The sequence below is a fragment of the Neopsephotus bourkii genome, unplaced genomic scaffold (genome assembly GCF_033783945.1).
Source record: "Neopsephotus bourkii isolate Nb327-2 ecotype Australia unplaced genomic scaffold, CSIRO-AGI_Nbou_v1 NB_1358, whole genome shotgun sequence".
In the NCBI taxonomy this organism is placed as follows: Eukaryota; Metazoa; Chordata; class Aves; order Psittaciformes; family Psittacidae; genus Neopsephotus; species Neopsephotus bourkii.
Window position 1 is genome coordinate 2255104 of NW_026901837.1, and position 138754 is coordinate 2393857.

A 138754-nucleotide genomic window follows, 5' to 3' on the forward strand; every position below is an offset into this window, starting at 1 on the left:
TGGCAACAGTCTACTTCAAATGGGAGAATTGACTAGGTGACTTTCAGCAGTCCCTTCCAGCCAACATTTCTATTCTTGCAAGTACCTCATTTCCCAAACAACCTTCTTATATAGTATTATCACAATTGCAGAACTGGAAACACTCAGCTGGCAGTTGAATGACTTTCCATCACAGAACTATGAAACAGCCATTCCAGCCACTGCAGACGTGCTCTTTGTAGGAGATGAATTCAGCAGTTGGGACCTTGTCCTGTATTTTGTGCACCTGCAGAATGGTCCAGGAACACAGTACTTGGGTTGAGTTCGGAGGAGCAGTTAGAACGTATGTCTGGTTGAGGAGGTGGATAACTGAAGTAAATGGTGCCAATACCTTCATCAGCCATCCCTCAGACCACATCTCTTTCCCCAGTCTCCTTGTGGAGACAGGTGGGGATAGGGAATCAAAGAGGTAAAGCCAGAGCAGCCTTAGGGTTCCACCATTGCTCAGAAATCGTGTAAAGCGTGGGGAGTATATTAACACACAGCAATGACCCAGTTTGACAGAGGGGTATAATAATTTGCTTGTAGTTTACCAGGAGAAACCAAGACAACAAAAATTTCTCAACAGTTACAGGCAAATATTAAATACAAGATTACCTGATAATATTGACAAGGGGCAATTCAGGTGGATTTTTTTAAATTAAGGTTGAAGAATAGTTTAAGAGCAATTGGAACATTCTGGTGCTAAAGATACAAAATAAAAGCCATTCTGTTTTGCTGATTTCCCTTTATTAATACAAAGTACAAATAAAAAAATGTACTTTCATGAAAAAATAAACCAGGTGTACACCGTTTTGCAGCATGTTTGATATTTATTTCACACAAATGAGGTGAGATGGCTCAGAATATCTCCAGCAGACCCAAGCTTCTTGCAGGCCTAAATCATTAGGAACCGATTATAGAGGTAAGACAAAGAGATGATGTATGGCTCCTACTATATGTAAAAAGCAGAGCCAAAAAAAGCTGAAATAGGACCCCGGCTGAATTTGGGTATTTCTTTCAAGCACATGTTTTACGTTAGCAGAACTTCTGGGAATATCACAGGTGAAAATGAACAGTGGTTAGCTAAGGCTGGTGGTGACTGCTGCTGCCTTGGCTAATCCACACTGCTCGTGCTCACCTTCTGCCTCCAGCCATCCTGCTGCAGCAACAGAAGCATCAGAGTCTCGGGAAATGCCAGGGCAGGCATGAGAAAGAAAGTGCAAGCAAGAAGGGGCCTGGTGTCAAAGCCATTCTCCAGAACAAAGTGAGACCTGAGTTCTGGCTGCTGCTCCTAACCACAGATTGTGCCTCACAGTTGCTTATGATAAATATAATTGTTATGGTTTAATATAGGCTTATATTACAGAGAATATTATGTACATTATATGCAGGGTGTATTTTCAGTGTATTTTTAGAGGACAGAGTTTTTATTTATATTTTGCATTGGGTGGAATGCAACACGCTGGTCTATGACAAACAAGCTGTGTGACAGGGGAAGGAGTGCAGGGGGAGAAGGAGGGAGGGGAGAACTTAACAGAAATAACTCCACTTAGTGTTTGAGTGAGGGATGTAATGAAATCTGTTTGCTGTGCTAGCTGTCTCCAGATTGGGCTGTAATTACACCACAGAAGGAAGAAAGGTAGCTGAGTCTCAAATCTAGATCATTTATGTAAACTCAGCCTTCTTGTCAACGGCGCTCTCAGATTGCATGCATGCAAACCACAAAAATCATTTCCTATGAACAAAACAGAGACGGTCTCAAATTGCAGGCTTCTGATACACCTTATACGCTGCCTGTAATTGGACTTCAACATTCAACACGCTGAGGTTCAAAACTTCTCCAGTATTTTCTGCTTTACATTCTGTGTGGTGAAAGACTGTGCGCACACAAGAACATTCCTTCTTCCTTTCTGCCAAAGGCCGATGTCTAGCCTTACAAATTAACTTTTATTTGGCTTAAACACAAGTGTCACAAACCTAGGAAATTCTTTTGTGCAAGACTGTGTTGAAACATGCTGCTGGATCTGAGGGAGGGGTATTCCCTCCCCCAGAAGAGTTGGAAAACCCCCTTTGACCCAGAGCAACATATCATATGCGCACAGTATAAAACCCAGGCAATCAGTTCCCTTAACAGAGCCAAATTAATATTTGATTAAATATTTTAAAGCTCCTACTTACCATGCGTGACACATTTTCTCAGCAAGTTTCTCAAATACAGAAAGCATTAAGCACAGGGTGATTTTACATGTGAATACATAAAAACAGTGTGAGGCGACAGGGCTGCGCGCAGGCAGACAGAGGATTTTCCCCCGTTAACCCCCGAACTGCCCTTCCCAGGGCACTTGGTGAGCGGCTGTGTTAATTCCCGGCTTCGGCAGCTCGCTCTCCCTGGGCAGGTTCGAGCAGGTTTCCTGTGACACCTGGATCTTCACATCCCTCCCTCTGGCAGGAAAACCACCGGCCTCCGCCCTGGCGCCGTCCCCGCCGGTGCCCAATCAATACCGACTTATTTCCTGTCCATTTGCTGAGGTCACGCAACGGGACTCATTAATTATTTCTGCCGGTGCAGCCTCAAGTGTGCTTCTGGCACGGCAAGCGAGAGCCGGCTCTGACCTTCTTGTAACTCCCCCCTTCCAAATTGTGCTGGTGGTGGCGGCGGCAGCCAGCGCACCCCTCCGTTGGGATGATGGGGTGACCGGCGGTGCGGGGTGCCGTAGAGGTCCCTGTTGTGGTGCTCCTGCCGGCGGAGGGAGAGCAGCTCCTCCTGGGGCGGTGGGTCAGGGAAAGCGGGTCACGGCGTAGACGATGTTGGCCAAGGCGGCCCTGGCCTCGGAGGGAGGGAAGCGCTCCAGGGCCGCCAGCGCCCGGTTTCCGTGGAAGCGGCAGAGGTCGATGGCAGATGTCACACCTTTGCCGGCCTTGATCGCTCCCTGCAGCTGTCAGGAAACACAGGCACAACAGGGTGGGTTTCGGCAGGGCTGGCGTGAACAATTACCTGTGAGAGCATGTGCCTTCCACTGCCCCTTCCCGAGGTAAAGGTGAGAACCAAAGCCAGCAAAGCTCTGAAACACTGCCGGCTGCTCTGCTCTGGCTCCCCGCTACACCACAGCCATGGGTAATTTAAACTACAACACCCATTACTTCACCACCAGAAAGATGCTGGGTCTCCAAAAGGCACACCGTTAATAAAAAAGAAACACATTTTTAAATATCTGGGCATCTCACACCCCAGCCACTGCCCCAGAGCTTTGTGCAGAACTGGCAGCCGAGCCGCTTGCTTGCACTCTTTGTTTTCTGCAGTCAAAAGCTGCATGTTATGAACAGCCAGTCCACCCCCTGGTTTGGAAACAGGCACAGATGACACACGTTGAACTCTTGTCTTTTGTAGTACAGGTTTCTATTTATATACCATATGATTACATTTGGTACAGTGGACAAAAGCAAATTTTGTCAGTAAACTGGGATGCGTTAAATGATCATACTGTGCTATATCCATGCAAACTCAGTCTTCTCAGAACGGATAGGGAATCTGACAATGGTTTGGTGATACACCATATGAGAAAGGAAATATTTTCATGGAATAAAAGACATTTCCTGGCAAGCTGCTGGAAAGATCAGGCACCTAAAACACCTGAGTAAAGGACAGGTTAAATTTCCTATGAAATAACAAACAAAAATGACAAACAGAATATGTTGCTTTTTTCCCAGTATCTCAGCTTAGCTGAAGCTGAAATAATAATCACACTTATTAATTAAGGGGGTTTTATTCTTGATTATTATTTTTTTCCTGAACAGCACCAGGAGACTGTCATGAAACCCTGTTGCATTTTCTGCTCTAAAATACAGGTGTCCCAGAGCAGCTCCAGCCTGATACCTCGTACCAGGGCCTGGGAATCAAGGCCAGGTGCATCTTTGGGATTTAATTATCCCAAAAGCATGACAGCATTTCATGATCTTTAATGTGCCCCACCTGGCTTTCATAGCTGCCTTTGCATCCCCACCCTATCTGCTTTTAAAATAAGGGGTTTTCTTGAACACAGGTATCTACAGTAATAATTATGCAGTTTTATAAATTATGTTTTCCTCCAATACACAGCCCAATGCCCTGATTAATTTACATCAGTATAACCTTATCAATCTAGTTTAAATCATGCAAAAAGAAATATCTAAGCTATGACCGATTTGTAAAAGTCATCCATTTTTTATAGATACTTGCATTCATACAGAATGACGTTTCTTAGCTGAGTACAAACTGAAGTGGATTCATTATCTGTATTTAAAGATGAAATTAGCTGAAAGCATATTACAGCACTTGAGTGTTCAAGTCCCAGTTCATAAAAATTTTACTCTCCACTTCAGTGGAGAATCTTCCTGCACTGTGCTCTGGAAAGGAACTTGCCCTAGGGCATAAATGCACTGCATAGCTAACTCAACACGTCTTCTAACGAATGGGAATCAGCCATTCACCACAGCTCCACAGCCAAGGTGGGGATAGGTGAGATGAGGTACACTAGCAGTGTAAAAAGGCATTTCTTTCCCCTTTCTTGAGGCACAAGTTTGTGAAATGATAGAACCCACACACCTTCAAGCACCCTCTGCTGATTTGCTAAAGCTCATTAAAAAGGTTTAGTATACCTTGTAATACTCATGTAAGTATACACTGAGACATAAACAAGAAAGAAAATAGCCCCTAAAATGTCTTCAAACTGTTCTAAGGTCAGAGGAGCTTAGTTTAAGCGTGTGTGTTTGCATATATGTACTTAAGACTTACTCATAACACCAGATCTGGAAGGGGAAGAGTTCTAATGCAAGGACACAATCCATTTACACGCTTGTCTTGTGTAGCCCTTGGACACACACAGTGCCTTGAAGCCAAAACAATCACAAAGCTCGTGTCAAACTATATGCAGAAGAATCACTCTACAAAAGAAGTCAGGCTAATCCGCTACTGAATGTTTCAAAGCAAAGTTTAAGGAACCTCAAAATGAAGAATACCTGCTCATGTGGCAAGCTCCTTCCCCAGCTTCTCAGTTAGAAAAATTAGCAATTATAGTCCATTAACAATTCATTCATTAATTAATAGTCCACAAAAACTTCCCTGTTTTCTCTTCCATTTGCAGAAGCAGCTGGTCAACTTAAATAAGCATACACAGAGGCAAAACAGCCTGGATTACCCAGACTGCACGCTTACTTCTATCTCAGCTGGGGTTGCAAAAGGAAAGGCAGGGGGAAGACTACAAATTGGGCTTCTTGGAGTGGAATAATTATTGAAGAAACACAGGGTATAATTCCGTAGGAAACCAGGCTTCAGTAGCACTGCTACATGCAAAAACCCCCCTAATTTAAGCTGTAAGATGTACTGTTAGTTGTATTACATTGACATTTTCCACACTCTCCTAATTTTTGAGCTTCAATGATTTTATGTAATGAACTTGACAAACTAAGTAGGCAGAAAAAAAAAAAGGCAATGTATCCAGTTTGGACGTATTATTTTGTAATTTCTTCTGGAGAGGAGCAGCTAATTTTTGAGGCAAATATACAGAAAAGCAAAATGAGCTGCTTTTATTTATTACTTTATAAACATTAATTAAGCTCCCTCATTAATTTCTTCTAAATAAAGGAATCTGCTCTTTTAGTCTCTACTTATACGGCATCATTTTGTGCTTCAAATATATTTCTACTTGTAAGAACAGTTTCATCCATCATTAAAACACAACCTTCTTCAGATTTCATTCAGTCATTACAACTGAACACAAGTCAAAACACAGATTGCTTCAACACACGTTTCTCCAGTTGCACTCCTAGCTATGTTGGAATACTGCATTTTAACTTTTAAGCTTTTGTTCAGACTCTTGGCACTAAAGCCTTACTTCATTCTACAGGTGCCAAGAGCGTGAAAAAAAATCACCCATGGGTTTTGGTTATTTAAACTCAGCTTAAAGAATAGTCTTGCAGCAGTACAGTGAGGTTAAGGCTCGGGTGAGAAGTGCCACCCCCAACATAACGGCACTGTTCTCCTTTGGCACCTTCTGCTTTCCTCAATATATTCAGATATTGACCAGACTTGACAGGTTTACCTTGTACACATCAAGCTCAGAGCCCCAAATTTTTTATCTCTGATGGCAGTTCTAGAAATTTAAGAAAAATCAACAGCAATATCATTACCTTCCTAGTCTGTGAAAAGAGATGCCTGGTCTGACTGCTGGGTCTTGCTCTGCCCGGCCTGTTCTATCTGCCCAAGCTCAGCCTCATCCACTTGTCCTGCAGTGAAATGATTTTCATTTTTTCCTCCTTTGCTAGTCTTTGGCTGGAAAAAGGAATAGCTCTGATGAAGAGTTACAGAATGAGCAAAAGACAATAGATATGGAAAGGAGGGAAGTGCTGAGGTTTCTCATTCTGAATGCTCTGTATATACACAGGAGGACAAACTGCTGAGTGAGAGACTGGGCTCTCGTTCTTCAGCCTCCTCCTTTCTTTCTCATCATTTCCTTCTTTTCAGTCACTTTATATTGGCAAACAAAGAGGAGAAAGGGACACTTTCTAAGCAATTCCACTTTTAAGGCTGCTTTCCACTATCTCCCTCTCCACCCACATGCTCTAGGCATATCCTGCAAATCCATGGTAACAAGTCATTGATTGCTGCTTGAAGATCGCCCTCTGGAAATGAGACTGCTGACTGGAAAGGAGTTTCAAGCTACCACTTCCTGTCCTTCAGGAGACAACCATAAGCACCAAATAGTTGGAGTTGGGGCATCTTCCACTCAACGGTAACATTTGCTGGGCCAAGAACAGAACCAAAACCTGGACAGCAGCTACTTCCTATGTAAAGGGGGATCAGGGTTCAAGACCTTCGTCTCATGGCTGGTTCCATCTCTCAAGTTAAACACTACTGTATGGAATAAAAGCAGTTTTCAAGCAATGGCCATATAACTATATATAGTCCATTTGTGGTTCTGGCCGTACATGTGGGATCAGAGGGATGCTCATGCATGAGAACTTCACATCCCTGTTCACAGACTTTACCTTCTAAGTCCACCATAAAAGCAATGAGTGTGCTTGTGTGCCACATCTCTCTGTTTATGAGCTAGGAAGATGTTGAAACTGAGAAATTATGTCCTGCAGTGGAGTATTAAGTGAATAACAAAAAGAAAGCCTGTGCTGTCTATGTCATACCATATAGCTCATACCATATATACAATTGTAGTGAACTTGCGTTCCTGCACCTACTTTGTGGCACTAATGTTTGGGGTTTTTTAATTAAGTATATATGGCAGATTCATATGAGATTCTACATTTGGATTAACTACCTTGGCAGGATCTACATAGCTTTTAAATTGTACTGATTTGTTACAAATACACAAACAGTAATAAAATGGTGATGGTGAATCTCAAAACCAACTGCTGCTTTCACATAGGGTACTACATGGTCATCCAACAGCAGTTACTTCTAAGCGGATTTGACATTTAAGTAGGTCTTAATCAATGACCAACAGACCAAGAGGTCCACATCCTGTTCTTCTGATGGTTCAATTACACTCTTTTTCCTTCACAGTTAGTTATCTACACATGCTTTTTTTCTCTTGAAGCAGCATGTCCTCGCAGCAAAGATCATCAGCCCTTCTTGGGCTGATTAACAAGTGCATTCAGCAAGCAATTACTGCTTGTGGGACTGTGTCTGGAGTTCTGTGCCCGATTTTGGGCAGTGAAAGTAAAAGTGAAAGCGAATGACACTGCCATACTGCAGGAAGCACAGACCCAAACACAGTATTTAAATTGACCTGTGACCGAGTGAGTGAATAATGCTCAGTTTGCAGTGTTCTGCACTGGCTTTTCTAAATTTGTTTTCTGTTTTATGGGAACATTATGCCCAATATGTACTAATGTTTTAGGCTGCTGAAATGTTACCTTGAGTACCAACGTTTCACAGCTAGTAGGTCAATTTTGTCAATTTTTTCCTTTGTTTTGTAAGTACCTTCGAATGTCTCAGCATCCACTCTTACGGTTTTTGTAGCTGGACAGAGGGTTATGCTCTTCCTTCTCAAAACGTGCTGGACAATCATTTAATTACATTACTTCATAATGTCAAATGATGATTACTTTTTCCTAAGTCTTTGTTGGCTATATGCACCATGATACACACTATTTATCCAATGCTTTCTTACAATCTGTTTCTATACAAAAGGAAAAGAAATTAATCTTTAAAGGGCAAAAACACCCTGCAGAAACTTCCATTAGCAGAGTAGGATTTGTATTTTTTTTACTCATCTGACAAACAGAAAAACTCCCTTTTATTTCAAACTCAAAAACACCTTACCCAGAAAAAGATCAAGTCTGGAGAGTCACCCCAACAGCTGAGGAAAGATGGGCTGCTTACAGGGCTGCTACTCCAGCTGTTATGCAGTTCTTGGGATACATGTGGCCAAAAAATTACAAGTCATCCCAAGACAATGAGGGATTGTACAGACCCTTTAATATCTTAGAAGAGACACTAACAGCTCCTCCTTATGCATTTCCATGTCTTACACCGTGAACTTAACAAGGCCCACTGGGGCCCACTAGCTTTTAAATCTAAACTGGTAGGGAAGTGATGATTTTTTACCCCAAAATCATGAACTTCTTTAATCAGATTAAGGCAAAGATTGTTAATCGTCATCTTAGTATACACAAACAATTCACTTGGTACTTATATTAAAAGATGTGATTTGCTCTAATGAAACAAAAGCTGTGCTGGATTCTCACCCCAAAAAAGCTATGGAAAATACTCATTAAAAACAAAGATGCAGCTGATTTTTGGTACTGGATGTCCACCTTGATAATGTAGATGTGGTTAATTCCAACAAAGGAGAAAATTGCTGCTTCTGAATGGTTTTGGCTGCTTTGGTAATAACATATCAAATCCCCTATATTCAGTAAATCTCAATTTTCTTTGTTTGCTTGTTTTTAATATATGTAAAAAAAGGGACTCGTGGCAGTGGTTGCTCCAAAACAAACGAGATAAATTTTCACGGAAAACCACCACAGGTCATAAGCACCCGCAAAAACCAATCCTTTGGTTTTAACTCTTGTTGCATTTCAGCAGCAAAAGTGTCTTTGGCCTACAGTCCCATGACACATCTCATGATGATTCTCTGGAATTTAAACAAACACGGCTACTGCCATTTCCACCTGTAACTGTAAACCTGTTTTGCTGGTAGCACTGGAGGAGGATGAATGCACTGTGGTGGTCAATGCTGAGCTGGGAAAGGGGAGCCATGCGACTCTTGCTAACACAACTGGATGGCACTGTGTCACTGCTGAATTGCATGGCAGTAGGGTGTCACTGAGAAACTTCCTTGTTTCCAAATGTGACCCTCTTTTTCTCTTGCCTACCAAATGGGAACTGAAGCCATTAATGCCATGCAGTGTATGAACAGCTGGATCTACAGCTTCTTGACTCATGCTACTTCCAGTACAAAATGTACAAAAGCTGCTGTCATGCACAGTGTTTCATTATACAAAGCAAAGTATGTAACAGCATACTATGCTGATGCACCATATTTCCCATGCCAGTTCGGGTGAAAGGCCTCTATAAGAGCCAGCAGAACAAGTGGACAGAGCTACAATAAAAATAAAGTTTTGCTGTCCTCTTTCACTTGACTCAATGCATCCTTTCTGAATATTCATTTAGAAAACCAACAAATCCTTGCAGTAGCATATTCACTGGCTGCAAAACACAGGATTTATTTCTTTATTTAGCCTTTTAATTATTCTAGAGCTTTGGCCAGAAAATAAGCATTATTCCCAGCTTACTCGTTTCTGGTGCTAGTTGTGCCTTTGTTACACTCATTTAACAAGTCTGTATAATGCCAACCACCATTAAGACCTTGACTTCAGTGAAGAGTTTTTAATCAATATTATAAAATAGTAACAATTAAATTGAGAATCTCAATTTATTGTTTTATAATTACACAGCTTATCTTGCATGCAAAGTAGATGTAAAATGGATAAACGCTTTTTGATTTTAAAAGTCTGAGATTTTTGCCAAAATAAGACTTACAAATGAGGGTGACAGGAAAGTTACTGTCTCTTTCAATGACATACACGAATTCTGTCCCTGCCATATACTGGTACTTTCTCTTTTGTTATTTGAGAAATGCCACTAAAACGGAGCTGAAACTACTTTTTAATCTCTGGTAAAGGCTTTCAAACACCACAATGATGGATCAATGTGGATGTGGTGTAATGGGGGGGATAGAGGGGAGAGGGCGGAGGAGGACAGGGAAGGAAGAGTGAAACATTCAGATATGAATGTGAGAAAAAAATATTAAGAATCACAGACCTTAAAATAAGGCTTTTCTGATACCAAAGTCCTTCTGATAAAAGGATTTGAGAAAAGCTGGGAGAAAAAAAAAGTACTAAAAGATTTTTGCAGAATGTGGTGACCTTATTGACATGACAGTTTCAGACCTTAAATTAATAGAAAGCATTTCACATCTGTATTTGTGTCAGAGCCCTCATTTAATTTACTACTACCATCTAGGTATCTTTTTGTCTGTGAAAAAACAGGGATACCATTTTAATATAATGTACATCAAAAGAACAATTCAAAATCCTGGAGCAGAACTGAACTGAACTAAAACAAGACCTTTGCCTTTTAAGGAGGCAAGTTAAACGGGTGGATCTCAATTTCTCAAATTTACCTTCATTCATTACTGTAATTGAAAACCATAGCAAGTACATATCCTTAAGCAGGCTAAACAGCTAATGATGTCTGTATACGTGTATTTATGAATTCAACTAAAGGAATAACACTCTTATCTCAACTAAGTGGTACACTGAAGCTCATAACAAAAATTAAAAGAAAAAAAATAATACAAATTACAAAATTATAAATTACAAAAGTACACCCTCCCCCCCTCCAAATAATACAAACTTTCAGAATTTCTACAGTGAGATTTGGTGACCTTTGCTTTTACAAAATGAAAGAGGAGATATCTTGCAGACTCAATGAGAAACAAGCCCCCAGATTTGATTAGGAACATCAAAGTAATTCTAGCAACTGAACAGAAAGATGAGAGGGGCCCTTGATACTGAGAAGAAAAGACTAAGCAATGTGTGAAACACTGATTCTAGTGATGCAGAAATAAAGACATTATAGCAAAGGGCAAAAAAGAAATACTAGTTTGTACAGCACAACATGGCTTCTAATTGGCTGTGTGCATGTACTGGTCAAGCTACTATGCCAGGGTGAGCTACAGGTTACTGGGTTCATTTAGCATGGATATAACTAATGATCACTTCTTTTAAACAAAGAAAGACAGAAAAGAGGGACTTAACATCAGATTTTTGAAAGTGATTTCTGTGACAACAAAAGTTGATTTTTTTTTTATTTTTTTTATTTATTTTGAGCTCACAAAAACCATGGAGAATTTTTCACCATCATTACTAAATTTGTATCATCTGTGCTCGTGTAAGAGATAATTAGCCAGAGCCAGTAAATCACATGCTTTATGGCTGAAGTCAGTTGCTCAAAATACAAAACTTCAAGGGCTTTCCCCCCTTCCTTTCCTTTTATTCAGGTGTCCAAGTTGCCCAAGCACACCATATTTTTTAAAATTTCATGGATGGATCCAAAATATGAAATAATTTCAGTCAAAATACAGAATATGCTAACAAATATTTAACCCAGTGAAGCAAATGTAGGTGCTTCCTTTGCCCCCCCTTTTTCTTTTTTTAATTATGGAAATGACACTGGTTGGATCACAATTGTAGCAATTTAAAGGAGAAAACCCATTCTGGACATAAGAAAGCAAGTAGCTCATTTTAAACCTCACAGAAGTGTCTCAGACATATTTGAAGAAGAAATTTAGTGCTTTCAGTGGTGATTTACAGAATCACAGTTCTATCAGTTTTCTTCTATTGCAGGAAAAAAATAAAGGCATAATGATTTTAAATAGCAAGCTATTTAGGCTGAGATCCTTTCTATGTTCTAAGAGAAAGGAAGGACAGAGATTTTTTTTAATAATCCAAATTACATATTTTCTTAATACAGTAATTACAGGCACAGTCTGACCTGTACCTGTGTGCTAGCCTTCCATGCTAGCCGTGATAGCTGTAACACTTCAGGTCCCGGTTCAAGAAGCAATTAGCAATCATGCATGAGGCTTAATAATTAATATATTATTTTCCACAATGATGCTGGAGATAACTGACTGGACCCTCATAATCTGCTTAAGACTGCAAACAAGTCATGTTTGTACTCTGGGAGCTAGCTGGGGACACAATGTCACCTGTCTCCACCACAAGCAAGCTGTGTTCCAGTATTTAACCAGGAATCTTCTGAGCCATCTACTGCAGCTCTCAAGAGCTTTACAGCTCTTTTTTCCAGCTGCTTTCAAGTTAATTAGTTCAGGTCTGCCTTTACTATAGAGCAGTCCCAGTAGCAAATACAGTGGTGACCTAACTCAAAGTTATAATGGGAACTGGAAGAAACATGTGATTATAAAACATGTATGTATATTTTTTAATAGGTGGCATGGCATTAAGGTGAGATTAAGTAACTGCACACTCTATCAATACATAGAGCATATTGATGGGAGCTAACCCACAAATAACTGCAGAAAAAGAAGACGGCAAAAGCCATCAGAAGCCTGGTTTCAAAACCAAGTTTAGGGAAGTAAATGGGATAAACAATGGCAAACATCATTATTACATAGCTACATTTGATAGTTATAGTACAGCCCACTACTACTGGTTTTTTAAAATCAAGAAATTGCACAAGCCATTTTCTCTGCCTCTGTATACACTCGCACAAATTATAAACTGACTTTAGAAAGTTGCTCTCAACTGTCAAGAATATCTTTGAAATACTACATAAAAGCTTTACAAATAATGAGATTTAAATGCAATTTACCAACCTTCTTGTAGTCCATTATATTTCCTTTTCCTTGTGCCTTGAAGAGAAAAAGAGAGATTTTATGTTAAGACATTATATACTACTGACTAAAGCTGCAGGAATAAAGAATGCAATTAAAAGAGCTGCTACTTTAAACCGACTTTCTTTAGGAATCTGCTACGGAAAAAACCCCCACAAAACACAACCAAATGTGTTACCAGCTTATACAACATGGTTCTGTTTCAGACGAGAGCTACACATACCCAATGCAATTTTTAGGTTTTTTATCATGACTTGTGGTTAAACATTTGTTGAATTCAAAATGTTTTGGTCTTAAGAAATCTTGCTGTTTGCATTAATTAATCTCTCCCATGAGAGTCCAAAATAAACTATCTTTCTTACCAGCAATAACAGGACTTATTATCTTAAGAGAGTACTCTTCATATATCCAGTGATTTGCACACAGGTAATAACCCAGAGCTGTCCAAAGGGGATATCAGGACCATGTCAGTGCTATTAGACCTAGGTTAGAAGCAGTTTTGGTTTAGAATTGTATTTAAGTATTAGCGTTACTCTTTACGTAGGTAGCAGATACACACAACCTGTAACTTCTAATACATTCAGAAAGAAGTATGAACAAATGTTAAGTTTCTTCTTGCCCAGATGCAGAAAAGTATGTGGTCCAGCTTCCTCAATTTTGTCACAAGATGACGTAGAAGAGAAGATGTCTGTCTTTCTTACCCAGTGGCGGTGGTCTGCTAGATGCAGAGCATTCCTTCTCAACCAGCCCGAAGCCCTTCCCTTAGGTTATATCTTCCTTTATCATTATCACCTCCATCAAGTCCAGCTCTTCTCTTTTAAGGCACATTGAGAAAAAAAAAAAGATCACCCATTTCCTTTCCTCTAGCCTCCACAAGGGAAGACCACAAACCTCAGTTCTTCCGGAACACGTCTCCTGAAAAGATGTAGATTAGGACCACTACGCTTCTCCATGTCCTCTGTAGGGACTTCAGAGAGCAGCCAAGGGCAGCAGCTGAGCTGGCATAAGGAGAAAAGCTGAGGCCTGCACTGAAGAGGAACACTGTGTGGCAAGCACAGCACTGAAGAGATGTTACTGAGATGGCACAGATTTAGAAAATAAATTAATTTTTTTGTAAGGGAGGAAGCACAGAGAAAAGAACAGATGAGAGACTGAGCAAGTGGAAAGGAAAGGAAAACAGTAAACATCAAAACTGATTTCTCTGAAGGAGAAAGGGGACTGATCCACAAAACCTCTTTAGTACTCTCTCTAAGCTTCTTAAGAGTCAGCTTTTCTGAAATGCATATTAAGAAAAAGCCTGATAGCATTTGGGAGTAGTAAAACCACTGCCAGTAACTGCTTCCTTATTTGTGTATTCTCATCGCCTCAATTTGCCAACTTTTATTCATACTGGTTGGATCTTACACCTTCAAAATCTATCTAGCAAGTTATATTGTATATCAGAAAACACGACAGGTATGTTCTTTAACAAATGACTGCCTATATGCAGATTCACACTGCACTGGAGAATATGCCAACCTGTTAGAGGAACGTGCTTTTTAGTCTTGGCAATACCAGGAAAGGTGTGCTCAGTGTGACATCTCCTCCATTTAACAGACATTACAAGCAGCAAGAAGTTCCTTACTGTGAGGGTGGTGAGGCACTGGAGCAGGGTGCCCAAAGGAGTGATAAATGCTCTGTCTCTGGCAGTGTTCAAGGCCAGGTCGGACAGAGTCTTGGGCAACATGGTCTAGTGTGAGGCGTCCCTGCCCACGGCACTGGGGCTGGAACTGGATGATCTTAAGGTCCTTTCCAACCCAAACCATTCTATGATTCTCTCAAGAATTTAAGTCAATGGCAGTTGTGCTTCTCCAAGCAGCAGCCTTATCTGATCTGTTTCCTAAGCCTTCTTTACTACAACTGCACCTTTGCTTTCTTTCTTTTTATCCTCTCAATTATTTGGCTTTTTTGACTGACCCCAATCTCAGACACACAGGTTTTTTTTTTCCCTTTTACATCAGACTTCTGCATCTGGTTTAGCTTCCTCAAAGGTATTAAGCCTGTCTTGCAAAAGCTGTGCACTCTTACCAAACCTAGATAACTTTCTAGGCTTCACTGTTTGGTTTGGGAGCTCAGACTCTGAAGGTCAGGACTTGGGGCACTCAAAGATTCTACTTACCAATCATATTAGACACATGAACAGCCAACTCAATTCAGCCTTCCTGCTGAACACCAAAGATCACCATGTGCCCGTAGTGAGGGACAGTAATACCATTACATTCATTATTAGTAAATAAGGTGGTGTGAAATCAACTCACCTTGCCAGGATCCAAAAAGGATCCCTGAATCCCCCATTAAATTACTCAGAACGCATCAGATAAGCAGACCACAAGGTTTAACAATGCTTTTGGAGCAGGTTTTCAGGACATTTTCCAAGATCGACTTTTCTTTCTCAGATGCGATGGTCCCTTTCACATGTCTTAAATCCTATACTTGAGAAATGCTGGACAAAACATTTGATAAATGCCTTTCTTCCAGTTCATTGGGCTTTTTAGTTTTAAATTCACAAAGGTGGGGAGTGTTGGTGGTGAGACCAGTGAGAACAAGAGAAACTTGGGTCTTAATGGATCATCCATTCCTGTGTACATATATATATATATATATGGGAGTGTGTGTGTATATATATGTATATATCCACGTATGCACACACATATACCTAGACATTATTTTTCCTCCTATGACAAGGCTTCTCTCTATACATATCCCAAGTCCCTTTTAAGGGAGTCTATAAATTTCATCCAAATCAGAATCTGACCTTCTCAAAGCACATATATCTAATGTTTATGCAACTTCCCACACCTGGATATCTGATGTGTTTTGCTCTTTCCAAATGAACAGACAAGAGAGGTTGAAGACAAGGTCTTCAGCTCAGCAGCAGAAAGGTCCAAAGACTACCCTGGGAATAACCACTGTGTCCAGACCTCTGACATGGGAGCTGTGGTGAGACAATCACAAAAATTCTGGGCCCTCCACAGAAGTTCAGACATCCCTCATGAGCTCTCTGTAAACTGCTTTCATCTAAGATATGCATGACAGGCACTGAGTTCCAGCCACATGCTCTCAGAGCCGTGTACCCCTGTGGAGGCTACTAGGTGCAATGGGGCTCTCTTGAACTTCAAAAACTTCCTGTAGGAGAAGGAAGCTGCTAAGATGAGGTGATGCCTTTAATCCATTGTATGAATGCTTAGATGGGAAAACAATTAAAGGAGAAAGCCAGATTACTTAGCAGTAATTAAAGGTCTATAATGTGATTTCCATATGCCCGAGCTACTAAGAACAATTCTACCTGCCAGAGACTGAGTCCATTGTGCATGCTTTGCTTATTTAAACTGTATAAATGACATTGCACAAGAGGGTGACTTATGAGCATACCTTTATGAATACTGCCAACACGAGAAAGTCTCTGGTTTGAGTGCTTGGCCTACACTGAATGACACATAGTGAATGTGACTTCAGTTAATGGAAGCTAATTTTCCTTTCTAAATCAACAAAAGCCAAGAAAGGCTCCTGGATAAGGTGTACCAAATGTACTAAGCTAAAGTAGCAGTCAATAAATGCTTTTGCATAGTTCATGTCAGTTCCCCACCCCCTTCAGAAAGAACTGCTTTACTGTTTCTATAATGCACATTTTTGGTACAAGAATTAACAAGCAGACAGACGGCACTCCTGGAGTCCTACAACCTCCTCTAGATTCTGCAGATGGGAAATTGTTTCAAAGCTTTTATACACTGTGTTGTGGTAATACCATTACTCTCCAACTGCAATCATCCAAATTCATTTACATTCCACCCACATAGGAGCCTTGTGTTGAGATTGTAGAATTCCAAAATTCCTCATCACACATTACAAACTACCAGCCCTTAATTTCAAAATGACAAATGGTTTGCTTCACTTCAAGATCTCACAAATGTTTTGTAGTGGTCAGTAACCCAAGTTCCCCAGATGCCCTCCTCCTTCCCCAGTCCCAAATACTGCTCCTAGGGCCAAGTTGGCAGAAGGAAATACGTGCCTTTCAACCAACTGTAATGCAAACTTCTCTGCTTTAAGCTGTCAGTGAAAGTAGCTTTAAGCTAAGACGTGGGCTTGCACAAGTAGTGCAGAGAATAGACATATATGCTCCATGCAAATGAATTCACTTGTTACACTGACATATAGAAGTTTGACGAAGCTTGACTTTCACGTCCCTAGATTTCCCCCTCTTAAAAGCATGAAAGAGAGATGTGTTAAGTATTGGAAAGCAGAGGTAACCTCTACGTTGTCTTGTTTGATGTTAATTTCTAAGTTTCTTTGCAGATTGAAAGTATAGACAGGAAGAGAGATCCAAACTCCAAAACCAGGAAATTCTACAGAATGCTTTAATTTACCTCTCTGATCTGTTTAATCCATGCCTCCCTCCCAAGGAATTCTTGATGGAGGACTGCAGGAGCAGAATTCAAACTGAAGGCCACGGTGTCAGTAGAACTTTCTTTAACAAATGGCTGGAGGTCTGAATGTAGCTGAAAGAGAAGAACATCTTCCTTCAATTCCCAGCAAGTCTATTACATATCCACCCACTCACCAAATGAAGGTCCATATCCTGATTCTATACTACTCGCCACTTTCTGCTTTGACACTTGTACTTTGGTTGCATTTTTTCAAGTTTAGGGGAAGGATAAGAAGATGTTGCAAGCACTGCAGTAGCGGGAAGTTGTAACGAGAAGCATGTAAGAGAATCTGCAAAGAAACTTGTAAAGGACAGCTTGCAGAACTGGGCAAGTGACGGGACACAGCCCAGGAGTGGCAGGAAGCAGGGAAACTACAAAGAAGAGAATGATACAGTCTTTGGTGGAAAGAATATCAGGGTTTAATCTGTGAAGGGTTATACATTCTACTTTTCAGTAACTGAGGAAGCTGATGAAATGTGACCCTCCTTCTGACAAAGGAAAAGTTACACAGCTAGGAGTTTTCTCTGGAAACTATAAAATCCTTCATACAAAACTATATGCCAATAGTGAATGTATTAATATTAAAGCTTATACAAAATATTAAGATTACAGTCTGCACAAGAAACAATTTACTGGTAGAGTTGTATATAGTAATACCACATAGTGGCATTTCTGTGCCAATAAAGCTGTGCTTTATAAAACCACTTCCTTCTCCTGGAGGAACTAGAAACTGTCTGAACTCAGCTGAATCTGTCTGCCTGTCTCAAGCTACATCTATATTTGCAAGTAGTGCAATACAGTAGGAACAGATGTTTAGGGCAAAATAAAGAGTGTCAAGGATCCAAACTCCACACTGTGTGTGTTTTCCTTTGGATTAACTGTAGCTGTGGACAGAAAGACTTGTAATGGAGGTCAGAGGCCTCCTCTGGGAAATCGTACTGTTGCTGAGGTGTAGGCTGCTCCTGTCCGTATCTGGTGACCTCCCTGTTCATCCTCCAGCTACCCCCTCTGGAAGTTACTTCCACAGAAGATTATTCATCAGGGAACGTATGCAAGCCCTTCGGCCACTGCAACACAAGCCTCAGCTCGTGTGCTGCTGCAGGCAGTTGAACCTCTTAGTATGAATCTCTGCATGGCGGCAGCTGAGAACAAACACATGCTTCCTCCTGCAACTCCTGCTACTGAAACAGTGGCTTTAGGAAGAATGTAGGAACTGAGAAGGTAAAGTTGTAAGTGGCTACGGAAAGATGCAGTGAGGGATGTTAACAGAGCTTAAATGAAATAAACTACATTGCCAGGAGTGTGATTTTGCCAGTTCATAAGCACTGTTCATACCAGCAACTTCTGCAAACATCTTCGGCTGTCAGCAGTCTAATCTCTCAATGTCACTGACCTGCTGCCAGAAGTCTACAGCATAGCGGCAGTATAAAACAGAGCTCAAGATTAACACATCTTAGAAGCCTTTCTATATTTAAGATCCCAGAACAAAAGGAAAAGGAGTACCTTATGACTCATAGACATGTGTTTTCCATACTGAAATGCCGTGTCCTGAATCTCAGCGCTGTGCTTTGCTAGCTCCATTGCAGCCTGGCAGCTCTTTGCCAGCAAGGCACTATGTGACAGGAAAGCCTGCTCCTTCCACGTGGATATGCAGATATCATCTGTAAGACAGTTCTCCTGAAAATGAAACAAAGGCTAACATGAAAACACCAGAAATGCAGCTGTGTCAGCTCGCACAAGTTAACAGTGTGGCACAGGATAGCCTGACTTGCAGTGAGTAACAAAACTCAGGGTGCCATGGTGCCAAAGAAAGAAGGGTATCTTTTGGGTATGAGTAGAGAAAAGTATCAGATAAACATATTGGCAGCTTCAACAAACAACATTCCCATTTTCTGCTCAAAAAGAACAATGCAAAATACATGGAGCTGTCAACAGATCCAACACAGATCTTTTTCTTAATGACTATGATTACACTGAACATTATCAATGACTATATTCCTCATGAGGGACTGGGAAGAAAAACATAAAAAAGGAAAAAAAGACAACTCCTCTCCCCCAAACCCAGCCCCAACCCAGAGTACATCTGGGCTTCAGCTCCTTGCCAGTTACCAAGAGCCAACAAACCCTAATAAAATTTAGAAGTCCCTACAATATCACCTTTTTAGTCAATTAAAGAAAAAAAAAAAGATAATTCCAAAAGGTATTAAAATCCTTGTAGAACTGCATTGGAAAAACCGAAGGGCTGTGATGAAGACGTGTACCATTTCTATTGTTGTATTAAGGATGAGGAATGACTGAAAGCATTTAAAAAAGAAAAGAAAAACCTCAAGCAGCTGTAATTTAGAAATGTCAGGTATTAACTTCCCCAGGGGACTGACAGAGATCTCGGTGATGCCTCTAGTGAACTTCACCACCTTGACCGTAAGGTCAGAGATGCTCAACACTTCTCAAAATCCTTTGTATCCAAAATACTGATTTGGATTACATTCCAAAAAGTGTTTTAGTAAACACAAACCCAGTCCCTTCCCCCCAAACCCAAATTCAACTGCAGTTCCTTTGGCTCACATGGTGTTAATAATGGCACTACTCTGTGAACGGATCTTCAAAGCGAGACATGACTTGTAATCGTTCTCACATATGCATGTTATTGTCACACCTTTAGGTACTCTCTAAGGAGGGAAAAAAACCAAAACCAGAAAAGACACAGTTGTTTTGCTTCGAAAAAACTAAAATCAGTAATGAAAAGCTAAAGAAAAAAAATCTCAAGCATATAAACATTAAATGTTTGCAGTTTCTCAGTTCAGCCAAATCCATAGCATACACTAAGCCAAAAGGTATTCTTTAAAGGAGTAATATAAAAAAAGACTCTTATATAACAAGCCCTTTCCCTCAAAGTGACGTCAATTAAATTACTCAGAAACGAGCAAGAAGTTAATTCTGTGACCCTATAGTTTTCTAGCAAGGTATTATCTGTCATGAAATCGGTAACAAATGAAATAGAATCCATCCGTTCAGGTCTAATTTTCCTCCCTTATGGATATCACCCAGAAGTGCTGTGTTACAAGGGAGAGGATAATTTGAGACTAATGGAAAAAGTAGGAGAATTCTCCGATGCCAAGTAACACAGGGCTGTATCAAAATGCCTTTGCTTTCAGACATCCTATTAACTTATACAAGGAAAGCGAGGCACAGAGAAACCACATGTTTGCTATTATGCATAAGATAACTTACAAAGTCAAGCCTAAACTTTCCTCATGTTCCATCTTACTGTAGTATATTTGTTTTAATATCTTAACTCAGCCCAGAGCATGTGCAAATTCCCAGGACTGGCAAAATGTCAAAATGAGCATTTAGTTCAAGTAGTTTCCCATATATCAAGTCTTCCCGCCCTGATATAGATCAATTTATTTTAAATTTAAAATCAGGAGCTCTTGGAAGACGCAACACAATCTTTCACTTAACAACCAATCTGCTCAGTGAAAGAACAGTATTTACTCAAATTTGCTGGATGATACTGAAAATTGGCAGTGAGTTTTATAATTATTCGTTTTAAATCCAACCAAGACAAAAATATTCTAGAATGGTATCCTGAAACGATTTATGGAGTTAAATAAATCTTTCAGAAGACCTGTAAGTCGAAAACGCTTGCTTGCTAGAGCCTCTGAGTAGCAACAGAAACGTGGACATCAACAAATGCCCACTGCAGGAAACAAAGAGGTTTAAACAGTCATTGCAACTTGATATCTACATGGAAATTAATTCTATGATTTGTTACAAAAACATATTCTTCTTAAACAAGTTTGAATTTCATCACAGGACTGAAAATTATAGTACAAGAAGTTACTGTCCACTACATGAACATTATGTAGGAGCTTCAAGCATATAAAATGGGTATCTAACAAAAAAAAAAAAGACAAAAATCTGAGGCATAGTTAAGGATATGTTATTGAAATCTTAAAAACATAGCTATCATGCATCTCTTGGTTACAGAACAAAGCCAGTTGTAAAAAGGTATTCTGCCCATATGGCTGTGCTTTAGCATAAAAGCTTGCATGCCAAAATATAGTTGATTTTAATCACAGAATGCCTTATGATCACATACCCCTAAAGCTTTTGCTGCTTAAGAAGGCAGAGGCAGACACAACCTTGCTTTAGCAAAGTTTTCCAACAATCCAAATGCCTTTTTTTTTTGCCCAGGCTTAAGTCTCATGTCATATATAATGTCCACCAACCACACTGCATTCTTAAAAGGGTATGTATGACAGGAGCCAAACACTATCTTAAAACATGAAGGGAAAAATGAAACTAGTTCTGGATTGCAAAGTCTGCAAAATCTGACATCATGACAACACTTTCTAGTTTTAGAGAAATTTTCCCATTTTGGTAAACTTTCTTTTGTCAGCAGTGGATGACTCAAAGAATGAAATATAAAAGTGGACATTAGCTGGCCCAGAAGACTCCTACCAGCCTTTCATACAAAGCCTGTTTAAACACGAATTAATTCTAGCTGTAACTGTCAGTGCTCAGACCGCATTAACAAGTTCTGTCACTAAGAAATGGGTCCAGATGATAATCAACCCTGATGTCACATGGGTAGCAGAAACTGAATTAAGAATGCTGAACCCCTCACCATCCCTGGAAGAAAGCAGCCAACTCCAGATACAGTTTGGATAATGTTGGCACAGGAGTACTGACAAAATACGCAAATCCAGCTCTGCTGATCATCATTTCCTATAGGAAATTAACAACAGCTGAGGGTGCTCCCATTTTACTAATGGCAAGGTCAGTTACCATTTTGTTAGAAAGAAATTGGCTAGCTGAGATTTTTATGTTAAGCTACTTCGATAATTCAGATTGGGTTTGAAACAATCATCTCAGGCAAGGGGAAACAAAAAAACTTTTAGAAAATGAAATTTGCAGGACCAAATATGCAACCATAACCATCAGGAAGGGCAGCTCTTAGTGGTGGTAACAAGGATCCCCAGTACAAAAGTGGCAGTTACAATAAATCAGTTTGATTCGTCACACCACAGAAGACGCTTATACACAGTTCAAGATGAAAACATATTCAGGAAAATACAAACAAAACCCATGTCTTAAAAGTGCACAGAACCATTTACAAAACCAGGATGGAGTCAGAGCCATTTCATTGTAAAACTTCAGCTATATAGTTTGTGAGAGAGCCTTTATTTCGGGGTTTGTTTTTTTTTCCATACCATGGCAGCTCTTAGTCATCTGCTGTTGTACAGAATGATCAAAATGTCTCAACCACTTACACCAAACTTTAGTTCAGTTCTCAATGGGCAAATAATCCATAGAAAAAGACTAATATTTTTTAATACCATTTTAAAGTTTCAAATTAGGTAGTTCAAGAACTGCTATTTTACATACATAAAATCCATTGCAACTATGAATCTCTACCAGCAGCGAGGCCCTGCAAAGTGCCTTGTACATGATTGACATAAGCTTTTAACAGATGTACTCCTGCTTGCTGAGTATGACAGGCCATGTTTTATTGGTCTCTTAATAGATGTCTTCACTGCTTTTGGAGGAACAAGGGTGTTTGCAAATGGGTCAATAAAGCATGCCACTGAGTGCCTAATACTTTTATCATGACAATGCACAAAAAGCAACACACAATTTTAAAAAAGTCTGTACCCTTCTAATAAATGGAAATATCTCTCCACATCTGTTACTTTAAAATCTCCCTGGAAAAGCTTAGTATTTAAAAGAACAAAAGCAATAAACAAACAGCATTGGCCTTCTTTCTAGCTATGGTGGTTTTTTTCCCCTCTGACACATTTACCCATTCTTTTCACAGATGCTCTTTACTCAGATTCCATATTTTATCCTTCCCTTTTGTCCTGCAACAGAAACATTTGTCAAAAGAAAAAAAGTGAAGGCTCTGACTGTGCTGCACTGCTAAAAGGTGGTTTACGTGACTCAAAATACATCTGATTTACCTCCTATAGTAAAATTTATAAGCAAATCCTTTAATTGTAACACAGACTCAGAGCAGTCCAGCTGATGGACATGTGCAGTATCCCAAAACATTACACCTCAAAGCAGAGCTGATGACCAAACATCAAAGAAGGTTTGATACAATTCACTGCATGTAGTCAGTGCTTTGCCAGAAATAAAACTTATTTTCATGAAGAAAACCTAACTGGTCTAAACCAAAGACCTGTATTAGGTACGAGTACTTGCCACTAATGTATTTATTTTTTAAACTTGCTTTACATGTTAGTTATGCACAATTTTCACATGATTGCATCAAAAATGCATGACAGCTCGTCTAGCCATCAGTGGAACGTGTTGAAAATTGTTTTGTCTTACATAACAGTCACATTCTGACACTGAGTTTTGGTAATGTAAATTTAGCATCAGCTAGATACGCTGGAGGCGAGGAAAAAAACCCAAACAACAAAGCAGTTTCCCATGAAAGTCCCTAAGGCTTTAAGATGCAAGACTGGTCTTTCAGGTAAAGCGCAAGAGACAATACTCAAGTCCTGCTCTTGATTCTGCTGTTTGACCTTGGGCTTTCCTCTTGCTCAGTGAACTGACAGGGATACTAAAGCATTCTTCATTAATATTCATTAAATGATCTGGGATATTAAGACAGAAGGTTTCTAAAAGCGTGACAGTGTTCTGTGAGCTAACAAACATTTTGGAAGCCTTCAGTCTCCTAAAAGTGGGGAACAGAGACTCAGTACAATGTTTTTTCCGCTAAAAATAGATAAAGGCCAGATTAAAAAACTTTCATCTTTGCACTCACTAAAGCACAAATTTTTAATCCCAAATTAGACCTAGATTTAGGAAAGAACGATGAGAACTGGGAAGAGTGCCTCTGACTCACAGAATTTGGGGTTGAGAAGGGATTTAGCACAAAAAGCTGCAAAGGTTTATCACATCACCCCTTTCTGCTCCAGCTTACAGTCCAAAATATTAGCTTAATATCGCTAATGCAATGTCTTAAACCACAGCAGCTATTTGATACTTTGAAAGTGAGTGGCAGCCCTAACCTTCAGGCTGTCTTTGCAACTGAAGCCTACACTTTGTACTTGGGATTGTCACTTCAAATAAAGATGAGAAGTTAAATAGTATCTTTATTTTCCCCATTTCACACAGATCTAATGACTCACTATGCAGACAAGATGAAGAATGACCAAACAGCACATACTAAAATGGGATGGCTGTAGGACTGCATGTGGTTTTACAGAAGGGAAAAAGTGCTAATGAGAGCTGTCAAATAATTATATCCATTATATGTCTTCAGGAGTAAGTAAGGTCAGTATTGTTAGGTCAAATGATTTTTTCCATTTTCCTACTGGGTCACCCAAATGAAGCAAACTGAAAGGTTTTTCTGAGGTAAACATGAACTCAGAGAAAAAAGGTTACCTTTGCAGTCGTTTTTGTATTTTTGTCTACCATCTAGGTACATCTAGCAAAGCTCAAAACAACTTGGTGCTAAATGAGTCTATTTTATGGTCCTAAGGAGCTTTCTAACAATTGCATTAAAGTCATTTAACACATGAGGTACAGTTTTACTGCCTCAAAAAGGGAAAAGAAAAAACCAAAGCAAATGAGAAGGTATCCTTCTGTTTTTCCAAATTTAAGACATTCCCAGCAGTGAAAATGCCATTTCATCACTATGCCCTACTCTTCAAAAGAAATGTTTGACATTTGAGATTTAGTTGTGGAGTAGATAGCATTTGTCTACCTCTAGGAAATGTAGTTCACATTTTTGCTTCAGTCAAATTACAATTAAGGATAGAGATAAGATGAACAAAGGAAACAAATAGACAGACCAACAAATGACTTAGTCCATTTGTCTATCTTTGCTGAAGAGATGTTCAGGACGCGAACAGGACACTGCCTCAACAGAATAGCATGAGGAGAGCAGCAGGGATGTGTCTCATATACAACATGAAACCAAATTTCCCAGAGGACAAGATAAAAAAAAAACCAAATTCAAGTGGATTTCAAGTAGATGCCATACTTGCTTGTTCTCGGTCTCATCAGAAGCCAGGCACTATTGATTAAAAAGATTAAACTCCAAACACTGTAATGTAAATTTCAGTATCTATTATGACACCATACTAATTGTGTCTTGAGGTAACTGGATGCCCCTTAGAAAGGGTATGCTGTACTTTCAATTCGCCTTAGACAGACAAAGTCACTGAAGCATAGTGAGAATCCACATTTTTCATTTAAACAGCAACCAAGGTTAAGATAAAATGCAGTTTCACTGTGGAGATGAACTTGCAGAGCTTTACTTCTACACACAGAAGAGTAGTTGTTTTTTAAAAGACGATACATCTGGGATCTACTTGTATTTAAACATGCCTGAATATGGAAAACAAACCTTAAAATATTCTTTGTAAACACCTCCAAGAAGTAATCTATTTTAACATACAACCCTGAGCAAAAGCACTTGGAAGCAGCCCTGAAGGCTGAGGTCTGTTTACCCATGGGTTAAACACAGCAGGTGCAGAAGGACCAACAAGTTCCCAACATCACACTGCTGCCATGCTTTCACCCAGGTTCCCTCCTGAGAGGTGCCAGAGAATGCTCTGTGTGCAACCCAAGCATCTCCTGAGAAAGCCATTAGTGCTTCCCTGCTAGAGGTTCTCTCCTCCTCCAAGGGAAGAGCTCAGCTCATTAACATGATCATTTCCTACCTACCTGATTTCAACCAAAATGAGAGCAATAAGCTTAGAGGAGGTTAGTTTTAATAGCATGTCTTTGCTGCTGCAAAGCAGGAGAGAGAGATACTGACCATTGGAGTAGCTGGGTGCACCCTCCAAGGCCCAGCCCGTTAGCTGACAGCCACTGTGGTTTGGCTGGTGTAGAGGCATCAGTGCAGGTATCTACTGTAGTGGTAACCCATGTGATCAGGGCTTCCACTATGATATTAATCTTGCTACATACTACAATGTGGCAATAGTAAACTAGAGCTGCAATTTAATCACACAACGAATATAAACGAATTCATATTTCTGCAACCTTCAAGCCATTTCACCTACTGAATGTGAAGATTCAGGTCTCCAAGGCAAACTAGGCATGTGAGACAATGTCACTGTGAGTGTACCTATCTACCTATAAGTATTCACCTACACATACTGCTCATCAGTGAGCAAAAACTTGCTATTATAAAACCTGAAAGGTGATGGCAACTTCAGATTATAGATTTTTTGCACGTGTTAAGATACAGACATAGCAAATGAAAGAAAGCCTTTTTACTCCAACGCCCTGCCCAAACAAGCCTACTTCAAGAAGTGTCTCTGCAAATTTCCTTAAATATTCCAGTGAAGACAAAAATGCCTAAGTTTAGTTTGACCAATTTTCATTGCCAAATAGTAACAGTAATAGTAAATAGTAATAGTATATCCATAATTGTCCTTGAGGAAATACAAGATTATTTGGTGTGAAACTCTGGCAGCTGCTGTTTTTGCCCGTGCCAACTCCTGCAATCCATGCATGTGATTCTGGTGGAAGAGAGTACAGGGCTACAAGCCTCATTCACTCTTGATTCTAGTGACTTCTGGTGGAAGAGGGTACAGTGCTACACTCTTACCATTCCAGGACAAAATTCATGCTTCTACTATCAAAATGTGACTGCTCAGGAGAAGAAAGGACATGATACAAATTTGGGATGAAGCATTTTGTAAGCATCTTTGGGCTTGAAAATGATAAATTTAACATGAAAATATCGGTGATATTTTCACTGCATTAAATACAGTGTATTTTCACACTGTAATAAGTGCCTCTAACAGAATCCTAACTAGAAACCTCTGGAATTGTTTGTAAAGCTAGAGCTTCTGGTAATGACACATGAAATCCTTTTATTAAGCACTCACAGGAATAAAACAGTCCTTCGTTGAGCATTTCTAGAAAGGTTCACCAGAGTTCACAGATACCATAAGAATGTTACCACTGAAACTCACTAGGACTCTCTTCCTCCTTCTCCCTCCTTAAACAGATGAGAGAGTCATCATATTCATTGTAGTCACACATGAATATCACCAAACTTCTTAGGTATGTAAAACTACTGAAATTCTTACCTCAGATGACTTTGAGTTTTCATAATATATACCTTGAACTAAGTCACCAATAGCACTTGAAATGAGCTCCACAACCTGTAAAAGAAAAGGAGAAAAAGCCTTACATCTTTAATTATAACCAATTTCCCTAACAAAGCTACTGCCAAATTTCCAGAGAGAAACGGTAGTAACTTTCCTTGCAGAAAGCCAGTTGTGAAAGGCTGCAGGATTTACTGGATATATTCTGCACAAGCATGATTCTCTCTTTGCTTAAACCTCTACTACAATAACACTTCTATCAAAGTTTTCAGTTAATATAAATGAAAACCAAGACTTTTTTTCCTGAAGTGTGAACTATGGAGCATATTCTCACAAGGACGTTCACAGAACTAATAAATCCCAGTTCATGAATATGAGACGGTATCTCATCTGGGCTTTGTTTTGTTTTGGTTTTTTCCTGCCAAGTAAATATTTCACAATACCTCTCATTGGGAGCTGTTAAAATTCTAATCTTTGCGGCTAATACAGAAAAGTCAGAATCCATAGAAAGGTAACCTTTCAAATGTGATCATTTGGTATTCGGGTGCCCTGGGAATGCACTGTGGATGTATTTAGTGCATGGCCTGAGGCTCAGCTGTACCACATACACTGAAAGTCTGCAACACGGGAATGTTTAAATCAGATTTATCAATCTGTATTATCTTTAGGGTTCAGACTTTTTATTTTATTCAAGCGAAGCCTAAAAATCTGAACTTGATCCAGAATGTAAAACAAGCAGTCCACAGTCTCCCTGGAACTACTGTACAATTTCAAGTCATACACATGAACTGTCTTAATTGGAACAAAATACTCAGATTTATTGTAAAATTAAATGCAGGCATTTCAAATAAGCACACCTTAAGGCTAGCCTTTTAGTTGCTCTCAAAGTTTTAATTTCTTGAATGCTTAATTTCCTACGCTATGAGTCTATATCTGATTCCTCTTTTTGCTTCCTAAAATTCAGCATAGTTCTCATTGAATTAAAAGGTTTAGTTTGATTATCATTCCTGTAACTGAAGACAAGAAGTCAAATGATAAAACCCCTAATGGAAAGGTACCTTAACATTTAGGCATACTTTCTTTGATAATAAAAACACATTTGTATGCTAGCTTTGAGTACCAGCAGAAAGGTTGTGTGTTTTCTTTTTTTTAAGCACTGGTTCATATACATATTCATATACACAGAGCAAGTGCTAACTTTAGAAATGGTGCTGATTAAAAGTCATGTTTTTTCTTGCAATGCATATGGGTTAATTTGCAAGACCTACAAAAACAGCCTTAAAAAATAAAATTAAAAAAAAAAAAAGTCAAATCACATTGCCCTTTTGGAAACTAGATACCAAAGAAATACTGTAGCAGTATGAGCTGCAGAGGAACTGAAAGGACAATGATCCTACAGTGTTACCAGATGTGTTGAGTTATTTAAGTGGGGAACAGGGAAAATGAGGGGCTTATTTTTTTCCTTCTCCCCTCCCCCCCCTTTTTTTAAAAACATCTCCCCCCTCCCCACTTTTTTTTAAGGTATCAGATAAGCTTTATTCCCAAATCCAGGAGGACTGAGTATCGCCAATAGGTCTATGAAAGTCTGTAACTAAATGCCCAAGATCAGATTGTATTACAGTTTATACAAGCAACATCCCAAGATTCTTCTGATGGCTAGGACACATAATACAGATCAATCACTCACTAAAAAATGTTATGGTTTGTGAAATGGTCTGAGCTCAGAGACCTACACTGGTAATACGAAGAGGAATTTACAAAGACACCGAGTCCTACTCTAAATGTCAAAGTGATAGTATGAACTTTTAACAATGCAGCTGGCTCTGGATAACTAGACCTTTTCCTCTCTCGCCTGAAACCCTAGACCAAGCAGGACCCTGTTTTGGGGTTTCTTTTTTCCATCTCTCCTCCCTCTTTTTAGTGCAACTCTGCTCTCAAAGGCAATTTTAACTGACTTAAAACAATCTCAGTGAAACATTTGTGAACAATTGTACCTCTTCCTCTTATAGTTTATAAAACATCTTAGGAGAATTACACATCTGCTATTTAGCAGAATCCATATATTAAATAACAATTAGGGCTTTAATGACATATTGAACACTCTATGTTAGCAAGAATTTAAAATTACCTCCCTTCTTTCCAAATCTCTCTCTTTTTTTTTTTCCTTTTTTTTTTTTTTTTTTAGCAATATTTTTCTAAAAGTAAATGCAAGGCCATGAAGATAGGTACCAGGAATGTAATTCCAGTTTCAAGAGCACAGTGGGATTCTTCCATGAGGCTCTGGTAATTCATCAACCCTTAATCCGATCTATGAAAAGCATCTGCTGCTTAACATCAGTGGCCTGGGGTCCTGAGCGCTGGGAAAAGCAATGAGAAATGAGGAAAACAGGTAATTTTCCTCTGCATCCCAAACTGACATAGGGGAAGACAAATTATTACAGATTCAGTAGTGTTCATGCAGTCAATGATACACTGAGTAGTTCTTAAGCAGCACTTTTCATCAGAAAATTTGAAAGCAATCAACAAACACTGTAAAATTTATATCCTCCTGTTTTATATAAGGGAAAAAAGTGTCAGGGAACTGATTTTTCCCAAAATCAAGCATCATGCCAGTGGAAGAGCAGAAAACAGTACCCCAGTTGTCTCCATTCTCATTGGTGCCTTTCTGCTTGACCAGTGCTCTCTTCCACTTGCTGATATTTCTGAGAAGAAAGTTTGAAGAGCAGGAAAGGTAGATAAAAATCAAGTGCTTCCAACCTCTTTTCTTTTTTCCTCATTTGAAGGTTGAGCTCTATTTTAAACAAGTTCAACGATTGGAAAAGGAAAAAAAGGATTGCCAGAATTAGTGCTTAAAAAGAGGAGCATCTGAAAAGAAACCATAGGCAGTTTATGAATAATCTCTCTTCCTGCTATTTTTCCACTCTCTACACATTTTTGAGAAGTCTGGTCTCTCTTGGGTGCTTGGGATGAGCAGGAGTAACATCATATTGAGAAAAAACAAACTTCCACTCTATTTTTCATTTTCCACTCTGCATCAGCATCTTCTAAAGCTTATTTTCTGCTCCCCCGGAGCATCCGCAGGGCTAGAAGCAGCCCAGGGGATGACCCATTACTTGCAGGTGACAAGTGCTCATGCAAATAATTTCACGCCCTTTAAACACATGTTCTGCAACAGTTCTGCCAGCGTTTGGTTTTTAATTTATTTCTTTTTTTTTCTTTTTCCTAAGGAGGTGTTACTTCAACACCTTTTGTAGAGATGTGATCTCTTCTGCTTTTAAAAGGTCAACACCAAGGCCTTCAATTTAGGATGAACATGGGGAAAAAAAAGACGGATTGTTAAAGCAAAAATCTCTCCTACTATCCAGGCAAACTAAGCGCGTAACATGATGTGAATTCTTCATACAAGCACACGATTGCTGATTCCATATCAAGATAGAACCCATGCTCTGACCTCTCCAATTAAGGCAAATATGAAACAGTCCAGAAGATTGTGCTATGCTTCAATGCCAGAAGAGCTCTGTAGGTTTGAAGATGGAAGTTTCATGAAACTTAGTTTGCCCATTTCTGGATATATGGACAGCTTTAAATTTGAGTCTAGTTTCTCAAGCTCAGATTTTTCTAATTCTTGACTGAAGAAGTAAAACAAAAAAGTTGTTCATTTTCTTGGCAGTTCAGAAAATTACTCATGATGTTCAACCAAACACACACTGAATTTCCTCACTCCTTTTCCTGAAATCAGACCAAATCTTCCATGTATCTACTAAGGATTGACCCATCTACAGGGCAATTCAGAATTCTCAAAGCATTGTGTATACCTGTCAATACAGAATAGGGCCATGTGTTCATTGTCACAGGTACAGCAGCAGATTTCTTGGCTGTAGTTGACAGCCCTGGGAAAACCAGCTCTGTCTATGAAAAAGAGAGGTGTATTTTAATTAAAAATGAACTTTTAAATCTAGAACGACTGCAGGAAAATCACAGATAAGACATTTTGGTAGAACACTTTCTTCAGAGTTAGAAAATAAGATTCAGACTTCTTCAAGCACAGTGAAAAGGATGGATTCTGGGCCCCACTTATCCCTCACGAGATTTCTAAACACCCTGGATGAAAAGAAGACATTGCTGCCATCAGTTTAGCAACTCAAGCACTTTGTTCCCTTTACTTGTCTCTGAAATATTTTGTTTAAAGTTCACTGCAACATAAAACTGCATATGGATTTTTTCCTGTTTCTCATTCTAGTTTAAAAAAAGGAATGAATTTGAGCTCCATTCAATGTGTGGTGGTTTTATTTTATTTTAAATTCAGCAGCTGAAATGGAATTGATTACACAGACCACTATTTCAGAGTAGCAATACAGTGTCTCTTCAGTCTCTACTGGATATTTTCAAGGGGAACATCAGGGAAAGGATGAAGCTCTTGTGTGAAGACAGGAAACAGCACTAGGAAGAACACAGCAAGGGATGTATCTTTGTTCCTCATCCTGCCCAATTTCCATCTGACAAGCTTCCTTAGCTTTGCCAAATTCCTTTCAAGGACCACAAGTAATTCTTTCCTTTCTTACTGTTGAAACAATATCCTTTCCTCACACATCTGCTATGACAGACCCTACTTGCCCTTGAAGCATAGACTTGAAAACGTAGCAAGACTTCTCCATACAAAAAAAGAAGAAAATTAGACAGCCAGGAAACATTACGCATACAGATAAAAGCTTCTTCCAGTTGCATTTGACTTCCCTCCCCAAACAGGTGTTAATTTTTGGAAATATTTCTACTTTTAAAAATTTAATGAAAAGTTCTTAAAATTAAAAATTCTCCTGCATTTGATGCTGAAACATTGTGACACTAGGAAGCTAAAGATGAAATTCAGTAAACAGCTGAAACTGGATTTTGACTGTTCAATAATACCTAAATAAAGGGAGCAAAGACTCTAAGGAGTTCCAAGAGCACTGTAATTCAATTTTTTTTTCCTGGTAATCTCCTCAAACGTCATCAGTCATACAGGTAACTAAGTGTGCCAGCCTACAGAGTTTTTGAAATGTAATGTTTATTGAATACTACTGGATTTGCTATTTGAAATCATCTTGAGCTTTATCATCTTCTGAAGCCATCCCTCTCTTAGCTGTAACATACAGAAGGGACTTCTCACAGCAAATTGCTTTCTAGCAAGATTTAAACGCCATTGGAAAACATATTCATGTTTTTTTTCACTCTGTCAATGATAAATTACTAGCAAAATACAATGTGCAATGTAAACACATCACCAGACCCACTACTTGGTTAAAAGGTAATTCCTAGAAATAAAAAAAGAAAACTAACCTTCAAAAGAATCGGCAGCAGTCAATTTGAATATTGTTCAGTATTGTCAAATATCTACCTTAAGGTGAGTCTACCCTAAGGGTTTTCAATAGTGTTAAGTTACCTTTTAATGCCGACGCAATACTATCCACAAAAGTGGTTTTAATTAGTATAAAGACTTTTAGTGCATAATTCAGTCATTTTCCTATCAATAACATAACCAACAGAAGAAATATAATTTTCTCTTCTCTTATATCCACATGTACCTCACACAGTGTATTAATAACTTTGCAGATCCAATGTAGCAAATCCTTTCATTGACGTACTCAGCCAACTGTTGATGACTGATGTAGGTTAGGGAAATATCTAACATCTTCAGCTTGACCCTTCTGGATAGGGTAATTTCATTACATATCTTTCTTCTGTATAGAACAGTGAACAAAGCAGGTATAGTGACTACAGGGTTCTGTAACTATAAAACCTTCCTCCATCAATAAATGATGCAGAAAAGCATGGCTGTCAGGAATGACATCCAGTCATACTGGTGCAGACAACCATTAAGCTGGGTATATGTTCACAAATGAATTGTGGATTAAACTGAATTAAAAAAAATAAAAGATCTGATCAGCTCCAAGTTGACGAAAATTATACTTGCAATTGCTATTAACCATTTTGCATAGACTGTATCTGAATAAACATTAATCAGAAGTAATACCATTTATCACTTGACACAGAGAATCAACAAAACAAACCTGCAGATGTTTGTTAAACTAGCAAATCGACAACCCACTCTACCAGGAGTAGCAGCAATCAGACTCTAGACTCCAAGAGAAATGCTGCTGAATTTTAAACCACTAATATTAACAACCAGTTCCAGTTCATACAAAGATTCAGTCATCCTGATGGCCAGCAAGATGTCTAATATTTCAGCATTTTGTTTAAAAATACTATTAACTAGTCTACATTACTGCCATTATTTTATTCAGTCTGTATAACTGCACTGAAGCCACTCCAGATGTAAAGGCATTTTTACTAAAAACTTGACACTGGAAAGGTTCCTTGTAAAGAAAAGCTTCACAGCAGTGTAAAAAGAGGAAAAGATATGTAATCTATTATCCTATTTACAAGACATGTATTTTAACCTCTCCTACTTAGTACAATGTGCATAAACACCTGCTGGGTAGGAATGAAGGGGAGGAAGCCAAAGTATTCTCCGTGTTGCTCACTGAGAGGATGAGGCAATGGGCTCGAATTAAAACATGAAATTCCATCTGGACACTTGAAAACACTTTACTGTAAGGATATCAAACAATGGAACAGGTTGTCCAAAGGAGCTGTGAAGTCTCCATCTGTGGACATATTTAAAAGCCATCTGGACATGGTCCTGGACAGCCTGCACTAGCTTACCCTGCTTGAGCAGGAGGTTTGGACTGGATGACTTCAGTAAGTCCCTTCTAACCTCAGATGTGGTAGAAGAGGACCACAGCTGATCTTGCCTACTCACATCTGTAGCAGCAGCAACAATTTTTCTTGTCTTTGAAATAATAAGGCTACAAAGCTGGTGCCAAATACTCTCTTAGGGAAGGGTTACGTTTACTAATTGTACTGGGAATAGATTGTCCTTTTACAAACAGTTATGTTCTTGGGAGTACTAACAAAGACCATCCAGAAAAATCTTAAGATTCTTATCACTATTGCTAATAGCTTTGAATTGCAACTGAATCATTACGAAAACATATTTTCACTTTTGGAAAGTGTATTCTCAGTTAAAGTCGTACTCCAAGTGGACGGCTGACTGCATACTAACCCCAGTGACCTCCAGTCCTTCTGCAAAACTGTGCATTAACTGCCTTGTCATGAAAAGTCCACCTCTAGAACCAAATTTGCTGTTAATTTGCACTAAGTCCTCATTCAAAAAAAAATTTGAAATACTATTGTTAAGACAGTGTTTAATCAGAACAGATTTGATTATTTTTTTAATCCTACTATGCACTCTCAAAATCTTACTATGTTTAAGAAACAGACTTTAAATAAAGCCAAGAAAACAGAACTTGCGATCTTCCACTGCTTCAAATATAAAAAGAATGAAGTTAGCATGGTAAATATTGCTCATGGAGGACATCACCTTCCTCAACTTTGTGAAAATTCATTTTCATTTTATAATTTGTATATGAACTAAAGCTTTTTAGCAATGAATTCTCATGTGATGGTTATTCACTGCTGTGAAAAAAAAGAGCTGTAATGAACACCTCTGCTTTAAGAAACCCAGACAGTGCCAATACCTATTCTAAGTGGTGAATGAAGCAGCAGAACTGCTGGCTCTTGAGAGTCCTTTCTCACACTGTGTATTCTCATGCAGAATAAAATATCACATGCCCACAAGTTGTCATTACTTCAATTTCTTAGAATAAATGTTACTTTCTTTTGAATATCCATTTCCTACATATTCTGGCAGTGATCAGCATCTTGGATGCAGTTTCTTGTTAACAGTTAAGGAAATATCAAATATAGTCACTTTTTAATGTTTGCCTCAAATCTTTGAAAGGCAATTTCTTCTTTGTAAAGTGAGGTGGTTTGCCTTTAAAAAGAATATAGTAAGAAACTTCCTTCCGTAATTTGGCCTTAACATTTAATAAAATTGATTTATACACACACACATACACACACATGATAGGCATATATTTATCTCAAAGCTTGCAAGCACTTTCAACTCCTAAGTCATTTGTCTTCATCACTATACAATTGTCAGGTCAGTGTCATACATTAAGGGAGGAAAACAGATGGACAGGCACTTCTACCCCAACTACCCAGAACACATTTGCCAGGTATAATGATTATCTTGATATCCTGAATAACCTCTGGCTTGCCTCTCAAGAAAAATAAGCTTTTCCTTCAGTTTCTTCAAATTAGTTTTTACTTTCTTCTTCACTGATGCTTGTCATCTCTGAAAAGCCCTCTTGCTTTTATGTATATATAACATAAGTATTTTGCAGACCATTCTGTTAATTAGAATGAGACAAACAGTAGTTCTGTCAGAAAAAGAACTATTTAACCAACTGTTCGAAGCAGCTGTGTGGTTTACCTCTGAGGAGGTCAGTATTTACCTGGAATAATAACAGGTATTCGGTTTGCGAAATCAAGCAGTGAACACTGACTTCGGTCTGCTGGGCAGACCAGAAAAGCAGAAAGATATGTCCAATTGCTACTATAAGGAAGGCAAAATCAAATGCAAGTTGATGAAATAGTGGGGTAATTCAGAGGTAAGAAATTGTAGACTGATGCTAGTGAATCTCCTGATTGCTGCACTGTGCTCTTCTCGTTGCCCCGCCTTTTTTTTGGACTTTGTGCAAACCAGTATGAATATCTTTAGTAGTCTATTGAAAATTCATCACAACTGAGTGGATAACTTCCTCCTGAGACTGTTTACTTGCTCAGTCCATGTAGCATTAAGACAGAATCTCAAACACTCACAATTCTGTTCTTGATAGCTCCATGCCTTGATGCTTTTAAAGTACTTTTGAAGCATATTTTTGTGAAAGAGCTTCAATGGTAGATTTGATAATTCCATGCTACCTATGATTATATATTTTGGTATCAGTCTCAGTCGCAGCCCTTCTGTGTTCTGCAGCAATCATTCTGCTACAAGGCACTGGTTGTAAGTCATATGCGGCCTTAAGGGAAGTTGCAGAAATCACTCTTTTTGAGATCGCTCCCCCCCCAACTATTTTTTCATGCAGAAGTGGGAGGACAGAAAACAGACTGAAATCTAAACATAAATTTTTCCAGCAGTACCCTGGGCAAGAACCACAGAAAAACAAACTCTTTCAATACAGACCTATTGTTGTGGTTTAAGCTCAGTCGTAAATCAGCCACACAGTCCTTGCTCACTCCCTCCACTTTCCTCCCCCTGCTCCCGGAGGGCTGGGGAGGAGAATCGAAAGAATGTTAATTCCTATAGGTTGAGATAAGAGCAGTCCAGTAACTAAGGTATAACACAAACCAGTGCTGCTACCACCAGTAATAGTAACGATGGGGGAAATAACAAGGGAAGAGGATACAATACCACCTGCCGACCAATAGCTGGCCCGACCAAGCAGTAAGCCAGCCCTTCCGGGTAACTCTCAGTTTACATCCTGGGCATGATGTGCTGTGGTATGGAATACTGCTTTGGCTAGTTTGGGTCAGGTGTCCTGTCTCTGCTTCCTCCCGGCTTCCCCTCCTCCCTGGCAGAGCATGAGACTCACAAAGTCCTTGGTCAGACTAAACATTACTGAGCAGTAATTAAAAACATCAGTGTTATCAGCACTGTTCCCAGGCCGAAAGTAAAAAACACAGCAATGCACCAGCTACTAAGAAGGAAAAAAAATGACTGCTACTGCTGAACCCAGGACACCTATACTAACCCCAGAGGAGTCTAGCTTTGGGGAAGTTTAACATAAGCATTAGCTTCAAAAAATGGTACAGGTGCAAAAGTCCATTAAGGTAAAAAGAACTATTTAAGGAATGCAATGAACAGGAACCAAAACAACGTTAAGTGGTTGTAATCTCAAAACCAACATTCACTGGAGTGCAACAGAACGCTTACAGATCAAACAGAAGACTGTTGCTAACCTACCACAATTGCAGATTAAGGCTAATTTTTAGAATTTCACTTAAATTAATAAATTAATAAACTGTGTCACTTAATCCTCTAATTTAAATTCTTAAAAAGATTACTTTTCAAACATATAACAACAGCCATTAGGATAATGAAATCTTTACAAGTATTTAATTATATTATCAGTTAGAGACAGCAAAAGTATAATACACAAAAATGTGTGAAAGATGCAGAAAACCAAATGCTTCATATGCTCAGGTGCTGTTGTTTTAGGAACTATAACTTAACTTTAAAAAAAAAAAAGGTGGGGCAATGTGAAGAGGACAGCGCAGTAATCAGGAGATTGACTAGCATCATTCTACAGTTTTATCATCACCATCACAAGAACCATTACCTCTAAAGACAACAGAAATGGTAGACAAGAGTTTTAAGGTCAGGTGGGAAAATTTGACTATTAGGTATTGATTCCAATAGATTTTCACTTTTATCTCTAACATACAGGATTCCCCCCAGTGCGTATATACCTCTGTCGACTATTATAAAGAGTGCCTTTTTACTACCAAATGAACTTCACATGACTGTCAACAAAACTTCAGTACAGAAATCTTATTAAAAAATCCAGTGTTTGAGAACATGGGGCAGAAAAAACAATACATCCATTAAAAGGACACAAGGTTTCTTTGAATTACGATCTCCTTTTACGCTTTAAGATAAAATGAAACCAAATTTATCTCTCAGAAAGAGGTACAAATTTGTAAATTTTGTTGCACCCTAAAAATAATTATTAAAACAAGTAACAGTTTAAAGAATGGATTCATAATTATGTATGAATCACAAATCATTTCTCAGAACTGTTCTTGCATTCCCCAATAAAATACATGCTAAGTTTTATGCAAACGTTGAGATTGTACCTCAATATTTTATGACACAGAACTGTTTATTTAGGATTGCCAAGAAAGAGCTTTATTTTGTAATAATGCCATCATGATGGCTACATTGCCTTACGACATTGCTGTTGTTGCCCCATTCCTGGCAGTGTTCAAGGCCAGGCTGGATGGGGTCTTCAGCAACCTGCTCTAGTGGAAGGTGTCCCTGCCTGTGGCAGAGGGCTGGAACTAGATGATCTTCAAGGTCCCTTCCAACCCAAACCATGCCATAATTCTATGTTACATTAAAAGTTCAAAAACATTACATTCTTCCTCAGTTTTCTTCTCCCCCCTTTACCCAGACAAGAGTGCTCCTTATATGTACTTTTCCATAAATAAATTCTGAGCTCTTTAAACTTACCTACATTTTTCAGCAGCGTCTGGTTTTGAGGCACATCCATGCAGTACTCAAAAATACTAAATCAGAATAAAAATACTCAGCAATATAGATACTTTTGCACTCCCTATCTCATCCAGTAAATCACCATCAAACAGTGACTCGGGACAGTACAGCAAGACAGACATGGTAATGTACTTCAGAAAGCTCTTTATCTGCTTTCTAGGAAAAATTGTGGAGGTTGTTTTTCCCTTCCCCTCCCTCCTCCCAAGAGAAATGAACTTCACTATCCAACTTTATAACGTGGGTCTCAATCTAATCTGATCTCTACTTCTTATCAAATTCATGCCTCAGTGTCACCTAGCTGCGCTGTGAACTGATCATTTTAAAGGTACTTATCTCTAACAGCAGCTTGTATCAGGTAAGAAAAAGAATACATGAGCAGAGGTGAAAAGTTCAAATAATTTTAAAAAAATATGCACACTTTGATTTAAAATGCTTTTATCAGCAGCTTCTGTTTTTCTCTATTAACAGTGCAACTGGGAGCAAACACATTACTCCTGATTCTCACCTTTTCTCCATTCATGCCTTCTCTCTCATCAATCTCAGAATGAAAATTCAGATTAAGGGTCTTTGTTTATTTTATGTAAAATGTAACATAAATATGCTTAGTAGGATTTATAGTTAGAATTTTCCACCAGAGAAAACAACGAAGAATACCTCTTTCAAAATAACTTTCATTGCTCTCAAAATAACTTATCTCACACTTACCACCAAGCAGCACTTTCTACTCACCTCAAACAAAATGTGAAGCACTGTTCTAGGGGACAGTAATTTGGACCTATTACAAGTCAATGGCTGCCTTTACACTGGCAAGGAGGCATTTCTTTTAAAAAGGGTATTTCTTACAGGATTCTTGATAGGATGCACTCTTCATGTCCTTTACAGTAAGTTTTCAGTTTTGAAGAAAGGACCACAAAACTGCCATTGATCCTGGGAATAACTTCTTTAGCCAACCCATAATTTCGCACTTTTTTAATACTGAAAAGATATCTTTTAAGAGATTATGTTCTTCTCTTAGCATCACCCAAGGCAAGAGAAAGCCTGATACAAGTACTACCCTTTTTAAATTACATTTAAAAATTAAAATTGTAGATTCTAACTTTGTCAATTCTCAAAAATGTCAATTTACATCAAAAAAAGCAATTGGCATAATTCCAGAAAGGGGATGCTCTCCATATTCTTCACTGGTCAGCAAGGAGCCAAGTCACTCAAGTTCAAAACAACTTTTCCAATAGGACTAAGATCAACCAGAAGGAGAAACCATAGTTGAAGATCAAGCAATTCTTTTATGAAGCATAAGGTACATTCAGATTGTTGCAAAAGGAAGACATAGGAAGATTTATATGACTAACTTGTTTACCAAATAGGCCTTGTGTTCACATACACATAAACACATTTATGCCTTTAAGAACACATAAACTTAACATAAGGAATTGAATCCACTATATAAGTACTACATCTGTGGTACGGTTTATTTATAAACAAATAATGCTTAATAAAACAATGCTCTATAATACAGACTTCTGGCAAAGCTCTGCATTGATAGACAAGATTCTTAAATTCAATTCCAAGCTTTCAGGCTGTAGATTTTGAAGCACTTCTGTGAATAGTTTCATCATTCCCACAATAGCTCAATGAATTATAGTGGGAAAACAGTCACGCTTAAGATTTCAGTAAGAAGTATGGAGAACACTACCACTGCCTGTATTTCAGGGGTAGGCTTGCTTTTTTTTTTCTTTTATCTTTTGTTTTGCAGGTGGGTTGGGGTTATTTTTTTGTTTGGCTGTGTTGTTTTCTGATGATGAGGTTTTGGTTGGTTTGTGGGCTATTTACTTTATTTATTTATTAATACAAAAGGATGCCTTCCTACCAGTTTATGGAGTTGCAAGCAATACATTTACATACTATTTTATCGTTTTCTTTAGTCATCAGCACATTACAGTAGGCATTGCACTAAAATGCATAATTTCATCTTTCTGAAGTTTTATGTATCACTGTCTTCCAAGTACAGGAGGATCGAAACTGGTCATAATTATATCTTTATGCACCCTCTCCATAGTTGCATAAGACAACTGATGATTCTAATACTCTAGGAAGCAGAAGGCTTCTTCCAACTTATCTGTGATATACCCTGAAAAAGCACATTACTTGATAATATCAGTCAATATTCACACATCACTTGTGTTATAATGTCCATATCACTTATCTATCTGACAGATGACAGAATTAATGCTTATTATATTTGCTGTGTTTGCATCTGAATGCCACCAGGCCATAATCAAAGGACTTTCAAACAACAACAGCTGCTGTTAGCAGTTTCATACCAATAGCCTTGGCTAGGCAAAGCGAGATAACAAATGTTAAAGACATAGTACCTTCTGATGGCAACAAAGAACCAACAGTTAAACATATCATCTTACACTTTTTAATGATTTATTCACATATTTACTTAAAACTGCATATAGCCACAAGATAGTTGGGAGGTACCCTATTTTATTAGGCAAATATGCGTTTCCATCTCTCCCACATTTACATGTTTGTGATGACTATTACAAATACCTCATTACAATCCTAGTATCAAAACACTGCACCCTCAAAATGAGAAAACCTTTCAAAATAATACCATCATCCCACATAAACACACCCCAATCCAATAAACCAGCACATTACCAGGCATTACTACTATTTAAGTAGCAAAAACCAAATATGCCTTTCCTTGTCAAAGGCCCACTGTTCCTAAAGCCACTGCTGATACACCATCTACTAGAAGATCCCAACCAATTCATCTTGGGATTCAATTCTGTTTTAAAATCCATGGATTAGCAATGTACAATCTACTACAGGACACAGCTCTGAAATAAGATTTTTACCCATATTATCTTCAAACATAATTTATCACCACAATCAGCAGGCCAAGAAAAGCCACCATCCAAAATACAAAGTAGACCGAGGATAGTTTCAATAAGGTGATCAAAATCTTAACATGAATGTATAAAAGGACTGTAAGTACATGTGATCTGATCAATCTAATGCTTTGTAGCTGTAAAAGGCTTCTGAAGAAATTACTGTTCATTTTAAAGTTTTTACCTGAATAAATGTAGAACTCTGCCACAATTACAGAATTGCAGCATGCACACACATCTGCCCTTCAGTTCTTTATTTTAAAACACAGTCAATACCAACTTCGTAATCACAATTAATGCCTCATAATTTCATAAAGTAGAAAATGAGAATTTCTTCTGAATTCTTTCTGAATTATTTTGCATGTTCAGAAAACAAAATTTTAGATTACTTTATAATAGTACAACAGCAGAATTTAGCTTACAGGAGGCTTCCTGACAATTCAAAAAATCTAGAGTTCTCGAGGCTCAGATAGTAAAATAAAATAACTATTAAAATAAAACCACAAACCAAAACAAAAAACCACCCGAACCCTTCTTTTGCATAACTTCAGTAACGTACAAGAAGTAGGAGCAAAAGTTTAAAAGAAACCCCCAAAAACACAAGCCCTGAGCCTCAAATCTTGTTAACATCATTACAGATAGATTCTACAACAGTAGCAAGTGGAAAATTACTATGAATTAACAACAACAACTCCTATATTTAATGTTATTTAAAAATCAAAGTGTTACCTAAGGCAATTACCTTGCAGCCTTTTAATATCTACAGGGAAAAGCCTAAGGGAAAATAATTGACTTTGCTAATTTTACCCTTGGCAATTATAAAATAGCTCTGCATTTCATTACGACTACAGAATTTCACATCTAATTGTCAACCCCGAGAGAAGCAGATAAATGCATCATACACAAGCTCAGACTAGAGTTTAACAACACAATAAAATTATCTCAGTTCAGTTAATGTTAAATCTCCATTTATTTTAAATTCTAGTTTATACAACAGCTATGCATGCTTATAGAGGTTACAGCCTACCATGGTCAGTACCATGCATGTAACGATATAATGTTGCTCATTTCATTAGGCAATTTGCTGAGCTACCAAGTAAACGCCAGCAAAGAAGCAGTACTGTGATTTTTACTTTTTGCATCAAAGAAAACAAAACATTATGAAGGAAAAAAGTCACAGTTATTTCACACTGCTGAAAAACAGATGCCAGATTTGAAAATTCATCATTTACAAAAGAATAAATACAGTATGTTTAAATCATTGCACCTGTCAAGAGATTTGTATAGCTTGTACTTCAATTTTTTCTAACTTTGCTAGTAGGGTTAGATGCATGAAAAAGAATAATTTACTAAGTCAATCAGTTTCCATAATGGCATCCCACTTATCGTATGTAGAAGCTATGAAAGTATTTAGATGTCAGAAAAATGAAAAAAAGTGCTAAAATGTTTTGGCAGAATTTCCCAACATGCGGTATAATGATTGCTTTTTAAAAAAAAGAAGAAAAAAAAAAAGTGTATCTTTGCACTTGTGCTTCATTTCACTGTAGGCTTGTTTCCTGGCAAGTCTTCAGGGATTATAGTCCTGCTGCAATACTTAATGCAAAGTAATAGGTGTGACATTTTATAAGTTTCCTCTTATATTGAAATAAAAAATTGATGTAGGGTTAAATCCTTTGCCCCATCTTAAGAATCTTATTAAGTATTAAACAAAATATAAATGAACAGGTACAAATCAGCAATAATTAGTAAAACCAATTGCACCCCATATTGGTTATGATATGGCTAAATTTTTGCACTATTTAAAACTTTCCTTAATACTTACTACCAGTTATCACCGTAAAGGCTTAACTCACTATTCCAGCAGACTGACATCTAATTTTCTGTCTCTTCTCTGGAATCTCAGCTCTATGTTACAAAATGACACTACTTTTGAAAGAAACTGTCACACTCATGATCAAAGCAGTGCAGAAATACTCAACCACCATCACGAGGAGCTTTAGCATGAGAATCTAAAAACATAGACTCCTTAAGCTCATGATTAAAATTATGTTGACTATTGACAATTGCATGCATGGCAAACATTTATTTACATTAGGATGTACAGCAATCTTCAGACGTATGAAGAGCACCCCTGCAAAAATGAACTGTTTGCTGTTTCCACTGAATGGCACAGTAAGTTCTTCAGCCATACACGTAATTAGGTGTTACTCTAGACTGGCACACAGATGCCCAGGAATCTATCTTCACCATAGGAATTTTAAAGATCAAGCTAGACAAACATGTAAATAATAATTTGTTGTAGCTGATCCTATCTGGGGAAAAGAAGAACCCGGTAGAAAATGATCTCTTAAGGTCTCCATCAGGCTCATTTTCTAAGACCATACATATATATAATTTGTTTGTCATGAAAAACTTGTAACGTTTCAAAGAGCTTGGCTGAGCAGCTGGATTGCAGCTGCCCTTTAGAAGGCAGCACATCCACATTAATAGGGCAATCCAATACGCAGGGGCATCCAAATGCCTAACAACATAATTTCATTAAGAGTGACCTGAGTGTTGTGTAGACAAACCAGTGAAGCCTTTTCCCCTAAGAATTCCCAAAGACTGACAAACCATCCACAAAGCATAAGGTAAAACAACAAAAAAAAATCCAAACACGTCTTCAGCTAGCAGTCTGCCAGAGGTGGTATAGTCATAAGCATGCCACCACATACACGTTAAATTCACCAAACAAACCATTCATCCATTACCACAGTGCTTCAGAATGTATACTGAGGACATCACCACAGTAATCCTATAGGGCAGTGGTAAATACGTTCACAGCAACAGCAACCTGTCAACCCACCTAGAGCTATAACATAAGTATGCTCATCTTTAAAGGATGTTCCATAGATGCAGACGTATGCAAACTGCTGATTTTTTAAAGGGTCTCTTTCAGAAGAGTCACTAATTGTTACTTGCTCTGGCAGTAGATTTTTTTTCTTTTTACCTTGGTATTCTTCAGCTGTGCAAGGCTTGTGCAAGCATTTGCTAGAAGAAAATCTCCACTCAAAACAGCCATTTTATTTCCAAACTGCATATCTTTCAGCGGGCCATCGCAGGACTTCAGCTCACCAATATTCACTATGCCACGATGCACCAGAAAGGCAGTGTGGATCAGTTCTGTGATCTCAGCCAGACTTCTTTGACTGAAAGCAAAGAAAAAGTATACTTATTTTTGATGCTATCAATAAAATATATATTCTTAGGGGAAACCAAAAACCCACAAAAAAAAAACCAAACAAAAACCAACCACATGTGCTAAACAGATGTTTTATGAATTGTCATGTAGTTCTTTTATGCACTTCCAGAAGCCACAACCAGAAGGTGTTAAGCACAGAGAACTACCACTGTGTATTTCCAGGTAAGCTGCAGGTACCACAGGTTCCATTTGGAGCTCTCATTTGTTTGAATTCTTTTGCAAAACAAAGCTAAGTAATCAATAGTCTTCATGGTGCTTTCTTTGTTTTTTTGTTTTGTCTTCTAGAAGCTTGAGGGACACTGACATGAAGAAATTACCAAGCAGAAAGAACTGATGGGAAGGAACAAAGAACATATCAACAAAGGAGTCACCAGCAGGCTGATCCGAACACCGTAAGAATGCTGCAATCAATGACTGCTCAAATTAGAGTTAAATTAATAACAGGATACCCTGCAGTTCACTAATACCAAGGGGGGGTGGGGGGGAAGGGAAGGGGAAGAGGAGGCGCAGGGGGGAGAGGGGAAACAGCTGACATTTTAAAACCATACTAATGATATTTCACTGGCTGTTTTAGTCAGAAGAGGCAGAGAAGCAGAGGTGATTGTCCAGCAAAGGGCACAGAACAAATTTTATTTGTATAGGTTTACAAATCACCTCTTGTTCCAACACACACTGTGCCACATCATGAATTTAAGGGTTCAAATCCCTGTGAGAGGCTGGCCACAAAGGTTATCTCACAGGGGCTTGCCTTCTGTTTTTTTTTCATTTTTGGAAAAGGCATGACAAGAGTCATTAGCAAAACCCTCTCCTCCCCTCTTTGCACAATTCAACCTTGTAGACCCTGATAGTTAGTGACTGCCACTCCAAGGAGCCCAGAGATGTCACCTTAGCTCAGAACTACAACAGGGCAATGAACAGACATAGTAACTGAGCAGGGACAAGTGGAGGGGGGAACTGAGCAACTGGAGCATTCTCTTAATGCTGCAAACCTAGACACACACAGACTTTCCCCCTAGGAAATCTTCAGCACATTCACATGTTTTCTGACTCGAGCAGTTCCCTTTATGTCATGGAGACTTCACATATGAGCAGATCAGAAATTCAATGCACGCTCTCAACTAGACAGATGATTAAAAGGCCCTAAAGTTCAAATCAAATTGCACCGTAGTACAAAGGTGTATTATGCTCCTGTGCTTATTCAAGAAGCAACCAGGAGCTAAGTAACCAAACTGCTCCATACCTTCACATACACATACACCTGCTCACACACACTCAGCTTAGATTCTGCCTCAGTACCAGGGTAGTACTGAATAAATTAATACTGTTTCCTCAGGACAGTGCAGATGTGTTGCAACCACATTGAATGATATTAATTTAAAGTAACCTTCTGCCCCAAATATTTCTGACCTGCGAAGAACCCCAGCAGCAACTGTTTCAGGCCAGTGATCTGTGCCAGTTAGCAGGAGAGAAGAGCTAGCAGAGCCTGGGCAGGCATGCAAAAGGTAGATGAGCTGGGACATGAGGTTAAACAAAGGTTCCCAACATATTTTATCACACACACATACAAAAACTTATGCTGTTTCTAAAACTGCCTTTATAATTCACAATTTTTGCTCCATGTAGAGAAAACCAACCTGAAACCGAAACAGCCAGCCATTCTCCATGTAGACAATAGAACTGAAGGTTGACACTGTTAAAGAGGCTAGGAAGAAACTCCCACAACCTACAGCCACAGTATTGTAATCACATTTGGCTCAGCTCTAACAAAGGGTTAATAAAATTTCAAGCTCGGAGAAAAAGACTAACAAGACATCCCGATGCTCCTGCTGTCATTGCCAGGGCAGCCCTTGGAGGAAATGTCCATATCAATTCAGGTTATCAGATGGACAGCTGATCAACATTAAACAGACTTCGCTCTGGGCAGACTGAGCCGAGCTACCTGTTATGAATAGAAATGAGAGCCCTCTGCTCTCTGCTGCCGAGCTCTGCCATTTCTGACTGCCGCAGATCCCAGGACATATGGGGATCCCTAGTGACGAGCACATAAAGCTGCAGCTAACTCAAGCGAAGGCTCATTTCTCCCAGCTGAAAGCACGCATTAATATCCTGAGGAGATCAGGCCCGCCTCCACGACCCCCAACTACTGAAGCAAAACAATGGCTGTCCTATTTCTTCATTTAATAGGCTTTTAATGAAGGAAATCAAAATCCCCTCTTTGACTTCAGCATCACTCTTCATGAAAAGGTTACACAAATACATCAGTGTCATGCTTTCCAAATGTTCAGAATCTGGATGGTTTAATTTCTTTTTCCACAATCCATTTGTTCTCCAAACGGTATTCATATTATCTGTGCTAACAAGAACCATATTAGGGAGATAATCTGCCTCTAATTCTGATCTTATACACTGCTGCTCCACCCTCTCTCTTCAGCAAACTAAAAATATAAGAACCAAAGCTACTGCAGAAATCCTAGGCAAGAGATTTTTTAATATTTCTTTTTGTGAGAACCTCCATAATACCCAGGCATGATAAGAAGTCCACAGCACTGCTACAGATACAGGAGGGTTCTTGACATGACTTTGTTAAGGCCCGCATCCCACAAAAAACCCTGCTGTTATCAAGTTGCTATTGAATGGTTAAAGCAATACTGTATACAGCTTTCTTAACCTGAAGTACGAGTCAGTGATTAAATAATTCCGTATTTGAAAGCAGCTAATTTCAAAATAAAAAAAAATTTAAAAAATAAAAGTTTATGCAGTGCTGAACTTAGAACAACAAGATATGACAGCGTACAAAAGCAGAAACAACAGGGCAATGGGATTATGGACTCCTACTGATTCCATCCTGTTCCTGCTCCACAGCCCGTGTTCAGACAACAAAGAAGTGGTTACCACAAGAATTATCTACATAGCAAGGCAGTACTGAGAAAACAGTCAGTATCTTTAAAACACCTGAAGTTCCAGAACGGAAGCAGGCTAAGAACTGGGAAGGCTTTTTCACCAAATGCTAATATATTTCCACAGCCTTTGCTTCTAAAGTAAGCTCTCCCTGCAAGCCATCACCAAATACCCCGGAGACTCTATTTACAGACAACATGTTTCAAGAGATACCATTTTGTGCTCCACATGTGCCCTAATGTCCTCTTCTTTCTCCCCTTCCAAAAATCAACCCGTGTGCAGGAATGGTTATTCCAAAAAGGGTGGTACAGAGACTCAGGCAGTACCTGGGGGACCTTACTAAGAAGTTCTGATGGATCATAAACAGGTACAATTTCTGCTGTTAGGTGCGTTACTTAACCAGAGTTAACTGTGAAACGCAGCCCACCCTTCCCTCCTCAACTAGGATACCAGAAAGACTGAGGTTGGAAGGGACCACTGGGGGCAATCTAGTCCAACCCTGCCACTCAAGCAGGGCCAACCAAGACATGGTGACCCAGGCAGCTTTTCAGTATCTCCAAGGATGGAGACTCCACAACCTGTTTCTGTAAGCAGGACATACTGGCTCATCACTCTTTCAAGTCAATTACTATCTACCAATACTTTTCCCCCCACCTCTCCCAGTTTTTTTGTAAGATCCTCAGACTTCTTGGCTCCCTTTATCTTTTTTCACCCTACTCTGTTGTGGTTTAAGCCCAGTTGGTAACTGAGAACCACCCAGCCACTCACTCACTCTCTCCCTTCTTCCCTTTCCCTGCTCCTGGAGGGATGGGGAGAAGAACTGAAAGAATGTAACTCCCACGGGTTGAGATAAGAACAGTCCAGTAACTAAGGTATAACACAAATCACTGCTGCTACCACCAATAATAGTAATGATAAAGGAAATAGCAAGGGGAGAGAATACAGAACTAAAAGGGGAAAAGGAAAAGAAAACAATAAACACAAGCGGTGCTTGATATAACTGCTCATCACCCAATGACCGATACCCAGACTAACCCAAGCAGCGATCTCCTTCTGGGTGACTCCCCGCAGTTTATAGACTGGGCATGACGTGCTGTGGTATGGAATACCCCTTTGGCTAGTCTGGGTCAGGTGTCCTGTCTCTGCTTCCTCCCAGTTTCTTATTACCCTCCTTACTGACAGAGCATGAGACTGAAAAGTCCTTTATCAGAGTGAGCTCTATTTAGCAACAACTAAAAGCATCAGTGTTATCAGTACTGCTCCCAGACTGAAGCTGAAAATGCAGCACTGCACCAGCTACTAAGGAGAAAAATAACAGTTACAGCTGAACCCAGGACATCTCTTTAATGAAAATCTTAATTCACAGACCCTTCCTGCTTGTAGTGTGCAAAAGAGAACAGTATCTAAGTGGCCTCTTCTGGTCTTGACTCTGTGTTCCCCCACTTCTAGTACCAGGATACCTAACCTAGAGCTCTGTAAAATGCTTGACACAAAGTATCTCTTAGACTCTAAGCTCCTCAAGCTGTAATTGTCATTCTAGAAAGTACAAAGGACCCACTAACTTTACTAGTAATCACAAAACTACTCAGCGAGGTTCACTGGAGCTATATTGACTCTCTGACTGTGAAACACCAGCTTGCAGGATACTAGAAAAATGCAAAATTAGGTTATATAGACAATTAGATTCTAAACCAAGTGCAATTTTTTTCTTCCCCTTGCCCCTCTCCCCCAGTGAAGGCACACAGACCGCTGAGATTTAAGTATGTTTTGATGAACTTTGCTGAGCAGACTTCAAAAAATCTTTTATATCTGTCCTTATTAACTACCACAGTAGCTGCAACATCCTGCTGCTGCAAGGCCAAAGTAAGGAATACAACTTCTGTAGAAACCCTACACTCACACAGGCACTACATCTATAGAGAAAAATAAAGAACTAATGAAGAAATGCTGTAAGTATGCTTCTACGTTAAAAAAAAGAATAAAATTAAAAAAATCATTTTTTCATTTCACAATTTTATTTTGGATTAAAATTTCCTATTTATATGCCTTGGAGTCTGCCTCACCACACAGTATCACTAATGGTCTTATTATGGAGATGAGCATCTCATGCAGAATCCAACACAAATTTTAAAGCCTACACAAAACTGTATGGCAAAATACTGACGAAATTCTAAGAAAACAAAATAGGTTTTGATGGTAAATTTCCTATGCAACTTCTAAAAATTAATTTTGCAGACTTCCTTCCTGGCATCCTGCATACTCTTTATTGTTTGTGCTACCTTTAAAGATTTGGAGCTATGAAACATTAGCCAGTGTGATCTCCTTAAGAGCTCTTATACATGACTACAGTCCCCAATTTCAAGTCCTACTCTAAAAAGAAATAATAGCATTTTGCAAAACATATGATAAAACAGAAACATTACACAGCAAAATTGTATTGCTGTGAACAAAAGACTATAGCTTAAATACTCCTCTGCAGTACTTGCAATGGAAACTCAAGCTCTAGGTTAACGGCAAGAAAACTTGCGTCAGTTTAACTTTCATCATCAACTAACAGTGAGAACTACACTGGCCCTCTCAAAAGATGACAGGTTAAGCAAAGAATCATTAAATAATTTAAAATGTTAATAGTACACGTTATTTCACAGAAATGGATCAAATACTTAAATTATCCACTAAAATCCATATTCTAAAATTCTCAGCAATGGAAGCAACTGCAGCATACAAAGACAATGGAACTGATAAACCAAAAATTTTTTAAGAACTCTCATCACTGAACTTTTGAATTAAAGCGACTAACAGTATACACCCAACATCTGATTGTTTTGTCTGTGACTGTCAATATACAAAAGATAAATTTGGATGAAAACCCTCATAATTGGGATTAAAAATAAAAATGCATACCAACATCCATTCTGTTTCAGAGACAACTATAATAACACATATATCTGCAAACCTGAGAAATAAAATAGCTCTTGAGGAAAATTACATATGAAAAGGCACTGACTAAAGAATTAAAGTAATAATCTTTAGCACTGACAATGTATTTGGGCAGGTAAGTGATTTTACTTTTTTTTTTGTGTGACCAATGAACAGAAAGAAAAGCAGGGTGGGGAGGGAATGTGTTTAAACCAGTGAACATGTATGGCTGGTGCTGTGTTTTCACAAACAGGAAAAAATGTTCAGGATAAAGCAGCAGACTTAAGCACAATACCAAATATTCATTGCATGACTTGTATCCAACAGAAAATATCTACCACTGTTATACTTTAACAAGGTCAGAGACTAAGACGCCTGTGATTCCTCCTGTCTTGGTCACTAAGCTACCATAGGGTCATCTTCCACTTGAGGGATAAAGGAAGTTGAAAGACAACAGTTCTATGAACTTTACTGAGTATGCTGTTTAATTGCATTTCTGTCAGTCAGTTTATTTTTAAATCAGCTTCATATCTTACCTCTTTCAACTTCTTCCCCCTTCCTAGCATCACAGCTTTTGAAGTTAACCTTCTACCTATACTCCTTCATGTATATTTCCTTCTTTAGTCTTGAAAAGATATATTTTTGTTTGTATCACCCACTGAATATTGCTTACTTTCTTTTCCCCCTAATGTGCCTTAATAAGCTTCCCTCAGCCCATTATAGGACTTGAAAATGTTCTGATTTTTAGTGGGCAGATGTTCACTTGAATTCAGCAAACCAGTTTCCCTAAGTACTGCGGGTAGTTGGCAGGAGAGCGAAAGCGGCACTTGAAGTCCAGCTCCTCTCCCTTTTCTTAACGCAGTAATTATGAAGAAGGGTTTTGATAGTCTTGACTTGAATCATAATTAATTTAGGTCTACCACAGAACAACCAATTTTCCCTTTGTTCTCCAGACAGCAATTGAAAGTTCACCTATTTGCATCAGTTTCCAACTAGTGCCACTGATGTGCAAACAGCCACCACTGTGTCCCTACAGCATGGCTAGGAGCCCTCAAAACCTTGGAGCCAGTTGCTTGCAGTGAACTGCAAGTGATTCATATCTGCACTGTGATCTACCAGCAAAATGAAGCCCTAACTGGCGAACTTGAGTCTGAAGACTATCTGACTTACTCCTGTATTTGGCATTAGTAGCCAGCAAAGTAATAATGATCACAGCCTACAGCACAGCACATTTTTCTTTTTTTCTGGATGGCACCATCACAGTCATTACTCTTTCAAATCGAACAGGCTAAAAGGAAATTTCTAGTCTGGAAGTGTTAATCAGAAAAGCCAGCAGAAAAATACCGCCAAAATCAGTAAGTCAGACTCATGTCTTCCAGGACTTGGAGGCAGACATGGAGCATGGGACCAATAAAGAAGAGAACATCAAGAGGAAGCCTGCACAGTAAGAAGTATCTAACAACTGTAAGATCCAGACAAGCAGTGACAATCCAGATGTGTGAACAGATGAGGAGCAGGAGAGCTGGGCTGATGAGGTAAGAATCCAAATACACTTGCTATAGAGGCAAATTCTGTTGTGTTACAAGTTCAGTAGTGAGAAGAACGCAAAGGACATTCTACAGGGGACAGGTATTAAAAGAATGTTTTTCATTGCTCAAATGTGAGACATGGATAGAAGCCTAGGTATGCTTTTTTAAAAAAAGACCCATAGGCAAGGTTATGAGAAACATAAATAGCTCTGCATTTTATTTCAGTCATCTCAGATTTCATGAGCACCAGAAAGGGCTAAAAACGGAGACATCAATTACTCTTCCTTTTCTTAGAGACCCTTTCTACATAGCGAGAGAAGAAAAGTAGACTCTAGACATGTGCCAGTACTTACGTATTATTAACAAAAAGTAGCTTTACAGTTTAGGTTTTATAGATTATTTTTTTTCTCTCTCTTTTTTAAAGGAGGGCTGTCTAGCTTAATCTAACTTATCAAGCCAAAGGAAATAAACAAGACTATACATCTGAAGATGTAAAGAAAGAAATAATAAGATATCTAGAAAAAAAATCTTGGATTCGTTGAATACTGATGGTAAAAAGAAAACAAACAACAACAACCAAACAAAAACCCTCTAATAAAACCTATTATTAAAAATTATTTATAGGCATATTGTAAAATTTATTAAAATCTGACATTATTAAAATCACATACTGTAATCCCTATTTTAAAATCACTGGTTATCCCTATGGGAAGATTCACATTTCCAAAATGAAGTAAAACTGTCAAATGCAATATTGTCTTTTTATAAAGCAATTACCAAGACTTAAATTTCTAATAAATAAAAGTTGAAATTCGAGTTGTTGTCTGCTATAGATTAACGATTATCTAAACCATATCCAGTACTACATCAAGTCATAGCAAGAGCTAAGATGTTTAGTTCTTTAAAAACCTGCTTCTCTCATTTTGCAAATGATGATGCAGATAGTACATGAGAACACTGAATATTCTGAATAATGTATTTTGGCAATCTGATGTACTGTCACCGGCTTGAATTTCTAAACGGAAATTTCCTAGCTGAAGAAATGTTGCATTCAACTTGAAATCTCTATTAAAAATTTAATTTGCTACAAAGAGTTCATAACAAAACTAAAAATTTACGTATAAAGGAATGTGATCTCAATACATTTGTTGTATAAAAACAGTTTCATCAAAACCAGTAGACATTCTTTATAAATACGACATAATATTCAGAAGCATATAGTATTATACATAAGCAATATTTCCAATGATAAAACAAGCTGAATGGATTAGATAAATTAAATAGAAGAATATGAATACTTTTTTGAAACTATTTGAGAATATTTTTATATATGACCAAAACACCACAATTCCCCAGTTAAAAAGACTAAGCTGATTAAAACCAAAACAAAGATAAAAAAAAATGTGGCTCAGACCAAGCCAAACCAGCTATAATTCCTTCCCTCTCTAGCTCAAACAAACTGAAAAACTGATAGCAACAAATGCAAATCAGAGAAACAAGGCAAGGAAGAAAACTGATGAAGGAATGAATGAGAAAAACACAGAGACTGACAGGGAGCTGTGCAAAAACAATTATAAAGAGGATATACTAAAAAACCCTCGATGCCATGAAGAATTTTAAGAACTGCATGGGTCCATTAAGTAAGATTGGGCAGAAACATAACAACATAAAGGCAAGGGATATCAGAAAGCCTGTTATATTTTTAATCAATATATTTATACAACAGATATAAATATCTTTGAGCCCAGTAGTGAATAACATTTATAACAGCAGCAGTAGTTAAAATATTTTGGTTAGTAGGCCCAAAAAACTCGCACTCAGGAACTTGCACAAAAGGACTGACATAGATGGTAAACACCAGAGAGAATGAACCATCCTCAACACAGAGTCAACTGAGCTGGTTCAATATGCTTTGCCCAAATGAAAATATGAATTGCACAAAAAGTATCAGTCAAAAGATCAGAGCTAGACCTACAGAAAACAGATCATATACACATACAGGACTAGGGACTCTCAGGAAAAACACTCAAGGTTTGGAAAAATGTGAAAGGATGGTGAAGGAACAGATCATCCCAGATAATCAGCAAAGCTACAGGTTACCACTGTGGTCAATAAAGCTAGGATCCATTGATCATTTAAGGAAAGAATACTAGCAAAAGTAGTTGTTTCCGTCAACCCCAGCTTTCTGATGCCAGTAAAAATCATTACTAGGAAACTTCATTCCAAAAGAATTTGGGAAAGCAGGCAAAAGTTGAGAAGAGTCATACTAATAGAGTAAAGAAAACAGACAGAGAAACTACTATTTAATAAGTAGAAGGCTGACACCAAATCTGTAAGATTGACTTGTATCTGCACTACAGACAACAAATGCAAGAGAAGAAAACACTCAGATAATCAAGCCAAGGTAAAATAAAATCCAGCAGCTTGAATGTAAGCAAATCTAGAGAAGGATAAAGTGAAGGCACTTTCCAAAATCTATTATTAAGGGCAACAATGGACTTCGACAAAGGCACAATTGAAGGTAATACCTGAGGAAATCCCATTTAAGCAGAAGTATTAAAGCTGATTAAAGTTGGGGAAATCCTATTGCCTGTTTTGTATTGCAAGCCCATGTGACTATCAAAATGATGTCTCTTAGTTATTCATGTATTCATAAGCTATAAAGCCAAGGGAGGGAAACTTTTCAGAAAATAAACAAAAGACAACTTAGATTTGGCAGCAGATAATGTTAGTCCCGGTATCTGAAAACTTACTACTGGCCAGAAGCCCGTTTTCCTTTAAGGGTATCTAGATGCTTTCAAGCACTGGGATTTCCAAATGCATTTATTTCAGTCCCCTTATTCAGGAGAAATATTAAAATCAGCACCACTTTGCCCATTACACTTATTTCCCTGTGAAGGAGCATCCAAATCCAGGCTGAGAATCTGTTCTATTACTACAGATATATTAATTCTATCTTACGGCACAGAGAATAAACATTTCAAAATTCATTTTAAGCAAGTTCTGCAAGAGGAAACAACCTACATTCAGGATTCATATCTGTCTTCACACATTTAGGTATTCACATTGGTAATGCAATGCATTTGGCGCTGTACTAACCTGGGAATACATACAAGTGTTCCCAGAAAGAGCAGGAGATAAATTCAAACAGAGACGATCTACGAAATTATTTTATGTATATAAGGGTGTGTATTTTACCTAAGCGTGCATATTTTCTTTAATTACAGTTTTCTACATAACCATTAGGGGGTTCTAGCCATGCAAGTCACATTTATTAAAGGCAGCATGTCAAATAAGAGTTGACAATTACAGGCTATATCATACACATTATGCCAGATGGTAATGAGCCATACACAAAGGGCCAACCATCCAAAATAATCACACCATTTTCCACAGAAATGTTGAAGAGGTTATGGTTTATTACACAGTGCTCATTAGATATACAGTGGCAGCATTAGCAATTTTTCCTTCATTTGTGTCTCATTTAAGACTCTGCCCCCACAAGCCCATTCGAATTAGTACACAAGGTTAAAATCATTATGGTCAGAGGGAAAAAAAAAATTAAGTTGTATTTTTAGTTTACAATAATGGTGGATCAAAGGTCCCTGGAATCTATTATTCTCTCAACTATTATCTAACACAGGATATGAAAAAGAATGAAACTCATTGTCATTGCCATGAAGAAAGATAGCCTATTTTTAATAAGCAAACTCTGTGTTACTTACTTAATAACACTAAGTGAAAACGACGTTTAGGCTGTGACACAAAATGACAAAAGCCATAAAATTAAAAGCCGAAACTGAACTTTCAACCTTGGCTTTGAACTTTCTCACCTGCATTTCAACTTGCTACTTTAACAGCATGGAAATATTTAACTGTTCAAAAGGCAACTCATCCTTTGGAGCAGGTTGATAAGACAGTTGTCTCACAACTAGAGTGCCATCTCTAAGGAAGGACACATAAGACGATTTAAAGCACCTTTCTACCCAGCTGCATGCGCTGACTTCTAGCTAGAAAATGACTGTTGGAGACATTTATTTTCATGCCTTTTTGTGTTTAGAGAATGTACGTGGGTGAAAAGATGTAAAGAGGCAAACGTGAAAATTTGCCAGAACAAGCAAGGATATGTTTATTGCTTAAAAACATGTCCCCCAGACTCCAAGTGACAACCGGCATTTGGAAGTCAAAAAACTGCGTAAGAGAGGGAGGGCACTGGACATGCCACCTGACAACATGACTGCAGAGAACTGGCTTTTCAGTCTAAGCTCCTCTTGAGGCATGAAGAAAATCGCTCAGAAATCTGGGTCTCACAGCAAGCAGCCACCCAGCTCACAAGGCCAGGGTATCCTTACACCTCCCTGCTGGCCACTCCTGCTGAGATATTCTGCTGTTACACAAAATGCTGAATTATTCATTCAGACAGATGGCAAACAGTGAAAAAAGTCAGTCAGTCTGCAAGAGGTTACAGGGGAGAAAGGTGGGACACCTGGACCTGTTCCACAAAGTTACTGGAAGGGAAACATTACCTGACCTGGTGTCCTGGGTGAAGAGGATTTTTCTGAAGATTCAGTCCTAGGGATTTGCATCCTTTCAAATACTTGAGGGAGCCAACCCTGGACTTCCTGAATCATTAGTGAATACTTAGTGGCTAAAGAACACAGAGAAATGTTAGCAGCACATCTCCAGTTTGGGAATCCCCCTAGATAATTTCCTAGTTAAACTAGCCAACAAATCCTACCCGCGATTTTGCAATTTTTTGAAAGATAATAAAGCATGTTTTATTTAATAGGATCTTAAAAAATAGTAATAAAAAGAATCTTACAAAACTAAAAAGAATTCCATTAATTCCAGGCAATGCAAGTCTATGATAACTGAACAGGCACTCTGATAACTAAATACAGTAAACAGTTTTCTATCAACGACAACAATTTGCATCAAATTCATTATACCTACCAGTTGTACAGTTCATTTTATTATTGACAAAACTACCTTCCCCAACAAGGTGGCATCTTCACCAGCAGACACCAGCAAATGTGAAACAAGTATGAAACTTGTGCAATGTGAAAGGAACACAAGCCCCTGATTAATTATAAAATCCAAAGGGCATCAGGCTAATTTAAAGGTCTAAGCAGAACATAGCAAACATTATGTAGCAGTCTTACAGTTACTTTCACACTAAGTTTCCAGACAATCCAGAGTAAGTTTGAATTCCGTAATGTTAATTCAAAAATGGAAAACGAGTGGCCAATTCCAAGAAAGACAAACAAGCAAGCCCACCTCTGCACAACTTCCAGTGGTCTAGAAACAACAGAATCATCACTGATTCCTTAAACTGCAGTACCATGTTTTTTACAGCTGAAGGTAAAAATAAGACATTTGAACCCAATGGGATGGCAGAAAGCAAGACAAAAGAAGAGTTTAAAATGAAGCTAGCTTTACATTCCTTTTTTTGTTTACTGAAGTGAGCAAGTTGCAGGTATTTTAATAGGAGACTAAAAAAGGCAGGATAAAAGGTGAACAAAAGCTTTGGCAACAGCTGCTGTAGCCTAAATCAGAAGATGAGGTATGTACTAATGAATTAATTTGTGGATTGGATGACAGTGCTGTCACCAAAGCATGATGATGGAGAAAATCACTTATTTTGTTATGGAATGACCAAGATTCCTTCCCTTATGACAGCAGCATGTGTCAGCCAGAGTGCTTATGGAAAGATTCTAGACACAACCCATGACACCCATCCATCCAGGGTTACCCAGATTTGTTCCACAGGCCCTTAAAACTAAGTATCCTCCAATTACATCTCATAAATCTACTCCGTAACAAATCTGACATCATGGTTTAAAAATAATTTTGGCTATTCTGTGTTTTATTTAACCAAAATATTTAAATACTTGCACTAAAACCAACTGTGAAGGGAAATAAAAAGTCTCACATACAGGTAAGTGGAAGAAACAGGCTGCGAACAATTTTATGACAATTCTTTCTCTTATACTAGTTGTTCTTCAGCCCTCCAAGACTTTGAAGCATGGCTGTCGTATTATCTGCAATGACTATGGGAGGTGGTTTGTACCAACATAACAGAAATTCCCATCCCTGTGTAGTGCAACTATGCACAGATCGCCAGCATGAATTATCACTCCCAGTGTTTTTCTGAAATCTCTCTGAAGAGTTTGTCTGTAATTGTATTCAATGTAGCTGAAAGTTAAGGTGCAGTAACCATGACATTAAAGCTCTGCTACTAATGACACCTGAAATACACAGAACCTCTTTATGTGAGAGAAAAGAAGGTAACCTTTTTTATGCAGTGAAGAATGAACACCTGATAAATAAGCAGTCCTGTTAAGAGACTAGATTGTTCATATGTCTAACTGCACAAGAAAAGGCATGAAAAAATACAGTGTGAATCACCAGAACACAGTGTACCAGATAGGGTTGGGGTTTATTTTATATATATAAATATGTATCTATTTTATCATGCTTATATAAATCATGCTATATATTCTGAAATACCAATAAATATCGAACTCACTGAGGGGAAAAAAATAAAAATCAAACCATACACTGCTTGCAGAACTACAGGTACTTCATAGTGTCAAGGAAACCTGTCCTTCTGAACAGCGATAACAGCATTTATGTTAGCGATTAAAAGTATGGTTATCACACCTGCTCTCTTCTTCCCTTCTGAACTTTCAATGTTCAGAACTGGATAGGGACATCAATACCATTAATTAAAATGTTTTATTATAGGAATGTTTTTGCTTTTCACAAAGCAGAAGTATGCAGCAGATGGGTAAGGCCTGCTATGTACAAGGAAGGAGACTAATAGCTGAAGGGAGACAGCAGACTTCTTGGAGACCTTGCCCCTTATACCAGGTGTGTTGACAGAACTGCCAGCAGGGAAAGGATAATAAACCTTTTGGAGCAAGGCAATGACTGCTGCTTCTGGGACCATATCAGCATAGTAACAAGCATTTGGTGCTGTTGATGCCTGCAAAGTTTTATCATTATTCTTAGTATATATCCTATGAAAATGGAGTATTGTGGAATATTGAGAAAATGTCTTTTGATGAAAAAAAAAACCTGCTACTGTACCATTGATGTAATTTCCATCTATTTTTACCTTATTTACAGCAGTTCTATATGGTATCTGCAAATCTCATGCTTTCATTTTTTTGTCCTTTCATCCCAGAATGATTCAATCTACACACTTCAATACGGTATAAAACACCATCAACCAATTCAAGCAACATTAACCTCTAGTGAGTGATGGTGGAAAGACAGCTATATGCTAATAAGCCATCTTCAAGAACAAGCTTAATTTCTGCAGAATTCTTACCTGAGTCCATAAAGTAGGATCCTTTATTGATTGCAGTCACTACTGTAGCTTTGCTAAAATTCAATTTGCTGACTGGAACAGCACATGAATCTAGCTGAACTTTTTGTACTGGTTTTATTATGTGAGTATCAGAAGCCAGAATGAAATTTCAGCTCTAAGAGACTGATGTAAGCTTTCCACAAAACACTGTTTGGTGAAACATAACAATTATGCAAAAGAAAGCGGAAATACTGCACAGTACGTGAAAAGTTTCATCCCTTTCTGGAAATATTAGACACAAAATTTACTTGGCTGCATCTTCTCTTTCCACAAAAAAGTATACACAAATTTGGCCAAGTCCTTGGAAAAATTAAAAACTGCAACTGCAAATGCTTTAACGGACTTCAAGAGCTGGGCAATCAAGCTCCTAAAATCTCACATGCACTGAACGTGCTTCATAATCATGCTGTCGGTGCTGATCGGAAGTTTTCAATTGCTGCAAACCCTAGAAAAACACATCACTTTTCTGATTTCTTTTGATGGCCCAAGCACCTTCTCAAATACAGCATGTTAGAATACCATGTCGTATTCATATTCTTGAAATCTTTATCCTTCATTCTCCAACTCCTTATTCCCCTTCTCAAATCACCACTTTCATCATACATGTTTCTAGTAACTTAAATTCAGAATGCAACCGTTATCTCCAAATCTGGACTTGCTAGTCTTGCAATCTGTCTATACCTAAAATCTCTTATTAAGTAACAATTTAACTTTCGTCTTGAGCCAAGGTGTAACAAACAAGGACTAACATTCTCCATTCCAATTTACTGAAATACCATCTCACGCCTATTGAAAATGTTTCTGTGAAGATGATTAATTTATATGAGTCATTTTCATTAGGTTAATTCTTGCTACTGTTCCTTCCACTGCTGCATCAAAAAAACCCAAACCACTTTCCTTGTGAAGATGAAGATCTACCATACGAAGACATCAGCATGCACTCTTATTTCACAGTCAATGCCTACTTCAAAAGGAGTCGGCCCCAAAATTTGTTTCTCTCAGTTCAGCTGTCACCCTCTGATGAAAATTCAGTTTCTGAAATAAGGAATTTTTGATTTTACATTCTTCTCCAGAGTTCAACTTAGAATCCTTCCCCCCCCTCCAAAAAGAAAACAAACCAACACAACAACCACCATGTCACGTGGAAGTTTTAGGCAATCTTCTCTTGCCTTTTCATGTTTTTCATGCCAAAGAAAAATTATCACCACCTTTAACAATCCTGGCTATAGCACTACAGTAAGTGGTAGATTCTCTCTCTTTCCTTTTATTTTCTCTACCTACCAACCTGTACGCACCCACAGGCCCACTTTTATATTGGAATATATTACAAATATTGAGGATTCTTTGTCCAGCAACACAGTGTCCTGTCTACACCACCCACAATAACAGGCTGGTGGGAGGGGGGTGGTTAGTTATGCCTTACAAGCATCTCAGAGCTGACAAATTCCACAGGATAATTTACTGAAAATTAAAAGCCAGATACCAGTGAAACAACTGAATTAATTAATTTACGTAATATATAGTGTGATCAGGGTCCAGAACATGCTGTTATTTCAAGTGGAAGAGAATGGATGTTGCATGGCCCTTACGCAGTCTCCTGAACTCTAAACAAAAAATGATACCTTCTGAGCTAGGAGGGCAATGCTCATTAGCAGTCAGGCCCACTGTTATTTATACTCAATCCCAAAACAATCTGTCACCACCACAGAAACAACATGTTCCCCATATATATTCAGATGCGCCACAGATACTGACATAATTCTATATACATATACTTGTGGAGTATAATGAAGACCACCTCAACTCCACTCCAGCAGATGAAAAATTTTGTAGTATCTTCAGTTACGTTACATCAAAGTACTGACTGAATCATATTAATAAAACTAATATATACAGTAAGCCTTGTCGTGCTTCATATTGCTACAATTTTTTGAGTATATTAGAAATTTGTATTGAAACTGAATAACTGTATAGCAAAATCTGTCAAGGAAGAAGTTACTAGGTTGTGCTTGGGAACAGGAGAGCTGGCACTTCAGCAGATGGGAAAGCATGGGAGATATTTTGGGATATGTAAGACAAATAAATTATACAGATACATGTACTTAAGAACTTTCTGTGAAGCTATTGGTCATACTGACATCATGATTCTGATGAATAAGCAGTCCCCAGAGCTGTTCTGTGTTTTCATCACAGCACTGGTTTGTGCTTAGGTGATGGCTGGAAATTTCTCTTCACAAATAATATTTTATTTTTTGCAAAGAAAACATAAAAGTTCTTAAGCAGAAGTTTATTACAAGGGAAAGATTTTACAGCAAACCACCAAAGAACAGCTCTGGCGAAGTGCTCTGATGCGTGGAGATGCCAGGGAGACTGTGCTAGGTCTTGTTACCTACAGGTCATCAGGCCTTTCTTTGAAAAGCTCCCACTGGGGTGAAGATAGGACTTTGTTGCTCCCACAGCTGCTCCTGACATAGCATGCTATGCTGCACATTGTGGTAATCCAGTAGTCACTTCACAAACAGTGAGAGGAGGAAGCTCCAGGAGACAGCAGGCAGTGTTACGATTTCTCCAAGGTAAGCTATCCCTACCATGCTTTCTGTGATACTGAACATTACTTCCTTTTTTTGAAAAACAAAACAAAACCCCTTTGTAATATACATACTGAGTTTACCTTGCTCAGCTACCTAGTGCTAAGCAGACATTCTGAATCAGATTTGAGTCCAGATCTCTGCAGCCTTTCATTAGCTTTAATGCACTGCGTTTTGATTTATTCCACAGCAAGAGGACCTTTTCCTATTCAACACATAATTGCTGTATTTGCACACACTACGCATGCTGAAAACAATAAAAGTTAATGAAGAAAAGTACTGGTTGTAATGAATTAGTAATATTGTTAGATTTATGTTTGGAGTTTATTGTTGTAGGTGGAAGATGATCAATACGAATACATAATCAAGTTGTATGTGTTTTTCATCTCCTGAGACTTGTCTTGTAAATGAGATGAAGAATCTCATGGGACTTATACTAGAGAGCAAAAACTAAACAAAATAATTCAGAATAAGAGCTTAGATTTCCTCCCAATGAAACTAAGGTAAAACTACCAAGGATTGGGAAGCAAAATTATACATGCTTTAAAGATTATAAAAGACACCACTGCTCATATTTTGACATATTTTTTCCATTATCTTTCAAACAAATAATTTTGTCAAGAGTACTGTACTTATTAATGTACTTTGATACTGAATATTTTAGGACCATGCATTTTTCTCTGCCAGTTAATTAGCTAAGCTTCAAAAGTACATGCTAGTTGGGATACTGCACCTTCACTGAAAGCCGGCCTTCCAGAAGATAGGAATAAGAATAGTAAGTCCCAGAGGAAATTATTTTTATGATATAGACTCCTAATGTGCCCCAGTAAAGGTGAGAACCGATTGTTATGGCCTATTGTTACTATAATTAGAAGTCAAACACCAATTAGCAGTTCCATTAATAAGATTAATCTCTGCAATATCTGCAGCTGAGACCCAGGGCTTTGTGTGCAATAAGCCAATGTGAATTTAAAGTGCAACAGCTATTCTGCACTAAAACTTACAGTTTGAATACTTACACCAGACAAAAAAGAAAAATGCTCTGCCTTCTTTGAGTTTAAAGATATTCTATCACGACTTACTTACATGACTGATGGGAAGAGATACAACGCAGCATGAAGTCTCCCAGACTCTGTGACAGCCACTCCCTTTGCAATGCACTAATTCACTTTTCCATTACTGACAAACTCAGACAAATAGTAATGGAAAAACAAACAAAACAAACAGAAAAGAACCCCACTAAACTCTACCTTTTTACAAATATGGAAGCACCCTTCACATAACAGGAGTTCATGACAGAGTTAGGCATAATTTATTTATTTCAAAATACAAAGGTAAGAAACAGTCAAATACAGTTTCCCAAGTTACTACACTGTACAGTTCAGAATATGGAAACAAAAAGAAGGTCAAGGTCTGAAGATGAGGTGAAAAGTCACATACTCATGCTCTTTATGTAGGAACCAGAATAATAATTTCCATGGTCATTCTTTGATTTTATTTCATCTGAGTTTATTTCATCTTTTACAATAGCTTTCCAATAGATAAACCTACATCATGAAAGCCAGAAAGAAGGCTTTTATAACTTTTAGTAGCAAAGAGGTCAAGGCAACCTCTAAGTGCTGCTTACACTGTTACAAGACAATTAATCTCACCTTCACCAAAATCTACGCATGTTTGCCATGGCTTATTAGCCAAGAGGCTTTGTAACAGATTTGCATTTTCCTTTCTTCCTTTTAAAGGGAGGCTATCTGATTCTTTGTGTGGAACTATTAATTAATCAAATAGAGATTTTGGAGACACATTTCAGTTGGAAAGCATTTAAACGATTACTAAAAATTACAAACACCTTTAAGCTAGTCTACAGTAGAAAGAACTGGCTGGCAAAATTTTACTGGCGAGGTGAGCAAGTAAAGGTACAGCCTGCACAGTAAAAGACCTCCTTTGCAGGGTAACATTTACCTGCTCCTAAATGAGAAGGTAGCCCTTCGTTATTGTAGTGACCTGCTCCAACTGGAGATTTGACAGTCTGCTGATTCAAGACCAGCATTACCATCTCTCAGCTGTTAGGCTGTATTCACAAGGACAGGACAGAGGCTACTTGCCAATAACTGGAGCTCTCAGCGACTGCAGAGCCCAAAGTACACATCCTCATGGAGTATTCTGTTTATCACTCAAAGTGCAACACCTTTAACATTTTTTTTTCCAGGTGTATTCACACCTCATACACGGTTACAGGCACAGAGTATTGCCATTTCAGATTCCTCTCAACCATAAAACCCCTGTTCAGCCACAGTCCAGGACACATGCAGAAGTAAAATCAACAAACCAATGTTCATTTGCGTGCGTCTGTGCAGACCGCAGGTCTCAAAACATACCATAACCACTATATAACCTCTGCACTTTTGACTATGCTAGTCCATATTTATCTTTACAAACTGAAGTTCTCCAAGGATCATCAGTCACACAGCTTCAATTCCCTCGAGGCAGCCTGATTGTTTTTCATGCATACAGCAATTAAAGACTGCTCTAACAAGCACAGCATCACCTCTGCTACACCTGCCATGGCATGGGTTTTGGAGAAAGAACAGATAGAGCTGCAGATGGCAAACTGTCACCTATGAGAAATGGAAGAGATTCCTAGTGTCCCTGCTAATATACAGCAACTTTTGGTGGCATATCCCTAAAACAGACAAGACCTCTAAGCTTGTGTTCTCACAGTAAGTGTTGACACAGCCCACATTACTAATTCTGAAAATCTGGAATGGAAAGCTCTTTGGATATTTCATCTCTCAGAAGACCTTATGGACACCTAACAGGCTAGATTATGCCAGCATCAGTGTGGCCTCTCGTGAGCTACATATTCATGAGTGCACAGCAACTACAGCATTAAAGAAAAAGAGCGTGAGGCCACAGACAGGGCGTAGAAAGTTCATTCATCTGTTTAAAACACGTTTTGATTATCACCATATGCACACTATGGTCTTGAAAGACTTGACTTTCATGAAGAAAGCTAGATGAGTCTGACCTCATTGCTGGAGATTGGTTTACAGACCTGAGATCCCTTCCAACTTGATTTATCCTAATAACCTAGATGTACTATCATCAGCATCTGGTTTACCCTGAAAAGAGTGTAACAAAAGGTTGTACTTTCTCTGAAAACAGTGGAAAGCTCTTTGGAAGCCAGGGGAAGGAAATTAAGGTAAAGCTTTGGTTTAATATCTAGAAAAGCTGCGAATAAGCTAGATGGAGCTGCAAAGGGACAGAGCAATATGCCCTCTGTGCTTAGAATGACACCTACCTGCCTGCCTGCTTTGCAACTAAAAAAACTTCCAGCGGAAATGAAACTAATAGATGAATAAACCCTCTGGTTAAGATGGGGGTTACCTTTAAGGTGCAGACCAGTGTTCCTTTAGAGAAGGTGAGAACAAGATGACTTTGGCATAGCCACAATAACAGACCATGTGAAATCCAACTGTGTGTTCAATGTGTGTCTGTCTGCAAAAAAGGGTAACCAGGGCTCTTAATAATTACTACTGGAATCCAATCAGCAAAAGACCCATCACCATAACAAGGAATTGGCATCTGCTGCTATCTTCCACTTAAATTGGGCTGTTGTTGCAAGCAACATCAATGCTGGTTCCAAAATCATTTCTAAAACATCAAGTAAAAGGAATATATGTTCATAATCACTGTCACTACAGTATTACTACCACTCTTTCAAGTGGCAGGAAGAATAGAAATTCAGACAAGTTTACCGAGTGAGTATCATTGTCTTGTAGAAAAGCATGTTCATCTTGCAAGAGAATAACTCCTGGAGCTTCAAAGGCCAGCTGCACCATTCTGTGAGTGAACAGGCAGGGACAGAGGCCAGTATTGATAATATCAACCCAGAAATCTGTTTGCTGGATTTACCAGGTTTTAGTACAGATCTCAAATAGTACTTTTCATATTCTATTCCACACATAGGCACACACTTGCTGAGTTTGGTGGAATAGAAAGGTCTTTGCCTGTCAACAACCATAGGATCCACCAGTATGAATACCCAGGCAGATTTGACTGGAAAAAATATAGATTTTTAAGCCTCTGACAAGCATCCAAGGAAATCTGCAGAGCTGACTCAATGGATGTCAGCACCAGAGGGTATTTTTGACATTGGCACTAATGGCAAAAACAAGAAGAAAGAAAAAAAAGAAAAAAGAAAAAAAACAACAAACCATGAGAGAGAAGAAAATAACTTGCTGTATTAGAGCCAAAGGTACTGAGGCCTGAAGAGATGGTGTAATTTTGTTCTTTGATGTTACTTACATTTTAAGCTGCAACATAGGCTATGTCAGGAATTCATTACTTAACATAAAGCCAAGGAGATTCCTCAGTCCCCAGCCAGTTGTATCTGGCAGTGCCAGACATGAACAGAAAAAGATGCCCCTGCTGGGTATTCAGTGAAAGGACCCAAGCCAGTCTTGGGATTTTCAACTATAAGAAACTAGCTCCAATTATGAAGCATAAAGCTATAAGTGTTCAGAAGCAGTATGATCCTGGAGCTTTAATTAAAAACCTCCCTTCCAGCAGCAAAGGAGAAAACCAGTAAGCTGCGTACTTGACTATCCGAGTGATTTTTGTTCTGAAAGAAGGCAAGAGAGTGTTGACTAGTATAACCACTGGTTAGGAAATGGTCTTATGAAAAAAAAACACCTCTTATAAAACTCTAGGCTCTTGTGTCACATCTAAGATGTTCCCTAATACTATTAGCATGATAAATGATCATTACTTAGATTCCACCTAAACCCAAAAGTGAGTTCTGCTTTCTCTTTGGCACAGGAGTAGGAAGGAGTTTCAAGGGAATACAGGATGTATGCTTTGCTTGAGTATAGGCAAGGACATCAATCCTTACACGATACTACTTGCATATGCTGTAGGGAGCGCTGCACTTCATCATTACATTTGCAATGCTTCCATAGCCAAGGAAATGCTTTCCTAAAGGTTAAGAGAACAGCAGAAAGTTTCAACATTAGGAGGTCTGTCCAGCAGCCGAAATAGAGCTGTATATCATACTGCTACTTCTCTTCATCCTCTTTTGGGATCACTGGTGCTGAGCTGGAAGTAAAGCCAGGTTCTTTTTCCCACCAACAGGAATACAACCAGGCTGCTGGCAACCTTATAGTGAGGTGGCTGAACAGAGTAAAGCATGCCAAGCAGGCTTTTACCACACTTCCCCCCTTATCTGCAGCATGGCTCATAAGGCAACCAGCAGTTACTATGATATTCTTGCACACAATGACCCCCACACCCCCAGCTTAATGTGGGCAGGTCACGTCTCCTGCAAATTATTAAGTGCTAAAGCTGGAGGCAATGCTGGCCAGAGGCAGCACCATATAACTATATTAGCCCTATTCCTGTAACTACCTAAATTGTAATCCTCATTATTCTGGAAAAGATTGCGCTCTGGTAGCAGGCATCATTTTTGTTCCATTGTGTACCAGTAAAACACAGATGCCAGCTAAGCAACTACTTAATCTATTTTTATACATATAGGTCAATTGTCCCATGAACTGACATATATAGAGAACAGGAGAATAGGATTAAAACCCATTTTTGTGCTATTCCAAATCCAGCTCTCGGTGTCTTTCTGTTTTAATTGTGGTTATTGTATTGCTTGCTTATATTGTGATTTAGGAACATAAAACAAGGAGAAGAGGTTATGCAGAACACGCCAGATTCCAGGATGAAAAAGTCCACCATGTTTCTTTGTGCTTTTTTAAGTTAAATGATTATCATACTGTTACATATTCCTGGTCACAGATTGCACATTTAGTGCAGTACCAGATATAGTGAACTGATGTAACCTGGCTATTCACTGTGGACCGAATATTTAAAGAGAGCACAAGAGCTGGTTCCAACACAAACAGTGGGAAAAGAAAGACTGGGCTGGTGCAATTGCTGACAACTACTGGAACAAATTAGCTCATGCTCAGATTTCAGGAATACAATTAATTAATCACTACTAAGTACCCTAAAATCAAGTGAGCCATATCCCAGCTAACAGTCCACAACATAACGTTCACAGCACGTATCAGGCAATGAAGATGCTCATTACAGTGCCAGAACTAGTGTTTCTAGAAAAATATTATATATAAAGATGAAGTAATTATATGGCACGGCAATAAAAAGAGCTGTAGAGTTTACAGCTGAGCTGAAAATCTGTAAGAATCTGTTTCCAAGAAATACTTTTCAAAGCTGCAGACATATGAACAATGAAGTATTAGGCATATTTCTTCAGATCACTGAGGGATATACTTTGCTTTTGTTATATACATCTAATATACACACCGTAACCAAGAGAGCAAGCAAAAATGTACTAATGGAAAACAATGTCATTTGCTCTTATTCAGGAGAAAGCAGTTTGTAGAACACTATTTGTAATACATAAAACAATCACAAAAACCCTTTAAGATCATAATTTTACAAGCTACCTGTTCTCTTAGATTTATACAGTGGAGAAATCAAAATCAGAAAATAGACCTACGTTTAACAGCATATTTGGAAGAGTACCTTAGATAAAGACAGTAGTCCAAAGTCAAAGACAAAGCCCATCATTACCTTAGCAGAGGGCAAGAAACGCCCACTATGGCACAAAACGAATCAACACACTGGCATTCTCCTAGTGTGCAGCAGTTTGCCTGTATTTACACAATGCTACAGACTTCAAGTGTCATTGAAAATCTATTTAAATTAATAACTCCATGGTTATCACTTTTGCAGACAGTAATGAACCTTAAGTGAACCTGTGTGTGTATATTCAGAAGTGCTTCATTTTTGGAGTACCTTTGTAACTCTGAACTAGGTATTATAATGGTTGTTGACTTGCTCAAACTTAGATTATTAGGCTAGATTTTCAGCTGGTTGAACTGGCATAGTGCCAATGATGTCCATTTACATCAAATGGGTCATTATTAATTCAAGGTCTTATTTGCTCCTTAATGAATATTTTCACTAGTCACCTTCCCAACGGCAGCTTTAAATGCTCAAACATTACCTCCACGGTCAGAATTATCATACTCAAGAACTTAGTTATCGAAAAATAATGCTTTTTCTCTCCTTCTATGAGACATACCTAAGGTAAGCTTTTTTAATCGTTTATGAAACAAACTAAAATACCTCCTGTGCCATAACTGACTAGAATTATGCTTACATACAGCATCATTTGCATATAAATATAAAAATTTTACAACCCTAAGGGGACATTAAGGATGAAACAAAACAAGAATGGAATTAAACAGCTAAATGGACAACAGAGCCCTCCATAACAAGCCTCTTTTACAGCCTCATCTTTTTCCTTATTTATTGTTATTTCTGTCTGTACCCATTCACACATTCTTCATCTCTGTTATTTTAAGATACTACATACATTTTAACATCTTTGTTTGGTCTTTCAATTTTACAATGCTATCTCTGCACTTCTAAAACAAATGAGGATACAGACACTTCACTAATTTTGTGCATCTTCATTTAATACATCACAGTGGTCAGAAACACAATTGACTGACATACGACTGACTTTCTCCCACCCAACCGACACTCGATATTTTTCACAACGATATCAAAAAGTCAGGTTTTACAATTTTTCAACCAAATCTCACTCATTACCTCAGTAGAACAGTTAGCTGCCAAACACACAAAGGAGAGCAGCCACTCTTTTTGAGTTCTGTCGTTACTAGCATTAAGGAGTTTAGTTTAAATGCCTAAAAAAAATATTCAGGAAGTTGAGAACCTGAGAAACCTCAATGGTAAACTCAGTAATTCTGCTGCAAATTGTGGGAGGTAAAAACTTTAATTAAGCTGCTTTTTCTGTGAGAAAATATCCTTCTAAAGTTCTACAGCAACGTCTACATGCTCAGTGAAACCTACTGGTATTCCACAAGACCTGGCAATCTGACTGAAATTTCTAGTGAGTAGGTGTACTTGAATAACACTGGAGTAAGTCAAACTGAAAATATTCTATCATCTTTACTTTTTTGATTGTGAGTACCACTTACCAAACTTTCAAATAACTATCTTGACCCAAATATATTTAATCTGGTTGTGCCCAAAAGCCACAATTAAGATATAAGCATGCATACTATAACAGCTATACAAAAATTAGGAAATCGTTTTCACCATGGAAAGCATGAGGAACAAAGTTTCACGATTAGGTAAATACTTTTTTCCTTAATGGCTAAGCAGGCCACTTAAGATGCCTTGATAGCACCATGAAGTTGCCCATCAAATGTACTTTGGTGTATCTTGCTAAAAAATGTTACTACATACCTGGAATAAATTCCACTGACCATGTTGTGCTGGAAAGAGATGTCTGCTGTGCTGGGTCCAGCAGCTTTGGAAATAAGCAATACGACCAAGCCCCGCATCTGTAAGTTATGTCGGCTATCATACACAAAACCCCTGAAAAAAGGACAGAAAAAAAAATATCATGTTTTCACAATCTACTTTCACTGGTCATACCACAGTGGAGAGAAAAACTCAGACCTCAGTCTGCCATCCTTTCATCAACTCTTTAATATGCACATTTACATGGAAATAAGCAACAACTATGAACCCTAAACAAAAGAACAGTTTAAATGCTGCACGTGTAAATTTGGGGTCAGAAAGAAACTGCCACCAAATATGTATCTGTTGAAAGCAATTCTAAATGACCGCTTAGGTACACCAACTCAGAAATCAACTTGTTTCAAAGCAAGCTTAGTTTTCCTTTTTGACTGTAATGTCTCCAATTGCATTCTTCCTGTCTTTGTCAAATGCTTTCTAGTTCATATGTTCATCAATTAGGCTAGATCATTAGAAGACAACACATTCCAGATGCTATTAAATTTCTAAACTAATTTACAATAAATAAGAGCCCTTATCTCTGATATAATAGAAATGATTTGTTAAAATATATCATATAAAGAACTACATCACAGATTACTAAGCACTTCAACTCATTTTATTCCGGAGTATAATTTTGAAGGAAATTAAAACAGAACTGTCTTTGCAACATCTGAATTAAAATTTAAGATGTTGATCTTGGAAGTGTTTCAATAAAGAAAACAGTGGATGCAACCTGAAATTTCACCTGGATTTTTTCATTACATCTACACCACTTTACAAGGCAAGAATACCTTCAGTATACTATTTCATTTACACAGACACATAAACATTAAAAAGTCATAATTTAAATAGCTCCCTTCTGTGTGAAAGTTCCTCTGCTACTGCAAATAAAATCTTGACTTTTTTTCTTGAGTCTTTACAGCCTGTTCTACAGTGACAGGAAAATGGTCCAAACTACGTGCTCTAGGAGGAGAATGGTAGGGTCCACCTAGGGAACTGGTGCCAGACAGCTACTGAACTTGATCTTCACACCTGCATTGATTTGAAGTGAATGCTTCCTTCTTCACAGAAGCCCTGAGCCCAGACTCTGTGCAGCTACATCCTACAAATGCCACTAGCAATTAACATAAGAGGAGGCCAGCATGGCTTTCTACAACTCACATTTGTAGCCCTGGCAGGGTCTAGTTAGCCAAACGAGGCCATGACTTCTTGCCCACATCCTATTTGCTTCACCTGCAGACTATCAGGATGCTCACTCAGGACAAGTTAAGTGTGACATGTAAGCCCAGTAGCACAGCATGCCAGACTCCAGCAACATGCTCTCCACTTACTTGGTAAAGTACCAACTTTTGCCGAATTTCCAAGAACGAGTGCAAGTGTGTATGGCTTCAGACAGTTACAGAGTTTAGCTGAACTAAGCTGAGGTTTTAAGAACCAGGTGGTTACCAACCATGCACAGACAAAGCTGAAATTTAGCCAAAAGCAAGCACGAGCCACCAATCTTAATCTGCAATAATGCAATTAAGCAGTAGACTCTCTTACCAAAGCACTAAAATGCAAAAAGCAATTAACACATTACCTTGCTAGCTATCTTAAAATAAACCAATTAAAATGTTTCTGAAAATTAGGAGAACTTGGGTGATCAATATTTTAGTGGAAGACATTCAGCACGGATTTTAGCACCTTAGTTAAGGCTCAACTTCCTGAGGAGAAACCATAGAGCCACCAGCTCCCACTTCTTTGATCCTCAAAGAGCCTTTAAAAAAAATAACACAAACCAAACCAACAGAAAAACCCCCAAACCAACCAAACAAAGCATCCAAACAAAAATGCCAAACCCCAGAAACACAATCCTGACTAAAACAGCATAAAAAAAAAACAGTGCAAGGAAGATGCTATATATAAGGGCTCACTTCCCTGAGCAGAAGTGATTTCTTTAAGATCAGCCCCCCAGTACTTGCCAACCACTCAAGCCTAGGAAAGTTCACACAGCTCAGGTCTCTTCCCAAGAGCACGCACTGCAGTCCTACAATGGGGACCTTTATTTTTTTTATGAGGTACATATAGTGAGGGTATTTGAGGAGGGGACAGCTGCTTGCCTTCATCATATTGTGCATTTATAACTTGTATACCTTTATTCTCACCAAGTACAGAAATAAATAGTTCTTTTCTTACCACATTCCAATATACAGTTAACAGAATGTAGCCAAGACAGTTAAACACTGGAAACTCTATAGATTTCTAAAGTCAGAGCCACAGTGAACATCAAACTACACAGGAAAAAAAATACATATAATGAATAATACATAGTGTGAGTACATCCTGTATACAGAATTCCTAATTGTTTGTGGTGGTGTAAGTACTTCTCTGGCTTGAACCTCAGTTGACCACATTACTCACAACCACATAGGTTATGCAGATGATGCGACTATGTACGAATGTATTTCTTCAACACTATTTACAACTCCATTATTTTTAAAGAACAGTGGTTTTAGGAAAAAACTTGCTTTTTTCTACGTACGTATGCTGGTAAAAGCAGAGCATCTTATTAAATGTAGGATCCTTTGAGAATTGAATAATGTGCTTTTTTTTTTTTTTCTTAAGAAAGAAACTAAAATGTAGCAAATTATGGGTGATACTTTTAACAAGCAGAACACTTTGGTTTTTCATGCCTGGTGCTCTCCAGCTTGCCAAGACACAAGATATTACAGAGGTAGAAAAGAAAGGTGTTCACCACAGGATCATAAAGCACTGGCCTTAAAATAAGCCACTGCCTAAACAGACCCCACTAGAAGTGAAGCACTACAGTACTTTCACCTGATTCAGACTAGGGCAGGCACAGAAGAAAATTACCTGTGCTGAAAATACTCAGAACAGTTTCCTAGCAATAGTAAGAACAAGTGTTCAAGAGCTGTTCAGGGGGGCTTGAGACAGCTCTAGCAAGGAATGCCTTGCATTCTTAGCAGAAAATTATTAATGAGCTGCTGTGGGTAGGAGGGAAGAACAGGACATAAAAATTAGATAGGGTAATAATAACGAGAAGCATGTATATCATTTCTACACCTAATCATATAGCCTATATGTTACATATGTTTCGGATGTAATTTTAGAAAGGATTTTCTATGAATTACCAAACCAGTAGTCAAAGCCTAACTCCATTCAAAACATGACTGAAGTTGTGTTACTGACATGTAACACCCACACTAAAGCAAACTGCATTAGACTTGAAACAAAGCCTACCGTGATCATCCTTTAGTCACTAGAAACTACTGCAGCTACTTGACATGGCTTCAGGGGTCACATTCACATTCTGAATTAAGCTCCCAAGAGATATTCTGTACAAGTAGCTGCTACACAAAAGTCTTCCAGATGGTGCAATTAGTCTTGATGGGTATGTGACAGGACACAGGTGCCTCTAGGGAAAAAAGTGAACTAAAACCAACCCAAGTGAAATTGTGCACACAGAAAAAGATGCATCAAGCTGACACTCTCTTGGAAAACCTCTGCTAAACACCACAAGTACATGCCTAGGGTACCCCAAAAAGTAATATTAGCGCAATTTTGCCGTTCCGAGTTACAGGCTGAGTATCTTGCAAACTACATCATCCTCAGGGGACCGCATGCCAAAAAAGGTAGGAAACTCAAACAATTCTACAGTTCAGTTTTGCAAAAGATTTTTTTTTTTTTTAATAAGAAGAGGGGAGAGAGCATGTACTCTAGATATTACCCATGCGACAGAACAACCCATTTGAAAACTAGCAGATTCACAGTTTTAAGCACAGAACAGCATTCACAGAAAAAAAAATCATCTTGCAGCACAGAGGAGAAGGCTTCTAGCTCTGAACATGCGTACTATGACACTGTACAGGCACAAGAGACTCACACCACCCACTCAAGCAATGACACTGGCTAATAGTTAATGTGCCGCAAATTACACCTCCTACTACCAGGGTCCGTCTGCTAGAGAATAAATCAAGCAAACATGAGCATTTTGATGCTTTGTGTATTTCTCCACATGTGCAGCCATTTCAGTAGACTTCGCAGTTAAAATATCAACCTCCAATAAATGTCAGGTTTAACTCCATCAGTAATTTAAACTTTTTTTGTTTTACAAAACACAGCTAATATTCTTCACAGGTTTTTTTGGGTTTTTTTCCTATTAAATTAAACTCTGAAAGTAAACAATAGAGAAGAAACACAGAAAATACAACAATTACTGTAAGGGAGAAATGGACATGGTGGAAATTTCATGGGTGTTAAAATGACAAAGCACAAGCAACTGTGAAGTCAACTGACTCTGCAAGTAGGTGTAGCAGAAGAGGGCACACTTATGGATAGTAGTGCTAGTTGAGATGTAACCACTAAGAATACAGAAAACAAATTTCCCATAAAATGGACATTGTAAGATATTTTGGAAGTGTCAGAGCGGGGTTGTTAAATGTTTAGCCAAGTGTTTTTAGTATCTTCCAAATGTTCTGCTCATGACAGAAGCAAAGAGCTGTGGGATTTATGGCTTTCATCAGTTATCCTAGCAAGCCAATGAGTCCCTCTATCATTGCCCATCTGCATCCTCTACCCACTGGTCTGCTGGTAGCAGCTGAAGTGAACACATCACTGTCCTCCTCACATCCTCTGGTGATTCTGCCTTTCCTTTCCATGCATTTTATTGAAGGTGTCCCACTGACAAAACCCAATCGTCTTATTTTGGGTCATACATGAGCTCTGTTCAGTTACAAATGGAAAGAAAACAGGGAGAAATATGGGCTGGTGATCAGCCATTCTTCTACCTTCCCACTTCAGATGTCAAACAAAAGGAGGGGAAAAACCACCTTTTCACACAGCTCTAATAAAAAGCAGCTGGGAAAGTCTGTAACCCAACCAAAATCAATTATGTTGATGAAGATTTACAAGCCTAGAATAATGTCATTGAAAACACAGGCTAGTTTTAGGCTGACATAGAAACTGTTCTGAAAAAGAAAACCCTCTATTCAAACTGACAATCCTGATATGACAATATAAACACAGATTTAGATCCATAACTCCTCAGGGAAAATAACATCTCTTTTGCTAAATACAGAAGAGTTATCAGGATGCACTCATGGTTACTTTTGCAGGTACATTAAAAAAATAAACCAAACCAAAAACTAAAAAAAAAAAAAGGCAAACCAAAACCAAACCCAAAAAATTCCACCACTCCACCTTTTTAAAATTAATTATAACTCACAATTCTGTATCTAGCAACTAGCAGTAATGCATGGAACTATTCAGCAAGACTGCTCATCATTAGAAATGCAAGAATTCTACCAGCCTCAGGGCTTTTATCCCATTAGCTTTATTAATGACTTGTCAGGAGTAAGTAAGAGAAGAGTCTTCAACATACTAATTTTTTAAATGGATGTTAAACCACTGTATTACAGATGCACTTCTCTGAATCATAGGATTCACTGTATTAGCATAGGACCATACTCAAACATGCATACATTTAAATACTCAGAGCATTCAACTTTATATATTTGGTGTATGCTAACAGTAGTCTACAGTGACTTATTTTCACCTGCTACTCGAGTTTCAAGTACATATGAAATACATACTTGGACTTCTGCACAACATACCTTCAGATCACATTAAAAACCCTGTTCTATTCCAGTGTCCACAGCCAGATCTGTAGAGGGGAATCTGCCTTGTCATGACACAGTTTTGATCACAGTTCAGAAGGAAGGGAGAAGAAAATGTTCAATACATCAAATGGGAATAACAGAATTTAAAAATGGGATTTAAATTAAATATCCAGCTGTCAGGAAATGCAGAAGGAGGGATGCTCTGAAACCCATGAACCATCTCAAACACCCACTGGAGACTGCAGATGAGAACATGTGCATTTAAGAAACTTATTCCTGGGATTGGACAACTAAAGGGCCTGTTGCATATGAAAAATAAGTTTTGTGGTTGGTGGAATTTCTTTACCTCAAAAACAGGGTTGTGATAGGGATGGGGCTCATTACTGTTAATATAACAGTGTAGAGCAGATCTGAGTAATGGTTTGGCCAGGCCTGGGGAATCAATGTTTCTGTTCCGCTTTGCAGGAAGGTAGCAGGTTACAAGGGATGTCTCTGTAATAGCACTCCTGCTGTCTGCCCCTGAGCAAACAAGAGGTCTCAACCCATTCACTTTGTGAAGCCAATCACAAAGAAACACAAGATTTCACAGGCAAAAACCAAAAAGGGCTCTGGTGTGAAGACGACAGAAGCCTGTCTGCACCAGCTCTTCATCCAAAACCAAATAAATAAATAAATAAAAGGCAATTTTTAAGCAGTGTGGCCTTTGCTTATGATACAAAGTAACCTTTGAGTAACTTTGATCATTACACAGTGTGATGCTTGGTTGGTCAAGACCATGCCAAAATGGTAACTTAACCATGTGCAGAAATACGGTTGTGGCCCAGTAACAAAAGAACTTGCCTAAAAATTATTCACTTCTATAGGCGTACTTACTGAATAACTTACATAGGCAATGTCATATTTGTGCTTCCATTTGGCTGGTCTTGGTCTTAAGAATCCTCAATGAATTACAACCAAGATTTTCACTGAAAAACAGGCCTCAAAATGCGCAGTTCCAAAAAGCTGCAGCATTTTTCAGGGTGCAAAGAACTGTATAATTTGGGTAACCTTTCTTGTATTTATGAAGTCTCAGACACCTACTCAGCTGGGGAGAGTGAGTACAGACCACTCCACATATGCTTAAAATACAGCCTGTATGAAATTTAGCTATTCAGGTGTTTCAGAAATCCATAAGGTGTGTCTTTAAAATATCACAGTATCACAGTATGTTAGAGATTGGAAGGGACCTCAAAAGATCATCTAGTCCAATCCCGCTGCCGGAGCAGGAACAGCTAGATAAGTTTACACAGGAATGTGTCCAGGCGGGTTTTGAATGTCTCCAGAGAAGGAGACTCCACAACCTCCCTGGGCAGCCTGTTCCAGTGTTCCGTCACCCTCACTGAGAAGAAGTTTTTTCTCAAGTTTAAGTGGAACCTCTTGTGTTCCAGTTTGTACCCATTACCCCTTGTTCTATCATTGTTTGACACTGAGAAGAGCCTGGCTCCATCCTCGTGACACTCCCCCTTTATATTTATATCAAATATGTTCTTCACAAATTGAATAGAAACCGAACTAAAAAGGTCTTAGCTGCTTTATCTTGGAAGAAGTTTGCAGGAACATACCTTCTAGAACAGGAAGGTCCTAAGGGGAGCTTTGAAGGTTCTTTCCAACCTGAGTGACTCCATGAGAAGAGAAAATAGCTGTTCAGTCTTCACAGGTTTTGCTTACAAGGAGAAACATTTCTTAACTAAAGGTGAAAAATTCCATGCAAAATTTCAACACTCCGTTACTTATTAAATGTGATCTTCAAGAGACTATGAGTGAGGAAAACTGTGCTTAGAATGGCAGCAGGTGCACAGACCTTGGGGTCAATGGCATCATTCCCAGGACTAATTTACCGCAAGAGGAAGTCTTAGGACATAACTTTCTGAAGGATTTGTAGCTGCTACAGGTACCTCTTTCTTACAGCTTTAGTATACATCCTACATATTGTACTGATTTCAGGAAGAAAATTCCAAACACCTTTTAAACATAGCAGTGATAACAAAAGATGAGCCAATCTAGGCAACTATAGAAGTCAGAAGGTTAAATAAAATTGTGGAGATTCAAATGGGCAAGATACCAAAAAAATCAAATTCTCATCATAAAGACAAAGTTTAAGAAGCTACAGGGTTTTGGGCAGGTGCAAAGCAATATACTTGGCCTTGGCTCATTGTACTTAAGCATTTACAGCTCCTAGAAATCCATACTGCCCTTCAAATTCTTGAAAGAAGAAAAAACAAACGGGTTTTCCCTGGAGCCCGTGTAACCCTGTTTAGACACTCTTGTCAGTCTACTATCCACTGCTAGTAGGTCTAATGGGTTTCCCAAAGGCAGAGGTTATTTGAATCACTGCGACAAAGATCAGTTACACATTTGTGTATTATTTTACAAGTTTTTTGATGTTTCCTTTAGGATACATTACCTCTAGAATCAATTGGAGTAGCTTCTGTTAAAAGAAACAACAAAGAAAACCATTCTAAGCTCCCATTTTTCTGCAAAACTTATGACCAGCTGAGAATGAAGAAAAAAAAGTTTTGCTTGGTAAGAAGAGAACCACCAGCTTTTTCTATCTGAAAGAAGATGCACAGCAACAGTTTGCAAATAGAGTTTCGAAAGAAGTCATTTTAGGTTGCATGGTCATTTAAGATCTTGAAACAGCTATGGACATGGGGAAAAAAAAATAAAAAAATCACTATACAAATAAAAGGCAGCTATAATCAGACATTTATCTCAAATATATTGATTATTCAGAAAAAAAATATTTTAAATAATTCTACCCTCCACCCATCAGATCTTACGAGTGGTAGGGGCAGGGCAAAAGAGACTTCCTTAAGGATGACACTAAAGACACCACACAGAAAAGAAACCACCAAAACATATTTTTAAACCAACTGTCAGTCTCTGCTGTTTTTCCTGGTCAGTGTTTGCTTGATCTTGGAATGTGATGTGGATAGCAGGCAAGCTAATACCAAAAAATGCAGTTAGTGTCTGAGTGCAATTACCCTGACCAGCAGTAGCTTGCAGGTCTGGCACCCTTATTTTTCTAACCACAAATACTTAGACAGAAGCCTAATTTTTGTGTGTCTGATTTCTCCATCAATATTTACGTTATTTAAACGTTGTGGGAGGTCTAGCACCCCACTGCCAACCAATATCAAGAGGTCTGCTCTAGCACAGGACTACCTTTTTGAAAACAGGCTCTCTCAGACACAGGAATATTCTGCTAAGTGAAAAGCAATACAAATATTTTGGAAGAGTTCTGTGAATGACAGAAGTAAGATTAGCTTCACAAGGCTAATGAATTCAGACACCTCGGGAGGTCCAGTGTCACTCTGGCAATATTGTAAGTCTGTCATAAAAACGTATTTTGTATTAAATAAACTCTACTTGGTAAATGGAACAATGAAATAGGTCAACTCCTGGCCATTATCTCACACTGAAAATGCTCGCAGCATGTTTTACAAATGGATGAAACAAAATTACGTACTCAACAATATTTCTAAATAACAACTTAACTGATCTTCAGCATTATTCAGATGAATTCTGAATTACAAATATTTACTTCTTAAAAACACTGAAGGCTCTTTATTAGTAGTGAAAAAGAGGTTCCAAATTCTATGCTTCAGTGGATTGTTCTCACTTAAAGTAAGCAGTTTAAGCCAAATACACATCAAATGTTCTGTAAATACAAATCTTCCTTTTAAACATAAACAGAAATGGTTTTAAGTAGCTGAAAAACAACCAGCACCATTAGTCAAAATGCAGCATCTCTATATGTGTCACTACCTACTGGAGTTAAATGGATATACAGAGCAGAAGCCTTTTGTAAAGCAGCAGAGGGTAAAAACACCTCAAAACTCAGTGCGGAATTAGGACAGAATGCAAGGCAGCGATATGTATGTATGGTCACAAATGGGAAGAAATATAAATACTCCTACATACTATGACAAATGTATATGCTTCCAAACACTGTACACTGAGGGCTTTTCAATGGTTTATTAAAAAAAAAAATAAAAATAAAAAAATATTAAGCCAACAGTAGAGAATACAGGCAAGCCTAGACCGTAATTCCTACCAGTATTATCTTCATTTGATGTTTTTCTCTAAGTTACTGATTCTAGAGAGTCTCCTTTCAGCCAGACTCAGGTAGTAGACTCTGATAATTAAAATTAATCACGGTTTTTACTCGGGTAAGAATATTTTTAATGTGACCTCCACCCAAAATCCATAGTTCTCACTCCACTGTGTCAATAGCACAGTCAGCCTTGTATGTCTGAACAAGAAAACCTCCTTTTACTAAGATGAACATAAAACCCAACAAATATCTGTCCCTCTTTTCCTGGATCATTGCTAAGCATCTAAGTCCACTAAGTTACCAGTGGCATGCTTTAAATTTATGAAGTTCTGAAAGAGGATATAGTGCAAAATACTGAAAGCATTTTGCAGCAAAGCAACTGCTAGGAAAAAACAAATATCCCTGCAAAACTTTCGAGATTTTCAATTATTTTTCCCTCAGAAAAGACAAGACTTTAGAAAGCTTGAGATTTTAAGCAAACACTTGTGGTTTTGGAAATGCTGGTTTCCATAGCAACCAGTAAGGTCTTCTTTATATAGCATTATAAACAGATGGTAAAGACCAGTCATGTTTGCTTCTTTGCCAACATATCAACAGAACTGCTGTACTACTCTATCTCATGTATTAGAGTTATTAAGTAACTTGGGTATTTGAGCAACAAAATCTACAAATCAGACTTTCTTAACTAGCATGGTTTTTTCCATAAACACATGAAGATTCTCGACAGTAAAGTCACTGTAGTCTAAATAGTCAGATTTCTTTGGCAAAGGTTTTTATAAATGTTTTCTCAGCACTTGCCATGCAGGGTACATTCCTGCCACAAATATGAATCTGACAGGGATTAAAATAATGAATTCAAACAGGAAACAGAAATGTAACTATATTTATACCCACTGGTTTTAAAGTACTTTAGAATTAAGTTTTTGTTGTATCACATTCAGAATTATTCAGAGAAAATGTAGCAAACTGTAAACTCCCCCTCAATGTGTTATAATAAGCAGAGGTTGTTCTTGCAGGTGATCTGTAAAATAAATAAATAAAAGATCTCTTTGCATTTTAATCCTTCAGTTGTAGCTATGGCACATCATGTACAAGATGGCTGGAAGCATCCAGATAATTTGACTTGGTACCTTTCTGGAAAGGTCTGAAGCACTACTAGCAATAAAACTAACACAGATCTTTGTCACTGCATCCAGCCTATTCCTCCAGAGTTTTAGCTGCTTAATATGTTTACTGCCATAAATAAATAAATAAATAAATAAATAAATAAGTATAGCAAAGGCAGAAGCAGAACTCCCATGGGGTTTACTGACTGCATCTATCACCTGCATTCTAACCAGATTATAAATTATTATAAAACTATTGAAAGTATCAGTAATTCTGATCTAATTCGCACTGAAATTCATGTCATTTCAATCAGTGCTTACACATAAAGCTCCTACAAAATAGTTAACAAAAATAAACAGTAGAGAATTTGTAAAGTCTGCTGTGTTTCTCACTAAGCAGTAGCATCTCAAGGACAGATGCAATATCTAAAAACTTTTCTTTACCCTAAATTGAAATTTCCAGGCCCACTCCTATCCAATCTGCTACCAATATCACAGCAGCTATCACTAGTAAGTTTAAGATTAAAAAAAATTCCCACACAACCCAAAGCTCTCAAAACCCCCACAACTTCATAAAACAACCAATAATACATTTTGTAAAAGTGTGAACTACTAGATGTGAACATGTTTGGCAAAGATCAAGAGGATAACAAGCACTCCACATGCACAGAGAAGCCAGAAATGAGCTAGGGTATGGATGAGAAGTCTTCCATCATCAGTTAGATGAGTACACACAGTTTTTGTGTTGCTAGTTTTGTGTTTATCTATTTAATACCAGGCAAGTGATACACAAGTACAAATTAACAGTGGGGTCCATTCTGTCAAAATCCCAACAGTGCTTAAACTGTAGATATCTAACACTACTTAGCATAAAATCACTAGCTCTGTTTGGTTGAACAAACTGTTCAGAAGTACACATTCAGATGACAAGAAGCCCCTGTTGGTGTCTATGCCTTCCAGAATCAACCTACTGCAGTGATCAAGATTTTAGCAATACCAATACACTTGTTATTTTAGGATACTGTTGTTCACCTGCTGGCTACACCAAAACTCACCATTACATGCTCCAGGTGATTTAGCTCCACCATAGCATAAATCCAGTGTTAATCTTTATGTATGGTATATAAACTTGATCAATATCAGGTGGAAGAGAATGAAGTTAGGGAACATTTAGACAAATCATTTAGACAAATCAGACATGCACAAGTCAATGGGATGTACCCACAAGTGTTAAAGAAACGACATGTTATTATTGCCAGGTTAATCAATCACAAAACATTAGAATCATAGAGCACTAGGGTGGAAGGGACCTCAAGGATCATCTGGTCCAACCTTTCGAGGCAAAGCATGACCTAGACTAGATGTCCTAGCACCCTTGTCCAGCCAAATCTTAAAATTACCCAGTGTTGGAAAACTTACTTCCCTGCAGAGATTATTCCAATGGGTGACTGTTCTCACTGTAGAACAATTTTTCTCGTGTCCAGTCAAACTCCATAATACTTAAAAAGTCACAGTGATCAGGGGACGTTCCCAAGGATGACAATAAAGCAACTGTCACTTCCACCCTCAAGAAGAACAAGGAAGAAGCTGGGAAACAACAAGGACAGCTGGAAGTACGCAGATAGAGGTAAAACCTTTAATTATAATTCCAAATAAATAAATGAGATTTCAATTTAACAGAACCCTCATAAAGGGGTGTCAAACAAGAACAAGCATTATGAAAGGGGCCTAAACTTCAGCTTGGCAACAATACAGAACACCCACAAATTTGAAATGGGGTGGGGAGGAAAAGGCAAAGACATATTTTTGTATCATTCAGAAGGATTCTTGGCTTCATGCATCACATAAAACAACCCAGCCCTCGCAACGACTGCACCCTACTGGGATCAGCACCGTTTAACGTTTTTGTTGGTGACATGGACACTGGGATCAAGTGCACTCTGAGCAAGTTTGCTAATCGCACCAAGGTGTGTGGTGTGTTCAACATTTTGGAGGGAAGGAATGCCATCCAGAGGGACCCTGACATGCTTAAGAGGCGGGCCTGTGCAAACCTCAAAGTTCAACAACTACAAGTGCAAGGTCTTGTGCCTGGGTTGGGACAATTTCAAGAACAAATACAGCATGGGAGGATGGACTGGAATCAGCAATGTGAGTCTGCAGCCAAGGAAGCCAACCATGTCCTGGGCTGCATCAGAAGAAGTGTGACCAACGGGTCAAGGGAGGTGATTTTCCCCATCTACTCTGCTCTCATGAGACCCTCACCTGGAGCAGTACATTCAGCTCTGGGCCCTCCAACATATGAAGGACATAGACTTGATGGAGCAAGTCCAGAGGAGGGCCACAAAGATGTTCCGCTTGGAAAAGAGAAGGCTTTGGGGAGACCTTAGAGCAGCTTCAAGGACCTAAAGGGGGCCTGCAAAAAAAGCTGGAGAAACGTTTTAAAAGGGCATGTAGTAACAAGACAAGGGAGAATGACTAAGTTGAAAGAGGGTAGACTGAGATTAAATATAAGGAATAAGTTCTTTATTGTGAGAGTGGTAAGACACTGGCACAGGTTGCCCAGAGAAGTTGTGGCTGCCCCATCCCTGGCAGTGTTCAAGGCCAGGCTGGATGCGGTTTTGAACAACTTGGTCTAGCAGGAGGTGTCCCTGCCCATGGCAGGGGGTTGGAAGTAGATGAGCTTTAAGGTCCCTTTTGACCCAAACTGTTCTATGATTCTATGAAAAAGGGCAATTGCAAAACAGTACACCAACACAAAGAACAGATGGAGCTGCGGTACTGAAGTTATGCAGTTCAGTAGTGTTTGTGCTGCTGACCACCTCAGTTTTTCCCGGACTGCTGGTGCCAGAGTCTGGAGGGCAACTTCAGGAACTTAATCTGTAGGAATTATGGCAGTTCATGAGAGAAACCTGGCAAGTAGAAGCAGTACTGGAATGTGAAGCAGGAACCTCATTTCTCCCCACAGAAGTGGCCTTCACTGCATGGCAAACAAGTGGAAAGCAGCCCTGCTAACGGGAAAAAAAGAGCCATTCCAGAACAGCCAAAATGTAGGACACCACACTAAAATGTCATTCTTGGAGCAGAAGCAAGAATGAAAAGAAAAATGAAAAATGAATGACATGCCAGACTTGTCAATTTGCTTTAAAAAACAACCAATAGCATTTCAGGTGCCTACTCTACAAGAAACACTGTTTTTCTCTATTCAAGTCAGGCAACCTTGGAAAAAAAAATCTAAGACAGTGTAAAAAGAAAGGTGAAACTAGAATCTTCTTCAGGCAATCTGAAAACAAAGATTTTTCCAAGGCCCACCACCTAGTGAAAACTGAAGGTAGCTCAAGGTGAAGCTGCCAGAAGCCAAATTAAGAGTCAAAAGGAAGGAAATTTAAAGTCACTGACCTAATCCTACTCCAAGAGATAAAGACAAATAAAAATTAAATGCTACGCTCTGACAAAGAAATACTGCAGTGATATTAAACCTTTCCGAAAACAAAGTGGAAGAGAATGAAGAGAGAGAAACCTTTGCTGGTGACATGGAGGGAGATATCTAATGTTTTTTTATTATGTAGATTATCCATGTGTACCTGATATTTTATTCTAACCTGGCACATGCTTTGCCATGTAGCTCACAATACTAAAAGTTTCTACTGACAGTAACTCAGAATAGGATGGGCATTTTCAGCAGTAGCTTGGTATTAGACAAATTCTGACAAAATTCTTAGAGGAGGTACGTAAACTCAAATTCCTACAGGACGTACAGCTTAATTTGAGTATCTTTTTCTGCTTTAAAGACCTGAAAGAATGTTTCTGCTTAACACTTACTGCAATTGAACGCTGCAACAAAAATATCTGAACTTTCATCCTAAAAAGAAAAAAAAACCCAAAATATTTCTAATTTGTCTGGAATGAAGAGCAACAAAATGCCACTTGCAGCCACACAATATAATGCTATCCAAACCAACAACACCCTACTGACAAAAAATGTCAAATGCTTCTGAATGTAATTCTACATTTAAAGGCAAACTGTTACTATTGTTGATGGCAAAAGGAACTTGTGCAAAGATACATCTCACTGAAAACTATGACAACTCCCAGGCTTTTTATTCTTTTGAGTGTACTTACATTTCAGAAAAAAATAAATAAATAAAAAATCAGCAAATACAATTATGGGAAAAGAAACAATGATTTCCAGCATCCCACTTATTTTATCTTTTAGTTCTTCCACTACATAAGCCAACTCTGGAATGAAATAGAAATACCATTTCTGGACTAACTCTAGCAATCCATTCAAAAAAATTAAAGCAAAACCCCCCCAAAAAAAAAAAAGGGGTTCAGACAAATCACCACCACCTTCAGAAAAAAACAAAAATGCTCCAGAGAACCTGCAACAATTGCACAGAATGGGCAGTGCTACCTGTCATCTGCAGAAAAAAATATACAAAAAGGAAAAAAAAACAACAAATACTGGATTTCAGGACCTTTTTTAACTTTCACCCTAAACTAACTTTTAAGGAACAGTTTTTCCCAAATGATATTTTGTCAATATTAATATAGTGCTGACTTGCAGAAACAAGTCACAAGTTAACACTGGTTTTCCCTCCACCACTCTCCAGCTGATACTTTAGCTAAACACCAACTATGCTTGACCTCAGTTCACAAGACAGTGTAAAAGACAAAATCCAACATATGCATTGCCTGATGTGCCATGACTTGATTAATCATACTAAATACATTCTGCTTATGACACGTAATTGCAAACATTCCCATGAGTAAATCTGAATGAGTGTGAAGAGAGCTCTACCTTCTCAGCACAACTGTACAGCCTTGAAACTCTCACTTTATGTCTACTTCATGCTGTGAGATTTTAGAAATAGCCACTTTGTACTACTCACAAAATCATTCAATTAATTGAGGAGCTTATGTTTGGCATGATAAATGAAATACTCTCTACATAGCTTCAGTTTGGTGAGGAAAAAAATAAAACAACAAACCAACATTAAGAGTGCGTGCTCCAGATTTTAAATTTATGATGAGTGCCAGTCTGTTCTATTCTTCTATTTGGCTACCCTTGGTCAAAACAATACAGTGCATTCAAGTAAAATTTTCTTATCACTATACTGCACATAAGGATGCTATTTACTATCTCTAATGTACAGAAGTGCAACTACTAAGTTTCTTTTACAAGACAAACATTAAGGCAAAACTTCGGCAGAAAATGTTTTTAAGATACACAACTTTGGAAAATAACACATTTTCCAAAATTTAAAACATATTTTAAAAATTAAGAAATAAAGCATGACAAAAGAGATAAATAAAGAATGTTCTTTTTTCCTATATTACCTTACATCTGAAGAACAGAAGTTAACTTTGGATCATAGTCAAAGTCCTTCTGGCAAACTTGTTCAACTTTCACCAAAAATCCAGTAGTCCAGTTATATTTTTTCTGCAGTTTGCTGGCAAAGTTCTTAAGTATTACAAACTGTGTTCCCCTACTATGCCAACAGCAGGATACATTTTAATACTATGAGGAACCATATGCACTTCCCTGGGGATTTGTTAGCACAAGAGAAAACGAAAAAGGTCATTCTCATAAGTGAGGCTAATTTGCACATACAAGCCTGAAGCCAAGGAATATGTTTGTGTGCTATGACTGTTTTTCCCCCATCCCACTAAATATTTTTTTTAATTCTTTACTCAAGTTAAGCACACTTCATCTGTGATTTCAATTTTCCATTGAAAAACGCGTATGTAAGATGAGCTGTAAAATTACAGGATCATAAAATGATGTAAATTTAAAATGTCAAAATGTAAATGAAAAATGTACACATATCTAAGAAGCGTATCACTGGAATTATATATTAGAGCTTTGAAAAAACCCAGTACCACTACAATTATAATACACAGTGTTCTCGATGATTTTCTTTACCTACCAACTTTGCTTTTGCCAGTTGGCAAATACTGCTTTTAGCATTGTTAGATGCCATTCCAAAAAAAATTCAGAGATTTCATTTTCTCTCTTCAGCAGACTACAAGGTAGCCAGCTAGAACCTTTTGGTGCCTCTGTGTTTGCGCTCAGATATCTCCCCTCTGCCATTGAGGCCAGCCACTGCAGATCCTGAGGTTTCTAAAATGAAATGCGATTAGTATTGTGTGGTGAGATGTCTGATCAGAAATAAAGAAAAGGCAGAAACGAAGAAAGTGGATTCTCCCCTAAAAAAAAAAAAAAAAAAAAAGTATCTGTTTCTCTGCTTTGCTCTGTTTTGGCTACTTGTTCCTCAAGAAGAAAATAAAAATCATAAACGTCTTCCCTCTCATGACAAATTCTGCAGACACATGCAACCCTGCTGTGAGGAAAGTGAAAACACTTGAGTCCACTGGAAGAAAGAAAGTAGAAACTTGCACAAAAATCTCTAGACACAATGAACTGACCCAAAGGCAAGGCATAATTCACTAAAGATGTCTGTATATGCACTCCTACCCATCTACACTGTTTCTCAATAACTGAGCCTCTGGAGAGGTGTTTATGCGGGAAGACAACTGTGGATCCACCACCTCAAATATTATTGTCTCCCTGAAGGAGAAACCACCCAGGAACACACACACACTGCCTGGATGATTCTTCAGATAAACCTGCAAAAGCCAATGATGAAAAAAGGTCATCACTATATATACTGATGCTTATTGGCCCATCTTTCCTGCCCAACCTGCTAGGCAGCTTTCAGTTCAACCTCAAAACACTAAAAAGTACAGAAGTACAACTTCAGTTACAGGCTGGTAGCACTACTGCAAGTTTCCCTCTAGATTTTATGCTCGCCATTCTCCTTAACTTCTCCAAATTTTAAAAATTCAAAGAACAAACTCGGCTCTTTGCAAACGTGCTCACTCCAAATGGGCTCTTCTCCAAAAGTAAACTTGCAAGAGTTTGCTGTGTCAGCAGACAAGGGACCAGGCAGTGCCCTCCTCAGACTTGACAGACTCCCCAGCTTACTTAACTCTTCACCACATTACAAACGAGAGGGCAGGCTTCTAGCAGCAAGCCACAAGGAGACAAAAATAAAAGGCAAACCAAGCCCCAGTCCTTTGAAATCAGTTACGAGTCAGCATTCCTACTCTTTTAGGACTGGTGCAAGACAGTGAAGCAGATAAAAATCAAACTCAATCCTTCGAGTCCATGCTGTGATGTGTACACTTTTGGAAGACTTTTGTACACTTTTGTGTACGCTTTTGTGCACTTTAGGAAGAAGTGTCTACAGAACCACACTTCTGCTGACCAGTGCTACAAAATAGGATGAGTACCACAATGACACTTCTCAATAAGCAGGATAACTCTCAACAATAACATTTTTGGACAGAGCCTCAGTTTTGCCCATCTTAAGAGAATAAACTTCAAATTCCTGACAGCCTATTACGTCACAGAGAAGGCTATATTATTTGATTAACTTACACAGAGCAAAGATACAGAGAATGACGTCTGTAAGTAAGAGTATTTCATACTCTTAAGCAGTGCAAATACGTACAGAAACATACATTCATGAGAAATCCTTTCTCTTTGTGTACTGAAATCACTGCTTTGGAAACACAGCAACTTCTGAGGGCACTTTAACACTATGGCAGGATCTGAAATGACACATGCTAACTATATTTAATGACAACAGTAGTTACAAGTTATATTCACTGAGCAGAACTTGAGATTAAATCAAAATTTGTAGTCTCCAAATAATCAGATTCTTGCTCTCTAGATTTAACGACTGAAAAGGATAATTCAACTGTCAAGGGTACATCTGAAAGTTATGGATAAGTCAGAAACCTAAAAATAAGAACCTGCAAATGTTAATAGACTGTATATAGAAAATGTCAATCCTGGTGCAAACTCTCAACAAGTAAAGTTTAATTAGCTCCCTTACTGACCTTTTTTGAATTGACTCCATGGAGCCTATTTTGATAAAAGAATAAAAACAGCATATTCAGTCTTCATATTAGAAAGAATTCTGGTGACTGTGCCAGAGGACATTGCTAATGCCAACTAGACACTTGAATGACAATGTCATGATTTAATGTAAATGCTTCTTCTAGGCAATAAAAGGGAGGACAGATATGCTAATTCTTGATGTGTTTCATCTGCTAACTTAATATTAAAATTTACTAGAATATACTGCCCTTGACTAGGCTCCCAGTCCACGTTCATGAACTAGGACAATCCCCCTTTCAAAAGAGGCCAAATTAAAATAACTCAAATATCCTGCTGTCTTTAGCTTATATTTGCAAGTTCTTATTACCATGTGTGACAATGATTTTATAGCACTGGTGTTACAGTCTTAACAGGCCTATTATGGTTGCAGAAGAATCAAATCACAACATTTTAAAACATTCCTTCTGTAAAATAGCACAAGTAGTATATAACAGCATTTCTGTAACACTTGAACATAGAACATCATAATTCTTTTTTGTCAATGATGCTGCATCAGATTAACCAAACAGATCTTCAAAATCCACAAAAATAAAGGCCTAAGGATTTGTAACGCTTCAACTTAGCTCTGAAGAAGAGAAGCTTTTGAGGCAGTGCATGAAGCAGAAAATTCAAGTTAGTTGGTATAAATGACAAGTAACATACATAATCTGTGATTCAAGGTATATCTGAAGTTACTGAAATGTCAAACTGATGACTTAAATTATTTCAAGCCAGTAATTTATAAAACAGCACAAAGTGTTTATTTTCAAATAATTTCCCTTTTCATCATAGAGAAATTATGCATCACTTTTATATTTACGTAGATTATGCTTGTTAGATTCAAATATAATAGTAGCCATGAACACTCAGAATAGGGTTTTACTCTAGCATTATATTTTCTTATCAAAATCTCTGTAGTAACTATACAATGTGCTAATGCAGAAAGAGCTTGTCTTGGGACTTTATTCTTCCTTTGAGTCATGATCTTCCATCGATTTCATTTGAAAATGGTTTGTAGTGAATACTAACTTCCCAGTTTAGGACTGCGCAGTTAAAGTTCTCCTGACAGTTTCCTAGAACCCTCTCTCTTTTTAGGGAAGTTTTCAGTGTAACTTACAAGATGAACAGAGATAAGAACAAATACTTCCTTGCTAGACTTCCATTTCTTTCCATTTTACAGAGAGAGCCGCTGTATCCTGTAACTCTAAGAGAGTAGTGAAGCTTGTATGATTGTACTTCTTTGCAGGGCTGATTTAACTAAAGAATAAAGTACCATTAATAAAGAAAATAAGCTCTTGTCTCTAATAGCATGGACCTGGTGCTTATGATACACTAATTCTTGGAGACCTTCTACAACTCTAGTATTAGTCTGCAGCTAGAAAGAAAACAAAAAACACATCTGTTGCCTTTTCTTCTATCAACTAAGAGGGTACCATGACTATTCCAAGAATATATACAACATTACAAACATCAGCATTTCCTAAATGCATACAGCAACTCAAATTAGATCTTTACCAACATAATCTACACATAATAAAAGAATCATATCTAATGCAGCATCATATACACAATGGAAGGTATGTCTGCTGTGTAACACAAGGTAGTATTGCCACTAATACCAAGAAGGTGTTCTGGGAAATGTGACTCAAGTGTCTAACTGGTTTTAGTTTTATTATTATTACTATTATTGTTTTATTTGAGAAATTAGAATTGTTTTCTATCACCACTATCTTCAATCCCTAAGAAAGAATACAATACAGTTGAAGGTTAACAATTTGTTAATCTAGGCTACAGCAACTCTTTGGAAGCCCTTGTAAAACGCAATTTTGGCAACTTCTGTGGCTGGACTAAAGCTCTGGGCTACTCCTTTACTGAACTTCCTCCAGTGCATCCTGCAGCAGAACTGGCTCCCACCCTTTCACTTGCTATTAACCTTGCTCCTCCTCACCACAGCAGTTACTGACACACATGCTAAAGCTTCTCTCCTTGTCCAAAAGAGCGAGGACAAGACTGAAAAAAAAAAAGCAAAAAGAAATGACAGAGCTAGGTTGGCAGCTGTGCCACAGGTCACAGCAGCTATTAAAGCTGCTCTTGTGGCAGAGGTTACATGTAGGTGGATTAACAATCACTATCTCCCTATCTAGAAACAGCCCAATCTTGCACAAACTGGGAACAGAGGAGGAGGTTGGCTGCTGAAACAGCACTGAAGAGGCAATCTTCTATCTCATCTCAGAAAGGGTGGCAGTCATGCCAAACTGCATTAAGCCAATTAAGGTTTACAGTCAAAATGATTTCATTCAAGAACATCGGAAAGGGAAAAACAACACTGCACTCTGGAAGAAGAGTGAAAAGTAAAAATTGCATTCTTTCCATAACTCTGTGATATAACTGACTGAGGTCCATCATTACTTCTTGTACCTCCCCCATGAAATCAACAGAAAATTCTATATCTGAGTACATTTGGTCTGACATCTATCACATTTTAGGGTAAAACTTAGCTTGAGAAAAACTTTATTTTCCTTTCCCAATTAATATGCCTTGTTTTCAACTGATTGGGAGGCAGGTTTTCCCCCTTGGCTATTAATGTTAGTGAAAGTTGATGGTTAATAATATTCTTTCAGTGGAAGGACCTTTCAAAAAACAACAAAACGCCAAGATTTCCCTAAATCTAATTTGTCCCAGCAGCTCCAAAGCAAGAAACACTTTAGCTAACAATACCTGGTTTCTATTTTCACGTATCTCTCCAAGCATCACATTATTCTAGAAGAACTTGGATCCTGTCATTGGAGTGCCCAGTGCAGGGGAATATCCATTGTTAAGTCATTATTGGGTTCTACTGAGAAAAGAGCATCGGAGCCACCACATTGTTGGGTCACTCCTGCCATAGCACCACAGGCAAGTGGTACCAATTCACAAGCTGAATAAGACTTCACAAAGCTCCTATATATCACTGTATATCGTAGCCATTTAATCATTTTGAATGCCTCTAGAAAAGCGTCCTCATCTAAACCCTAGAGTTACGAGCATTCAGTGATGTTGGCTAATGTTACATACTACTGCAGGTAAGTGATTAGCAATCCCATTCCTGTGCAAAATAATTAAAATTCTAGAGACTGAGCAGTAGATAGCTGTGTCCTTAAGCACTGCTGGGGACAGGGGGGATGAGGTAATCAACTGCACTGTTCAAGGAGTCAGGCAAACAGATTTATTTCAAGAAGGGAAGACCAAAACATTAATTAGAGGGCACAGCTGATGTTCACTGGCTTTCCTCCTCAAGAGGCCTTAACCCTGTTCATAGACTCCACTACTCATCAAGGCTTCTTACACTGGGACATATGCAGAATGGATAAATTCAGTTAGGTGTAGGGAATTACATATCATATCCTCAGCATCAACTGAAAATATGACAACTGTTTTCTCTTACAAGAAAACAGTAAATTGAAGGATGACATTTATCCCAAACAGCTAGAGAGCAGCACATTTACTGACCCAGGAAAAACATTCAGCAAGCTGACCTACAAAGTGTTATCACAGTAACTTGCTTTCTACATCAATATAGCAGTGGCAGCATCAATTTTGACTTTTCCTTTCCCAGGGCTACAAAGAATCACATAACCAACATGCTGTTCACAAGATGCTGCTTGGGGACCACTGCTACAGGTCATTAAACTACTCATGTCAGCAACTACAGGCAAACACCACTTAAGAAAGCAATTTTCAGTAATTGCACTGTTCAGAAAGGGCCACAATTGTTCTGGAATTAAGCCACTTCTATTCCCTAAGAGAGTCTACGCCCTATTCCAGAATAGCTTTCTGTGCTATAGTTGTGCCAGTAAATTTATGCGCATAGACAAAGCACCATTGCTAGGTAGGTTCCTGTTAAAGAAGCCACCAAATGTCTACCACCAACAAAACATGCACATGGTCTAGTGCGTTAGTTTTATGTAGGGAGAAGGGGTTGTGAGTAAGGTTAGTTTTTAATTTAAGCAATCAATATGCTGATCCTTCCATTTCCTAGGTCAACAGTAAAATACTTTGTATTACTAGATGTACTGTACATTGCTATGTCAATTGCAAAGTACAACAAAAATTTTTCCTGATGTAACAAAGGATGAGCCAAATTTGGCTCAAAATTGCTGTTGAAAGTATCAGAGAATAGGCTTATTCTGTTTTTAATTCAGCTATAGGCTTTATAAGTCTGAAGAGATGCAGAAAATAGTTTTACATAAAGCTGTTTCAAATTAGAAGAGAAAGCAGCTTTTTTGAGTCAGAAGGAAAAAAATGCTACAAAACTGCAAGTGTACCATAATTCAGACTTCACCCTTTTTCCTACAGTTTTACAGAAACGTATTCCTTCAGGGTAAAACTGATCATTTTCCAGACCAAAACTATTTTTTCAAAGCAAAGTCAAGAAACAGGATAACATGGATGCTAGCCATAATCGTAACAAGGGAAAAAAGACTACTGTTTCTTCAAAATAAAGCTAGAATGTGTTTCTGAACCTTTCCAACAATTCCCCAGGGATGTTGTAGCTGCTGCATGCATGGCAAGTATAACATTAAATCCTCCATATCACAAAGTCTCATATGTCCAGAGATACACAGCATTTTCAAGTAATTGATGGCAAATCTGCAGTATAGTTTAGAAGTCCAATTCATTAGTCAAGACTTCCTTACCTCACTTCTCATCTTGCTATGGCTACATGAGAAATTAAAGCATAAACCCATTCCTGTTTGGAGGCTGCTTATTTGGTATAGTTATTCCTAGCTACAAAAACTAGACTGAAGTGTTGGAGATTTTGAACCACACTCAAAGGCATAAACACATCAAGAATACCTGGCACATACCATCAGTAGCTTAAACTAAGTTACTTGTAAGTGTGGGCTTTTAAGCTTTACACAGTGAATTTTTGCAACTTGTGAAACAGAATTTCATGCTGAGCTATAAAGCACTTCGCAAATTTAGACTGTAGCTGTGTATTTCTCAGTTTCATGACCTTACACATTAATTGCAATGAGGGACTGAAATTCTTGGAGGTTTTTATCTACACTTGCACAAATATGATCTTCAAAGATTTGCATGAACTTCTGGAAGTGACTTGGTAGTACAACCTACAAATTTTTCAACTGGTATCTCAAGCTGCGTTGACCAAGATCTCACTGCAGAACTCACAGTAGGGAAAGCACTTACCATTCAAACACAGAGAAAAGCTCCTACTGGCATTCTGAGGGTGCATTGCTACAATAGCTCCCTCGTTAACCCTATCTAGAGTACTTTCAAAGCAAAGTAACAAATACATGAATTTACAGGAGACAGAAAAACACACACATCTCTTAAAAAAGGGTATCTCTTTGTTCTAAATTTTAAACCTGGAGCACTGAATCCCAATTCAGTGGCCTCATTTGGAGTGAAGAAAAAAGACTTGTGAAACGAAACCACTTCATAAATGTTAATGCTAACCCAAACAAAAAACCAAACCCAAACCAAACCAAACCCAAACCAAATTAAAACTGAAGAACTTCACTTTAGACACTTGTATAAGTTTTAACACTGCACCTTTACAATTCAGCCTCATTTTCCACAATGTCAAAAAAGAAAAAAATGCAACAACAAAAAAACCCTAACAAAAAAACCAAAACAGTGTTTCTGACAGAAAGCTACTGATCCCTTATTTTTAGAATTGACCCTGTAATGAATACAATAGAACTGTAATGACTGTAAGTTACTGAAGATTCTATAGCACAACACCCAGTAGATAGTTCCTGAAATTCAGTTAAGATTTATAGTAGGTGACTATTACTACCACTACAAGTACTTTCGTTTTGTCTTCCTTTGTTCAAACACCCAGTTCCTTGCCTCCTCTCCATCAGCACAGGATGTAAACACAAAAGCAAGTTACTAAGAGTTAAAAAGTTACTACTCAGCCAAGCTGTGATTCCTGTCCACTTCTAGCCTGAGGCAAACCCAAGATAATTAGACTCAGGTTAACCTGCAATGAGAAAAGGTCAAGCTGCATTGCATTATTTTGCATTTGCTTTGGGCTAGGTGAACGCACATTATTCAGTGTTCTGAGCTCACTTTATGAGTAGCAACCTGACTGCACACCTGTTATAAGTAATTCTGGTTTTAAGACTCAACAACATGTGTTGAGGTAACATTGTACAGCTACAGTATGCTACCACTTGCAATACAAAGGACACATCCTGAAAATTTAGCACACAGTTTTGCTTTTGTGGTCCCAGACAAAAAAAAAAAAAAAGTCACTATTGTGCAGATAAATACATGTCAAAACCATGGAAGGAAGTTACAGGATTTTCATAATAAGGGCAATAACGAATCTGTGTTTAACACATCCCATCTCTTCTCATGTAGGATTTAAATGTTTTGTTATTGTTAAGTAGGATACAAAAATGACACCATTTTTGTTAAGCACAGACTATTATTTCAAGCGAGGTACTCCATCAACCCGCACCCAAATGAACACCCAAATTCATTTCACTACAGCTTGGAAAGATCCAGTTACTTATAGAGAACATAAATTTTTTCATAAAGTCATCCTTCCTCCGTAACTGTACCAGGTCCAAACGTCCATTTTATAAGTGTTTTAACCAACATAGATCCATACATGTCTTTGGAGTTCCCAAGATAAGCATAGTAGTCCATAATCAGGAGAATCTCCACTGCTCCTGGTCTTTTGCTTTTTCCTTTTGGAAAGCTCTTGCAGAAACCTTTTGAACAATATACAACAGTTGAACAGTGGAAGGTGCTGAAGAAAGAAAGAAAGATGAACACAAGGAGAGAGAGGAAATAAGGTGAGAAAACACAGGAAAAGAAAGGTGTTAATTCCTCCTCTCAAAAAGGCACCTGACTTCCAATGCATGTTATCTCTTTTCCCAAAAATACAGCAAATCACCATCCCATCAGGCCACAACTCTACAGTGCAGGGTCTCTTGGAGAATACTGGAGAAAGTAAGAGGAAATGGAAGTGCCTAATCTACATTTTAACTAGGAAAGTTCTCTGTTTTCTATGGCTCCAGGGCTTTTCTTGACTGTCAGCCACAGAGCAAACTTCAACTCATAGGTGGTGCTTCTTGCTTAGGCCAAGTGAAAGCTTTGTGCAACAGAAGAGCAGCCCTACACTTTCAGAACTTTCACTATCAGCAGGATTCCTGCAGCCAAGAATAGAATTAAAATTACAAAATCCCAACAAACCACAGAACCAAAAGCCAAAGAAAAAAAAAAAAAAAACAACCAAAAACCAAAACACCCAAACCATAGCCAAGACAACCCCCCCCCAACAAAAACAATTACTCACCAAAAAAACAACCACTCAAAAAACTCCACACAAACACTCAATCCCTGCACAAGCACCTTGGCTAGTTAGACTCTTCTTTAACAAGATAAGACAAAGAAGGGAGAAAAGGACCAAAGAAGCCGGAAGATGAAACCACCAAAACTCTGAATCCAAAGTTTCCACAGGCAGCCAAGCAGGCTCTTTCACAGCAATGAAAGGAACTGGGTTTTGTCAAATTATCTTAGGAGTGTTAAAAAGAAAAATCCTCCATCTCCTCTATGCTCTTGAATAGGAATATCAAAATGTTGACTAAGCTGTAAGGACATAAGCATCCTACTGCATGGAATTTTTCTTAAAATGTCACTTTATTTGTTGCAATCCAAGCACAGCACAGAACAAGTAATGACTATACAGGTACAGCTAACTCAGAAAACTAACTAATGGTCCTAATAACTTCTGTAGCAACCCTCTGAAGTTCTTGCAGTTTCCCCAGTAGGTTCGTATCTTAATAACTGACATGATGTGACAAGCATTCAGCACAATACGTGAGGATTTAACTACGCCGTTCCCATTGTGAACAGGAACTCGTTGCACTCTTGCAGGCTGCACTGAAAACCTTCCCCACTGTGTCATTGTGAAGGACTAATCATGTCACTTAAAAATGAGAGGAAAACTCTTTTAATCAAGTATCAACTTTGGCATCTGCTTTTAGCTTTTCATGCTAATGCTAACCTTGCTTTTTGATGAGTGTGCATTCATAAGCAAATTCTTTTTGAAGAAAATCATTCAAATTAGAGGAGAACTTGGGCCAAAAGTACATGCCTTTTCATTTAAGAACTTGCCTAATGGAATCATTCCCTTCTCCACAGGCCCTTGGGAATCGATTACTGAGAGAGAACTTACTTACATTCAGCTAAAGAACAGTACATGACACTTTGGTTAGCATCTACCTTTAAACAATGAAACATTATTTTGCTCCTCCCAAACTGCTCTACTGATCTCAAACAGATTCCTACTTAGCTTTTAATAAGCAACAGCAAATAGATACTGATTTCTGTCAGACTTTCAGAAGATCTGAATCGGCATTTTTTTGGAATGAAGCAGAACTGATGCCACATGCTACAACCTGCTACTTGAGACTTCCCTTTATCCCTCCACACTTCCTAAACACCAATAATATCCTAAATAAAGGTGGAATCAAAATAAATGTGATAGAACTAGATGATCTTAAGATCCCTTCCATCCCCAACCATTCTATGATTCAAAGTTAATCAGGACAGAGAGGCATAGTCTTTCAATCACATGCACACATAGTTCTGCTACTTTTTTTTTTTTCTCTTAAACAAGCAAAAGCTTACTTAAAAAGAAAGTCCTTACGAAGTAAGGCCTTTGCCTCCTCCTATCCCTGGTCCTTCTAGAGTGCTTCTTTCTTGCTTTCAGAAGATCATCAGAACAGCCTTGTAAGTAAAGATACTCTCTGAGTGCTGAAGTCAATTTACTAATACAGCTTCTGTTGTGCAAGTCTTGGTGTCCCTTCTGTGGTAGTGCAGGTATCTGGGAAAAAAAATCTGCTCTCCTTGGATTAAGAGAATCTCCTAATTCAGTTTTACACAAGACAGAAGTACAGGACCAACTCAATGCCTGACTTACTGTTACATGTTTGATCTTTACTTCTGCAGCAACAAAGTCCTCAATGGACCTCTGATCTCACTTTGAAATCTTTCCCTCCCATATTCACTTCCCCATAACTCATCTAAAACCTCCCTCAAATAAAGTGACTACTAAAATTTAGAGATTCACACAGTTTCAGCTTAGTGATGCCTGTTGTCCTGAAATACTGTCAGCATGCACTGTTCACTTCCCTCCTGCATAGCTACTCAAAAAGACATCGAACTCAACTTCAGAAACAGCAGAGGATGCTACAAACCCTGCCTTCTGAAGCATTCATCTCCCTATGCTCACTATAAAGGCTGTCCACAGCAACAAGGGCAGATACAGACAACAAGCATTAACTCCCAAAAGTCATGTAAACACACAGGCTGAAATTTTTGTCTCGAGTCCAAGACATTCCAAAAATGTACGTGGTTAACTTTCTGTGTACAACAAACACCTATCAGAAAACTGCCCAATGAAAGCTGAAAAGGTTTTTAGTCCCAAAAGGGCCTACCTCTCTGGCAAGAGACCAGCCCTGGAGAACTTTCTGCCACATATCATTTTCACCCCAAAGGGTTCCAGTTTGCCAGAAATCACAGCAAGCAGCCACAGCTTTCTCTTTGCAGTTTCCTGCAGCTTTTTACACACATTGAACCCAAATCTGCAAGCCTTCTAGAGATCAAGGACCAATAGCTTGCTGTTCTGCAGAAAGTCAACATAGAAAGGAAAATCAGATTCAACTTGTGGCAGCAAGTGCTGCTGAGATGACACACAACAAAACGCTAAACCAGCTGGAGCTTCCGAGGAGCTGCAGGCTTTGTGCCCAGGAGTATCACGTTACAATAGTCAGAAGGAAAGTGATGAATAGGTAAGTAATTGAGGTCAGGTCAGCTTCTGACAAGGGAAAAGTTTCCTGTCAGTGAGAGAGGCAAGAGAAAACATTCTTTGTCATGCTAAGCTCTTGCAGAGCAGATGTGAATGCTCCCAGACGTCCTGCTGAAGACACATGCCAAACAGCAGGTATGTACTCTTAACCAACAGCAACTTCATAGAATCATGGAATAGTTAGGGTTGGAAAGGACCTTAAGATCATCTACTTCCAACCCGCCTGCCATGGGCAGGGACACCTCGCTCTAAACCATATCACCCAGGGCCTCGTCCAACCTGGCCTTGAACACTGCCAGGGATGGAGCGTTCACAACCTCCCTGGGCAACCTATTCCAGTGCCTCACCACCCTAACAGGAAAGAATTTCCTCCTTATATCCAATCTAAACTTCCCCTGTTTCAGTTTTAACCCATTACCCCTTGTCCTATCACTACAGTCCCTCCCCAGCATCCCTGTAGGCCCCCTTCAGATACTGGAAGGCTGCTATGAGGTCTCCATGCAGCCTTCTCTTCTCCAGGCTGAACAGCCCCAACTTTCTCAGCCTGTCTTCATATGGGAGGTGCTCCAGTCCCCTGATCATTCTCGTGGCCCTCCTCTGGACTTGTTCCAACAGTTCCATGTCCTTTTTATGTTGAGGACACCAGAACTGCACACAATACTCCAAGTGAGGTCTCACGAGAGCAGAATAAAGGGGCAGGATCACTTCCTTCGACCTGCTGGTCACATTCCTTTTGATGCAGCCCAGGATACGGTTGGCTTTCTGAACTGTGAGCGCACACTGAAGCCGGCTCATGTTCATTTTCTCATCGACCAGCATCCCCAAGTCCTTCTCTGCAGGGCTGCTTTGAATCTCTTCTCTGCCCAGCCTGTAGCTGTGCCTGGGATTGCTCGGACCCAGGTGTAGGACCTTAGTAGTGCTTAACAATTTTCCCAATACTACCACCATTATCACCTCCACCTTACCCACCTTTGGTTTCAGCTTGCTCACCCAAAACCATAATTCTTCTCAGTCATTATTTATATGCTTTCATGTATACAACATTTGCCCACTGCTAGTACGCATGTCTACACTCTGCTTGTCTACTGGTCTGTGGAGAAAATAATTCTTTTCTAATATTGCAACATCATAGACCTAGCAGGGGAGCTACAGATTTATATCATTATTTCTGACATGCACCTTTACATAAATGCCAACAGAAGGAATATTAGGAAAATATTTAGGGTCCATTAGCCACCTGCTATTGCAGAAGCAGAAAACAATGTGTAGAGAAACCTCATTATACGGTGTGTTCCCTACCCAACAAACCTAATGCCGCTACAAGCTGAAAACAAATTGAAACATACAATGTTATAAAACTCAGCGTTACAAAGAAACTGTGTTTCATCAGGTTTTGTTGGAGGTGATACTTTCTTGTTTTCTTATCAGGCACTGCAAACTGCCACCCAAATTTCTGTTCCCCTGCTTTCCCTGTTCTAGTGCTAATCCTGCAGATGGCACCAGGGACAAAGAAATTCCTTTTGTATTTTTCTTTTCGGAGGTTTTTTGCACTCCATTCATTTCATATCCATTGAATTATACTGTAGAACTTGTCTTTTAAGCATCTTGATTATTTCAACTCTATTAAATTTTCCTTGTCCTTCTGCAGCACCTGTCAGATCTTTTCAGAAATTTCAGAAAACAACTCACTTTATTCACCAAATATAAGGCACCTGTAATACACACTATAAAATAATAAATGGCTACCACCAGTAAATTAAATAAAATGGCACATTTTACAATGGAAATAAAACCTATAACCTGCATGCAAAGTTGAATAACAAATAAATTCACATAGCAGAAAAAAAAAGTTACTTTAAGCTTAGGATGGTGTGACGTTGCTCCTCTGAGATACCCAGAAGCTGAGTTCATTCAAACTTCATCTTTCATGTCTTTTATGAAGCTATTCCTATAAAATTCAAAATTCACTGTTCCCCTAATCATCTGTGACTTCATTATCTCACAGGATGCAGTAGACTCATCTAAATTGGAAAGATGCTTTTCTTCTTGCTCAGTGCACCTTTTTTAGCTAGACAGATGGTACAGCAGTTTCAGAGCAGAGAGCTAAGTATCTTACAAACAGCTGGAAGATTTTAAGCATCCCACTTACCCTGTCTGGGAGGGTAGCCATTCTCATCTCAGCTTGTCTGAGATTCTTCAGACAAGGTATTTAAAAAATAGCACTGAAATACATTTAGTTCCTAAGGCAAATTAAATTTCAGAAAACATAGAGGTGACCGGGCATGACCTTGGCTATCCTTAAGAGGAAAATGTATCTGTAATCTTGACTTTTTATGGGAGAGACAGAATTTGTTGTTTAAATATTCCAGGCATATTTTACACCTATTCACCTCACAGGGCTAGACAGCTTGTGAAAGACAAGCACATCCTTTCCTACACTGAGATCTGTAGTAAGATGAAGTTATCACCAGGAAAGGATCTGCCAGACATGTACGAGGAATGCCAACAGCTGTGCTCCCCTACTAACTCGATCCTGAAATGAAGGGGTAAACAGAGAAAATCTAGATGCATGCCCGAATTTATGGCTTGATACCAACTACTCTTTGTTGCCTGTTTGTAGAGCTACATTAATAAATGAAACCAAACTGTAGTAACAGCAACAGCAAAGGACAACTACAACATGCAAGACAATTCACCCGTATTTTGGAATCAAGGAGAGAAACTGAGAACTGTTAAAGCTTTTTTCAATTCAGCTAAAGGAGTAACTAGCAGAGAACTACAGGAACCACGAGTTAGTACAGCAAGAGTGTCCTTACATGCTGCTGACACAAAAATGGAAGGAGTAATTCCTCCACAACAAAGCAACCTCACTAAGTAACCTAAATACCATGCATTGAAAGAGAATACACATGAAATCACCTCCACTAGTGAATCAGACCAACCCAACATAAAATAAACCCAAAATGAAGAAAACACCTGTTATTCTCTTTTCCTGGATTAAGAAATTACAGGAGTTCATATAAAGGCCAGACCAACACCACAGCCAATGCGCAGGAGGGGTAGACCCATGCAGCTGAGAGCAGGGAAGAGAAGAGCTTGATCTCTCCCCAGCAGCAACAGCCATCAGACCAACTCAGCTGCTTGTGAAACCACAATCAGAGAACTCTCTGGCCAATTCTGCTTCTTCCACTCAACACAATGACCCTTAAGCCACTTGGTAAAAATATCCTACTGCATCATTTAGCAGCCCACCAAAACAAGAAGATTTCTTGCATGCTTTCTGAACAGAACTATGCAATATATCCAGAAAGAAGGTTTTCACTTAATGAAACTTTATCTGCAAGTTGCCCCTGAATCATAAAAACCTCAAGTATTCAGAACCTCACAGAAGTATTAGTCATCTTCTTGTAAAGTGCGAAGATTGTTTTTGTCTTACACCGTAAAAAAATTTCTTCCCCAAAAGAGGCAATTAAAATCAAAATAACAATAATGTGGCAATAACAAATATATCTTATGAAATTATCCTAAAGAGAAACAAGTAATCTTGATCCTAAATAGGAAATGGAAAAAAAAATATATTCAGTGTGATTTATTTCTGAACTGTGGTGACTAGATGGGCTTATAATTTCTAACACAGTAGTCTGATACGAACTTCATTTTCCATAGGGTTCTTCAATTCAATACAGTTTTCATTTGCCCTCCAGGAAAAGGAGATTCATATTTCTTAGGGATTTTCTTGCTCTCTCCCATTTTGCTATTTTTTTTTCCTCCATAGAACTCTTCTGAACCAGACTGAGAAGTAAGAATTCAATGACCAAGGGAACAGGAGTAAAACTTTTCAGAGCCTTCTGTACCTGAGAACTTTTGCCAGAGGAAGACTTTGCCGAGTTTTATTATCTCCATTCCAAAGATTCAAACTGCAGGGGTTGTTATAAGAGTCAATACAAGATTTCAGATCCACTTTACATCCCTCAGCAAATCATTAAACTAAAACTGAAGTTACTTCACTACAAAATAGAAAGCTATTACACTAAATATCTGTAAGTCCAACAGAATAGGGAAGCGCTTCCTATGTCAAAATACGTTTGCAATAAGCTAATGCATACTTGGTCATTTGCACATTCAGACACCACCACCACTTTCATTTTACGTCAAAGTTTTAACTAGTAAAGGCTCCCCTTCTCTATAGTTCTTCTACTATATTGTTCACGTACCTCTTCTATAAAAAAGTCACACTGCATTTCTTTATGTATCATGTGTTCTCTGAAGATTAGTATGAAAAATGCTAAGTATTTCCAATTTTACTTGACAGGAATACACCGATGCTGAAAAAAGGCTGTCAGATCATGTATGCGCAAGACAGACGTGCACTGCAAGACAAATAAAGTTCTAGAACTGCTGTCTGCAAGGGGAGCTGCTAGTCTGCTGAGCTACATTTTTCTGTTGTTTTCAATTTAAAGTGATGAAAAGAACATACACGCTACTTAGCTTTTAAAAGCACTACACAGCCAAAAACCTCCTGAAACCACTGGAATGCTCTGGATGCAAACTGGAATAATTTCATACCTATCTCTAACAACTTCACCATGCCCATTCTGTAGCATATACACACTCCACCTGACTCCTCTTTAACCTGATTTCTGTAACATACTCCTCTTGCTTCTCTTTTTGGAATCTGTAGGTTTCTTAGCCATGTTGATTCCTACTTTTCTCATTAACCATTTCTCTGACAATTTAGTGGTAATGCTCCCTTTCCTTACTTGCTAGGAAATCTGTCAGGACCCTTATCCTTTGCTTGAAAAGCTACCTTGCCCCTGGCTTGGCACGCTTCCTTTGAGCTGCCTGGCATCCTTCTTGCCATTATCAAGCAATCAACTGAACCTTACTTTTGCCATAACTGAGCTCCAAACTTCTTTCCCAAAAACCCATATGCTTCTTCCCTCATTCTGTGTAAAATATCTCAGCTGTTAATTGAATGCAGTATAATTAATAGCAAATCAAAAGAGAAATGTCACTTAAAAAAAAAATCCCACAACAAAACACCACACAAAAAAACCTACCACAAACAATGAAACCCAGCTCTTTTTCATCACTTTCATCAGCAAACAGAAGTCTGCATCTAGTGCATTCAGACCATTTGCCTCAGGCAAGCAAGACCTCTGCATGGTATGTCATCATTATTTTGTGCTTTAAAAATCATCAGTAGGGCATACATCCTTAAAATAGCACAGAATATTGTTACCTGGAGATTACTTTCTGCCACAGTAGAAAATGGTGTTAGAACCACTTGTGCATGAAGCAAAAAATAAATAAATCAGGCTGGATGTAACTTACTTTACATATGAAATAAGTAATGGTGCTTTTTTTAATAACACATGATGCCGATAAGAAGTTCCCATTTATTTGGCATCATTAATTTCAACATTTTCTATAAATACAAGTCTTGCTATTTGACATCAAAAACCTCTTACTGTATTTCAATATTAATAACTTAGTTGTATTGGATTTGTAACAACCAAAGCAATCTTACATCATTAGTAGAGAAAAAATTAAGCATTTTCCAAGTTAACTGCAAGTAGAGTTTGAATGGAGGACTCCACAATAGCTGATGGTAAAAATAAAAATAATAATAAACAAAATAAAATTACAAACAACGAAACTGAAGTATATCAATTGCACGACATCATAGGTGAATTCCAAACACTTGCTTCCTAGGGTACCCAACTACACAAAAAAAAAAACAAACAACAGCCTTCATAAAACACGATTACCCGCATTTAAATTTTTCATGAAGTCTTCTGTTAATATTCCAGCATTTGCACCAGGGTAAGTAGTGGCTCCAGGCTAGGACACAGGGTTTTTTGCCTCCTCAGGGAGATCACAGCACAAGTGAGTGGGAAGCAGTGAGGTCAGAACCCCTTCTGACCTCAAGGTATCTGGGGCAGTATGCTCCTGCGAGGGTTCTGAGCCCATGTCCCCAAATGGTGCTGCGCACATAAAGTTGCCACCATTTGCCAGCAGTTATACAGGCAGTATGAAGAACCCGGTCTGGGCCTCTTAAGTAAGGGGCTACCACTCTAACCACTGAACATCCCATGGGGTTGGTGCATGTAAAAAAAGGTAACCCAGAGTGCACACCAAATTCAGCAACTGAATTCCTCTGACTCAGTATCCTGCCCTCAACTGATACCAGAAATTAAAATATGAAAAAAAAAAAATAATTACAGGACAAACACTTTGCTCCCTAGCATTAGCTGCAGGCATTTAAATATGGCATTTTGGAAGATTATTAGCAAACCAAAAGTATTTAAAAAAAAGCAGGGGGATTAAAGAGAGAGAGATTTTAAAAGCAACTGTTTTAGTGATGTCTCTCCCATAAGTTACTCTAAGAATGTTCTCACAAAAAAGTCACTGCTTAAGGCAATTTCCCCTCTACTTTGATTCTGCTCTACAACTAGCCTCCAAGAAAATTCTTTGAGGTAATTAACACAATTAAAAGCACAATGATCAAAGCTACTTAAAAAGAAAAAAAGTTTAATGACTGAACTCTTTACCCTACTTTGTTTTATGAATGTATCTTTTTTTTGTAACTTAAGACACTACAAAATAAATTGCAGTTTGGCTGCAATAGCCACACAAGGGAAAACACAATTTAGGTTTGTTACTCCCTCTTATTCATAAATCAGTCTCAAGCTCAGTTTAAACACATGCCAAATATGACCTAAATGTATGACATCTTCAACAAGTAATCATATTTGAGAAGAGGAAAATAAGTATTGGTTCAATCCCCACAACCCATATGCAACCAATAAGGTTACCTTTTTACAATTGCATATAATTATATGAATGCATGAGATACAATCTAAGCAAGGGGAATACCTACTGAAATCATAATATGAAATTAACACCAGTAACTGTTGCAAAACTAAATGAGGCACTGACAGCTTCATATATGGAAATTTTGGAAACTATGGACAAAATACAGAGAGAGGTTTCACAGAATCATCGTCATAGATTCTATGAAACCCGTCTCTGTACCGTGCCCCTCAACTTCACAAAGCAGTATATTTCAATGTGCCTTAATCTTTCTCTTCCAAAGCTGACAGGAGAATATGTTTCTGGTGATATCTTCTAATTGTCCAAGTTACTGCCTGAAATGCTGGACACAGACCAGAAATCAAAGGCAAAACAGCAGTTCTGTTCAATGGAGCAGCCTACAACAGCCCATGAGAGAATTATGCAGCAAATATTATCCTTCTCCACTGCTAACATAGTAAAAACTCCTCAGGGAAGAGCTTAACACACCTGTAACTTAATTTAAAATTTAAAGATTTAAACCCCCAAGTAATTAATTAAAATAATCTAGATCTCTCATGAAAGAATAATTCATCATTCACAGGGGAGAGAAGAATTTAAAATTACTTGCATCAACAAATGATGACATTTTTGAGGTAACCCTGCTCTTGCAGGGGGGTTGGACCAGATGATCTCTTGAGGTCCCTTCCAACCCTTGGGATTCTGAGATTCTGTGATTCTGTGATTCTGTAATGCAAAATTCCATTTTTAAATAAAATCACATCAGGTATGGAAACACAATAGGGTACCCACAGTTACACTTCCTTTTGCCATAATCAGCCTGCAGGTTTCTGCCTTTTGTGTCTCAGCAGTAAAAATAAATTTAAAAATATTCAATGGTTTGTGAAATCATAAAAATCATAAACAGGGAATTGAGAGCTTAAAATGAGGTTACCCTCTCTCTCTCTCTCTCTTTCCTCCTCTTTTTTTCTAGAACTAGACCAGCTCTGAAAGGTTTATTTAGCATTCAAGAAAGGAGGAAAGGATTTCTCATTCTTGGTATAGAAGTGTAAAATAAAATAAATCTCCAAGTTACTCATAGAATCATAGAATCATAGAATAGTTAGGGTTGGAAAGGACCTTAAGATCGTCAAGTTCCAACCCCCCTGCCATGGGCAGGGACACCTCGCTCTAAACCGTATCACCCACGGCCTCGTCCAACCTGGCCTTGAACACTGCCAGGGATGGAGCATTCACAACCTCCCTGGGCAACCCATTCCAGTGCCTCACCACCCTAACAGGAAAGAATTTCCTCCTTATATCTAATCTAAACTTCCCCTGTTTAAGTTTTAACCCATTACCCCTTGCCCTATCACTACAGTCCCTAATGAAGAGTCCCTCCCCAGCATCCCTGTAGGCCCCCTTCAGATACTGGAAGGCTGCTATGAGCTCTCCATGCAGCCTTCTCTTCTCCAGGCTGAACAGCCCCAACTTTCTCAGCCTATCTTCTATGGGAGGTGCTCCAGTCCCCTGATCATTCTCGTGGCCCTCCTCTGGACTTGTTCCAACAGTTCCATGTCCTTTTTATGTTGAGGGCACCAGAACTGTACACAATACTCCAAGTGAGGCCTCATGAGAGCAGAGTAGAGGGGCAGGATCACCTCCTTTGACCTGCTGGTCACACTCCTTTTGATGCAGCGCAGGATACAGTTGGCTTTCTGGGCTGCAAGCGCACACTGCTGGCTCACGTTCATTTTCTCATCGACCAGCACCCCCAAGTCCTTCTCGGCAGGGCTGCTCTGAATCTCTTCTCTGCCCAGCCTGTAACTGTGTCTGGGATTGCTCTGACCCAGGTGTAGGACCTTGCACTTGGCATGGTTAAACTTCATGAGGTTGGCATCAGCCCACCTCACAAGTGTGTCAAGGTCCCTCTGGATGGCATAAATAAGGCAAGGGTTAAACATATATAAGGCAAGGGTTAAACATATATAACATTTAAGCATCTGCCGTCTTTAACAATACATGTTTGGAGCAGAAAACAAAACTTGCAACATCATCACTTCCATTTAAAAATCATAACCAACAAAAAAACCCAAACACTTCGGGAAACGTAAAACTACACTCACTCTCTCAGTAACTAGCAACACCATTCACAGGTTTCATATGCTTGTATGGCATCCTATAGTATGGCAACAATCATTCATGTAGATTTAAAATCTTAATATGACCTCAATCTCGTTCAATGTACTTTCTTGCTTTCCTAATAATTATATTTATGTAAGGGCTTATATCTGTCTCCAGATATAAGCCATGGCATACAAATCTTTAAAGCATAAAGATACCTGTTTATACAACATCAGAGACTTGCTTTCAGCTTTCTTTGAAAAATAGATTGAAAAAATGTTTCATACGGTCTAGTGACAGTAGTTGGTAAGCATGTAAATTATCTGTGAGCTTAAACAGATTTTCTTCACATTCTTAGGACAATGCTACTGCTTCTTAAGAACACTTGCTATTATGGTTCCTATCTACCACTATTTATCATAGCCAGAGAAAATGAGGACAAAGGCTTAAATGGCAGATTTCCTAAGGCATAGCAGTGCGTACATGCTTCGCAAACTGCTCAGTAGATAATACTTGTTTATACACAGCTTCACCACATGAGAACAAGAAAACAGCTTTCAATATTTAATACCTACATGCACACCAAGGTAATTCGGAGCACTGGTACCACCCAGGGACAATATATTAATCCAGACTTGGTATTTCTAGCAAGTCAGTCATTTGGCAGTTACAATGGAAGAGAGAACAAGAGGGAAACAATTCTAGTTGTGAAGACACCTCAACTTCAAGTTGCAATGCATGTTTAATTCTTAGCAATTATCTGAGAAAGGGTTTTTGGATAAATTAAATATTAGGAAGATGGGATATCTGAGAACACTGTGGATTAGCGATTGAGACCTGTCAAAATTAGAAATCAAGGCCTGCACATGAAAGCACATTCAAAGGAGGTAACTGCATGCCCTAATCTTATAAAGCAGAACATCAGTTCAAGCAGAACAAGATATAACCCATCCCATTTCTGGGTCCACTTTGAATCTGACATAGAGCTATGCTGCCAACCATTTACATTCATACAGTTACTAGATATACACTGCAGTTGCAAGTTGATTTTTTACAATAGATCTCCATACTCTCAGCTGGTCGTTGTGAGAGAAGGTGTAGAGAGCAAGCCTGCCTCACCACCCAGGTAGCTCCTCTCAGCTTGGAGCCCGGGGTGCATGCAAGGTAGTGGAGGGATGCATGCACACCCACTGCAAATCTCATTGCTGCTCTGGGAAGTACCAACACCTCACACTGCAGGCTGGCATCCACCAATAATGGTATGCTCACATTCATCATAAAAACCAACCTCTTGAAGTTTCATTCATAGTGTTCTGCTACTAGAACTTAATCGTTCCCTGAGAAGCCCTGGTAAAAGACCCAAAAGATTCAAGGGAACTCCTGAAGTCTGAGAAGTAGAAAAGAAAATGAGAAGGTGAATATTCAGTTAGTATTTTATTTGAAAATAAATTAAAACCAGGAAAACCTAACTTCAGCTCTTTCAAAGTGTCACAGGAACAAGGCTGGCCAAACCCCATACCCCTACTCAAACGTGCATTATATGTTAAGACATACACTACAGATCCCTCCCCACCAAAAAATCCACAGGCAACAATATGATCCCAAGTGATTAAAAACAAACAAACAAGCCTCTGTTTCTGTTGCTATAACATAACACATAATACTCTTTTTTTTCCTCTGATGTCATCTTTGTAACATTATTTTGGAATTTGATTATTTTAAAACTTGGTTGCTATGACAATATAGTCATTACATGGATTCAGTTTCTACTTTCCAATTGGCAAGACTATTTGCTTCAGTTTTATGAAGTTGTATTATGGACAAAACCCACAAAATATACTGTAAATTCTAACAGTAGAAACTCTAAGGCCTTCAATTCCTTGAGTAAACATGCACCAGAAGAAGCGCTTCCCCCCAGTTACCCTAAAGGTCTCTGTTACTTCCAGCTTCCTCAAATCTTCTGACCCTTATTTCTGAAAACAGTCTTTTCACATTATTACTCCTACTGATAGATAACACCTGATTTCTGGCAGAGCCTTTCAATAACTCCCATACTATATGAATTTACAAATACTCAGAAAGCAACAAATTCTTCATGCGTACAATAAAACATGGAGTATACATCATCCCCAGTATTTCAGGCTTTAACAACCAGGGACCAAGGACAGATGATGATTTGATCTCTCGGCCCTTTACACTTCAATCTCACCTCCACAAGGCAACACACGTGTTTCCCGTAGATTAATTTTTAATTACTGAAATATGTCATATCAGACAGATTCACATTCAGAAGTTGACTTCTAAAAGAATATGAACCTCATAATGTAGCATTAACATCACTGAAATCTTTTTAAAGTATGCACACAGCATATCTTCATCTTCACAAACCACATTAAATGAAAAGCAGTTGAAAATTAGAGACAGGAAGGCTACTGGGATAAAAACTTTCCCCTGCATCACAAAGTGCACAGAAACTGCACTGACATATCACAGAAAAACATGGCCTGAGAGTTTAAGACTGATTTAACACAAACACAATGCATCTTTGGGGGAGGGGGGAAGGGAATCACTAATGAACATATATGCTAGCACAGTAATTTTTCAGATGTGCAAAAGAGATGATTTTCCACTGGTCATCACAAAGCCTTGCCTTGTGTATTTGGCCTAACAAGTGTTCCACTTAGTTTATAACAACTTGAACTTTCTGTTAAGTTTGATTAAAAGCAGTCCTACCTAATCAACTAATTATGGTGCTTCTGCTACTGGCTAATCATTCAGATGACAACCAGACACAAAGCGTGTTGGCATGGACCATTACCCTCAAATTGCCTTAATCAGGACTACAGATTTGCAGTATGGGCCCACAAAGGCACATCCCATTACAGACCCAGACCTACTTTGTGACTGAAATATAGGATTTTTCTTCTGCTTGTTTTTGGTGGTTTTTTTTTGTGGTTTTTTTTTCCCCCTTGGTTTTTGTTTGGGTTTGGGTTTTGGTGGGGGTTTTTGTTGTTGTTGTTGGCGGTTTTTTTTCCTAAAAAGGTGCAATACGTAAACCATTTCAAGGACCAGTGACAACAAATAGATGCACTAACGCTTTGATTATGACTATTTTGTGGGGTGTGCTGGACAGGCAATTAATGAAAAAGATAGCTGTCATTCCAGTAAATCTGAAACATGAGTGTGAAGATTAAAGAGAACAAAACACAACAAAAACCAAAACCCAACAAACCAAACCAAAAGTTGTTACAGGGAATGATTTTTTTTTTAGAGTTCAAGTTCTAGAAAATTAAATTATTTTCAGCATATTTAGTGGCAGCTATCAAGCCAATCTATTCATGCTTAAAGGACTCCTCAAGTAACCAGTAACAAAAAATAATATCTACTTGATTTTGACGAAAGCTCCTTCTAAAAGGAGCACTTTTTGAAACAAATTTGAGGCAAAGGCTATGGAGTTTGCTTGTTCGTGTTTTTTTAACTAGAAAAGTAAAGCTGAATCCCTAGTTCCTAGGTTCCATTTCCTTCCCTAAGTGGAAGAAGAAAAGGGGAACAAAACAAACTAGATGTTTACTATACACTTCTATTAAGAAATGGAAGGCCTGCCTTTGTTTTACCCCAAAATGGAAGAGCAGCTATGGAAAAGAACCAACTAGTACTATTTTGAAGAAACAAACTGGAACAATGAGAAAGCAAAATGGAAACAACCATCACTTCTAATTTAAGTGGAAAAGAAATCGGAAAGATGAACGAAAAAGCTGGAACCCTGATGATTCTTTAGGAATAGCTGAGGATTGAAGAAAATATGATTGTGGCTTACCTGAAGAACCTCAAGCAGGCTGAACAGGTCCTAGAGTTTCTCAGCTAAGTAAGGTATTGAGGCAAATTTCTAAGACCGTCATATCATTAGAAGTAAAATCTAGCTAATTCACAGCACGTGTTTGATAAAAGCTCACATATAATGAGTCTTACCAGTTTTCCTACATGATCAGTTTTTCTTTCTTTAAATGAATCTCTCATACAGCAGGAAAACATAAAAAATACTTAGCTAAAGTGATTGTCAATGCCAAAGAACTGGCAGGGACAATTCAAGGGCAGCAAAGCAGCTGCTACAGATTTTAAACAATTTTTGTAATAGATCCAATTTTTAAATTCATGGTGTTCCTTCAGTCTATCAGGTTTATCTCTAGCAGGAGTTCCTTTAGGGCAAGCACTGCAGACAGTCTGCCTACCCTGAGGGAAAATAAGACACTCAGATGCGGGGTAAAGATATTAATAATTTAAGCCAATGGTCTGTCACCCCTAGGAGAAAGCAGTAGTGTAAGTATAGAAACAGCTAACTCCAGAGCTTACCTTTGTCCTTTGTGAACTTTGTATTTTCTGAACAGATTTACAAAGTGTTGTAGAGGATACAGTGTTACCCATGGTTGTTGAAGGAGTTCTGAGCACGTGGAAACTTGTTAATGGGGTCTCCTGCCACTGCCAGGGCCTCCAACACCAGGAGAGGCATCAACTGGGAGACAGTATCAACAATAAAGTTGGAGGAGAGAGTAAGTATGTTCAGCAGGGGAGAACACATTTTGTAAGCTACAAAATACAGACCTCAGAAAGAGTAAAAGCCCTAGGAAAGGTACTTTTTCCATTATTCTTGTAAGTCAACTTACCATAGATAGAAGATTCACTGATTGAAAACTGTTGCCAGTGACGCAAACATGAGTTTTGATTACTCTTTGATGTTAGCTCTCATTTGTGCTTTATATAAAGCCATACTTGGTAACTCTCTTCTGGGTTACAGAAAAAAATATTTTGAAACTATTTCTACGTATTAAGTACTCTTTTCCTGTACAGAGCAAACATTGACATAACAGTCAGTCACTGGTACATTAAATTTGGTATTTGATATTCACATTCATTGTCAATCAATTATACTTGAAAGCAGGAAAGAACAGATGTGAACTTTACATATTACCTTTATTAAAAAAAAGGCTTAGGCTTCTGTGTGCCTAAAGTTAAACCAAATTTTCTCTAGGTGTGGTATACTGTGTTCTTACAAGAGTGACTGACAGTTGGATCTGTTCATTACACATTCAGTTTTTTGTATGCTTGAAACCCAAGATTAACAAATTCCAAGAGATCTTTCATTTAATGAGTTGTACATGAAATTCTGCTGAAATCTTCATACTCATGCTCCTTGTAAGAAACAGTAGAAATTATCAGTATCACGACAGCATATTAGTTTTCATTGTGAATAATTCTATCAGAAAAACCCAAATAGCATCATGACTTACTGAATACAGTTCACCTACTGAGACCACCCTATAGGCTGAAATAATACATTCCTCATAAACACAGAAACCTGGATTCAACATAAATGCTTAAAAGGCAATCACTGCAAAAAAACAATTATTCAAATGCAAGATAATTTAATTTGCAGCCTAGCTTTAGCACATCAATACTGCAGATTTATTACTCGATCCTACTTTGCTTACGATGACAAAATATTCAGCAAAACTGGGTATTGTACCATACAACCAAACAACCTTTGCAAAAATTCTTCCACACAAATACTATCAGTAAATGATAAGAACTCAGCACCACTACAGCTGAAAACTAGCTGTTTATTCAGCAGTTCAGCCTCTCCCAACATTTGTAGTAAACCCATGATCATGTCAATGGCATGGCTGTCTTTACTTCTTGAGCTTGAGTTTACTAATCAGGGGTAGGGAGAGGGAAAGATAAAAAAAGGGAGGGGAAAAAAGCACCAAACTTAAAACACTTTTTTTATTCCTTCAGTATGTCTTCATCACTATATTACAGTTTGCCACTACAAGGGTATCAAACAGTGGGCATCAAACAGGAAGGCTACTGTAGCTTCAGACTGTCAGCTTACCTTGCTCAGAATACTACTGTATATATGTCAGACTTTTCAGCTTAGTTTTCTAATTGATTTTGTAATATTATACACACACACACGACTGCTCATGTACTTTACCTTCAAGAATTAGATTCTCACTGCCAAACTCAACAAAAATGAAATGTTTTCTTAAATAAAAAAAAAAAAAGTTAAGGCCCCTTAAATGTGAACTGTGAAGCTCAAGCCCAAGTGTAAAATTTCTGGTGTGACTCTCATCTTCTGGAGCCTACTGACAGCTGTTCAAAAGAGCAGTAGTAACTGGCAGAGATGAGCATTTAAGTATCTGAAAGTAGTGTTGCTGGTGGAGAAAATTAATAAATAAGGCATATAAGTAATGGAACTTTTGCAGGAAGAGCAACAAAAAAATAAATTTGAGCTAAAGAACAATCCCATTGCACCTTATTACAGTGTACAGTGACCTACAAAAATGGATTCTCTTCCCCTTAACTGTACAAGTCTATATAGAGTGACAGCTAACTGAAGACCACAGTGACAGCCACAGGTACAAGGAAGACCATGGAAAGAATGAGATATAGAAGGAAATTTTTCAGTCCGTATATGAACATATAATGGTTTATTTTCTTCATGTTTTTTAACCTTCAAAAGTTAACTTCTACAATACCTCTGAACAATTTGTCAGTTCATTCAGCCAGAATCCACAAGAAACTGATTTTTGATGTCTAAGAATGGTTTACTTGATCGTGAGTATGGTAACAGGAACCCCTAAGGAGTACCAACAATTGTAAGAGATGCAATATGATGAAGGCTTTTAAAGTTACTACTCTTAAGTCTATCAAAACTGATTGAAAGATACTCACAAAACCAAACTGACCAGCCTTTCTTGAAAGAGATAAGTTTCTGCACAGGGTGAGTCAATGCAAGAATTTAACTCCAATGCTTCAACTGTTTCTCTCGTGGAAGCACCCCTGTTTCCATAAGCTATACAGAATGCTTCCCAGGACAAATGCAAACTTCCTAGAACCACCAGTATTTCAGTAATTTTGCAAATAATTTCAAACATATCAAGCAGGAAAAATTGTTCGTGTTTCTGGCATCACAACTAAGACCTCCTGCAGAAGTCCCTTGCATGGTAGCTTAGGTGTCCTGTGTTTCCATGAAGTCCAACAGATCTCTGGGGTAAACACAGGAAGTGACACAACTGCTGCTGCACAGCTAACGTCACAGGCATTCTGACCACAACTACAAAAACAAAAAAAAAAAAAAAAAAAATCACATCTCTCTACCACAAAAATACTTTGTACAAAGTTTTACAGCAAGCTGGAAAAAAATAGTAAAATTTAGTGAATGCAAATGTGTTTCAACTTCTGATCCAGCAACAGCGGGAAAGGGCCTTTATGCGCCCAAGGTCCATTACAGATTGAGCGACTCAGTAAAACTTAAAGACTGTAGTAAGTTTTCGGTTTAGAAGCTGTAAGTTGACCAGACCCCCTGCTTGTTAACTTGCATATCCAGCCACTGGCTGTTCTCAGGGAAAGTTACCTCATCAGCCACTACCAAGTAAGCAAACACATTTTTCCAGCCCAGGAAAAAAAAATAATAGATTAACATTTGAAACAAGGGTCTAAAAAGCTACTCACAGTCAGTCACAGCACCTACAGTTATAAAAAATTATAGCTTTAAGGCCACCATTCTGTTAAGACAAAATATAAACTGGCAACAGCAATTCTATCAACAGCAGGTTGGAACAAATCCCTAGGTCTGCGCTGAATCAGTCATCCACACAGGAGGGCAAATGCATGCCGCATCTGAAGTTACAAGATACATGTTACTGAAATGAGCCATTTCAAGCTGGCAGAGAAACAGAACCATCAGGAAACCAATGTTATCAGTCATTATAACTGAAAAGCATGTAATCTTGAACCAATTCTGGACTACATTTTATGTTTGGTGCTTAAAATGGCTAGAGATCTACATGGAGGGCTACAACGGAACAAAACCCGGTCTATCGAGGCTTTTTATTTCTGTAATAACCCAGGAAAACCATAACTAAGTCTACTTAAGCATTTCTCACCAACAAACAATTCTGACAGAACTAAAATGTAATCATTCCTCTCACGTGCTAATGACAGAATGGCTAGAGCTAAATGGTATCCCATAATAATTTTGCGTGCTTGAAGGGCTCCATTTCATTTAGTGATATTATAAAAATGATGCATTGGCCATAACATTTACTGTTTACAATCTGCAGCAAGCTATACCCTTCTCAAGGGAGATTAAATAATCAAGAAAATGTTATACACACTATGTATTTGAGAAAAGTAGATCACTGTGCCAATTACAGATTCTTTCCTACATTAAGAAAGATGTATGCTAGCCTAGAAAGGAGGAGGGAAGAGAAGAGAGGAGACTGGAAATCTGTTTGCTTCCCAACTGAAAAGAGGTCATACGTTCATGCATTGAAAAGTTTTCCTTTAGTCCAACAAAGCTTGAAGAGTAAAAAAATTTAAATGTTAGTTTTGAGGCGCTGCTAAAAACACATCATTACAGGGAAGGAAAACTGAAAACTCTAAAGAACCACACAGTGATTCACTCGACTGAAAACATAAAGATCCAGAAGTAGTTAGACTGCAATTTTATTTCCAGAGTATCCATTACAGGTTAATACTTTAATGATAGCATTTGTTTAAATTATTCTTTATTAATATTGCTATGCACCACTTTCCATCCAAAGATCACACTGATCAGTACAGGCTGTAATGAATGAAGTGTAACACCTCTACAAAACAGATGCTACATTATTCGTTTTACAGATAAGTAAATGCAACAAAGAAAAATTAAGTGACTTGTCCTAGTCAGAGAGCCAAAAGCACAGCTGCGAATATAATCCAGATACCACAGCTTCCAATGATGTGTTAAACACTAGACATTAGCCTTTCTAAAATGAAATGTAGCATTTCCCTCACATTTCATCCTCTTACAAGTCTGGCAAAGCTAGTTCTAAGGATGCTCATTTCATGTAGCTGACACTTTAGAAATCAGTAACTTAAAAATAATAAAACTAAAAGAAAGATGAACTTGACTTAACTGCACAGATTACAGAACTCCAAAATTCCTCACTGTAGGGCTCAGGTACCCATCTCTGCCCTCCCAAGAGCAGTCAGTAACAGCTCACAGATTTAAGGCTGCAGGCCAGGCACAGGCCTGCTAGGAGGTATCAGGATCACACATCATCCCAGCAGAATACCTGCTGCAGTTCTGATTCATGGCAGGCACTTACACCCAGGAACTGCCACCGCTACATCCAAACAAGAGGAAGAAATGGATGGGATCATCAGAAAAATGTATACTGCTCCAACAGCTGTTCGTCCACATGTCCTGTCTCACAGTTACCTTGAAGCCACCTTCTTTAAGTCAGCACAGTCTATGTGTTGCAACAGCCTAGTGACCCAAAGGTCAGCAAAAGGTTAAAAATGCTCATCAGTACTCCTGTTACAATAAAGGCTTTCAGTGTAGTAGCAATTATGCCTTATTCTGTCTCAGCTCAGAACCTATTCTGTGCAGATAAAGCAGAGGGGTTTCTACTAATGCTTGAGAAACCCTTAATGGTCTGAGGAAGACTTCAAAGGCTAGCAGCATTCAGACACAAAAAACACTGATGACAAAATGCCACCAGTGAAAGATAGTTAAAACAAAAATTAATATCGTTTAGAGATGACAGCAAGCACTCATAATTTGATTGTCACCACTTACAATCTCAAAAATAAATGAATAGAAACTTGAGAAACAGCACGTGTAATTAATCAAATTTACTGCAGAGATTTTTCAGATGTTCTCAAACAGAAAAATCTCCTTAAGTGTTGGAGCATTTAATATTGACACATACAGTATTTATGCATTAACAGTCTGAAAGGTTAGAGTTGCAGAGCACATCAGTCACTTCAGTTTTAAAATAAATAAATATATCACCGAAAAACATTATCTCAGATACCCACACCTTAAAGCATTTTTATGGACAAGAAACCTCTGCTACTTGATAAGGAAGGGTAGTGAGGCAGAGATTGAAAAATCAAGACCTGTTTCCCAAACTGCTATAGTAAGTCAGGGCATAGGTCTCAGACCCACAGCTAAAATCAATCCCATTTACAGTCAAACATACAACAGTCAAATTTCAGAAAGAGGTTAAAATTATTAAGAAAGGACAAGGTCAAACTCCACTTCATTGCAAAATCATACCGTAAATGAAGGTGAGGTACAATTTGTGCATTGCAACAGGTGTAGTAAAACTTATCAGCAAGAAATTAACTCTTCTTATAATACAAATGTAATTTGTATTATACAAATGTCCATTGACAATACAATGTAAATATAAATTTACAATGTAAATATACAATAATACAATGTAAATACATTGTAAATACAAATGTACGTTGAAAGCCCATCTACAACGAAGCCTTTCCATGTTCTCATCCAGCTTCACTGGTATTTCTAAACCAAGGGCATGCTGTTTCAGTGAGTAAATAATGACTTCTGTTTCCAGCACAACACATCAGGTTTGCAGTGTACTTTGAAACATGTATGAATTTAAAAAAATTAACGGACTCAATCCTGCTGACCCTGTGCATGACTATTCCTAAAAGTGTTCCACAAGACGCAAGCTTACAGAACTAAGCCTGAAGCAGTCCACTTAAAACAACAAAACCCACACATCACAGCTCCACCACAAAACCTCCAACTGTGCCCCAAAATACTCCATTTAAACTTAATTTGCAAATAAGCCAGCAACTGATACACACTGAATATACTCTTTAAAGATGTGGGTCTCTACGATACTTCCACTACAGTGGAAGCTTAAGAGACCAAATACATTGCACTTAGGTCCTCCTATTCCCTACTTTCTATCAGCCGACCTTAAAGTTGGATCCAAAGGCAGAAAAACATTTTCTTATTACCCCTCCTCTTAAAAAGGAAAACCAAAAATCTTTGCTAAGCTTATCATAATATCACAACCTTAACTAATATGCAATTCAACAAAATCCCCTCCAACACAATTTTTAAAGCTAGGTATTTTCCACTTTTATGAATAAGTTTATTTGTTTCTTCCATAAAAGTCTACTTAAAGCCAGGATCTTAATCCCTCTCCCTCAAAATAATGCTTCTTTTAAAAGATATGTTTGCCCCCTGTACTCCTTTTGTTCACTTAAAACAACAAAATTTAGAGCTTCAAAAACAAATCTTGTTTTTACATCATTAGACCATAACTCTTGAGCCAACAAGGACTACTATGCAGTTAGAATTTTTATTCCTTTAAAGAAAAGCAAAACATTTCTTTTAAATAAATGCTAATTTCTGTTTTACACCAATTCAGAAATACTGTACGTATCAAATGTGGGTTCTGTAACATCACTGTATTTGTGGTTACAGCAAAACCAGTTCTATCAAACTAAAACTATCCCCCAGAAAAACCCAATGACCCTGGAAAAGGGCATCTTTTTTTTTCTTTTTTTAATTTTGTTAAGCCTCTGGCATTTTACTGTTAAAAAAAAAACAAAAAACAACAATCACCAATGCTAATCAGTTCTTGCTTTACAGTCGAAGAAAACACTGCCAAACAATCCCAACTCCTGCTTATTGGCAGGAATGCAAGTCTTCCATCAGTTTGCCTTAAAAATGAAAGGGTGGATGACCAGCTTAGCAACCCTAAATATCTCAACAATATACAAAACCTCACAGCTCCCAGCTGGGTGTTCCAAAACAGACAATGTTTTCTAAAGCCCTTAGTAACCAAAGTACACAGTTCAGAGCAGTGTCATTTTCAGCTTTTAGGTTGATTAGCTCTGCCGGGCTTTCTTCCACGATTTCACTGCAATACAGTTTTAATATGAAGAAATATGTAACTGTTAGTGAGACATACTCTGTTATTTAGGGATTATTTTCCTTTGTACATCACGTGGGGAAACTCATTCGCTGCACTTGGCATTACAACGCAGTAACTTCGGAGTGACAAAGGGTAACGGAAGGGAAAACCTGTAGCGGGAAGCAAACGAAGGCCCTGATGGGGAGGGCTAACCAGCGCGCAGAATCCCACGGCTCACGGTCGGGCTACCCAAGGGACACACCAATCACAGCACCGGCGCAGCCGCTCTGGGGCACCCACCCGCCCGCTCACGAGCCCGTGAAACGATGCCGAGCACCGCCACCGCCCCGGGCCCCCGCTCCTGACAACCAAGCAAGCCCAAAACTTCCCAGAAGTTTTGAAGCGCTTCCGGAGGGCTGCCGGCGGCTTCTATGGGCCCCATCGCCCCGAACCCCACAGCCGCCGGGGCGGTGGACTGCTTTTCCCACCGGACCGGGCGCTTACCGGGCGGTGTCGAGCAGCGGATGCTTGGTGCCCACCAGCTTGCGGACCTGCATGGCGATGTTGCTGAGCTCGTCGCTCAGCAGGCACCGCAAGCTCATGAAAGACGTCGGGTACCCCACGATCTTCTCGGCCTCCGACACCACCTGGCTCCAGGGTGGGCCGCCCGACGCCAGACCCCGGAGGCAGCCTGGGCCGCGGCCTCCGCGCCGCAGCAAGGCGCCCCACATTCCCCCCGCCGTCCCGGCGAGGCTCCCAGAGCCGACTCCTCTCTCCTGTTACGCGCCCCGGAATGGCCCTGCACACCAGGCAGGCGCGAACAAGTCCCCCTCCTCGCTCGCTGCGGCCAGAGGAGAACGCCACCGCACCCGCCGTCAGCGGCCGGCTGAGCCCCGGACGGTGAAACCCCACGGCAGCTGCACTGCCTGCCCGTATTCCCTCAGACTGCACGGCAGCGGCCGGAGAGGGCTCATTCTACCCTGGGGGCAGCCATCTTGGGCGTCGCAAAACACGCCAGGCCGTAAAGCGAGGGTGACGAAGTACTCTCTTCCCGCTCTCACCCGGCTTCGTCGTCGGACGTCGGTGGCGGGCTTGGGAGTGCTGGATGAAGGTGGTGAGCCCCTGGGAAAGGAGCTGTAGTACCTTTAGGGTTTATCTGCCCTTTTCTTCATCTTTAGCTCTTGCACGGAGTAAAGCGCTGCCGTCTTTAATCCCTGTTTTGTGCTTGTCGCCTTCCAGAGCAGCGTGTGGGGGCCGGCCGTGGCAGAGGGCACAGCTGGAGGGGGAGCATTGCCGGCCCTGGACTAGGGCTCTTGGCTGGCAGGGGGTGCCTCACAGAAAGGAACGTGCTCTGCGCTGCGGCCATCGCTGCAGAGACCAACGGGGAGGAGAGTTAAACTTCACGCGTAAAGTTTGCAACATGTAGCTTTTAGCTACACAGTTATGCTTCCTATTTTCATAATTGCAGTGTACAGGCATTCTTTTTTGTCCTTTGCCATAGCTGTTTGGGATAAAGCACTAGCAGCTCTTGCTTACCACATGCCCTGCCCTTCCTTGTACTTTTGTCTTGCTCTTCTGTGACACAGCTGAGGGGTTTATGAGCAGCCTCCTTATGAGCTGAGGAGATACTTTGAAGCCAAATGGTTAAAAAGTGACAACTAATTTTGAGAACCCAGCTGAAGACTTCTGGGTCCTGCAGTTCTGCAGTGTGGTCTATGGTATCTCATGTAGTCTTTAATTTATTCTGGGCATACCCATCACTGATGCCTTTTTGCAGCTTCATGCACCCAAAGATTTTGTGAATTCAGAAAATGGATTTTCTATACGCCAAAGGAGGAAAAAATCACTGACCATCTTCAGAAATTGGATTTATGTAACTTCCTCAATTCTACAAATACTCCAGCAAGAATGTGATCTGTTTGGTCTTTGCAAACACTTTCATCCATTCCTCCTGTAACTTCCAGTCTTTGCTGCAATGAGTCAGGCAGAATTCTGATGAGAAAACAGTCCCATTGACTAGATTCTTGGAAAAAATGATGGTGTTACGTTTCTTACCTTTACAAATACAAGATACCTGTCATTTAATTTTGTTTGTATTATTCCACATGATTAAAAAAGTTACATTGAAGTATACTGTTAAAAGAAAGTGCAAATAGAAAACAACTCCATTACAAAGAACGATGAAGTGCAGTCCCAGAAAGCACAAATAACTCTTGAAGTTACAAGGGGGAAGCTGCTAAAAGGAACATCCATACCTGTTTCCCATGACAATGACAAGGTTTTTATTGTTCTTTTGCCTGAGATGACTCAAAATGGGCATCAAAATTGTAAAAGTTACTGTCCTAGGGAAGGGGTTCGACTGTGAAGTCAACAACGGCTGTACATGCCCATGGCATCTCATAAGCAGCTCCTCGCAAACTGGAGGATGATAAAAATGGAATGGAGCGAACTTGCAAAACCTGGAAAGATGGCAGGAGCTCTAAGATTCTGCTGTCAAATCTTCACTTTTTGTGCTGCCTTCACTTTTTGTGTTGTCTCTGAGAGAATAAAGCTTTGATTTGAAGGAGCTGCCATTCAGTCAGTTGAGATAGCTAGTGCCACAGAGCAAACTGTTGCTAAATAGGGAGTTTCAGCTCATAAACACAGTCTAAAAATGACAGGATGCACTGGCATGTTTCTGTACAGAAAGACTAAGTTAATGAAAATTGCTGAAGGGATGCACTTAAGAGGAGCTACCAAGGCACCTCATCCTGTAATGGTGACAATTCCTTGATTCATTTCCCAGGCTGTATCCATTCTTGCACTTAATGTGGCAAGTGTTCTGTGAGACACAAACATGATTATGCAATTAAAGTCTGCTTAAAATAATATGTATAAACTGAGGAGAATGGGGGTTCTATGAGCAGTAAACCTACCATCTCCTAATGTGCAAGATTGGGTTTTCAAAATCACTGGTCTTTGTGTTGCAGTCTTAAGAAACTGAACCCTTCATGTAGAATTCTAAGTCTGAATGGTTTAGAACTAGGACAAGACCTTTGATATCCACATCTCACACTGCCACTAGGGCGCCCTCACAATTCACCAGCAGTGGGCTGATGTTTTTCAAATGCAGCAATCGCTGGAGAACAAAGCATGCATTTTGTTGGTGAGTTCCACAGTTCTGGTTTGGGTTTTTTTGGCCAAAGAGACTCTTTGAAAAGTTTTATGCTATAATACCCAAGGATCCTCTGTCTCTCACTCTCAGCCTAATGCTTTCATCACTTTCCCTTCTCTTAACAATGCAGCAGTCTTACTTCAGTAGTCCATTTCTGACTCCTGGTCCAAGTTCATGGCTTCTTTCTCCCAACATCCTTGCTTCTTTTGCTTCAGTCCCCCACACCATCTCTACCAGCTGCTGTTCCTTCATTCTTGTCACAGTCTCCTCATTTTTTTCTCATTAAGTTCCAATATCCTCTTGTCTGCACAGCCTGCATGGACTCTTCATATGTGTTTATGGGTGGGACTGTGGGGAGCAACAGCAGATCCCTCAGTTCTTGCACTCACCTCTACAAAAGGCCTCTGTTGCTAGGAAAAGCCATTGCTGGAAAGTCTTGCCTATCCCCAGCATACCTAGAGCAGATGTCTGTTACTGTTGGACTTTTCAGACAGTGGAATGTGAAAAGACCATTCTGACCAGAGGTCTGTATTTATGTGTTTTAGTATGAGCAGTCTGAGACATCCCCCACCCATCAAATCCTTGGCAAACCCTTTGCCAAATTTCTGCTGTGTAGCACAGAGACAGAGTTTCTTGCTCAGTCATGCAGTCCAATAATATTTTTTAACACAAGCAAAATGTATTTTTTGCCAACCTTATTTTGCAAACTGTACTTTAAAAATCAGCTTCAGGCTGACACATCAATTGCAGAAAAAATCATTACAAATTAGCTAATATTTGACAGTCACAGGCATCAAAAGCCAAGGTCTTATAATGGGTAATGATGCATCAACTTACCCATAGGCGTTGCCGCTTGTTCTGCCTGTAATTTGAAGATTCTCAGTTTTTCTCTCTTCTCCCCCACCAAAAAGCAAACAAACACCATCAGAAGTGAAAATATGATGTATTTACCATATTTTAAGTTGTGGACAAAACTACTCGTCTTTTTTCTTTATTTTTTTTCTTTTTTTCTTTTTTTTTTTCCCTTCCTTCTCAGCTCAGTTCTCCTCAGGATTTGAGACAAAATCCCACACTATTTCAAGAGCTTCAGTGACTATACAATAGATGTGTCTATTTCTTTAGAGTCTTAAGAAGACTAGAAAAATGAAAACTGACTTTGTTAAGCCTCCCCAGGAGGAGAAATAAGCCACTGGAGGGGGCCAGTATCAAAGTTGAAGAACAAAGATGAAAGGTGAAGAGACACTTCTGTTTACATCAGCATGCTCTTGACTAATGTACCAGAGAATACATCAAAACCACTACTCATGCCAGCTCCAGATATCTTTTCTAACACATGAAATGTGGAAATATTTTTCTGACTACCACCTAAAGTAAAACAATTGCAAAGCACTCTTATTTCATTAACCTTTCAACGTTTCAGTCACTCTGGCCTTATCCAAAATAAATGATGTCCACAGGGAAATGAACAATGTTAATAAATTATACTAACTATACCCTGCCAATATTACATATCTTCTTCTAGATATTGCTTAATTTTTTAATATATTAAAGCATGGGTGCACTCTTTGGCTGCTTACAAAAACATGAAAGCTAACAGAAATATGTCTGTTCCTTCCAAAACATTCAGGTAGTTTTCCCCCCACTGTTCCATACATACAGAAAATTGATTTACTCCATATTTTGACAGGGAAGCAGACAGTTATGATCATTTCCAGTTTGGAAGTCAGGAGTTTTAATAGAGAGGTTGTGTGATTTGTCCAAGGCTTTGCAAAACCCCTAAGGCAAACTGAGGAAAGAATCCACTTCTCTTGACCTCACTGTCTGTGTCTTGTCTACAGGGCTGCCTGTCTTCCCAGTAGCTGACAGACTGCAGAGAAAGATGAAGGCCTTATCGATCCAATAGTTAGATGCTGAAAAAGCAGCATTATTTAGCATCAGTTGATTTCAGTAGGAGTCATTTCCCTCGGACAGAATTTGGCACTAATTTTTGGTATTAATTTTTAAGCCTAAATATACCTTCTGAGATACCAATATCAGAACATAATGTATTGCTGGTTAATAAATGATAATAAATGCATAATGATGTCAATTTTTTTTAAATAAATAAATAAATATAGCTGTAATATATAGGGATCCTTTGCATGAGTAGGTATGTGTTACCCTTTCCACTCTGCACACAAAACGCAGTGACACAGCAGCTCATCAGTGCATGGCACAAATGAAAAACCAAAGCTCCTGGTAGCTCCCAGCAGTGCTGTGCAGGCGGTGGAACATGCCCCTCCTGTGCCGCATGCCTGCAGATCACAGCTCCCTTCTCACTGGCTCACCAGCCAGCACTGCAAAGAAAACAAAATCAATTGAAATCCCTGTATTTCAGCAAGCTGAGTAGGAACAGAAGCAGATCAGTGTGTGGCTGGTAACGCCCCTTCTTCATATAGTCACTGTTTTTTAACCTCCCAACCCAATTTCAACTGTAAGACAGCCTCTTAGGCCATCTCCTCTGACAGGCAGTGCTCCACTCTGGGGAATTTGGACAGAGACTCTCAAAACCACAACATTTTGGAGCCAAGTAATCCACAGAAGAAGGTGGAGGAAGATAAGCACAATGTTAATTCTGGTCATATGCAATCGAAGCTGACAAAGCATCCATCATCCTGTACAATATTAGCCTTTAAATATTTAGCTTTATCAGTTTCCCCATTCTTAATCCATCATTAACCACCCCATGAAGCCTCAGCTGATTAGCCCCACCTCTGCAGCTTGGCAACCCATTAACTATTTATTATGTGTATTTAATTGCACTCTAGTAGCTTTGGAAAACTCCAACCAGACACATTTCAAAAACTGGAACAAAGGAGATGGTCGCTTGCCTGTGGAGTTCATGGTCTGGGCAAAAGTGAAAAGCAGCAAAGAGGAAATGACAGCCATGCTAAACAAAGGCTTACTCACATGCCCTCTGTTAAACTCCCCACCCCACAAATCTGAAGGTTTGCTATGGATTTTTTTTCCCGAGTGAATTCCATTCCAGTATCATTTAAAATCACAAAAGATGATGCAATTTCAGAGGGTCCAGTACAAAAAAAATGGGGGATTTAGTATGGTAGGCAAAAAATAGATTGAAAAACTACATAAATCATTCCACAATTGCCAGTTAGTGATACAGGGATTAAAGTCATAGTATAGTAGGAAACTGGCAAACATATACAACATACATATTTTATGTGAATTTAAATAAATAAATGGAAGCATTTTTCAGTTAAAATGCTTATTTCTCAGGGACTAAATATATGTAATTTATGAAGTGTTATTTATATTTTGCTGCTTGCTATTCACATGCATAATCCAAACACAGATACAATACTAAATGTTCTTTCTGCTGCTGATGCTGGGTTTGAGGGAAGAAGATCTGTACACCTTTTTCTGTCTTTCTATATTTCTTTTTTACTTAGACGGGAAGTGTGTATTCTCCACCAAGGCTGGCTGCACATTTCCTCTGAAGTAAACTTTGCAGAAGTCACCAGTGCCTGTGTTACCCCCTCCTGGGTTCCCGTACCTTTCTATTTATGAGTCCCCTTTGATCTGTGCCTGAAAGATCCAGTTCCCAAGACAGCCACTACCCACTCCTTGAGCAGTCCCACACAGCAGGAGCACTCCACACCAAAGACTCAGTACTGGCTTGCTGTTTACTGATCAACTTTAAAACCCAGACCACTAGAGGAAATGGTTTTCTAAGGGATCCTTTCCCTCTATGCCCACCCCACTTGTCTTGCTACCAGGTGGAGAGTAATGTCTGCCTGGGAGCCAAGTCTCAGTACATGAAAGTCAAGCAGGATGATAAACAAAATGGGTTAAAAATTTGAGTTAGAAGCCACAAGTTAAATAAAATCATGTGAATTCATCCTTGTAATTCTGTGTCTGAACAAAATAATGTATATTAAGTAGCACCGACTAAGTGGCTGTGAGAGACTGATCTGAAATCAGACTCCACTGTCCATTGTCTCAAAGACTGGTATGAGAAGCTGAGATGGGACTCCACTGTCCGCTGCCTGAGGGATGAGTGGGAAACAGCTGAGATAAGACTCTTCTGTCCATTGCCTGGAGGATTGGTGTGAGGAACTGAAATGGAACTCCACCAGCCACTGTCTCAGACATGGGTGGGAGGAGTTGAAACAAGACTCTTCTATCCATTGCCTGGGAGAAGGGACTGAGGAGCTGCACTGGGAATCCACCATCCATTGCCTGAGGGATGAATAGGAAAGAGCTGAGATAAGACTCTCGTGTCCCTTACCACCAGGATTGGTGTGAGGAGCTGCTGTCCATTATCCCAAGAATTGCTACAGACACCTGTGTGTGCAGACACGTACAGTTGGAAGAGCTGGCTGGGAGACCAGGGAAGCTGGTCCACTAGGAAGAGGAATATGTGACATGAAGAACGTAGGTACTCGCACCAACTCATTGTAAAAGGGGGAGTAAGACATCACCAAAATGGGTACCTTCAATGGGACTCCAGAAGGACATCTCCTCGAGGACACCCACCTCCAACTGACGTTTGGAAGACACTCTGCTCCAATATTGACTATGACCCCTGAAGAACTCCCACCACTAACGATGACAACAACGGATCCCTGGGACACTGCTGGATCCACTGTGGTAACTCTCTCTGCACCCCGAATTCTTGCTTCATTTTCTACCTTTTTTTCCAATCTGTCCTATCGCTCTCCCCTTTATTGTAATAATTGTCCTTTCATAATAAACCAACTAATCGAATACGGTGCTTGGGATCACAAAATGAAACAGGGCACTGGGCTTTTCTCCAGTCAGACCCTGACAGTGGCTTTGTGGAAATTAAAACAAGATAAACAAAGGTATTCCTCTGTACTATACTGCACTATCTATACACTTTCTTCCCCATCTAGGTAAACCCTTCAGTTCAACATTGGTGTTTTTCAGCACTATTAACTCTGCTTTTGAATTTATCCTGATGTTAGTCTGTTGGAGACAAAACAGTGATGACCCTCAGGGTACAAGGGGTAATGCATTTATTTTTACCTACCACTTGACTCACTTGCATCTGTTCTCCTTTTAATCCTTATAATTAGAATGCCTGCCTGCCATTTCACTACATGACCTAAAATGATTATAATTTGAACATTATAGCAACCATAGTTACTGCTGCTGTACAAGAGGAAGAACAACTGATCTAGGCCAACACATTTAAGTAAGCTATAGAAGGGAAACCACATGCTAGCAATGGAAAATAGAATATAAGAATATTGAGTCAGGTGAAAAGAGCATCTAAGGTAGTATACCCTGTCTCTGATAGAGACAGTATGAAACGCTAAAGGGAAGAGCATGAGAAATGGAGCAAGTGTGAAGAAGTATGTCCTGTGGCATGTCTGCCCATCTTCCCCCTGACTGCACTTCAGAGACTTCTTGAGCCAGATGCTCTTTCAAGTCTATCATGTTTAATAAACCAAAATGGATGTTTTCCCTATCTCCCAGGTCCGGTTCCTGTAAGCTCTTCTGTGAAGCTGTTTAGATGTTTTCTCCCCTGAGCTTTCTGAGGACATGTGTTCCACAGTTCTATTAGGCATTATGTGGGAAAAAAACCCACTTCATTATGTTTATTTTAAGCCTCCTAACTAATAGTTTGCATTCAGACCCAATGAGGCATGTCCAAGATAGCCTAAAAGAAGCCTTGAACAACATTTCTACCTCTTTCCGTTTTATTAATTCTCCCCATCTTATTTTTTTTCTATCTCATTCCCTCTTTCTTTTATTCTTATATTATCTCTGGAGGGTGTTACAAGCTACACAGGCATCTGATTTACAAATGCATGCCTATTACATACCAAAATTCAAATGGTGGAAAGCATGGCAGTCCTTTAGAGACACACTCTTTCACAATGATGTCAGTTGCTTGTAAGGTTAGTCTTAAACTTTGGCACCTCAGTTCCCTTCTGAGCATCTGAATGGCAGTGACCTGGTTTGCGGAGGTGCTTAGCACCCACCACCTCCCGGGGGGAGCTGCAGGCATTCAGCATGCACAAGAGAACACTTTTATGCAAAACATCTGCCTGGCTCTGGGCATTCAAGTATTAAATTGTTATTCTGCATTCAGCTTCACAGTGTAGTGACACAATAAATTGTCAGCCCCGGAGTGAAATTAAGAACCTTAGGACTGGTGATGTAACCCTTACTTATGGTGGTTTGAGGGAAGCAATCCTCTTGAATTAAATATTACTAAATGTGAATCTTCCCATTTATTTTCAAGATCAGTGGCAAATGGTGCAGAGGACAGTCATCTTACAGATTTTGTGTAGTGTAAATGTCTAGATCATTGTTATACCAGGAATCCTGTTTGGACATCTGATTTTCAGCTTTATATCTGTTTCCACAGTAAAACACACCAAAACTTTAACTTACATGTTCACCTGCACAATCATCCAATAGATACACTTTCCATCTGCCCTGTATTTTTTTCTCTTTTTCTGCTCCTCTCTCGCTCTTGGAGTTTGCTCAGACCTATTTTCTAGCCAAAAGTATCTTTCCTTTCCCCCTCCCCCCCTTCAGTGTATTCCTCTTTGCATTTCTTTTTGCTTTCTCGCCACCTTTCTATGCGTCAGCCTTGTTCCAGTTCTTCTCCCCAGTGGCATTCAGAACTCCTGCTACTTTCATACACTCTCACCATTTTAAGCCGCTTTCCCACATGCTCCCTTTCACGGAACACCTTCCTTCCACTGATTTCCGAAGCACAGATGCTTGTTCGCTTTCTGTGATGGCAACAACAGTTCTAAAAGAAACATATCATTTCCCCTCCTGCAATTCATGCACAAATGCCTGGCATGTGCTGCCTAGAGAAAGCCTTTCAACTTTGAATTTCCCTGTCTTTGTGGAATCTGTGAAAAAGTCTGATAAATTACAGCTTTGGCAGTTATTTCAAATAACTTTATTTGCAGCCAACTGAGGCAAAATCTGTCAATGGTGCCATTCCCATGTTCTTTCAAAGGTCACTGGTGTTTCATGAGCGAGCTCAAAGTCAAGCTGGTTCAAAGGGAGGCTCATATTTCATTTTTTTCCAAGAAGGTTAGATTACATGTTCTAACGGTGACAGGACTGTCCTACAGGACATAAGAGCTGGGTTCTAGCTGAGGCCACGAGACTCTTCAAGTACATGTGTTTTGTCACTTTATCTATCTCCCTCCCGATGATTTCGCATCTGCAAAATAGTTGTAATGCTAACTGGTAGTTGTAGTATCAGTTAACTACAGACAAGAAGACCCTAAATAATTATATGGGTGGCTATCTATTGAAGCTGGCTTTGGACCTGGTTTTGGTGTTGGCCATTCAGGTAAAGCAAATAAATCTCAGTCTACAGCTCCTCATACTGGGTCTTAAGAGGCACTAGCTATGACACACTTAACATACGCAAGAGGCAATTTCACATGTTGTTCCAGGGGGTGAGAGAAAGCAACAGTACAGAGCCTTGGCTCTGCAAGCCAACGTAATTGCTGCCTGGACTTGCAGGTATGCTGGTGCACCTGGGGTCCTCTAGTGCTACTCAGAATAAACCACAACACGCCAGGGTTGACATGTATGTGGGCAGGATTTCAGTGCAAGCTAACTGAGATATATGTGGAGTTCCTGACCCTCGAACCCCTGAAGTCTTCAGGCAAGCCTTCAGCAGGCCGGCTGGGTGGGATGGAAGTTGTATGCAACTGTCTCCCAGCAGCACCCCCTGGTGATTTGAAAGGAAGTGGTGCGGATGCATCAACTCTAGTGTGATAAGAAACTGATAACCACACTCCTCTTCAAGAGCCTCAGATGGTGATGAATACATACATTGATCCCCTCTTAAGGCAAAAACTCTCACCTATGTAGAAGGTTCTCAGGACTGAATTTGAGTAAAACCTACTTTTTGTTATGTCAGTAAGAGGCATAGATTATTGTCATTAATGTTACATGCATGACTTAACTAGGAAAAGCAACACAGTTCAGGAAAACAAAATCTTTCCAGATAATAGTTATGCTAATTACCTAAAAGATCATAAATCAAAGACAATTTAATAAATTGCAGGAGAGATGGGCTGATAAAAGTCTTGTGAAGTTCAGCAAAGAAACATGAAGTCCTGCACCCAGAGAGGAATAATATTTGTAGTAACACAGGCAGGGGACCAGCTAGAAAGTAGCTTTGCAGAGGAGGCCCTGGGGATCCCGGCATTCAGTAATCTGAACATGAGCCAGCAGTGCTCCCTTGCAGCAGAGAAGGTTGGGGTGCATTGGGAAAAGTTGAGGGAGGTGATCCTCCCTCTCTGCTCAGCCCTGGTGAGACACGTCTGGAGTGCTAGGTCCAGGAATGGGCTCCCCAGTATGAGACACATGGACTCACTGGAACAAGCTCAGCAAAGGGCCATGTGGATGATGAAGAGACTGGAGTATCTGGCAGATGAGGAGAGGCTGAGACATTTGAGGTTGTTCAGTCAGGAGAAAAGAAGGCTCGGGAGAGATTTATCAATGTGTATAAATACCTGATGGTGGAGGGTAGAGAAGATGAAGCCAGGGTCTCCTCAGTGAAAGGACAAGGGGCACGTGGACACACGTTGAAATACAGCAAATTCAATTTGTATGATCTCCAGAGCTACCTTCCAACCTTAGCTGGTTTTTTATTTGCTGAATAACAACCATATTCCTACACTGAAAATACATGCACATCCTAGTCCTGAATATTTTTTCTGTTATACATTCCTAAGATATGTTTGGGGACTTTCTTACAGACTTTTGACCAACAGCAACGCGAATGAATTGCCATTATATATTAGGACGTGTAAATATAACTGAGAAGATCAAGAGATTGAATCACATGTCATGTAGGATTCTGGTGAGATGCTGGCAGGAAAGCAAGCACTGCAGTAGAAAACTGATTGTCAAAAAATGACATGTGAAAGCCCAACTTTACCCAAGTCTAAATTATTTAATATATGTCACTGTAGATACCTTGACATGTTTCTTTGGGTCCAGGAAATAAATGAATAACCCACTTTACCTTGTATATGTAATGCAGGGGGTAATTTGGACAAAATGATGTAATGTTTTGGAAAGCATGACAAGAAAATTAAGGATGAAAAAACTCCAGAATGACTTTATGAATGAAAAGAACCTGTAATTGCTTTCCATCCCTTGACAGATGTTACTTAAACTGACATACTATATCATGCAACAAAGCTCACAAGGGTAATACAGGATTATGAGAAAATGTATAAACCACTATCTTTATTGTAAAAAATTCTTTTGTTCTTCACAGAAAGACAGAGAGGAGGGATGCCTTTTAGCCTGATGCAGATTACTGTAATAATATTTTCAGAAATATATCAGCACAATTGATCTATTAAAAAAAACAAAGAATGAAGTTAAAAGGGAGGGAGAACTTTCTGCTGTACCCTTTCCTCTCTCCTCCTGTCATTGTAGCATCTGTGAGACTTCCCTGTTTGTTAAAGAGAAAACAAGAAGACTCCCTCCTGCCTTCTTCTGTGTGGAGAAGTAAATGAATGGGAAGGGGCAGAAATGGTCACTGTTGAGAAGTTACAGGTGAAGAAATGAACATGCCTTGGCTGTAGCTATTCTCAGCTCACCTTGGAGAGAGCTGATAGCTGCGGAAGAGCTGCAAAGAGCCCAAGTTTCCATCCCTCACCAGTTTCACTTCTGGCTTTGACAGTTCCCTGCTTTCAAGGTATGTGAGAAACGGGATGGACACACAGACAGTAGGAGGGTCTCTCAGGTACCTCAGACCTTCTTCAAAGTATCCTTTGGAGGTCAGCTTTTTGGGTGTCAGCCAACAAGTTGAAAAGAACCCCTCAAGAAAGCAGAACTTGCTATATACTTTTACCAACCTGTATGACAGAGCAAGTACACCATTGGTTTGAATTAAATGAAACTTCAAAAGATTGACAAGTACAGTACAGTCCTCAACCTTCATGAAGTCTGGAAGTTGCAAATGCATAGTTTGTCACAGGCAAGTTCTATCAGGTATAATGTGTCCAAGTTTCTTGCTCATCCATAGGTCCTTCATTTTCCTCCACCTGATTTTTGGCATTATATCCAATATTAAAGCATCACAGCAGAGTCACTGAATAACCATAGTGGGTAGATAGGGTGTAGCAGTAGACGGATGATAAAGATTTTTCCCCAAAGTCAATACTGGTGTCCGGAGCATAATTTACTGATTTGTTTTTTTAATGCATTTTTACCTTTTTAAAGGTTTAATATTGATTGACTTTTAATGGCGTGGGTGCACTGATGCTGAAGAAGGAAAAGAAAGACTTTTCCTGGCTTCCTTTTGCTGTAGGGAACAGGAGAAATGAAACAAGAAACAAAAAGGCATTTTAACAGAAGTCTTAGAAGTATTTAACAAAGAGAAACAAGTTAACATTTTTTTCTGTTTATCAAATTATGTGAAGTTTCAAGCAAGAGGAGCAGTCAGTAATTAATGATTTAATAAGTTATATAAAGCTTTTCTCTCTTTGTCAGAACTTTAAAAAGCATTAACAGTATTAAGGCTCTATCTTGCCATTAATCTGTACAGACTTGACACTGATACTCTAAAACAGTACAAAAAAATGAAATACTCATCAATATTAAAATACCTCCAAACATTTCCAGACCTTAGCATTTGGAAAGCCGCCACTGCTCCCATTTCAGCTGCCATACTGCATCTGCTTTGGAGAGGCTACCTCTTGACATTTTGCAGAACAGCCTCTAATCTTCTAAGAAAGCTCTGGATTGAGATTAGTATCCACAGCAGAAAAGAATCTGCAGACACTACTGTGTGTGAGTAATGCTGCAGGCATTCGTCCAAGCTCAGGAATGAGTGGAATGTACCCTTTCTCAAAGGTATGGGTGAAATAACATCGCTGAGGTGGAAGTGGGGATTGGGTGGAACTGAAGCAAGGGAGAAGTTCACATGTGTCTTTTTCATGTGTATGAAAATGGCTGGCTGTACTTGTAAAAAAAAGAGAAAGAAAAACCAACAAAATTGGGAACTGGTATTTTAATTATTCAGTGCATTTTTTTGCTTCTGATGGCATAAATAATCTATCACCTTAGCGTGTCATACGAAAGTCAAAGGAACATTTCCACTTCAGATCAAATAGAAAAAAAAATCAACATAATGGTACTTTTCTGTGAACACATATAATTAATTTCTTTGTTTAATTAAACACTTCAGCAAACCAAACACCTGAATTTAAATTGCTGTTTATTACGGCTTCCCTTCGAATACAGGTGAGATGAGAATAGGTTGGCTTGTGAGAGGCTGCAGAGACATGCGTTTTCCGGTGACTGGCATTGCTAAGCAAGCTGACAGAGAGCTGATAACACCTTGGCAAGCAGGGAACGGTGAGGTAAATTATCAGCGCTATTAAGAAAAAAACAGTTAAGAGCCACACCTTTACTGTGGCCTGCCACGTCTGCGGCTGCTGTTTGGAAAGAAGTACAAGAGACTCCCTGTTTAACTTCGGCTTTCTCCCTGGACGTGTGGGTGTACAGGGACGTTTATACGTGCATAAATGCACGCAGACTGGTGCTTACACGCGTTTTGGTATCCGTGGTTCCATGATGCGTTTTTCCCACCGTGATGTCGAGGAGGAGGAGAGAAACAGGAGGGGGAGCTCTCGCCGCAGCTGCCGCGCCGCAGCCCGGGCTCCGCCGGGCAGGGGGTTACCCCGCGCAGGGGGGCTACCCGGGGCCGGGGCTTGGGGCCTGGCCTCCTCCTCCCTTCGGGCACCAGCACGGGGGCTGCAGCGATCACCCACCAAATTGTCCTAATTCTGGCGGCTTTGAAAACCGCCACGTCGTTTTCGGTGTGCCCGCGGAGCGCCGTTTGCTTGACTCCGCTGCCTTTAAAAAACCTTTCGCTCTGAAGGTTTGTGCCACTTACGGATTTAGCAGCTGGGAAAAATCAGGGCTGCTCGTTTATCTCGTCCTCTCCAGTAAGCAATCAAGAGAAGAAATAGCTTAGTAGTAACATTAAGGAGTTAAGCATTAATAAAGACTCTTTGAAGAACTTTGTTGCTTTTTTGTTACCTAAAAAGCAACTCTGCCAAATGGACTGATGCCCTTTCAAAACACAGAAATACTAATAAAGAGGAATATGATTAATAGAATGTAAATTAAAAGTGGGATGGTTCATTTTTGGCAACTCATTTGCACCTATCATTTTACAAATAATTATTTGGTTTTCAGAAGTCCAAATTAGTGTGCTTGCAAAGACTCCAAGTGCAAATTCAGAGGTGGAAATGCAAAGCTGTGTAGAACAAAAATACAGAAATACTTGGCAGAGCCCTACAAAGCACCTTGGGTGTAAAACGTGTGCTTGGACAATGGAAGAAAAAGCTCAGGTTCTTGCCATGACTCAGATACAGTAGGGACCTGAACCTCAGTCTTGCAGGTGACTTAGAGACCATAGAAAGGCAGTTCATGTGGTGTTTTATTTCCCAACTTTGAATGCAACCAATGAGCTAACCAAAAAAATCCCCAACCCGAAGCCCTTGAACAGGCAATACACTGAGAAGCTTACTCTGTTGCACTGTGGTTAGAGCACACACTCATAGTGGGAAGCCTGATCTGCAGTTCCTACTCTTTTTTGAGATGACTTACAATAAGGAGTAGGAAGCTTCTTTTTCCCTCACATTGAAAAATCCTGTTTTTGCTTTGAATGTGAATGGAAACATATTTTGGAAGCCCTGAATTTGTATTTAACTTTTTTTTTTTTTTTTTTTTTTTAAGAACGTGGGATTCTTGCTTTCCAATGCACGCTATACAATAGATTGATTTAAAATCACCTTGGAAAATTCACAAGGAATTTGGTCTCATTAAACTCAGAAGCAGAATATTCACTGATTTCCACAAGATATGGGTCTCATCTTTGGCTGAAATCTGCTTACTGATACCACATACCCCAGTATCTCTGGCTGGTAGAATAAATGCAAGCTGCCCTACTGGTCCAATCAGCCACCTATATTCACCTCTTTATGATGTCTGCAGAATCCATAGCGAACACTACTGAACCAGGTTTCCTTACAAAAAAATACAGGTTTTCCCACAAGAAATATGTGTTGTCACAGTTCAGTAAATGTATTTAATGTTAAGGTCTCTGTAATGTAAACAGCAGATTTATTTTCTCATAGCTTTTTGGAGATGTTCAGATCAATGCCATTGTATGACTGGCAAATTTAAGGTTTCCACAGATTCTGACTCTCTTTACAAGTTCCTGAGTTACCATTAAAACCTGAAAGCATTTTGGGTGGATTTTTATTAGTCATTCCCTCTCGAGTAACAAATGGAATAATTAGACAGTTTCCAAAACTTTTTCAGTACCTATGATGCGTGTCAGATAACATCAGAGCACTCTAAATGCATGAATTTCTGTGTTGACAGTCAATGATCCTCCATATGCTCTCACTAGAAGAACAACTTCCCAAGAATATGTAGTATCATAATGTGCAATGTATAAAGGTAATAACAGCTCTAGAAAAGTAGGAATCATGATAGTTGCAGAAATAATCTGCCATCAGATGAAGAGAGATACTATTGTTAGGACACAGGGAGGTAGAACTTTTGTATCTACCCCTAGACTCTATTAGATACTGGGAAAGCAGGATAAGCTCTCAGACCATGGCTTTCATCTGGTGGTTGATGACATACTGAGGCAAGCTGGAGGCTGTTTTCAAGGAGATCACCAGAAGTAGCTATTAAAAGTGAGTCTCCTGTCAGGAGGCATAAGTTCACATCTCCATTCAAAAGTCTTTGGAAAAATACCGGGAAAAAAAAAGCCTAACTGAAATCCACTATTTTTGGTGATGAAGAAGTGACGACCAGCATTCAGAATTGATAGTGAGGTGGGAAGTGCTTCCATTCGCAACCAAACCTTCAACTGTTAGTCAGGAATAGTGGAATGACAGATTTGATCCTGAAGGCATTTGTTTCAGTCTACTTACCGTAACTTGCTGAAGACAATTTGCATCGTTTGGGCTTGCAAATAGGCTCTCCAAATCCCTTCCAACATTAAAGGAAATTCTGGTTTTGTTGGGATTTGGGGATTAATCTTTTTTGTCAGAGTATCAACTCAGTTTGTTACATTTATGCAGCAAAACAATGCTTTATTACAATATATGTAGGAAGTGTTGAAAGTACTTTTCAGACATTTCATTGGACAAGAACCATTTGAGGCAATACTCTGTTTAGCAGAAGTACCAAGGTTTTCAATAAATGTCTGCTATCAGCTCTACAGGGAAACTAGTGATATATCCCTAGTACAAGAATTAACTTTGCCTTTTTCATTAGAATGACTGCATGTATCAGCAAGGTGGTGGTGATTCAAAGCAGAATAGTTGCTTGAGACTGGCTTGCTTTGTTTCCAGCTGAAGGCTTCAAAGAACTCTGAGTCTATGTAAGACTGTGTTTATAAGCAACTTCCCTTGTGCTGCCTGTCTTATCCCTACTGTGTGAGATAATACATTAGGATTGTGGGAACATGTCCTGTACTTGATGAGAGCTCAACCGTACCGATCTGTTTGTAATAGAATACAGTGAACAAAACATAGAGATGAGGTTGCTGGTGGTGGTGGAGGGGCACCCTTTGAAGGTTACTTGCAGAGTCCCAGGTTAGTTTCCCCAAGTTTCAGAACTCACTGCATTGTAAAATACTACAGGCAAGAAAGACAAACAAACAAATCACTTCCCCCTCAAAAAAAATACTGATTTCTTGTGCTCGCTGGTGGTGACTCTGAGGCCAGAGCTTGTGCTCCTGGGAGGTGCAGAATGGATGGAGCCCACAGCATGAACCCCGCTGCGGCTGATTCCTGTGGCTCCTTGCTGCCAGCGGAGCCTTCTTGAGGGTCTCTGCAAGGTTCCGCTGCTCTTCCAAAAATGAACCATCAGATCTGTTTTGTTCCAACATCTGCCTTCTTCTTCTGGGCAGCGAGGGGAGTGGCAGCACTGTCACTTCACAACGGCCACGACCTTACCACTGAGGATGTGCTCTGGGATTTTACAGACTGAGGTCTGGTTGCCACCTCATCTTTTTATGCTTGCTGCTCTAATAGCCAGGACTATGCGAGGTCCCAGGGTCTTCCTCTTCTCAGTGCCACGGGGGAAAATGTGCTCTGTGTCTCGAATCGCTCTGCTATCTGAAGCCAGCAAGCAAAGCTCATTTCAGTCACGAAACGAGCAACGGAGTTGCCCTCAACTTTTCATACTAAAAAATGTCAGTGATCTAAGCTTCAGAAACAGAGGGTGTAAATTAGACGTTGTTGCACACAAACCTAACTTATCTTTCACAGGCTAAACAGCGATTTTTAGGGGAAGCCTACTCATACCCACACCAAACACCGTTTATTTTTCGACTAGCAGGTCTTTTTTCTTTCTTTCTTTCTTTTTTTTTTTTTAACGTCCAATTTTAAGGTGTACCACAGTCATAACGAGAAACCCCATTCAATTCCCATTTTGACTAATGGAACAATGGACACCCGTACCGTGTTGTACCACCGTAATTAGGGACTGACTGCCAAGGAGCGCGAAAGCACAACCCAGGAATAATCAATGCATCCCCCACAGCGTATGCTGTAATCCAGCACCTCGCCTCTGAACCGCGTCCCACCAAGCCATTCATCCTCACCTCCCAGGCGGGGATAAAGGGACAGACAGGAGGTACCCAACCTCAGCACGGCGGACAGCCCCCTATGACATGACCGGCTCGGCCCGGCGCGGCCCCGCGGGGAGGCGCTGGGGACACACGGGGGGGCGCGCACTGCCCCCTCCCCCATCCCGCCGCTCCGCCCCCTCCGCTCCGCT

The 138754-nt window shown here is 39.0% G+C and overlaps 1 protein-coding gene across 3 annotated transcripts; it reads right to left on the reverse strand.

Moving 5' to 3' along the window:
- Positions 1-751: 751 nt before the first annotated feature.
- Positions 752-120791, reverse strand: PDSS2 (decaprenyl diphosphate synthase subunit 2). Of its 3 annotated transcripts, XM_061366780.1 has the most exons (8): positions 120259-120788; positions 70456-70587; positions 44591-44789; positions 27463-27537; positions 18902-19075; positions 17339-17470; positions 12918-12953; positions 752-2957 (listed from the first exon to the last, which is right to left on the reverse strand). In XM_061366780.1, exons 1-8 carry the CDS (start codon positions 120483-120485, stop codon positions 2799-2801), a joined length of 1134 nt encoding a protein of 377 aa, XP_061222764.1. In that variant the 5' UTR covers positions 120486-120788; the 3' UTR covers positions 752-2798. The 3 variants fall into 3 exon arrangements, with proteins under 3 accessions (XP_061222764.1, XP_061222766.1, XP_061222765.1); XM_061366782.1 differs by lacking the exon at positions 17339-17470 and having other exon boundaries at positions 120259-120791; XM_061366781.1 differs by lacking the exon at positions 70456-70587 and having other exon boundaries at positions 120259-120790.
- Between the last annotated feature and the right edge of the window lie 17963 nt (positions 120792-138754).

Excerpts from the sequence above, each read along its gene's own strand:
- PDSS2 (XM_061366780.1), bottom strand. The coding sequence starts at position 120,485 with ATGTGGGGCGCCTTGCTGCGGCGCGGAGGCCGCGGCCCAGGCTGCCTC. Across the intron at positions 70,588-120,258 it reads CCGCTGCTCGACACCGCCCG|GGGTTTTGTGTATGATAGCC; the intron begins GTAAGCGCCCGG and ends TCCTTTTTTCAG. Across the intron at positions 2,958-12,917 it reads ATATAATGGACTACAAGAAG|CTGCAGGGAGCGATCAAGGC; the intron begins GTTGGTAAATTG and ends GTTTCCTGACAG.